We start from the raw sequence: 144,179 nt of genomic DNA, 5'->3' as shown, positions 1-144,179 counted from the left end.
TTGGAGCTGGGGGAATTGAGGCAGTAGTGGTAAATTTGGTTGTATTTTTCTGCGAAGAGCTGCCATAACACAGGGCCACAGAAGGGCCTGTGAAACAATAGAAATTGATTTGCTCACAGTTCTGGAGGCTGGAAGTTCAAGATCAAGGTGTCATCAGGGTTGGTTCTCTCTGAGACCTGTCTCCTGGACCTGTGGATGGCAGTCTTTTCCCTGTGTCCTCACGCTCTCTTTCCTCTCTACGTGTCTTGTGTCTTCATGTCCTTTTCTTAGAAAGACACCAGTCCTACTGGGTTAGGTTTGACCTAACTACCTCCGCAAAGGCCTTTCTCCAAATAAAAAGTCACATTCTGATGTGCTAGGGGTTAGTATTTCAGCACATAAATGTAGGGGGACACAGTTTAGCCCATAAAGATGGTTTGATAGTTAAACAGAGCACAGAGGCCCAGTAATTGAAAGACGCAGGGATGCCTGGGTGGCTTAGTCGGTTAAATGTCTGACTTGATTTCAGCTTGGGTCATGATCTCAGGGTTGTGAGATCGAGCCCCCTGTCAGGCTCCAGGCTCAGCACAGAGTCTGCTTGAGGTCCTCTCTCTCTCTCTCCTCCTCTCCCCGTGCCCCTCCCACCTACCCCGGCTCCCCCAGCTCACACACATACATGCACACACATGCTCTCTCTTTAAAAAAAAAAAAAAAAAAAAAAGATGCAAACTGCCCTTTGGATTTGGCAATGCAGAAGTCGTCGACCTCAGTTGCTACCACGAGACAGCGGGGCATTACAGGAGGTTCCTGAGTGGGAACAAACACTCTTTAGAGAAATGCGGACAAAGGCACATGCAAGGAGTGTTAAGAAGAGTAGCTATAATGTCTCTACTCACTTTTTCTCATTTGAGATGATCTCCAGAACAGGACAATTTCATTTACTGAGTACTTTTTATGTGCTAGAAAAATTCATTAATCTTCACAACAAGTTAAGGAACTGAGTCTTCTGGGGGTTAAGCAATTTACCGTAGCTGGCCAGGCTGGGAGTCACCCTCGAAGCTGTTTGAAAGCTTCAAAGCTCTCGTCCTTCCCCACTCCGTCAGGCTGCCTGTATTTAAAGCAGACAGTCGGCAAATTGGAGATGGGATATTTACTAAAAGTTCATTTGTAAGTCATATGCTTGGATCTCAGAATACATTTTCCCAGAGAAATGTGATCCATGGTGACTGGGCCCCCACCAGCCCACAAGTGGGCTGTTTCAGTTGTAATGTATGAGAAATGCTTTTCATATACTACCAAAAAAAGAAAAACCTAAGGCTTTTACCATACTAGTGATTAAATAAAACAGCAAAACAAGAATATCATTGAGCAAAAAGCTTTTGAAAATTATCTTAAATCCCAGGCCTTGATTAAATGTCGCTAAGGAAGTCAGTAGGGGAAGGCTCTGGGGCATTTTTTTGAACATGTGCGTTTGAAACGTTTCTTTATTCTGTCCAATTTAATTCAAACATATGGTTCCCCTCCCTGCTCTTTGATTCAAGTCATTCATTGGCCATGACTGGGAAGTTTCTTAACTCATAAATATAATTTTAAGATGAATAGAATTTTTTTCAAAAATTAGTTAATATATGTAAAATATAAAATAGAGCCCGGCATGTAGTAAGTGGGTTATAGCGCTGGGTGATGGGGTCCGTGATCAAAGGAGCGAGACTGATACAAAGCGAAGGTCAAGCAAGGCTTTATTTCGCACCAGCACCGAGAATCAAACCGACCGGCCGGGGCCGCCTCTTACGGAGAGAGTGACCACCCCCAGCTTCACAGACTAGCTTTTACAGAGCAAAGGCCGTGTGGTTGAGCCTGGCCAATGAGATTGTCTCCACCTTGCCTGACTCATCCTTGCATTCTGGGCTCTGTTATCTCCACCTGAACTGACCCGTCCTTGTATTTGGGCTCTGTTATCAGGGACTGGTCAACCATATTTTACTGGTTTCCCAGACTTGCTTTTGAGTAAGTTCCTCTGGGGGGGAGGGGTAGGGTCAGTTTAAGTTTTACTGCACAAACAACAAAATGGCTGTTTAACCGAGATGGAGTCACTCTGGCTAAGTAGGCCCCGACACTGGGTACACTTCTGTAGGCTCTTTGAATGTATTAACTCTCTTATATTCATTCATTTAATACTTTTTTAAAAAAGATTTTATTTATTTATTTGACAGATATCACAAGTAGGCAGAGAGGCAGGCAGAGAGAGAGGAGGAAGCAGGTTCACTGCTGAGCAGAGATCCCGATGCGGCGCTCGATCCCCAGGACCCTGATCAGGATCATGACCTGAGCCGAAGACAGAGGCTTTAACCCACTGAGCTACCCAGGTGCCCCATCATTCATTTAATTCTTGTATATCAACCCTACTATTGCCCCAGATTTATATTGGGAAAATGGAGGCTCAGAAAGACAAGTAACTATCCCAAGGTAACACAGCTAGCCACATGCAGAGCAGAAGTGCAAACCCAGACTTTTAATGGCCTTAAACGGGAGGAAAGATGCTAAAGAAGATGTGTGATGGCTAATTTTATGTGTCAGTTTAGCTAAGCTAAGGGAACCATTTGTTTGATCAAACACCAGCTCAGATATTGCTGTCAAGGTATATTTTAGATGTGATTAATATATTCTCTTTTACAATTTTTTAAGAGAGCAGGAAAGTAGAGGGGTGGAGGGGCAAAGGGAGACGGAGAGCGAGAATCCCAAGCAATCGCCATGTCCAGTGCAGAGCCTGCCTGAGGCTCAATCTCAAGACCTTGAGATCATGACCTGAGCCAAAATCAAGAGTCGGATGCTTAACCGGCTGAGCCACCCAGGAGCCCTGATGTGATTAATATTTAAATCAGACTTTGGGTAAAGCAGGTGACCTTCCACAATGTGGGTGGGCCTCTTCCAATCAGTAGAAGCCTTAAGAGCAAAGACTCAGAATACTTAGAGAAGGAACTCTACCTCTAGACTGCCACACAGAAATTCTGCCTGAGTTCCCAGCCTTCAGACTCAAGATTACATCAGCTCTTCACTGAGTTTCCAGCCTGCTGGCCTGCCCTGCAAATTCCAGACTTGCTAGTCCTGACGACTTCAGGAGTAAACTCCTTTAAACTAAAAGTTTCTCTCATTCTTTCTCTTTCTCTCTAGAGGGGTAGATAGATAGATAGATAGATACACAGGCAGACAGATGATAGATGGATAGATAGATGAATAGATGGAGGGATAGAGAGAAGATAGACGGATGGATAGATGGATGGGTAGATAGACAGATGATATAGAGATCTTTGCTGGTCTGTTTCTCTGGAGAACCCGAATACACACGGAGTAAATATTGCCCACAGTCACCAATAAGGCTGTGGAGCGAAGCTAGGCAAAAGGGAAAGCGACTACAGAGGAAGATGTGGTGAGGGAATGTTGGTTCGTGTTATACTGGGAGCCAGATACCAGTTAGTAGAGTTGAACCAAGGCAACCTGGCTTCTCCCAGTGAAAGAAGGAGTGTTGGAGAAAGTAGAGGACCTCCTCTGGCTGGAGCGTTGGAGTGTGGGTGGGTGGAGGAAGTGAGCAACATGTAATTCAGAAACACTGAAGAAAAATCGGCACGAGGGGCTCCTGGGTGGCTCAGTGGGTTAAGCGTCTGCCTTTGGCTCAGGTCATGATCCCAGGGTCCTGGGACGGAGCCCCACATCGGGCTCCTTGCTCAGCAGGGAGCCTGCTTCTCCCTCTCCTTCTGGCTCAACCCTGCCCGTGTTCTCTCTCTCGCTCACTCTCTTTCAAATAAATAAATTTTAAGAAGAAAGGAAAAAGAAAAAAGGAAAAACGGGCATGAACAAGCTGGGGGGCCTTTATACAGTCTCTCAGGCATCCAGGAACTCCTTATTCAATAGTTTCATTACTTTCATCTTTACTCCTTCCCTAGGATTTTTGTCAGCTTTTTTGAGCTTTTTTGACATACAATAAAATTCTCCAATTTTTGAAGTTACAATCTGATAGGTGGTGACAAATGTACATGGTCACATTGCCCATCACCACAATCAGGATATGGAACATTTCCAGCGAGCGTTCCCAAAAGCTCCCTCATGCCCCTTTGTAGTCCATCCCCTCTCCTCACCACCTCCTTCTACCCCTCCCACCCCCCACCCCCCACACCCATCCCGCTGCCAATCACTCCAAGGCAGCGTCTATCCCTGGGGTTTTTGCTTTGCAGAGGATTTCCTATGGGTGGAATCCTAGGGCATGCACTCATCTGTGTTCAGCCACTCTCCTTTAGCATTATACTTTTGCGCTCCTTCCCTATGGTTGCATTATCAATAACTCATTCATTCAGTTTGCTGAATAGCGTTTCATGATATGGATACACCAAATTTGGGTTCCACGTACCAGCCAGACATTCGGATCATTTCCAGTTTTTTCGATGATGAATAAAGCTGCTACATAGAACATTCATGTACAGGCCTCTGTGTGGACATATGTTTTCATTTCTTTGTGGTAAATACCTAGGAGTGGGATTGCCAGATCATGTGGTAAGTGTATGTTTAATTTTATAGGAAGCTGCCAAATTCCTTTTCAAAGTGGCTGTATATGATACAGACAAGGAGAGGAAAGGGAGAAAGTAGGAAAAATCTTCCTGCCGTTGTTTAGTGAAAAATCAATAAAAGGCTTTCAATAAGGAAAAGCAGTTTGGAATTAGCAGAGGGTTTCATTTCTATGTGCCATCCTTTTCCACGGGCCACAAAATCAGAACCTGTTGTGCTTTGACATCTTCAGGTTAATGTAATGTGAGACAGGTATGACCATTCTTGGACCTCAGATTAAAATGCACCAGGAAAAAATGCATTAAAAAATTTCTCTAAATTGAATTAATTTTGACTTGGTGCCTACATTCCCTTGGCTGGAGGGAAACTCAATCTCAATCATTCTTAGGGTTCTTTCCCTATCTCCAGTGAAATGAAAATGTGCCATGGTCTTACTGGGACCAAGGTCAAGAGATGGGTCCTGCTCTGTCAGTCATCAGCTCCTCTGGGACACTGACTGCCCAGTCCTCAGGTCACTTGGCTATGCTAGAGGGTGACTAAGATATTTCTGCCAATCTTGGAGGACTGATGACAGGAAGTCCCTGTTTGTCCACGTAGTTCCAGATGTCAAGCACCCCTGATATTCCTATAAGGGTCTTGGGACACAGGAATATTTTTTTAAGATTTATTTATTTATTTTAGAGAGAGCGAGAGTGCACATGTGTGAGTGGGTGGGAAAGGACCAGAGGGAGAGGGACAAGCAGAGTCTGAGTTGAGTGCAGAGACAGATACAGGGGTCGATCCCACAACCCTGAGATCATGACCTGAGCTGAAATTAATCAGATGCTCAACCAGCTGAGCCACCCAGATGCTCAGGGCACAGGAATATTTGACAGGGCTAAGGATCTCACAGCCAATTTCTCCTTGAGGTGTTGCCACCTCTGGGAGAAGGACGCAGTACCCAGGGTCGGGGGAAAGTCTTGGAAAGTCTTTCCACCCAAGTAATTTGTTAGCTACCTGAATGGGAGAAGAGAAAGTAAAATACACAGGAAGGAAAACATAAAGTAATGCTACAGAATTATCCCACCAATACAGAGTAATTTTTGTGACATGTTAATAATAATTCGTGTTTTTAAATGATGACAAAATGAAGACACAAAACTACTAGAAATATTGATACCAAAAGGAAAAGGGATTACTTGACCACTCACATTCTGCCTGGCAGAGAAGAAGATCTTTCAGGAGACCCTCTAGCTGCATGAGTGACTTTCAGATTGCTCACACAGACCCAGCAAGCATCCTTGACTCAAGGCAGAAAAAGCTCTCAGGCTCACAGACCTGGTTGAAGCAGAGGGGAGGACTTGAAGACCAAAAGAAGCCCCCCCCCCCCAGAGGGGGCTCATCTCTGGCAATAACTGCCCACTGTGCTGGGCTTTGAGGCTTTTCTCCCCATACAGACATGTCTTCTTAATCTCAGATCTTCGGGTTTTTCAAGCAACAGAGAATAGAAGCTGGACTTCGTGGAGACACTGAGAGTGCGCTGGAAGAGGAGGTTGTGGGGCACGTGTCATGAGGCTGCTTAGGGTCCTGCCGGTAGCCAACGGACCGATTCCACCATCATGGTGGCGACTCTGCATTGTGCTCGTGATGCTGTCTCAATGGACCGTCCCTGGGCATCTCCACCAACTACTGTAGATTGATGGCAGTGGGACCCCTCTGGTCAAAGTGACTTTCAAGGGGCCCGAGTGTCATTAGCTGGAGCAGGATCTGACCATTCAAAGCCCCCGGGGTGAGGAAATTCTTGCCTCCATTTGCCAGAATCAAGGACAGTGCTTAACGCTCCCCCCCCCCGGGCATCTCTCCAGAGCACTTACCATATTCTCTTCTCTCAGCTTCTCCACATCTATGGTTTCCCCCCTTCATGTCTGACCTCTCTTCTTCTTTGTTGGCCCAATTCTCCACTTGACGCTAAATGGTGGCATCTGTCCAGCTCTACCCTCCCTGCGCCATCCAGCCTGATGGTCTCCTAGGCCACTTGCTGTTGTCACCGGCTCTCCTCACGCCATCCAGCAGCCTTTCTTCTGCCTCACTACAATTGGGAGGTCATTTGTGCTATCTGTCAGGGGTTTGTATATGCATTTCTCTCAGTGTTTCTATGGAGGGCAGAGTTAGGCACTCAGGGGAATAGGATGGAGTTGCTGAGCTGTTTATTGGACACTCATTCCCTACCTTGTTATTGACAATCACCCTCTCCTTACTCTCCTTCTTTCATTTTTCACCCTGTTAAGTCTTGGAGGAAAAAAGTTTCCAAGATGGGAGTTCCCTCTGTCAATGTCAATCAGAGGTCAGACACCGGAGAAATACATTTTGTTTTTATTTAAAAATCTCATTAGAGGATGCGTATGTTTCTGTTGTGTCCCATACACCAGCATAATCCCCTCCAGTTCCATCCGTGTCAGTGCAAATGGTGGGTATTCATCCTTTCTGATGGCTGAGTAATATTCCATTGTGTATATGAACCACATCTTCTTTATCCATTCATCCATTGAAGGACGTCTCGGCTCCTTCCACAGTTTGACTATCATGGATATTGCTGCTACATTGTGCTAACTCCCCTGCCACATGACAAAGTGAATGAATTCAAAGTAGGAATCCTTAGTGTCTTTGTGTCCCCATGCAGCTTATAGGGTGAAAGAGACAGCAGTTGGTATGTGCTATATCAAAATACAGGCCAGGGAAATGCAAAGCAAAACCACAATGAAATAGCACCTTACACTTGTTAGGATGGCTAGTACCCAAAAGACAAGAAATGTGATTGTTGGTGAGGATGTGGAGAAAACGGAACCCTGTGCGCTGTTAGTAGGAGTGTAAATTGGTGCAACCACTACGGAAAACCGTATGGAGGTTTCTCAGAAAATTAAAAATAGGACCTCCCTATGATTCAGCAATTCCACGTCCAAGTATTTATCCTAAGGAAATGAAAACACTCTATCAAAAGTTGATCTGCACTGCCATGTTCATGACAGCATTATTTACAAGATCCAAGACATGGAAACAACCTAAGTGTCCATCAATAGATGAATGGGTAAAGACAATGTGGTATGAATGGGATACTACTCAGTCATAAAAAAGGAGGAAACTCTGCCATTTGTGACAACATGGGTGGACCTAGAGGGTATGATGCCAAGTGAAATAAATGAGACAGAGAAAGACAAATACGATATTATCTCACTTATATGTGAAATCTTTAAGAAAAAAAATGAACTACTAGAGACAGAGAACAGATTGGTGGTCTCCAGTGGCCAGGGGTAAGGGGAGAGAGGAATGGCTGAAGGTGGTCAAAAGGTACAAAGCTCCAGTTATAAAACAAGTAAGTACTGGGCATGTAATGTACAGCATGGTGACTGTAGGTTAATATATTTGTGTATTGTATTGTGTAAGATGTATTGTATTTTTGAAAGGTGCTAAGAGAGTAAATCTTAACCTCTCATTATAAGAAACAAATTGTAACTGTATGTGAGTGTGGTAATGCATGTTACCTAGATTTATTCATTTCATAATATAAACACGTATCAAACCATTATGTTGTATACCTGAAACTAATATAATGTTATACTTCAATTAAACCCCAATTTTAAAAAGCATACAGTGGAATATTATCAGTCTTGGAAAAGAAAGAAATTCTGACACAGGCTACAATATGGATGAATCTTGAGGACATTATGCTAAATAAAATAAGCCAGACACAAAAGAGTAAATACTGTATGATTCTGGGACACCCAGGTGGCCCAGTCAGTTAAGTGTCTGATTCCTGATTTCAGCTCTGGTCATGATCTTGGGGTCATAGGATCAAGCCCCATATCAGGCACTGCGCTCAACAGGGAGTCTGCTTAAGGATTCTCCCTCTCCTTCCTCTGCCCCTCCCCCAGCCTCTCCCTAAAATAAAAAAATAAATACTATATTATTCATCTTATATGAGGCACCTAGAGAAGTCAAATTCACAAAGACAGAAAGTGGAATGGTGGTTGTCAGGGACCTGGAGGGGAGGAGGGAATAGGGAGTTATTTTTAATAAGTATAGAGTTTCAGTTTTCAAGATGAAGAAAGTTCTGGAGACAGATGGTGCGGATGGCTACATTAACAATGTACTTAATGTACTTAATCACTAAACTGCACACTTAAAAATAGTTATAATTGTACATTTTGTTATATTTTTACCACATTAAAAGAAAAAAAAACCTTAAAAAATATAGGGTAAGTGCTGTGGGAGCTCAGAGGAAAGTCTCCTGTGTCTCTCCTAAAAGGATTGTCATACCAACTGCTTAAATAATGTACTTTTTTATTCCTAGTATAGAGGATTAAGATCATAGGTGTGGAGGGGAGTGTTTATGAAGCTAATGAAGGATTGCGTAACATTAATGAGAAGTAAAATGCTTTGTTAAACTGTTTTTCATGTGCAAAGACAATTGGAAGCACTTCCAAACAGGTGTGGGGCACAGTTTCTAAATAGTGGTCTCAAATTACCCTGACTGTGGGTCTTGAATCACCCTGACTGTGGGCCGCCATTTCCATCTCCACATGGATCTCAGGACTGTTTGCTTCTGGAGAAATTCACCAGGCAAAACTGAGCTGCTTGAATAGATTTGCTGCTTCCCAATAATGGAGTTTTCCTTTCCATTTTTAAAACAGCAAATTTCCTATTACTGCCAGATCCAATCACTACTTAACCACACAATGACTTCAACTCTCCCAAATGTTCCAAGGGGATGGAAAACATTCCTGCCGTACATATGTACTTGGCTCTGAGGCAAATGGAAAACACCAAGGAAGGGATGTTTCAGGAGGTGACGGCAGGCCATCTAGATCCCTTCCATGACAGGAGGAGATGGCAGGCCATCTAGATCCCTTCCATGAGAGCCTTGCTGTGGTGGGGAGTGCTATTTCAAATGATTTCCCTGGAGCCTGGCAAATAATAAATACCACTCTTACCTCTCGCCGCTTTTTGTGGTTTACTTACTCTCTCCTCCACTCTCTGACCCCAGCACGTGCATCGCTTCTTCCCACCAAGATGGCTGTGCATGTATGCAGCCACAGGAGTGGAAAAGTCTGGAATAAGGGAGCTTGCCCGCCAGTAGGAACTGCCAGCCCAGCCCAGCCATTCAGGAGGATTCTCTCGAGAGCAAAAGACCATTAGAACTGACTAGTTACATCTGATTATGTAATGTTCCAACCATGGTGTTCCATTTCAGTTCCTTTTAGTATTAAATGCCCATCAGAGTTAATAGAAATTCTCTTCAGAGGCGCCTGGGTGGCTCAGGGGGTTAAAGCCTCTGCCTTTGGCTGAGGTCATGATCTAGGGTCCTGGGATCGAGCCCCACATCAGGCTCTCTGCCCAGCAAGGAGCCTGCTTCTCCCCCGCTCTCTGCCTGCCTCTCTGCCTACTTGTGATCTCTCTCCCTCTCTGTCAAATAAATAAATAAAATCTTAAAAAAATAAAAAAGGAAAAGAAATTCTCTTCAAAGGCATCCAGTCTTTTTAAGGAACAAGGAAAAAAACCCCAACAGATTAACTACCTGAAAATTTAATTTCTTTAGGCATGAAATCAATGTGATTATCTTTTTTTTTTTTTTGAGAGAGAGAGAGAAAGAGAGAGAAAGAACTTGTGAGGTAGGGTGGAGGGGTGTAAGGAGCAGGGGCAGAGGGAGAAGAGAGAGAATCCAGTAGGCTCCACACCAAACACAGAGCCTGACTTGGGGATCAACTCATGACCCCGAGATCACAACCTGAGCTGAAATCAAGAGTTGGTCACTTAACTGACTGAGCTACCCCAGGGGGCCCCAATATGATCACCTTTACTGAACTGGAATTCTCATTTATTTTCCACTGTGTCTTTATAATCTCTGGGATAAAATGGTTTATCTTCACATGTCACCCATGTTTCTTAATTTCTGTTTCCACTGTCCGCATATTGATGGTATAGATGCCTCTTCGGGCTGAGATGTGGGGGTCTCCATCACAAGGAGTTCTGGGGTCCTTCCATTTAAGTAGTTGATTCCAACTTCCAGTAACCATCACATGAATTCCCTCCTAGATAGTATTCGAAATATCTTAGTTTCTCTCCAAAAAAGACCTTGAGGTAAGAGTGTGGATCCAAAGCAACCCAAGTGTCCCTAGATGATGAATGGATAAACAAAACTTGGTGTACACCTACAATGGGATCTTATCAAGCCTTAAAAAGGAAGGAAATCTTGTCATATATTGCAACATGGATGAAACTTGAGGACATGATGCTTAGCAAAATAAGCCAGTCACAGAAGGACAAATAGTGTATGGCTCTGCTTGTGTGTGGTACCCAGAGTAGCCAAATTCATGGACACAGAAAGTAGAGTGGTGGTTGCCAGGGGCTGATGTCTGGGGAGGGAATGGGAATGGGGAAGTTAGTGTTTAATGAGGACGGAGTTTCAGTTTGGGAATATGAAAAAGTTCTGAAGATGAACAGTGATGGTGGTGGCACAATATGAATAAGGTTAATACCACAGAACTGAACACTTGAAAATGGTCAAAAGATTTAATTTTATGTTACAGATATTTTACATACATTATCCAATAAAAATAATCATTTCTTAAAAATAAAAAGAATATGGATCCAAGTAGTTCCTTTAGGGGGAAACCCCAGGAAGCACCGTAAGGGAAGAAAAAAAATTCCATCTAGGGTATATTAATGAGTTCCCACTGTAGGCAAGCGGGCGCCATTTCTCTGAGCAGAGCACACCTCAGAATGGTCCACTGAGAGTGAGGGAGCCGGGGTATTTATCCACCACCTGCAGTCCCATGCTTGCTCCAGGATCATTTAACTCTCTGACCCTTCTAGCCTGCCAGCACCAGGCTAAGCACCCACCAGAGGCCAGCCGATGCTCTGGTCCAGAGAGGGGCACAGGCCATGGATGCACACAAGGACTGTTGGCAGTCAACCTCAGGGACAGGCCAGGGAGATGTAGGTCAGGCACCAAGAGTGTCTGCTACGGGCACGTGGCGTCCAGACAGCTCAAAATTCATGTTCCCCTAAAAGCAGGTCTGTTGTTTCAACAGGAAGAGAATCTCCAGCCCTATATAATTTTCTGAGTCATCAAGGCTTTCTACGCATTTTGTGTATGTTCTTTAAAAGTGCCTTTATGTGTCCCTTCACTCACAATAACAAACAACATAGCTACGTTTGAAACATGTTTCATTTTCATTCCCGAATTTCAAACTGTACCCTCTGAAAACATTTCCTTTTAAAGATAAACATTTCCATGCCTAGAGTATGCAGCCTGAGTGTATTCCAACTAACTTTGGAGGGACTGAGGAATACTCCTTGAAGCCAAGTAAATTTGTTTCACTCGTATTAAGTGTTGTTATGTTTAAATTTGAAGGCTTCACACTGAAAAGGCTGGGAACTCCTTTGGAGACAGAAGTGTGCATTTTTTTTTATTGGGTCAAAATATACATCACATAAAATTCAGCATTTTAGCCATTTTTCAGTGTAGTTCACTGGCAGGAAGTCCATTCACAGTGTTAGGCAAGCAGCACCTCCATCGGGACTTCTTCATCTCCCCAGACTGAAACTCTCTATCTGTGAAACATTGACTCCCCATCCCCTGTTCCGCCCCAGGCCCTGGCAACCACCCTTCTGCTTTCTGTATCTGTGGATTTGACTCCTCTAGGGACCTTATCATATAAGTGGACTCAAGCAGTGTTTGTCCTTTTGTGAATGGCTTACTTCACTGAACATCATATCCTCAAGTTTCATACATGTTGTAACATGTGTCCAAAGTTCCTTCCTTCTTGAAGCTGAATAATATTCCATGGTATGTATAGACCACATTTTCTTTAACCATTCTCCTGTCAATGGATGTCTGGGTTGCTTTCATATTTTGGCTATTGTGCTTCTTTAGATAAAACACCTCACACGGATTTACTTAATGCTCTGTGCTTCCTTCTTCTCATCAATAAGAATGAGAATAACAGGGCCTTCCTCCCAGAGATTAGGAGCGATGAGGACTGGCTGAGTTCATATGTGGGAAGCACATGCAATAGAGGCTGACATATAGTAATCACTTAATAGTAACTACTCTTGTTAGCATCACTGTGATGACTATTACTGAGAATCTTAATAAATCTACTTGTTCTTCTTTTGGTCTACTAGTCTCATGGGACCTCAAGAGTCAAGCATACAGTTTCTCTTTGCCATCACGAATCAGTTCATAAGGCTAGTGTGTTTCAGGGTTCCATACCAATATAGTGACTAACCATTTATAATGGTGCCTTGAAGATTATTAACTGACAAAGAAATGTGTTCATAATATGAGTATTAAGCTTAGTGGTGGATTGGAAGTTACACATACAGCATAATCTCATTCAAAACTATATTAAATCTATACAAATACATTTTATAAAAGTATGTCTGTTGTTGTTGTCATTGTTGTTGTTGTTGTCATTGTTGTTGTTGTTCAAAACTCTAGAAGAACAGTGGTCCTTAGTTTCTCATCTGGGCTAATGCAATCCTCTCCTGATTTTCTCTGATCCTTCTTCTCTGGCTTTCATTCATTCTCCATTCAGAGACCAGAATGTTTCGAATATCTAAATCAAATCCCAACTCAGGACCATAGCCTGTGAGGTCACAGTCTGCCTTTTGAGGTCTGGCCCTTCAAGACTGCTCAGCTCACCCTACAGGTTCTTATCAGTCAGGTCTTCGCTCAGACGTCCCCTCCTCAGGAGGGAGGCCTTCCCCACCTCGTGACCAGAGCCGTCACCCAGCCCCTCACCATCACAGCATGCCAATTGTCTGCACAGAATTGTGGCAACACTGAAAGTTCTCCTCTTTCCCCATCTGCTCCTTGCCCCGCTCTGGACTGTGAGTTTCATGAGAGCAGGGATCTTATCTTGTTCATTGCTATCTCCCCAGAATGGCGCCTGGAACAAGGCACAGACACAGTGGGTGTTCAGTACAGGTGCCGAATGAGGGAGCGAGCGAATGGTAGTGGAAACTCTGAGTGGTAGAATTAGACCACAGATGATTTTTTTTTTTTTTGGCCTGCCTCTATTTCTCACATTTCCTACAATATGTAGAAAATGTGTTTGTGTCATGTAAAACTCTTTTGGTATTAGGCAATCAAAAGAAGGTTGTTTGCACAATTAACTGCTTCTGTGGCATAGTAAAACCAGTGCAAGAAGAAATTTTTTGGGGAAAAAAAGAAGAATGAAATTTTGAGAGATCCTGCAAAGAGAGCTCACCCAAGTTTTCAGTTCCCTTACTTGGCATTTGTGTCACTTCTCACATCCTCAACCTCCTTGGGGCACAAACAGGGACTTCTGCCTCATTCTGGGGCTTGGGGGACATAGTACCTGTCCACAGTCACTCCTTCTTATGGAAATCTGAACTGAGCATCATCATGGTGCAAGACACAGAGGCAGGTACCAAATCTGTACAGTGGGGACAACATCCCCGCCATCATTCCCCAAACAGGTACTGAGAGCGTGAGCATGAAGACTTGTTCAGACATCATTCTCATTTGTGGGGAGGACACTACAAACAGGAAGTGACTCCACCCAGGGAATGGCTCTGCTGAAATGATCGGGCACCATTTGGGACCTGGACACTTCCAGGAGAGTTACATTTCAGTACTGGAGACATTTCCTGATAGTCATATTTATTCAGTCAGAGTCGGAGGGAGGTCAGAGAGTCATTTTCCTCAGGTCACACTCAGCCCATTCGGAATAGGGAGAATGGTGGATATGAAAATGTTTTGGGGAAGGGAGTAGAGGCAGAAAGAAAGAAGTGACACAGTAGTCCGAGAAGAATAGAGGCATCTGTTCCCTTATCATCATGTGCCTGTCACCTTATCGTGAATCCAATCTCAACCTGTATCTGTAAGATCCCAATAAATCTGCCAAGTAGTGTATGTGAGTGTGTTTATGTGCGTGTGTACATTCACACACACACACACACACACACACACACACACACACACACTGACACAGTCCCCTTGTACCAGGCTGGGAAGATGAACCCTGAAAGTAAGGGGCGAACATTTAATATTAATACACACATTAATCTTGAGTAATGTGTGTACTAAATATTAGAACGAAAACAAGCAATTACAGAGGTTGAACCTAGTCTGACTTATAGAAATAGTCTTGGTAAATGTAAGACATAAAGGCGGAGTAGGAACTGCAAAGGCCCTCAATCAGGAAGCAACATGCACTGTAACAGAAGGGGCCTCAAGAACGCTCCATAGCTCCAGGAAACCAGGAAGAAGATGGCTTGTCAACAGAAAAAGTTAAAATGGTCAAAATTATCACAATGTCTTTCATTCTTAAATTTGTGTGAAGAGTCAGGTTCTGAAAGATGTCTCTTTGGCTCATGCCATAGGATTGGCAATTCCAGAACTCAGGGTGAGGAGACATAGGGGGTGAGGGGAGATAAGGGGCATGAGTGTAGAGATGATGGGAGATGGGGGAGTGTGGCGATAATGGGGAGATGTCGGCAGGGGTAGTGTGGAGATGATGGGGAAATGTAGACATGGGGGAGTGTGGAGATGATGGGGGGAGTGTGGAGATGATGGGGGAATGTAGACATGGGGGAGTGTGGAGGTAATAGGGGTAAATGTGGAGATGATGGCGGAATGTAGAGTGTGGAGATGATGGGGGGAGTGTAGACGTGGGGGAGTGTGGAGATGATGGAGGGGTGACTGTGGAAACCATAAGTGTGGAGATAATGAGGTGTGTAAGAGATAAACCAGACTTCCTCTCTTGTGCCTCACTTCTATTATTAATACCATGATTCCAATGCCCAAGAGACAAAGAATCCTTGGGATTATTGCCTCAAGAGAGAAAATCATTCCCTTTTTTAATCTCCCTCACTCTTCTTTATCAAAGCAGTTCTTCTGGAGGGCCCTCACTACTGGGGCAGGAATGACCTGGGATGTGGATAATAACTATATGCACATACGTAAATCCATGTACAAAAAATCCACCATGACAGGCTGGGTTAGGTATGGCAATGTCCACTCTTAGTTCTGGATTTTCATCCAGTCATCTGAGATCAGCAGGTGACTGGTTTTTCCTAGCATGGGTCAAACACTAACCTGGGAACAAGATAAAGCAGGGAGGAGGATCAACCACTCAGTGGTTGAGTAATATGTGTACTAAATATTAGAACGAAAACAAGCAATTACAGAGGTTGAACCTAGTCTGACTTATAGAAATAGTCTTGGTAAATGTAAGACATAAAGGCGGAGTAGGAACTGCAAAGGCCCTCAATCAGGAAGCAACATGCACTGTAACAGAAGGGGCCTCAAGAACGCTCCATAGCTCCAGGAAACCAGGAAGAAGATGGCTTGTCAACAGAAAAAGTTAAAATGGTCAAAATTATCACAATGTCTTTCATTCTTAAATTTGTGTGAAGAGTCAGGTTCTGAAAGATGTCTCTTTGGCTCATGCCATAGGATTAGCAATTCCAGAATTCAGGGTGAGGAGACATAGGGGGTGAGGGGAGATAAGGGGCATGAGTGTAGAGATGATGGGAGATGGGGGGCAAGCTCCTGACCCTCCTGCAGCAGGACCCTCCCTGAGAACAAAGAGGCCTTGCAAGAGAATCTAAGCCTCTGAATGGAATTCAGCCCACTGGCTAAAGCTGTCGCTAGGAGAAAGAGATCCCTGTATCTTGGAGCCCAGGACAACAAAGGAAGGGGGTCCTGGCCAGACTGACCTGTCACCTTGGCTTTAGGAATGTGGATTTCAAACACCTTGGAGGAAAAAATGTTACTGCAACATGGCCAGAGAGTCTTAGAATGACTGCAAATCAAGACCAACAGGAAGTTCTGGAAACAAAATTATTTCAGTCACAGCATGGAAGGGCATAGCCCCCACTGCTGGGGTGGGGCTCCTGTGAAGTCTCCACAGGGAGTTCTCCTGTCACCTTCTGCCCCCTTCACTCCTCCTGGGGCCAGGCCTGGATGATGGGTGAGTTTGGGAGGAGGAGCTGGGGATTCTCAGCCTGCAGAAGGCAGGTGTGCTGGGCCTCCCTCTGCCACATAGGACAAGGGCCCCAGGGAGGGGTCTGCATTTGTTCAGCTGTGCTGACAATAGGGGGGAATGCCTCACTGGTTCTCAGGGTGAACTTCGGGGTCCCCCATACTTCAGCTGAGCATTCACATTAGTAAAGCTGACATTGCTGTTCCATCTAGTCAGTCCCCTGTCCATCCCGTTTTAAATTTGGGTAGGGGGCAGGGGTATCATAAATCATACCAATTATGAAACAGTGAATGTCCAGTGTTTCTGTGGAAAAAGAAAGCAGGTTAGTGGCTGCAGGGGTTGTGGGAAGGGAGGAAGGAATGGGGAGCGCTATGGACTGAACAATATTCCCCAAAAATTCATAGATGGAAGTTAACCCTCAGGGTGACTATATTTGCATATAGGACCTGTATGGAAATAATTAAGATTAAATGAGGTCATAAGAGTGGGGCCCTACACCACAGGATTAGGGCCCTTATACCTTATACCGGAGAGCTTGCTCTCTGTCCCTGAGCATGCACAGAAAGGTCAAATGAGCACAAAGAGCGAAGGCAGCACCTATAAGCCCAGAGAAGAAGCCTCAGAATGAAATCTACCTTGCCAGTACCTAGATCTTGGACTTCTCAGCCTCCAGAATTGTTGAGAAATAAATTTCCACTTCTAAGCCACCCAGTCTGGGGTATTTTCTCAGAGCAGCCGAAGCCAACTCATTAGGGAGTGACTGCTAATGGGTATAATTTCCTTTTAGGGTAATACAAATGTTCTAAGACTGACTGCAGTGATGGACACACAACTCCACAAATAACCAAAACCCATCAAATTGTGCACTTTAAACAGGTGAAATGTATAGTATGTAAATTGTAGCAATAAAGCTGTTTTTAAAGCAGTGATAACATTTTATACACAGATTTTGTAAAGATTTATTTATTTGAGAGAGAGAAAGAGTGAGAGAGAGAGTGTGTGCACAAGCACGGGGGAGGAACAGAGGGAGAAGCAGAAGCAGATTCCTCTCTGAGCAGGGAGCCCGATGTGGACTCGATCCCAGGACCCTGAGATCATGACCTGAGCCTAAGGCAGACACTTAACCAACTGAGCCACCCAGGCACCCTACACAGATTTCTTCTAGAACTTATACTCAGTGAAAGAGAGTTAAAGTCAACACACATCAGATCCCATTTGCAAAATGATGGGAGCAGGAACATCAGACAGGAGGCTTGGGGTCGCAAGTGACTTCACAACAAGGACATTTCATCTCACACACTGAGAAGTCCAGATGAAGGGCCCTCTGGAGTTGGCTTATTCAGAGTCTCAACAACCCAAATTCTCTTATGTTCCAAGCATCATGCTTCACACAGCCACGTGCTGAGGTATAAAAGTGAGTGCTTTTGTATGAGATGTCTCTTTCCCAGAAGGCCCCCAGGAGACAGCCTCTTACCTAACATTGGCCAGATGGAGTCACATGACTCCAAGATAGATCACTGCCAAGGGGGTGGGGTCACATGACTAGCTCAGACAAGGGAGCCCAGGGAAGACCTTTCCTGAGCTCCTGGGCTCTGAAAGCAAGAAAAAAAGGGGGAGGAACGGATTTAGGTATACAACCAGTGCCGTCTGCTGGTGAGCTGAATGATCTCTAAGGGTCCTTGCAGCTCAAATATCTGGTTACCATGTGAAAAACCAACATGTAACACTAGTTAAGCAGTGCTTATCGCTCACATGTGCACACCATAAGATTTGCCTCTTCCTTCTTTTACATCAGCTCAGATCTTCCACTGAGAACCTCGAGATTCCTTCAAGAGCTCAACCCAGGACAGGAATTTAGAGCCACACCAAAAAGGTACCCAAAGTCACTACATTAGTTCGGACAACCCATGATGCACTATGGTTAACAAATTAATCCTGAACTATCAGTAGTTTCACATAACAAATATTTAGTTTTTCCTCATGCTGCACAACCCACATGGGTCATGGAAGGCTCTGCAATCCAGGAGGACAGAGGATCTGCCAGCTGGTGACGCCACCATATGGACACAGTTTCAGAGTCTGATGTGACACAGAGCACTCCCATCGGCTCATTAAGGGCCTTCTGACTGGAAATGACTCTTGTTTCTTCTCACAACCCATTGGCCAAAACATATGGCCCCCACATAACTGCTAAGGATCTGGAAAGTATTCTCATGTGCTCAGGAAGTAAGGAAAAAATTAAATGTGATGAACACATCTAGTCTGTATCACAGGCACTTTCCTTCTCAAATCATGAGAACCTGGACTCTGTCCCTGAATGTTTCTATCTTCTAGTTCTACATTGACATCTATCATCTGAATGATCAATTAGTGTTCTTGCATTTATACCTGATGACTTAATACATTTTATTTAAAGCAAAACCATTTTTTTTCCAAGGGGGAAAGGCCCAGGGAGAGGGAGAGAGAGAGAGAATCCCAAGCAAGTTCCATGCCAAGCATGGAGCCCAATGCAGGGCTTGATCTCATGACCCTGAGATCATGACCTAAGTCAAAATCAAGAGTCAGATGCTCAACTGACTGAATCACCTGGGTGCCCCCAAAGAAAAACAATTTTTAAAGTACTCTCTTAGTTTTATTTCCTTATTCTTTTTTAAGTCATGCACATACTATGTAAGCAGATGACCAAAATAAGTGAATATTCACTAAAGGTTGAGTATCCATGAACAGAGTCTGGGACAGTAATCAAATAATTTTATATTAAATACATTGGGTTGCCTGGGTGGCTCAGTGGGTTGAGGCCTCTGCCTTCGGCTTGGGTCGTGGTCCCAGGGTCCTGGGATCAAGCCCTGCATTGGGCTCTCTGCTCAGCAGGGAGCCTGCTTCCCCCCCTCTCTCTGCCTACTTGCAATCTCTGTCTGTCAAATAAATAAGTGAAATCTTTAAAAAAATAAATAAATAAATACATAAATTCACACATTCAATTACAAATACAATCGTTATTTGGGTCTATTGAAATAAAGCATAAACGTGCAAAGTTCATATAAAGGTGCGAAGTTCATATAAAATATTATAATTCATATTAATTTTAGGCAAACTGATAACAACTTTCCAACACCAAGTGGGTGTCTTGCAACACAGTTTTCATATAACTACCTGGAGTTAAGTATCACACTAAGATAGGCTTAAAGATTCCATCCACCACAAGACTGCCCTCATTTCAGATGCCAGCCACAAGTGGTGTTCCCAGGCCACATGCACCTCTGATCAACCAGTGATACATTTGAGGATTCTGATAACCCTTTCATGTTCAATAATTTGCCAGAATGACTCACAGAGATCACTTAAAGCTTTACTGTGATTACAGCTGAGTATACAGGATGCAATTCAAAAATAGCCAAATGAAGAAACACATAGGACAAGGTCTGGGGGCAGGAGGAAGGGGCAGACAGGAAAGGGCACAGAACTGCCATGGCTTCTCCTAATGGAATCTAGCCATGTCTTCCTTCCAGCACGCCAATGTGTTCATCACCTGGGAACCTCTACTGAAACTCGGTGTCCAGAGATTTTTATTGGGGCACCATGATTACACTTGATTACACACAACTGATTAAATCATTGACTACATGACTGAACTCAATCTCCAATTTCCCTCTGTGGAGGCTGGGCTGGCCCAATGTTCCAACACTTAAGTGGTTGGTCTTTCTGGTGACCAGATCCTGAAGCTGTCTCAGGAGCTACCCCGAGTTGCCTCATCAGCATAACAAAACACTGTGGTCATTCAGGAAATTCTATGGGTGCTTGAAGCTCTGGAACTGAGGGCAAACACCAGATGTATTCTTTATTAGACCATACAAACAAACCACATTTTCAGTCTTTCTCTTCATGCTCCTTAATCCTACAGTATTTCTGATCAGTCATGATAATGACTGTTTTCCTAATAGGCTCATAGACCTAAACTAATATCATCAGGAAGGATCTTAGAGATTTTCCTATTTTACAGATAAGAAAAGTAGGATTCATAGAAGTTATATTACTTGCCTAAAGCCAAACTACTTGGTGAAAGAATTGGAATTAAATCCTTATCTTCTGTTTGGCCTGCATATATTATAGAAAGCCACAATTATCTCTTAATGCCATGTAGCTAACATGCATTTCTGGAGAGACCCAGCTCCTCTAACCCAGAGTTCCCTGCAAACACACCCCATAGCCCAAGGCTAAGCTGCTCTTGGTCAGTTAGTACCAGCCTTAACTGGTTTCTACTTCCTGATGCTACAGCAGCCAAGTGTGTCCCCATCTTCTATTTTGGTCCTTTCACAGAGACAGAGAGGTGACAGAGAAGAAACCAGTCCAGTTCCTCCACCATCCCTAGATACCACAGAATGACAAGAGATATTAGACATTAGACATTAGAGACAGCCTAAGCAAGGGTATAGTATGATAATCATTTTATCAGCACCCACTGTCCCCCTCAAAAAATATCCCTATTCCATCATCAGCATTCGGAAACTCTGTTCCTTTTTTTTCCCCCCTAAAGATTTTATTTATTTATTTGACAGACAGAGATTACAAGTAGGCAGAGAGGCAGACAGAGAGAGAGAAGGGGAAGAAGGCTCCCCACTGAGTGGAGAGCCCAATGCAGGGCTCAATCCCAGGACCCCGAGATCATGACCTGAGCCGAAGGCAGAGGCTTAACTCACTGAGCCACCCAGGTGCCCCTGGAAATTCCATTTCTTTTTTTTTTTTATGATTTTATTTATTTATTTGACAGAGAGAGAGAGATCACAAGTAGGCAGAGAGGCAGGGGGAAGCATGCTCCCCGCTGAGCAGAGAGCCTGATGTGGAGCTTGATCCCAGGACCCTGAGATCATGACCTGAGCTGAAGGCAGTGGCTTAACCCACAGAGCCACCCAGGTGCCCCGGAAATTCCATTTCTTTAAGGTAAGCAAATGCTTTCATTTTATGAGAGATATGTTCCAAAATTTCAAAGCCTTGCAAAGGGAATACATTTATGCAAACTCTCCCTAGAATGTGATTGACTGCTATCTGATTATGGGTTTTGCTTTGCATTTCATTTTAAAGTCAGAGAGAATGAATACCCACAAAGACACTGAGTATATTAAATGCATCCTGAAATTATACTCTGAGCTGATCACAGCAACACTGGAATGTACTTGTATTTCATTTCTAATCTCTTACCCCTGCTGATGATGGAGATGTTGATGAGGGTGAAGTAGGCAATGGGAGGAGAGACAGGAAATATATAACGACTATAAATTGACTAGTAAAATCTCGAACTGGTTAATAATGGAGAATCATTGCCCAATTGCCCCTTAATCAAGAATCATTGCCCAATTACCTACTAACTAAGAATCACCAAGAATGCTCATGAATCATTGCCTTCTTCCCTGGAAGACCAATGAATAAAGAAAGATAGGAGTTTCTGATATGAAAGTAAAACTCAAAATTCTTTAAAAATTAACTCATCTAAACATGTATTTGTTAAAAGCACAAACATACTATGTTTATTCATCTAGGTCTTTTATCAAGAGATATCTTCTCTACCTGTTATATATCCCTTCCCCTCTAAGGAATAATTCTTTCCCCTTCTCACTCTCTAATCAAATCTGTAATCAAACAATTGCCTTAAAGATCACAGTTTTCTTTTTAAACACTTTATTGCTTTTAAGTAATCTCCTCACCCTACGTGGGGCTCAAACTCATGACCCTGGGATCAAGAGTTGTATGCTCTAAGAACTGAACCAGCCAGATGACCCTCAAAGATCATAATTTTTAAGACCCCTAAAGAAGGCTGAGCTGTATTAAAAGCTGATCACAGGGGAGGAGCAAGATGGTGGAGGAGTAGGAGAGCTAAATATCATCAGGTCCCAGGAGTTGAGCTAGATAGTTATCAAACCATTTTGAACACCTACAAACTCAACAGGAAATTGAAGAGAAGAAAAGCAGCAATTCTAGGAACAGAAAAGCGACCACTTCCCCAAAGGTAAGATGTGCGGAGAAGTGAATCCCAAACAATAGAAAGATAGACCACGGAGGGAGGGGCCAGCTCCCAGCAAGCAGTGGAGCAGTGAGCACAAAATCGGAACTTTTAGAAGTCTGCTCCACTGAGGGACGTTGCTCCAGAGGCTAAGCGGGGGTGGAGCCCTAGCAGGGACAGTGGGGTCTCAGGACCCACAGGGTTACAGAAAGACCGGGGGTGTCTGAGGGTGCCAGAGCTCCTTGGTATCACAGCTGAGAAGCATGCAGCAGAAATGGAGCCAAGGAGTGAGCTCTCAGCTCAGGGTTACCTTAAACCATGATTCGAGGCACAGTTAGACCACTGCTCTTCAAGCAGGGACCCCTCAATTGGCAGATATGGGAGACTCACCTTACTCCCCCAGGGGGAGTGGCATGGGATCACATGGCAGGAATCTGCTGGGTTTGGAGACTCCAAATGGGGCTGTCCGCCAGAGATAGAAATGCTCAGTCACAGGCTGGGTGAGCTCGGAGTGCAGCCAGAGACCAGGGAGATGGGAGGGATTGACTGATTTTCTCTGAGGGTACACTGAGGAGGGATGCCCTGCTCTCAGCACCTCTAGGCCAGAGATTGGGAGGCTGCGATCTTCATTGCAGTCCTCCAAAGCCGTATAGAAAGTGTTCAGGGAACAAAAGCTCCAAGAACGAACCCAAGCAGATTACTTAGCCAGCCCCTGGCAAGGGCAGTGCAATTCCGCCTCGGGCAAAGACATTTGAGAATCATGGCAACAGGTCTCTCTCCCAGAAGATCAGCAAAAACATCCAGCCAAGACCAAGTTCACCAATCAATGAGAACTGCAGAACTCCAGAGCTAGGGGAACACAGCACATAGAATTCATGGCTTTTTTCCCATGATCCTTTAGTCTTTCAAAGTTAAATTTTAAAAATTTTGTTGGTCTCTTATTCTATTTTTTTAAAAATTTTTTCCTCTTTCCTACTTTAAATTTTTTAAACTATTTCATCTTATCAATACATTTTTTAAAAAATCTTTTTAGATTTTCATTGTTCTAGTCATATGCTATCCTTTCATTGTATTTAACCTTATTTTTTGTATACATATAGGTTTTTCTTTCTTTAAAATTTCTTTAATTTAAAGTTTCTTCTAACAAATCAAAATATACCCTAAATCTAGCACACGGCTTTGTCCTTGTCTCCAGCATGGTCACGTTTTTTCCTCTTTTTTATTCTTTTTTCAACCAACTTCTTATCAATTCCCTTTTTAGAATCTTTTAAAATTTTCATCTTTAGAGTCATATTCCATCCCTTCATTGTGTTTACCCTTATTTTTGTATATATATAAGTTTTTCATTCTTTAACATTTTGGGAAGCCGTTTCTCCTAACAGACCGAAATACACCCAAAATTAAGTGTGTGGCTCTGTTCTATTCACCAGTCTAATATATGTATGTGTAATATGTAATATATACATATATAATATATAAATATAAACATTTATTCATATATATATGATTGTTTGTTTGGTTTGTTTTTCCTTCTCACCTTTCTTCTCTTTCCCAGTTTCAGGTCTCTTCCAATTTGGTTAGTGTATATTTTTCTGGGGTCATTGCTACCCTTTTAGTATCTTGTTCTCTCACTCATCTATTCTTATCTGGATAAAATGACAAGGCGGAAAAACTCACCTCAAAAAAAAAAAAAAAAAAAAGAACAAGAGGCAGTACCGACAGCTAGGGACCTGATCAATACAGACATTAGTAAGATGTCAGAACTACAGTTCAGAATAATGATTATCAAGATACTAGCTGGGCTCAAAAAAAGCATGGAAGATACCACAGAATCCCCTTCTGGAGAAATAAAGTCCCTTTCTGGAGAAATAAAAGAATGAAAAACTAACCAAGTTGAAATCAAAAAAGCTATTAATGCGGTGCAACCAAAAATGGAGTCTCTTACTGCTAGGATAAATGAAGCAGACGAGAGAATTAGTGATATAGAAGACCAAATGATGGAGAATAAGCAAGCTGAGAAAAAAGAGGGATAAACAACTATTGGACCATGAGGGGAGAATTTGAGATAAGTGATACCATAAGACAAAACAATATTAGAATAACTGGGATCCCAGAAGAAGAAGAAAGAGAGAGAGAGAGGCAGAAGGTATATTGGAGCAAATTGTGGCAGAGAATTTTCCTAATTTGGTGAAGGGAACAAGCATCAAAATCCAGGAGGCACAGAGAATCCCCTCTCAAAATCAATAAAAAATGGGTCAACACCCATCATCTAATAGTAAAACTTACAAGTTTCAGTGACAAAGAGAAAATCCTGAAAGCAGCTCAGGACAAGAGGTCTATATCATACAATGGTAGAAATATTAGATTGGTAGCAGACCTAAGCACAGAGAGGCCAGAAAGGACTGGCATGATATATTCAGAGCACTAAATGAGAAAAAACTGTGAAGCCAAGAATACTATATCCAGGTAGGCTCTCATTGAAAATAGAAGGAGAGATTAAAAGTTTCCAGGATAAACAAAAACTAAAAGAATTTGCAAATACTAAACCAGCCTTACAGGAAATATTGAAAGGAGTCCTCTAAGCAAAGAGAGAGCCTAAAAATAACAGACCAGAAAGAACAGAGACAATACACAGTAACAGTCACATTATAGGCAATACAATGGCACTAAATTCATATCTTTCAATAGATACCCTAAATGTAAATGGGCTAAATGCCCCAACCAAAAGACACAGAGTATCAGAATGGACAAAAAAGCAAGACCCATCGATATGCTGTCTGCCGGAAACTCATTTTATACCCAAAGACACCTCCAGATTTAAAAAGGTGTGGAAAACAATTTACCATGCTAATAGACATCAAAAGAAAGCTGGGGTGGCAATCCTTATATCAGATATATTAGATTTTAAGTCAAAGACTATAATAAGAGATGAGGCAGGACACTATATCATACTTAAAGGGTCTGTCCAAAAAGAAGATATAACAATTTTAAATATCTATGCCCCAACGTGGGAGCAACCAATTATATAATCCAATTAATAACAAAATCAAAGAAACACATGGACAATAATACAATAACAGTAGGGGACTTTAACAACCCCCTCACTGAAATGGACAGATCATCTAAGCAAAAGATCAACAAGAAAATAAAGGCTTTAAATGACACACTGGACTAGATGGACATCACAGATATATTCAGAACACTCCACACCAAAGCAACAGAATACACATTCTCCTCTAGTGCACATGGAACATTCTCTAGAATAGGTCATACCCTGGGTCACAAATCAGGTCTCAACCAGTACCAAAAGATTGGGATCATTCCCTGCATATTTTCAGACCATAGTGCTTTGAAACTATAATTCAACAACAAGAGGAAAGTTGGAAAGAACTCAAATACATGGATGCTAAAGAGCATCCTTCTAAAGAACGAATGGTTCAATCAGGACATTAAACAATAATTGAAAAAATTCATGGAAACAAATGAAAATGAAAACACAACTGTTCAAAATCTTTGGGACACAGCAAAGGTGGTCCTGAGGGGTAAGTATATAGCAATACAAGCCTTTCTTAAGAAACAAGAAAGGTCTCAAGACACAACCTAACCCTACACCAAAAGGAGCTAGAGAAAGAAAAACAAATAAAACCTAAACCCAGCAGGAGAAGAGAAATAATCAAGATCAGAACAGAAATCAATGAAATAGAAACCAAAAGAATGATAGAACAGATCAATGAAAATAGGAGCTGGTTCTTTGAAAAAATTAATAAGATTGATAAACCCCTGGCCAGACTTATCAAAAAGAAAAGAGAAAGGACCCAAATTAATAAAGTCATGAATGAAAGAGGAGAAATCATAACCAACACCAAAGAAATAAAAACAATTATAAGAACATATTATGAGCAACTATACACCAGCAAATTTGACAATCTGGAAGAAATGGATACATTACTAGAGACATATAAACTACCACAACTGAACCAGGAAGAAATAGAAAGCTTGAACAGACCCATAAGCAGTAAGGAGATTGAAGCAGTCATCAAAAATCTCCCAACAAACAAGAGCCCAGGGCCAGACAGCTTCCCAGGGGAATTCAACCAAACATTTAAAGAGTTAATACCTATTCTTCTGAAACTGTTCCAAAAAATAGAAATGAAAGGAAAACTTCCAAACTCATTTTATGAGGCCAACATTACCTTGATCTGAAAACCAGACAAAGACCCCATCAAAAAGGAGAAATATAGACCAATATCCTTAATGAACAGAGATGCAAAAATTCTCATCAAAATACTAGCCAATAGGATCCAACAGTACATTAAAAGGATTATTCACCATGACCAAGTGGGATTCATTCCTGGGGTGCAAGGTTGGTTCAACATTCACAAATCAATGTGATACAATACATTAATGAAAGAAATAACAAGAACCATAGGATACTCTCAACAGATGCTGAAAAAGCATTTGACAAAGTACAGCATCCTTTCTTGATCAAAACTCTTCAAAGTGTAGGGATAGACGGTATATACCTCAGTATAATCAAAGCCCATCTATGAAAACCCCTCACTGAATATCATTCTCAATGGGAAAAAACTGGGAGTTTTTCCGCTGAGGTAAGGAACATGGCAGGGCTGTTCACTATCACCACTGCTATTTGATATTGTACTACAGGTCCTAGCATCAGCAATCAGACAACAAAAAGAAATAAAAGACAACTGAGACAGCAAAAATGAAGTCAAACTATCACTCTTTCCAGATGATATGATACTTTATGTGGAAAACCCAAAAGACTCCACTCCAAATCTGCTAGAACTCATATAGGAATTCAGTAGTGTCAGGATATAAAATCAATGCACAGAAATTAGTTGCATTTCTATACACAACAATAAGACAGAAGAAAGAGAAATTAAGGAGTCAATCCCATTTACAACTGCCCCCAAAACCATAAAATGCCAAGGAATAAACCTAACCAAAGAGGCAAAGAATCTGTACTAAGAAAACTATAAAGTCTCGTGGAAGAAATTGAGGAAGACACAAAGAAATGAAAAAAACATTCCATGTTCATGGATTGGAAGAACAAATATTGTGAAAATGTCCATGCTGCCTAAAACAATCTACACATTTAATGTAATCGCTATCAAAATACCATCAACTTTTTTTTCAAAGAAATGTAACAAATAATCCTAAAATATATGGAACCAGGAAAGACCTCAAATAGCCAGAGGAATATTGAAAAAGAAAACCAAAGTTGGCAGCATCACAATTCCAGACTTTAGGCTCTATTACAAAGCTGTAATAATCAAGACAGTGTGGTACTGGCACAAAAACAGACACACAGATCAATGGAACAGAATAGAGAGCCCAGAAATGGACCCCAAGTCTATGGTCAACTATCTTCAATAAAGCAGAAAAGAATGTCCAATGGAAAAAAGACAGTCTCTTCAACAAATGATGTTGGGGAAATTGGACAGCCACATACAGAAGAATAAAACTGGACCATTTCCTTACACCACACACAAAAACAGACTCAAAATGAATGAAAGATCTCAATGTGGGACAGGTATCCATCAAAATCCTTGAGGAGAACACAGGCAGCAACCTCTTCGACAGCTGCAGCAATTTCTTCCTAGAAACATCACCAAAGGCAAGGGAAACAAGGGCAAAAATGAACTATTGGGACTTCATCAAGATCAAAAGCTTTTGCACAGCAAAGGAAACAGTCAACAAAACCAAAAGACAACTGGCAGAATGGGAGAAGATATTTGCAAATGACATATCAGATAACGGGCTAGTATCCAACATCTATAAAGAACTTATCAAACTCAACACCAAAGAACAAATAATCCAATCCAGAAAGGGCAGAAGACATGAACAGACATTTCTGCAAAGAAGACATCCAAATGGCCAACAGACACATGAAAAAGTGCTCCACATCACTCGGCATCAGGGAAATACAAATCAAAACCACAGTGAGACACCACCTCACACCAGTCAGAATGGCTAAAATGAACAAGTCAAGAAATGACAGATGCTGGCGAGGATGCAGAGAAAGGGCAACCCTCCTTACACTGTTGGTGGAAATGCAAGCTGGTGCAGTCACTCTGGAAAACAGTATGGAGGTTCCCCAAAAAGGTGAAATTAGAGCTACCCTATGACCCAGCAATCGCACTACTGGGTATTTACCCTAAAGATATAAATGTAGTGATCCGAAGGGCACTTGCACCTGAATGTTCATAGCAGCAATGTCCACAATAGCCAAACTATGGAAAGATCCTAGATGTCCGCCAACAGCTGAATGGATAAAGAAGATCTGGTACATATATACAATGGAATACTATGCAGCCATCAAAAGAAACAAACTCTTGCCATTTGCAATGACGTAGATGGAACTGGAGGGTATTATGCTGAGTGAAATAAGTCCATCAGAGAAAGACAATTATCATATGATCTCCCTGATATGAGGAATTTGAGAGGCAGGGTGGAGGGTCATGGGAAGAAGGGAGGGAAAAAATGAAACAAGATGGGAGCGGGGAAGGAGACACACCATAAGAGACAATCTCAGGAAACAAACTAAGGGTTGCTGGAGGTTGGGGTGGCTGGGTCATGGACATTGGGGAGGGTATGTGCTATGGAGAGTGTTCTGAAATGTGTAAGCCTGATGATCCACAGACCTGTACCCCTGAAGCAAATAATACATTATATATAAATTTAAAAAAAAAAAACAGTGATGGCTTTTGGCCGATGATCTGTGGATGGAGCAGTAGTTCTTCAAGGCCAACCAGCGAACCTGTGAATGATCAGGCTTTTTCATCAGAATTGCTTTGGGGGCTTTGTGACGATGAGATCTGAAGGATCATTATATAAATGCATAAATGCACTATGCTCCTGTTTGGGACATTTATTTGATCTGTAATATACCAAAATTCTTATGAAAAACAATTGCTAGGGTGCCTGTGTGGCTCAGTGAGTTAAGTGTCCAACTCAATAATCTCAGTTCAGGTCCTGATCTCAGGGTTGTGAGTTCAAGCCCCACGTTGGGCTCCAGGCTGGGCACAGAATAATAAAATAAAAATAATAATTAAAAATTTTTAAAAATTGCCCTTTAAGTTATGCATAATTCATTTAATCAAAACTAAGTATTTTTAAACTTCGCTGCATTTTTTTCTCAAAATAGTAAAGTCATATAACACTTTATCATTGTTGAATGGAAAGACCATAAGAAACATTTATTAATTATCTGTAATATGACTGAACTCTGCACCCAAAGGAAAATTCCTAACTTTTGATGTTAGTCTTTCATTCGCTAATGAATTCCTTGATTCATTGCCAAATAAATATTAAAGAATGTTAGTAAATCAAAAGAGTGATTATTTTAAAATGCTAATATTGGGAGTGGAAATAAAAGAGCAAAAACAAGTGTAATTTATCTCCTGGTTTTTTTGCTACAACATTCTCTAATTTGGACAAATAGTTCATTATATTTAATAAAACCACTAGGCTATGAGTCATAATAGCAGAGCAGCTACATCATTTGCAGGACCCTAAGAAAAATAAAAATGCAGAGCTCCTTATCCATAGAGCAGGAAAACAAAAATGATTTTTTCCTCTTTCATGATCTCTTTCTTGACCTGTCAAGGTCGTTTTTATTTGCTTTCAATGTCATACTCCCTCCAGGCGTGAGGATGGTCACAGGTCAAGCGCTGACTGTGGTAGGAACACTGAGGTGAATGCATCCAAGCCCCCATAGGGCCAGGACGGGCGTGAGGGGCTGTCCTAGCGAGACGGGAGGTGAGAGAGACCACATGGGGACCAAGGCTCTAAACCCTATCACGTGCTCCAGGGTCCCAAAGAACTCCACAAAAAGACACAAACTCAAAGATAAAATAGCTGTTAAGAATTTCAGAATGGCAATGACAGAGTATAGAACCCCAAGCACAGGTTCCCCTTCTGAGCATGGGGCTCAGGGTGACATCCCTGAGGCTGGCCCCATAAGAGCATTGGGGTTATAGGAATACATTGCACAGACATCCAGAAACTAGTCAGAAGGAACGTTGGCAGTTGCCGTTGCTTATTTTAAAACACACACACACACACGATTAGTCATTCTTTTAGGAAAGAGAACAAAACTCAGCCTTTTGAGGAAGAGTGGGCAAACTTTCTGCAAAAAAAGGGCAGATAGTGAGTGTTTTAGGTCACCTGTCTCGGTTGCAAGTCTAGTTTCCACGCAGCCGTGGACAATATGTAAACCATCAGGGGCAACAGTGAGCCAAGAAACCGTTATGGACACTGAAATTTGAATTTTATATGATTTTCATGTGTCATGAAATATTCTTCTTCTTTTGATTTCTCTCCCAACCATTTAAAAATGTAAAAAACATTCTTAGCTCACAGACAACAAAAACAGGTGGCCTCTTGGCCACTCAAGAGAGGGAAGCTGCCACATTTCAAGTCTAGGAAGCCTCAGTCACAAGACGCCTGCTGTAGTCGGAGCATCTGTGTCCCCCACAACACCTCACCCCCAATGTGATGGTATTGGGAGGTGGGGCCTTGGGAGGTGATTAGGTCGTGAGAGTGGTGTGCTCTCCTCGCCCCTTCTACCATGTGAGAAGACAGCGGTCTACAAACCAGGAAGCAAGCTTTCACTGGACACCAAACGTGCTGGCACTTGGTCTTGGACTTCCCAGCCTCCAGAACTCTGAGAACTAAATGTCTGTTGTAGAAGCCAGCCGGCCTATGCTATTCTGTTCCCGCAGCCTGAACGGCCTCAAAGTGTGTTCTTCATTAAGAGATTAGGAGCTCACGAAACCACTGGAAGGGCTGGAGGACTTGGACCTAGGCTGGGCTTTCAGGAGCAAATCCCACAACACCACCTGAGACCTGGCCCACTTCAAACTACCGCCTCTGTCCCAACCAGGAGCTGGGAGTCTGGAAGCTTCTGAGTGACAAAGATCTGGAGACTTGGTGATGAGAAAGCCCCAGACATGCCCCGGGCTCAAGAAACACCACGAGATCTCCCCAAGAACCACCCCTGCAGAATCCACGCCCTGCTCCCTGCCTGGGAGGTCTGCCCAGGCCACACTCACGTGTGCCCCTTGGACTGGCTGCCCGCCACCTCATTAACCCTTGCTGGGACCCAGAAGCATGCTCTTAGTGCAGGAAAACAAATGACTGGGAGAGTTGCATGAGCACCCCCCCATCCCAGGGAACTTCCCTAAAGAGCCTAGCCCTGTGCCTGTCACCTAGGAAGTGCCCAGTACATTTCCAGCTAGAAACACACAACACAAACTGATACATGTCTTCCCTCTTAGCGTAGGGAAGAGTCAAATAAAACGGGAATGCTAACCTGTTTCTTTTCTTCTGAGTGACTTCTGTCCCCACACTGGAATGATTCCCACTATTATCTACCCAGCAATAAGACAGACGTTTTTTTGAAGGAGCTGGTTTGCAAAGCAGCCGAGGAAGTGAAACTCCTGGATAAAGTAAAAGAATGCTCCTTTCAACGAAGACAGTTGCCTTTTATGGCTTTTGCAGTAGATTCACTGAAAAGCTTTATTTCCTTGCAAATACACTGCCCCTTCTTAATGATTAATTAAGCCAACAAAGCCCTAGAAATCTCAGAACTTTTCTGAAATGCTTTACTTTTGCTTCCCATGAACAATTTCAAGACTGGTGACATTTGTTTCTGCAAAGCAGGTGAGGAGACCAGGGGTTCATCTAAGCATCACCTGCCCTACTCACCTCAGAGGTAAAGGGGACAACATCTCACCCTTCTGCTAGGAAGCCTCCACTGGGAGATGCCTGGCTGGCTTAGTCGGTGGAGCATAGGACTGTTGATCTCAGGGTTATAAGTTCAAACCCCACGTTGGGTGTAGAGATTCCTGAAAAACAAAATCTTTGGAGAAAAATTAAAAAAAAAAAAAAGATGCCTCCACTGGGATCCATGTGGGGAGTACAGGGACTAGGTGACACATCTATGCGCTGGTCATCAGGTCACGCCTTTGCATGATTCTGGGTGAGCTCCTATCTTCCCTGGCCTCAGTGTTCTCACCTCTAAAATGGGGACTGAGCCTACATTCTCCAGCACCTCACAAACATATGAGGGCAGAAGAGAAAAGACAGGCATGGACTGCAGACACCGCAGAACAGTCAGCTAGCCTGGCTGCCCCCCACTGCATCACCGTGGCGGGAAGTCCTTGCTAGTTCTTCTGGATTTCTGGGTAAAAATTCTTACAAGGGCTGGACACGTACATTTCCCTCTTCCTTTCTTACCAAACAAAGAATGCAGTCTGAGCTACCAAGAGTGCAGCCCGCGTGCTCCGGAGTCAAGACCTGGGTGTTGTGGAGATGAAGTGAAATGATGCCTGTCAGGTGTGCTACACTCGGACAGAACAGGTGTCCAGAAAATAACAGCTGTTATGAGTGCGGTCTCATTGCTTCTGTTACCAGCTGCCACCTCCGGTCTAGATGTTATGTCTCAGTGACGTTCCTGACGTCATTTCTGGAATGTTCCACAGCTAGAGAATTTTCAGGGAACTGAAGAGTTCCTTGCAGCTTCCTGGTTAACACATGCACGCCCCTCTAAGGGATGCCAAATCTGGAGTCCTGCCTGCTCTCTGAGAGGGTGTCAGCTGCTGTCCACTCACCTGTGCCCCCGTCCCTCCATCAATTCGCTCAGGCACCCGGATGATGCCTGGTGCTGCTCAACCCCCACCGGCCCCACACTGACAACGAGACAGGTAAGGCAGGATGAGAACGGCAGGGGAATGGGAGCAGCTATTCCCTTCGTCAGAGAATCCAACTCACCGGCTTTTCCTAATTCAGAAAAACCAATGCTGTGAAATCTAGACTTGCTTCTTCACTTTGCCTTTGAATGTGCTTCAATTTAAACAGAAGCCAGTCTGGAGCCAGAAAAATGTGGCGCACTGCCCCTTTCACTGTCACATATTACCCAGAAAACTCTGACCTCCTAGAATTTTTTGAAAATTCCAAATCTTGATTCTTACCCTGTCAAACAAAGCCACATTTTCCAATAATCTTTTTTTAAAAAATAGACTTTATTTTTTTAAGTATTTTATTTAGTTATTTGTCAGAGAGTGACACAGTGAGAGAGGGTACACAAGCAGGGGGAGTGAGAGAGGGAGAAGCAGGCTTCCCATCCGACGCAGGGCTCGACCCCAGGACCCTGATATCATGACCTGAGCCGAAGGCAGACACTTAACAACTGAGCCACCCAGGTGCCCCCAAAATAGACTTTGTTTTTTTTTTTAAAGATTTTATTTATTTATTTGACAGACAGAGATCACAAGTAGGCAGAGAGGCAGGCAGAGAGAGAGGAAGGGAAGCAGGCTTCCCGCTGAGCAGGGAGCCCGATGCGGGGCTCGATCCCAGGACCCTGGGATCATGACCTGAGCCGAAGGCAGAGGCTTAAGCCACTGAGCCACCCAGGCGCCCCAACTTTATTTTTTAGAACACTTTTGGCTCACAGCAAAATGGAGCGAAGGTACAGAGCTCCTACACATCCCCGACCCCTTCACCATGTGCACAGCCTCCCCAACTATTGACCCCCCCAATCATCATCTTTAATGATCACTCTCATAAAATGAACTAAGGTGCAGAACCTTTTTTTCATGCATCTCATGGAATAACTTGCCTTGTGTATATAATCACACTCTAATTTGGCAAAAAAATTATGGGAAATGTAGCTATGCCTGATGAAGCCATAATTCAACAAAGCTATCAATTTTGCCTCCTTCGCTCCAAATTTCTACTTTTTCTCCAAAGAAATCAAACTCTTTAAACCTGTAGCAGTATTTTTTGGGGGAGGTGGGGTTGCGGTTATGTGTTTAAGTAGGTTGTCCACATGGATCTTCTGTAAGAGGGAGAAAAATCTTTCCTTTCCCCTCTTCAGGACTCAGCATCCATCTCAAATTCGATCCCTTTCCCTTTGTGGTCTGAGTTCATCTCCTGCTTCTTTAGGATTATTATCAGAACCACTAGGTTTAGTACTTCATCTCCAATAATATGCTAGTCAAAACCCATGACCCACAGGGATATGTCCACAAATACTCTGCAATCTATGTATTCCCGTTTACTCTCAACCTTCCGGTACTTCCCAGGTGTTGATTTTTATTCTCGCAATGATCACCCTAAAATCTTGTTTCTTTCATATTCCCAAGACCAGGCTAGACACAGTGCGTTCCAGTTAAAGTACAGTTGCTCCAAGCTGCCTTACACAGGGCAGAATCCAGAGTCCTTCCAGATGGATAAAAAATGGGAAGGCCCACACTAACTTGTTAAGGAGAAAGCCTCTGTTTTAAATTCCTTCCTCGAAGGAAGCTGGACTTGCTTCCCTCATTCCCATGGCATGGCCGAGCATTACTGATCACCAGCCCAGGGCATGGGTTTACAACTACCAATCCCGGGTGTGATAGAACATGTTCAAGTGAGTTATACCGGACTCCTAATCATTCATCGCCTTAAGTTTTTTTCCAGGCTATCTTGACTCCTTACATAGAGGAGTTCCTGGAGGGAAGAAGCCATCATATTCTTTATTCTCTCTTTCCTTTTGTTCTTTTTTCATTGCTGAGGTATAATTTTACTATAATAAAACTCACCTATCTTAGTTGTATAAGATTTGGTAAGGTTTTTTAAATTTTTTAAAAAAGATTTTATTTACTTATTCGACAGAGAGAGATCATAAGTAGGCAGAGAGGCAGGCAGAGGAAGCAGGCTCCCCACCAAGGAGAGAGTCCGATGTGGGGCTCGATCCCAGGACCCTGGGATCATGACCTGAGCAGAAGGCAGAGGCTTTAACCCTCTGAGCCACCAGGCGCCCCGATTTGGTAAGTTTTGACAAATGTATTCAGTCTTGCAACCAGCACAATAGTGATATAGAACACTTCCATCATCCTAGAAAGCTTCTTTGTGTTACTTTACAGCTCCCTCTCCTCACCCCCCCCAATCCCTACCAACCACTGATGTGTCAGTAGGTTTTACCTTTTCTACAATTGTATGTAAGTGGAATCACGCAGTATATAGTCTTTTATGTGTGGCTTCTTTCCCTTAACATGCTTTTGGGATTCATCCATTGCTGTTTCAATAGTTCGCTCCTTTTTATGGCTGAGTGGTATCCCACTGGATGGATAGATAATTTGTCTACGCATTCACCAGCTAATGGGCATTTCAGTTGCTCCTGCTTTGGGGCTACTATGAACAAAGCTGCTTGAATATTTGTGGGCAGGTCAGAGTGCGGACATGTTTCCTTTTACCTTTGGTAACACAGAGGCAATCTATGAATAGCTTAGGAGAAATGCTGCTGGATTGTATGGCATGTTAAACTTTAAAATTAAAGAAAAAAAAATCACACTCTTGAAGTTTTCTAAAATGGTTGTATAATGATACAGTCCTGCCAGCAATAAACGATAATTCTGGTTGTTCCACATTCTCACCAACACTTGGTAGTATCAGTCTCTCACTTTCAGCCATTCTGGGATGCCCAGTGTTACTTCATTGTGGTTTTAGTTTGCATTTCCCTTAGTAATTCTGTTGAGTTTCTTTTCATGTGCTTATTTACCATCCATATATCTTCCCTTGAATATCTACTCAGATCTTTTGTCCATTTTTGGGAGGTTGTTTTAAGAGTTCTTTATGTATCCTAGATCTGTCCTTTGCTACATGCTTTGTGAATACTTATTCCCATTCTACAGTTTGCCTTAACAATGTCTTATAAAGAGCAAAAGTTCAATTTTTTTTTAAGATTTTATTTATCTGACAGAGATCACAAGTAGGCAGAGAAGCAGGCAGAGAGAGCGGGGAAACAGAGCAGAGCTGAGCAGAGAGCCCGATGCGGGGCTCAATCCCAGGACCCTGGGATCATGACCTGAGCCAAAGGCAGAGGCTTTAATCCACTGAGCTACCCAGGCATCCACAAAAGTTCAATTTGATGAAATCCAACTTAGTGGTTTTCTCTTTTATGTGTCCTATTTAAGAAATCTTTGCCTAACCCAAGGTCACAAACAACTTCTGCTATGTTCTCTTTTAGAAATTTTACTTTAGCTTTTACATGTAAGTTTATGATTATCTTCGGGTTGATGCTGGTGTATGATTTGAGGTAAAACTTGAGGTTCCTTGAATTTCTTATGGATATCATGTTGTTCCAGCATATTAGTACCATCCTTTCCTCATTGAATCACCTCGCAGCTTGTCAAAAATCAAATGATCACACATCTGTGTATTTACTTCTGGATTTGCTCTTCTGTTTTACTCATCTACATGTCTATCCTTTTGCTAATACCACTCTGTCTTGGTTACTGTAACTTCATAATAAGTCTTGAAATCAGGTAGTGTTAAGTCTTCCAACTTTGTTCTTTTTCCTCCTAAAATGTTCTGGTTAAGTCCACTGCATTTCCATATAATTTTTAAATCAGTCTGTCAAAGGAAGGAAGGAAGATAGGAAGGAAGATAAGAAGGAAGGAAGGAAGGAAGGAAGGAAGGAAGGAAGGAAGAGGTAGATGGAAGAAAGGGAGGGAGAGAGGGAGGGTGGAAGAAAGGGAGGGAAGAAGGGGGTAGGGAAAGGAAAGGTACAAAGAAACAAAGAAAGCAGGCTATCCAGTCTGCTGGCAGGCTACAACACAGATGAACCTTCAGGACATTATGCTAAATGCAATAAACCAAACACAAAAGTACAAATATTTTATGGTTCCACTTATACAAGGTTCCTGGAGTAGCCAAATTCATGGAAAATGAAATGGTGGTTGCCAGGGCCTAGAAGAGGGGAAATGGGGAGTTGTTTAATGGGTTTGGGGAGATGAAAAAGTTCTAGAGATAGATGATGGTGGGAGTTGCACAGCAATGTGAATGGACTTAATGCCACTGACTTGTACATCTAAAAATGGTTAAAATGGTCAATGTTATGCATATCTTACAATAAAAAATATATTATGCCATGTTTTAGGAGGGCCTGCTGGTAATTTATTGCAATTGCAATAGAATCTGTTGTTCAATCTAATGAGAATTGGTGCCTTAAAAAGAGTGTTCTGATTGGTGGGCATGACATCTCTCTTCATTTATTTAAATCTTAATTTCCCTCAGCAAGATTTATAGTGTTCAGTGTACAGGTCCTGCACGTTTTGTTCAATTTTCCCCTATATATTCTATGTTCTTTGATGCTAGTTCCAATTTTCATTACTAGCATATAAAAATTACAAGATTTCTGTATATTGGTTATATAGCCTTGCTAAATCTATTAGTTCTAATTGTTTTGTTTTGTAAATTCCTTAGGATTTTCTACACAGATGATTATGACATCTGTGAATAAAGACAGTATTACTTTCCAATCTATACATTTTCTTTCTTTTTATTGCATTATTGTACGAACCTTGGTACAATGTTGAACAGAAGTGGCAAAGCAGACGTCTTTGCCTTGCTCCCAATCAGAAATGATTCATTCTTCCACTGTTCAATACAATCTTAGCTCCAGATTTTTTGTAGATGTCCCTTACTGGGTTGAGGTTTCCTTCCATTTCTAGATGCTTAGAATATCTTGTTTTTGTTTTTGTTTTTTTAAACCATGAATAGATATTGAATTTTATCATATGCTTTTCCTGCATCTGTGGAGGATCACAGGATTTTTCTTCATCAACATGGTCAATTACCCTGATGTTTAATGTTATATCATCCTTGAATTCCTGGAATAAAACTTACATGATCATAAGGCATTTTTTTTTTTTAATGTGTTGCTGGATTTGTTCGCAAAACATTGCCAAATTTTTGTTAAGGTATCTATGTTCATGAACTCTGTTGGTCTAAAGTTTACTTATAATATCTCTGGTTTTGGTATCAAGAGCACAGCTGGGAGTTCCCTCCCTCTTCTATTATCTGGGTTTGTGAAGAATTGGTATTAGTCCTCCCTACATATTTGGTAGAACTTACCAGTGAAGCTGTTTGGGACTGGTTTTCTTGTGGGAAAGTTTCTAACTGAATTCAATGTATTTATTGGATATGAGTATCTCAAATTGCTTCTTTTTTAAAAAAAATATTTTATTTATGTATTTGACAGACAGAGATCACAAGCAGGCAGAGAGGCAGGCAGAGAGAGAGGAGGAAGCAGGCTCCCTGCTGAGCAGAGAGCCCGATGTGGGGCTCGATCCCAGGACCCTGAGATCATGACCCAAGCCGAAGGCAGAGGCTTCAACCCACTGAGCCACCCAGGCGCCCCTCAAATTGCTTCTTCTTGAGTAGGTCTAGGTGATTTGTGTATTTTAAGGAATTTATCCATTTCATCTAAGTTGTTGGATTTATTGGCATGATATTGTAACATTCCCTTTTTATCATTTTAAAGTCTCTAGAATCTAGGGACGCCTGGGTGGCTCAGTTGGTTAAGTGTCTGCCTTTGGCTCAGGTCATGATCCCAGCATCCTGGGATCGAGTCCCGCATTGGGCCCCTTGCTCAACAGGGAGCCTGCTTCTCCCTCTGCCTCTGCCTGCCTGTTTGCCTTTGCTCACTCTGACAAATAAATAAATAAAATCTTAAAAAAAAAAAAAAGTAAGGTCTCTAGAATCTGTAGCAACTTGTCCATGTTCACTCTTGGTATCAATCATTTGTGCCTTTTTTCTTTTTCCTCCTGGCTGGAGTCTGGTTGGACCCACCTGCCTAGAGGCTGGTCGATTTTATTCATCATTTTAAAAAATTTTTTAAGATTTGTTTGAGAGCGAGCAAGCGAGTGAGCACAGTGGAGGAGAGAGAAACTTTAGCAGACTTAGGCAGTGAGTGCAGAGCCTGATGCAGAGCTCTATCCCAGGACCCTGAAATCGTGACCTGACTCAAAACCAAGAGTTGGATGCTTAACTGACTGCGCCACCCAGATGCCCCTTGACGTTTTTAAAAAATCTGCCTTTGGTTCCGTTTACTTTCTTTACTGCTTTTCAGTTTTCTATTTCATTGATTTCTGTTGTTTCCTTCCTTCTGCTTAATTTGATCTTTATCTATACTGTTTCAGGATGGGAGCTTGGGTCATTAACACTTTCATCTTTTCTTAGTCAAGCATTTAAGTAAATGTCCTTCTAAGCACTGCATTAGCTACATCCCACAAATTCTGATATGCTGTGATAGGTTTTTGTTCTGATTCAGTTCAGAGTATTTTCTAATTCGCCTTATAATTTTTGGCCCATGAGTTATTTAGAAGTAGGCTGTTTAATTTCTCAATATTTGAGGATTCTTCAAATATCTTTTATTGATTTCTAGTTTCTTTTGTGTTCAGAGTAATACTTTGTATGATTTCAATCCTCTCCAATGCATCAAAAGTTGTTTTATGGCCCATTTGGTCACTATCACAAGTGTGTATGAAAAGAATATTCTTCTGGTTGTCCAGGTGGAGTTCTACAAATGTCACTTGTGCAACACTTCTTTCTTGAAGTGCTATCTGCTCACACGATGTATTGATAAGGCACAAGTGTTGAAATCTCCACCGTAATTGTGAACTTGCCCTGTTGTCCCTTCAGTCCTTTGTTGTAGGTATTTTGAACCTCTTACGAGGTGCACATATATTTAGGATTGTTATGTCCTCTTGATGAACTGACTTCTGTGACGTTGTGAAATGTTCCTCTTTATCTCTGGTAACATTCATTGTTCTGAAGTCTACTTTGATCATTTGGTGTTAGCATGACACATTTTCCCTATCTTTGTATTTTTAACCTATTGGTATCCTCATATTTAAAATGGGTTTCCTAGAGACAACATACACCTAGGTCTTGCCTTTTTATCCAACTTGACAACCTCCGCCTGTTGAGCGCTTAGAACATTTACATTTAATGCTTAATAAGGTCAATATGGGTGGGTTTAAATCCACCTTCTTGCTATTTTTTATCTTATCTGTTCTTTCCTTCTCTTTTTCTTCCTACCTTCTTCTTTTGGATGGTTTTTAATGATTCTGTTTCCTCTCTACTATGGCTCATTAGCTATTCCTGTTTTGTTTATTTAGTGGCTTCTCTAGCATTTATATATTCACTTACCATAATCATATTCGAATATTATACATACATAGTGTGAAACCCTTACAACTTCTGATTCCTCCTTCCACACTTGTACTACTGTCGTCTACAGGGAGCTGTGGCTGACTCAACCGTGTGTAACCACGCCCACGATCAGTAGCCCCACAATACAGCAACCTGCACACAGAGCCCACTGCATAGGGTAAAGTGAGAAACGGAATAATATGTCCGTGTTAACAATGATCTCACTGTTTGGGGACAGGCTGACTGCATAGTCACCAATTAATCAGCCACCAACCAGCCTTAGCTCTGGAGCCAGGTACTCCAAGGCCTCCAGCTGTGCCAGATATCATCCCTTTCTTTTTGCTGGATCATGGTGGTGCCTAGGAGACAGTCAGGAATTTAATGGCAAAGAAGGGGAGATGGGAGGTGGGGCTTGAGACAGCAATTATTTACCCAGCAGCTTAAGAGGTATTTCAGTATTTTTATGCTGGTCAGCCATTCAGGTGCGTGCAGCTGTGTACATGCCCTGGAGATACGGAATGTGAAGCACTTCCCTATAAACGCTTCTCTATGGAGCCCTCAAGGATGTATGGCTTGTGTGCTAACATTACAGCAGGACAGAATTCTCTGAGGGCATGAGACAGGTATCTAGGTTGGTCCAACGTAGAAGGCAGAGCAGAAAGAAAATATTCACAAGTGTGTTATAAATAATAATGGCAGGTATTCAGTACTTGCTATCGATCAAACACTGTGTGAGGCAAGTCACATTCATTATCTCTAAACCTCACCTCGACCCTTGCGAGCATATTGTTATTCTAATCTGCAGATGAGGAACAGGAGGCATGGAAAGATTAACTCCCACTCCCCATTCCTCCCCCTCCCCACCTCCCCGTCACAGTGAAAGGCAGACCTGTATTGTATCCATCTCACTCATCCCAGCGCCCCCTTTGATCAAGGCTATTCCTTCCATTATGTGAAGAATTTGTTACTTACAAGTGTTTCATTTGTATGAAATAGTGTCAGCAATAGCAAATAAAGCCCAGGCTCATGCTTCATCTCTCTGGATTCCTGATAGCTCCCCTTAATTAGCCTTCTCATTCTAGAAGAGGAATCATGCCTTGGAGCTGGAGGGAAAACATGGGTTACCAAAGTTCCATGATTATGGGAAATTAGCCTCATAAACAGCACTCAAGCAACCCAACCCCAAATCCCTTAATTGGTGCCACAAGGTATGATCCTCAGAAGGCATGGCCTCTCTGGGGCCTGCAGTCTTCCTTAATTTAACATTGTCCAGATGCTGGGTATAGCAACATTTTATTTTTAATTCGTCTGACAGAGAGAGCATAAGTGAGGGGAGACGCAGAGGGAGAGGGAGAAGCAGACTCCCCAGTGAGCTGGGAGCCTGACACAGGGCTGGATCCCAGGACCTGGAGATCATGACCTCAGCGGAAGGCAGACGCTTAACCATCTGAGCCCCCTAGGCGCCTAGTGACTTTTTAAACTGAAGTGCTTCCTGCCTTTTATTACTACGCCAAAGGACTAAAAGTAAGTTTGAAGTTTATATTCTATTTTATGATGGCATCCTTCCTCTTAGGTGACCACACTGGGTTTTTGGATAGGAAACTGACTCAACTTGCTCAGTAAAGATGAATCCAACTTGCAGCCCCTTGAATCTGACAAATCTTTCATTTTTTCTTTCCTGAAAAGGAGCAATAGAAATTACTGGTGTCAATCCAAATATCCAAAAGCTGTGAGGACTTTCCATGAGACCAAACTCCCAAATCTATGACCAGAGTAGGAAGTACAACCGCAAATGTAGTGAGATTTAGTTTCATAATTAACACATCTGCTGGCTCAGTTATAACAACTCAAAAGCAGGCTACATAAAAAGAAATCAACCTCATAAACATACTCAAAAACTACAAATAGATTTTGTTTTTTTACACTCAATGCAACAAAGCTTCACACCAGAACTCTTGGACCTACACAAATTCACTAAACATAAAAAGAAAAGTGTCCTCAAAGATAGGAGTAAAGACCTTACACACACTTTCATGGTATTAATACTTCTGTGCAACATAATATATAGGTGTTTAAAAATTTTTTTTCAAAGTCAACTTAAAACATTTTATGTAAAATTTGCCATTTGACAACTAACTTTCACTAAAAGGCTCAAGATTACCCCATCAGCCTTATTCCACAGTGACAAAGACTTGGAGATCACTGATCTAATTAATAAATGAGAGTGACAGGTTCAGTTTCCCGTTGAACGTAATCAGTGCCCTGGGCTCTGCACAGTAGCCACTTTGACAACATGTAAATTAAAGCAACCAAGACCAGTCTAAATATTTGAGAAGTTGCCTTAACTTCTTTTTGCTCGCAAATGCCTCTCCCTTAAACTTCAGCATAAGTGCTGTTCTCCTGTGGCAGATGAAAAAACCGTACCCACATCCTCTTAAGAGTAGGAGAGATAGGAGGCAGTGGGCAGGAGGACAGAGCAGGTTTCAATTTTTCCTCAGCTGCTTCCAAATTCCTTATGTTGGCTAAGATTCTTCCAAAAACCTCACATTTAACTGTCAAGCACTCTTAATTTTGAAGGTACTGTGAGATTTTGGGGTGCCTGCGTGGCTCAGTCGGTTAAGCCGCTGTCTTCAGTTCAAGTCATGATCCCAGGGTCCTGGGATCGAGTCCCGAATCCAGCTCCTTGCTTGGCAGGGAGCCTGCTTCTCTCTTGGCCTCTGCCTGCCACTCTGACTGCTTGTGCACTTGCTCGCTCCCTCTCTCTCTCTCTCTCTCTCTCTGACAAATAAATAAATAAATAAAATCTTTCACAAGGTACTGTGAGATTTTGATTTTTAGGTCTTCATGGGAAACGTAAAATTGATCACTGCAAAGAACTTTGGTATATAATTAATAGGTATCAAGACATAAGGCAAGTTTATTTATGAATCAGTTTGAATTTAACAAAATGATAGGTGGGAAATGTTCATTTTTTCAGATTTTATAAAGGAGTTCAGAAAACTTGGTGGATAATGCAGAGATTGTTATGAAATGGTAGACACTACCATGATACAAGTCCATTCAAACGTGTCTCCAGTTAATAATAGTTTGTATAGGGGCGCCTGGCTGGCTCAGTCAGTGAACATGCAGTTCTTGATCTTGGCGTTGAGTACGAGCCCCACAACAGGTGTAGAGATTACTTACAAAAGAACAAAACAAAAACACCTTTATAAATAAATAAATAAATAAAAATAATGTCTGTATAGTGGTTAAGAGCAGGGGCTCTAATTCCAATCTTTGTTTGCACTGCTTGTATGACGTTGGGAAGATAATTAAGCATTTTTATGCCTGAATTTTCTTATCCATAAACATTTATCACCTACATCATTCAAGGAATCCTACTAGGCACTTTGGGGACTCAGATAAACATATCATACTTTCAAAAAATTTAAAACCTAGCTGGAGACACAACCAATTGTAAGTAATTATAATACAAGAGGGACGAACTGAAAGAGCATGAACCCTGGGGCAAGAGTGCCAAGACTCCCTTTCAGAATGAGAGCAAGTTATTTAGTTCCTTGATCCACAATTTCTTCATGTCTAAAATGTTGAAAATACTAGTCTTTACACCTCAGAGTGTTTCCTGACAACTAAATATGTTTATTACAAAGAGCTCACCAAAACCACAAAGAGATACCACTTCACACCCATAAGAATGGCTATTACCAAAAACACACATAAAAAACACCAGAATATACCAAGTATTGCCAAAGAGGTAGAGAAACTGTATCCCTGCTGCACTGCTGGTGGAAACGTAAAATGTGTAAGCCCTGTGGAAAACACTACGAAGGTTTCTCAAAAAATGAAACCCAGAGTTACCTTATGACTGAACGATTCCAATTCTAGACATACATCCATAAGAAGTGAAGACAGGGACTCAAACAAATCTCTGTACAGCCATGTTCACAGTAGTGTTATTCACAACAGCTAAAAGTTGGAAATAATCCAAATGCCCACCGACAGATGAATGGATGAACAGATATGGAATATATACACAATGGAGTATTATTCAGCCTTAAAAGAAATGAATTTCTGATACATGCTACAAGATGGATAAACCTTGAAAACACTAAGTAAAATAAGCCACACACACACACACAATTCTGATTCCACTTCTATGAGGTCCCTAGAATAGTCAAATTCATAGAGACAGAAAGTGGAGTGGTGATTACCAAGGGCTGAGGGAAGGGGTAAATGGAGAGCTGCTGTTTAATGGGTAGAGACAGATTCAGTTTGGGATGATGAAAACATTCTGGAGACGTATAGTGGTGATGGTTGTACAACAATGTGATTACTAATGCGACTGAACTATGTACTTAAAAACAGCTAATGGTAAATGTTGCTATGTATACTTTCTATACGTATATTTTTAAAAAGTTCGGTCTGCTACATAGTAAGTGCTCAATGAATGTTAACTATCCTTAGTGCTTTTAAAAGAGTTCAGCAGAGAAAATTGTTTATGGCCAGTAGATCATAAATGTAGGCATGAAGGTGCCACCTGAGGTAGGATTTAATATGGATAAGATGGATAGCAGTTATAGTACTGATAAATATCAGTATTTTGTGAATCAAAAATTAGATGTTAAATGACAGGGGCTTGCAAATCCTTCTGCCAAAATTTAAAAATGATAAATTGACAGCTCTTGTGCTAGGCATGGGGGTTATATTGATAAAGATATAAAACCTTCTCTCAAAGAGCTCATAATCCAGTGAAGGAGTCTAAAACACAAACAGATAAGCATGGAAAATTAATATGTGCAAGGGTCAAACAAAGCCTCTTTCCATCTATATCTATTTTATTGGATAGTTTGCAGTAGCTGGTATTATACTTAAAAATCTGTAAAGAACTCTGGTTACATTTTACTTCTCATCCTTGCACGGAAGCCATGCTCATCTTCTCTGTACCCTCCCAATTCTGGTACATATACTGGCGAAGCAAGCATTCTGGTTAGATGATCTCCTTTTCCCACCTATTCTATTTTTCGTTAAGTCCACCAACATACTTCTTTCCACTTATTTCTCCCTTCTACTGAAAATCCAAGTATGCCTTTCAATCTCACTTTTTTAGTTTCTTCCACTCAGCAAAATCATTGAATTCACATTGAAAAACAAAACAATAAATTAAGTTACAACATATAAAACTGCTGATGAATTCAAATAGTTTTTGACCTACAAAAGCAGCGATTCCACATGGTTCCCCATTATGTAACACCAAAGTCCTTAAGATTTTTAAATCTGAATTTTTATATATATTTATATATATAAATATATATTATAAATATATATATATATATTTAGAAATTAAGTACAATAGCAGTAGTAAGATTTCGTATTGGCAGGTAAACTGTTGATTTCCAACTTATAAATCTGAGAGCTGTTTTTTATACCTAAAGCCCAACAGCCAATCTGATCTAAAGCCAGTCAACCTTTCTGTCACTGTCGGTTACTTATTTTAAGTTTCATTTCTATTTGAAACCCACCTTGGAATCTTCACCCTGAGTTTTTAAGATTCCAAATATTGTTAACTAGACAGGAGGTGATTAACATTTAATGGCCAAGTTTCAGCTGAGTGACCTATCATACAACAAATATACTACAAACAAAAAGGAGGAGACAACTGACACACAAAACATGGGTCAATCTCAAAAATACGTGGGGTGGAAGAAAGTACGTATTACAGTATCCCATTTATATGAATTCTGAAAAAGATACATCTAATTAACAGCAACAAAAACCAGATCTTGGTTGCCTAGAGAAATTGGTAAAAGGGGTATATGAGAATTTTGGGGGGTGATGAAATGTTCTCTATCTTGATCGTGGTGACAACTTCATTGGCTGGGGTCTAAGTTGGTCAAAATCAAATGAAACGTACACTTAAAACGGGTGCATTTTATTTTATATAAACAGTACCTCAATAAAGATGATTTACATAAAAGAAAATGACAGTATATTTTTAATTTTAATTAAAATCTACCTTTAATTAACAAGTGAAAGATGAATGCCTTTAAAAACTTAACATATTGTGGATAAAGCTGAAGTTTTCTTTGACCACCCTCTCAATCCTGGTTTTCATTCCATATCTCTCCCATCTATACCTCCTCCCACAAATAATTACTGTTATGAGATTGGTATTGGTCCTTCCGAAGCTTTAAAAATATATTTACATACATACATGGTCATAGAAAATGTACAGTATTATATTGTACGTAAATATAACTTGCATTTATTTTTCTGCAGTTTGCTATTTTCACTTAGCATTATGTTTCTGACATCTATCCATGTTATTATAAAGTTTATTTCTTTTAAATCCAATATAGTAATCTATCACATGACTATACCATATTTTATTTAACCAGGCCATTCCCCTTCTGACAGATATTTAGGTGGTTTTTTCCCTACTATATTTCACCAGTGCAGTGGTTAAATCGTAGTTACTGAGGTGGCCACAGGGATTACAGATTGTGGTTCCAAGGGGATGTTAACCTTAGCTATAAAGTTTCATTTTTAAAAATGAGAATGTGTTCGTGTATTATTTATACAGTTTAAGTACTGACTTTAAAGAATTTTCTGATACATAAATTATCACAAAGAATGAAACAGAATCTGTAATAGGAAGCAATCATCTATTAAAATACAAGCAAAACAAAGTTAAAGGACATAATAGTATACTCATGGTTTGAAACATAAGTAGTTACTGAAAATTAATGATCTGAGTACTAAACAAGTCATATAAACATTCTCCTACTCAAAGAAATTGTAATGAAAATGCTGTCATACTGGTTATCATGACATAAGCATAATTAATACATGCACCAATACCTCATTATATTTTTTGCTTTCTCCTTTTATGACTATGATGTCTTTCCCCATCCCTGAAATGACAGGAGTAGAAAAAAAAGTATTACAAATGATGGACATCTTAATATCAGAATTTTAAAATAGTAATTCACCAGTAATGTACTTCAGAACAAGTTAAAAGATACAGTCAGAACTAAATAATACTTTTTTTAACTAAGTAAACTCTATCCTCATTGTGGGGTTTGAAATCATGAAATCATGAGCCCGGAATCAAGAGTCACATGCTCTGCCAACTAAGCCAAACGGATACACTAAACAGTAATTTCTTTTAAGAGTAAATATGGAAAATGAATCATTAAAACTAAAGGACAAAATTGACATGGGGATAAGCAAAATGAAAATTTTTTTTAAACTGCATTTTAGAGTTCTGCTTTAAAACTGACTTTGAATATATATATACATACATACGTATGAGGACCAGAGAATTTATTCCAAATAAAATATTGAAGTCATAAAGTCATAGACGGAATTCAAAAATTGTCTGATATCCTTATGCTGGTTGCTATCAAGTCCATGCAATTCATTAAGACCAACCCTGTAGTTTTGAGAAGTATTTCCTACTAATACTATTTAAACTTTAAATATATCCTCTCTAAAAGCAAATTATTTCATGTTTACATTTGAAGTTAATGTATTTAAGTCAATAAAAACTGTTCAGAGATGCCAAAAATTACTTCAATGGAAGAAGCATTAACAAACCAGAAAGCAGTAAAAAGGCGTAATAACTCTGATAATTAAGTTAATTTGTATATAATTATTACAAAATATCATTCATTATATGAATCAAAGGGATTACTAAGGAAATATTTCATTTTTATAAGAGGACTAAATCACAGCCAGCTTTGAACCTACGAACTGAAGGACAGTAACATGAACAAAATTATTAAATCAATAAGCATTACTAAATCCTGATCACCAGCGGCCCTGGAGAGGGACAAGGTATCATTTGAGAAGCTATTATTAGACAAATACTGTGCATATACTACTAAATCAGACATGGACTTGCCTTCAAGGAGCTCAGTCTACTAGGGAGAGTAATAACTTAAGTTCAATAAAAAATACGTGGTAGGCGGAATGCTGACAAAATCGGAAAGATCAGCTCTGCCTCAATGAGTGATAAGAGGTTTCATGGAAATGACTAAGCTGGGTCTTAAAAGACCAAGCAGGCTTTAAAAATAAAAATTAGGCAGCAGAGCCTGACACAGAGAGGCATAAATGTGGCACAGTACAGATGAGAAACTATTTAAGCAATTCAGACTAGCTAAAGCATAATTCAATATTTCATGGGGTAGTGGCAAAAACAAGGATGGGTAGCCAAAAGCCCTGATGCTGGTGGTCTTGGGAGCCATTCTAAACAATGTGGATTTTGCCCCTGAAGAGTTGTAAGAGTGAAAATTCACTCAGGCAGTAAAGCAGGGATGACTCCACATGGGACAAGGTTACAAATGGTTAGAACAATTACGAAAACTATTATTTCCAAGGTGGACAGCAGTAAGGAGGTGCACGTAAAGGTATCTTCAGGTAGAATTGACGGCAATGAAGAACTAACCAGATGGCAGGAATAAAAAAGGAGCAACTAAAATAACTCCATGATTTCTGGCTTAGGTGAACAGACGATGTCTGTCCCATTAACCAGAATAGGGAATGCTGGGGAAAGAGGGTCAGTACGAGAAAGAGTTCTGACTAACACTGAGATCCATGCAGATGCCCTATAAGCAGCTGGACTACTGGAATAGATTGCAAGTGATAAAAATTTATTATTTTACCATTAGTTCATAACTTTCCAGCTGTCAAAATTCTATCAGCGATATTAACAAGGACAAAATTGACTTCATATTAAAGTTTGGATCTTCTCTCTGACCCTAAAGACCCTTTAACTCAGGAATTAGCAGGAGAAAGAAATGACAAGAAAAAGGAGGAAGAAGCAGAAAAAAGAGATCTAGGCAAACACCTAATTTATAGAGTTAACTTCCTACCTAGACATTACTTCCCTATGTCCTTGCTAGGAAACAAGGAGTAAAAGAGGGAAACCCATATCGAATCAGGCATATAGAGAACTATGCCACCAGAGCTATGGTTACTTGAACTAAAATCAAATGATAAGAATTCTCACGAATAACTTACTCTCCTTACTGTAATTTACTCTTACAACTCACTTTTTCAACGCTGTCTACAACAAAAGGATCTATTTACCTTTCAAGAGTAAACAATTCAACATCAGATGATGCAGTGTTAAGACTTACCTGTCCTTCCTTCTTCTAGAATCCCAGTTTTTATCCTTATCTTTATTTCTTTTCCGTTTATGTGGGCTCCTACTCCGATCCTTTCTATGTCGTGAATACTCAGCATCCAGATAACTTCCACCAGACTGCCGGGAATCTACTGAAGCTGATCGTCTTTCTTCATTCCTGAAACAGAGAACAGTTAGTTTTAACCACTAGTCTCCACCAAACACACACAGACACACTAGCTTAAAGTTGAATATTCTGTATCAGAACAATGATTAAGTCAATATAAATAGGTATAACCTTATATTCTATATGAGAGGGCAAAGAAATATAGCCCTTGTGTTTTATGTCTTTTCTATCTCACTAATATATTTGTCTCTCCAAAACTGTCAAAGAGCTATGTCAACAGAAAAACTCTGGTATAATAACCCTGAGCAATGACAACATGGAACAATTTCAGCATTTTAATGAATTATGATGTGCTATTATTAATGGTCTTGGAAAGGCTAAATTTTAGTTAAATAATTATAATGTAACAGATTAAAAAGAGAGTATTTTTCACCAGTAAACACCATGACATACTTTTCAGCATCATCCTCTGCTCTTTGCTCTTCTTGCCAGTGACTACTGAGTTCTTCCATGTGCACATTTATGACATCGCGTATCACCTCAGGGGAGAGAAGCACCCAATTTCAGATAAGAAGGATTTTTCAAAAAATTATACAAAGCTAAAAAAAATCACTGTTAACAATCAGAATGGATGGGACATAAGCAGTTTAGAGAACATAAAAAAGCCAATGGTCAAATTGGAATATGAATGGTAGATGAAAGTACTGTAATTATTGATAAACTCGCTAGTTGACCACCATATTATGATTATGTTAGGAAAACTATCCCTGTTCTTAAGAAGTATATACTAGGGGCGCCTGGGTGGCTCAGTGGGTTAAAGCCTCTGCCTTCGGCTCAGGTCATGATCCCAGGGCCCTGGGATCGAGCCCCACATCAGGCTCTCTGCTCAGTAGGAAGCATGCTTTCCACAACCCCCCTCGCCTGCCTCTCTGCCTACCAGTGATCTCTGTCAAATAAATAAACAAAACCTTTAAAAAAAAAAAAAAAAAGAAGTACATACTAAGTATTTAGTGACAAAAAGATCACGGGGTAACTTCCTCTCAAATAGTTTAGAAAAAAAATAATGTACAGTTAGAGATCAAAAGAGAAAAACGTACAGAGTACAAATGACAAGCAAATGGGACAAAATGTTAACAATGGGTGATCTGGGTAAAGGATATTCAGGAGTTCTTTATACTATTTTTAGTTTTGCAACTTATTTGTGTATTTGATATTATTTACAATTAAAATTTTTTTAAATTTTATAATTAAGTCAAGATGACCAACAAAATACAAAATATCTCCGTCACTTCACAGATACTTTCCTAACAGACTATATAAACCCCTAACTTCTCAGAACGACTTGGAAGTTTTTTCTTTCCTATTTATCCATGCAAACAACAAGCATAGGGCTGGTCACCTGGGAGCACAGATGAAACTAAAATAGCTTACACTTCCCTCATGCCTACTGAGGAAGTGTTTTAAGAAGGTACAGGGGAGGGGCGCCTCAGTGACTCAGTGGGTTAAAGCCTCTGCCTTCGGCTCAGGTCATGATCCTAGGGTCCTGGGATGGAGCCCCGCGTCGGGCTCTCTGCTTGGCAGGGAGCCTGCTTCCCTTCCTCTTTCTCTGCCTGCCTCTCTGCCTACTTGTGATCTCTATCTGTCAAATGAATAAATAAAATCTTAAAAAAAAAAAAAAAAAAAAAAAAAGAAGGTACAGGGGATAACTGAATTTAAATTTAAAAAGGGGCGGGGGGGACGCTGGGTAGCTCAGTCAGTTAAGCATCTGCCTTCAGTCAGGTCATGATCCCAGGGTCCTGGGATTGAGTCCTGCATCAGGGTCCCTGCTCAGTGGGGAGTTGGCTTCTCCTTCTACCCCTTCCTCACCCCCACCCCCGGTCGTGATCTCTCGCAGACATACAGACAGACAGACAGACAGAAGGTACAGGGGACAATGGGCAATCTCAAAGATACACACTATATAGTCACTATATAATGACTGAGTTTCTCCCCACTTTGAAGAAACTTTCAATGGCTCCCAAAGTAAAATGGAACAATGTCCAAAATCCTTAATAGAGCCTCTGAAGCCTTTCATGATTTTACTACATCATGTAATTGAAACCAGCCTTATCTCTTACTGCATAGTTGAGAAACCCTAAGCTCTAGGCACCTTCGATTACTGATGGTCTCTGGAAAACTCCTGCTCTTTTATATGTTTTTAGGAACACTAGCCCTTTGACCTGGAATATCCTTACCCGCGAGTTCCCCTCCTCTACCATACTCTCTTGTGAAAATCTAAGACATGTAACATGAGTCACACACACACACCTAAATTCCCACTCCCAGCTCTAGCACTTCCAGAGTAGCCCAACATGACTCCAGACTAGTAGTAGCTCTACATGAGCTCCACGAGGCCCGAATGTTACTGGATAGTTTCCAGGTTCACCACACAGGAAAGAGCCCATGAACAGACATGTTTTACCATTCCTGCTTCTCCCTCTCCTTCGACTGCTATCTTCTCTATGAAGCTGGTATACCAGCTTATTTTCAGAAAACATATAAAGATGGTATACCAATCTTATATTTTAAAAGAAGAATTGCTATTTTCTCCCACATACTTTGATCTCACTTTATTTTATCACTTAATGCAATCTGTATTTTGAAAGAAGTTTCACTTGTTAAACTACACCAAGCTTCTGCTGGGTGGGGGCTATGTGCCATTTATCTTTACCTACCCAATAGCAGTGTTATGCATAGTGAGTACAGGTAGCAATAATTTTTTTTTCTAAAATCTAACAAAGTTTAGGTTCTAATCCAAAGCAAACAAAAATTTTAGATGATATGAATGAAACTAGAAGGAGGTAAAATGTTGACAAAGCCATGACCAGAAATATGATAAATCACTGAAAGATTTGTAAACACTGAAGTTTTTACAGATGAAAGGTATTTTGCATTTGCTTCCAAAATTATCAGTGTGGAGGAAGGAGAGAATGGGAGGTAGTGATTGAGAATATAAATAAAATGACAAAGTCATATGTTGATAACTGTTGAGGCTGAGTGACAGGGACAAAAGGGTTCATAAGACTATTCCAGTCACTTTAGTATATGTTTGAGTATTTCCATAACGAAAAGTTAATTGTGAAGAACACTAGTAACAACATTTACACTTGATTACAAGGTAATGAGACTGGAGAAGAAACACTGATGAACCACCAAGTACTTGAGGGACTTTAAGAATACTGAGGCTGTATGACATGGTCCCAGACCGCCACTGGAAGAGATAAGCCTAAAACATGTATTTTAATTGTAAAATGAACAGCAGAAGATTTAAATACCAAGCTATGTGGTACAGAGAGCATAACAGCAATCAACCAGGGAAGGAGCACCTCATGGTGACCGTGGACCTTAAACTTATCGAGATTTAAAAGAGCAACAACAAAGAGATTTACAGGTGAGCAAACAACTTGTTATCCTGACACAAAGATAGGAGTAAATGTGTGTAATCAGATATAGTTTAACAGACACTCTTGACTAGAGCAAAAAAAAATATTCAGTAAAATGAGGCCAGATTATGGACAATCTTAGAAATCATAGAGAGAAGTAAGAAATAATGTAAGTAAGTAAGAATTTAGAGATTCAATGAGGAAATTATTTGTAGAGTCTGGGTAAGGTAAGTCATGTACCAAAAAATTCACCAGCTCTATACACTGAAGGAACTCTGAAAATAAGTCTAGATATATATCAAGAGATTAAAGTATAAATAGTTTATGCCAGACATTTTTTAAGCCTAAATACTTAATAGAGTACACAAAAGCATGCTAAAATTTCTGTAAGGAAAACAGAAAGGCTATTTGTTGACCAATTTCTGTGTCCACATGCATTCTCAATCAATTCGTATAACAACCCTACAAAGTCTACATAAAATGTTTAAAACGAAAATTATTGACACTTAAATTATTGACACTTAAAATGTTCAAATAAGCTGTTCAAGCCAAACAGGCAATGATAAACAGCAGGATCAAAACTCTAACACAGGTCTAAAGCCAAAATCTATGCTTTTATCGTAACATGCTACTTTCTCAAAATTTGGTATTTTTTTAAGATTGTACAGCCTCTTCATGTAAGATTTTTGTACCCTAAAAAGCCTTTGTCTGGCACAGTGGATCTGAAAGGAATGGAGCAAATACAAATCAGGTGTGGCCGCCTTGAAGATACCTTCTTTCAGATAACCTCTAAGGAACTGTGGAAACCCACAGAGCAGACTTACATTAACTATCTAAGGTAAATGTCTCTTCTCAACAAAGCTCTAAAAGAGTATATAAAACTTACCTCCGTATATGATTTCTTGGTTATGTGAACATTCTTAGCTCTATAGGACTGGCGTCTTCTTTTATAATCTCTCACTTCTGCCAGGATTTCAAGGTAAGATTTTGGACTTTTTCGACTATTATCTAATAAAAGAATAAAATAAATTACATCCTTGGAAGCTTTTAAATTCTTATGAATTAGCAGGAAGAAAGACCACAATAATCCCATACTTCAACATGTTTCCATGCATCTAAAAACATCCCAAAAATTTCCATATTATAGAAATAGGCTGTTTTATAACATTCCTTTTCTCTAGCCATTAGTTGAAGCTAAGACTGTTAAAGTACAAAAAGGACAAGAACAGTTGTAACAATTTTATAGAAGGAAGGTGCGCTTAATGTAAAAGTCAGAGAGCAAAATTTCACACACTGAGTAAACATCTTAACATATATGTCAATATCAGGTAATGCAAAACCATCCTATTTCTATTCAAAGTGGTCTGACAACTAAATCTTAGTAACACACAAAGAATGAAATGACAATTAAGAAATATAAAACATGGTATTCATCTCAAACCTTGATTGACTTTGGCAGCCAAGTCTACAAAGAGATCACTGTCATTTTCAATAATCTGTGAATCAGAGCGCTTTTTCTTCGTCTCCTCCACTACAAAATCATAGAGGGCAAGACGATCAGCTTGGGTCAGATCACAAACACACCGTTTGTGATTCAGAGGAACTTCAACAGGTAACGAAGAATAAATCCCTAAAGTAAAAATAAAACCACAAGAATAAACAATACATGAAGCATGAATACGTTATGGACTTAAAATCTACTCCTTATCTTTAAACATGTGCTGTAATAACGCAACATTAACACAACTGTTTTCATAGTAATCCCTTAATATACAAAATATCCATCTATGTGATAAATGGTAAATAGTGACTTTATCCTCAATGCTATATCCACACAAAAGATGTATGTGGATTCTTTGCTATTCTCTTTAACAATGTTAGGACAGATCCCATGAAGGCAGGCAGTAATAACCATGAGATAATTTGCTCATAAAACTTCCTGGGTAACAATTTTAGAAGGCTACCAATACTATAAAAGTAGATATTAACGTTCTTTCTGTTTATATGCTTTTCCCCATAAAAGGCGGGAGAAAAAATGTAGTACACATTGTAGGCCTTCTAAAAATAAATTATGGAAGTATGAAAAATATGTAAAAAATGTCTTTTTATATGAGGTATCATGTTAGGTGTTCCATATTCAAAATATATCCCAATTGTACAATGATTCAGAGTTAGGGATCAAAACACAATTACTTAAGTAGCAGAAATCCCAAACTTCCCCAGACCAGAGAATGACAGATTAAACTAAAACCAAACTTTTAATTTTCTGAAGAAGCATATTGGCATAACCAAATTCATTTTAAAAAGTTAACAGGAGTGCCCCCCCAACAGTCACAGAACTTTCTAAAATCTGTTCATTAATGAAAGAAAGTAAATACAATACCTTGATATGATGTATTAAACATTGAAGAAAATTTTTGTTTTGAGATTCAAATTTTCTCAAAGAAATAAAAAAATTATAACTGTAAATAAAGCAATTGTTTTAAAACAATTCTTTCTAGCCTTCATTATTCACTGATGAAAACAATGAACAGGAGCTACTAATGTTTCCTAAGTTACCCTAAAGTAATAACTCTGGTTCATAGAACAAGGTAAGATCAGTAGCTCTTCCCAGTACTTTTATTTGATAAAGTCTAACCTCATTGACTTCCTAAGTAAAGAGGCAAAAGAAAAATTAAAATAAGAGCAAACTATGAACTAAGAACTACAACACACAAAAAAGAGGTGACTTTACATATGTCTATAAATTAAGAGGAGTGCTACATTGAATATGAGTTTGTGAATAGCCAGGGATAACAATACATGGTCATTTGTATTATTCAAAGGGTTCTGAATTAGTGGAGAAGGGTTTCCTTTCAAGTTGATCAATTTCACTCTAATTCTGGTAGACACTTGGAAAAGCCTTTTTATGCAGGTAAGTTTAAAAACATTTAACTTTGTACTATAAAACTGACTTAGCTTTGATAAGCCTAATTCCTTTGAATATAGGCTATAAAAAGCTGGGAGAAAAATACAAAGATTAGAAAATACTGATATATTATGAACAAGCTCCACATAAACCTTTGCCTGTTACTTTTAGACAAAGAAATATAATTTCCTCCTTAAAATATTCTGGAGTCTTCTTTATTCATCTGAAATTTCTGTATGGTGAAGACTGATACTTAAATTCCTTGAAATTCAACTAAAATTCCAAAGATTATAATATTGTGACAGTGGTTAAGATAAAGTTTAGAAATTTGAGTGATACTTTTAAAAGGATATCATTTGCAAAAAGGATACTGCATATCTTTAAATAAGGAGTATATTCAGGTTCCTAATTCCTCTTTATACTCACCCCAATTACTGAAAAAGAAAAAGTACAGGAAAAGTTAAACAACAGACTGCATTCAAATCATTGAGAACATATAGATATTTCTGACAAAAAAAAAAAAAAAAGGAAAACACAAATAAGCTCACATTTCCATAAAAAGTAAATTTTCAAATATAAGCTTCTATATGATTTAGAAGTATATCTGAATGTGCTGTAACCATATTAAATCTACGATCCTCTATTTTTTTTGTAGTAGCTTTTTTTAAATTGTGGTAAATACACATTACATACAATGTACCATTTAAGCATTTTTAAGTGTACAGCTTAGTGGCATTAAACACATTACACTGTTTTGCAACCATCACCTCTATCCATCTCCAGAACTTTTCATCACCCAAACTGAAACTCTAATCTAGCTTTTTATTAACTCTAATTCTTGTTTTAGTTACCTTTGCCACGACAGAGCATCTTAAACATATGACATATAATACTAAATATTCATAAAAAGTACTGGTTCAAAGCTACAAATTCAGAATTTTACAGAGAATTCATACAGAGTCAATTTCCAAATATCACAGAAAAAGAAATAAGGCCCACAGAAGTAAAATGACTTGCCCAAGTCTCACAAGTGGTAGGAACAGGTTAGGCCTAATCAGTTACTTGGGTCTCTTGAGGGTTCTTTTAGTATAATGCACTGATCTTCAAATCATGGCCATGATTCAAATATATGTCATGAAACTGAAGTACAGCAAATAATAATGAAGGAAAAAGATAAACCACTAAATATAAAATGACTGTTTATGATTAAAACTAGCATCCTGGTTATAAAATTAACAAAGGTAATTATATCTGAAAATAAGTAAGTAGATCTAATGGTTGTTTCAAGCTTTCACAAAGGTAAATGAACTTAAGAATTCTATACACTGGTGGAGACCTAGTATGAGTGATAAAATGGAAACATAAATATAACTCATCAAAAAACATATAATTTAGTATGTGACAAACAAAATATTAATTAAATGGGAAAATGTAAAATTGCTCGTATTAGTCATTCTTCCTTCAAAGTAAATAAATTAGCAAGATATTAGGAGATTCTTGTTCTTGGCTATTAGATTTTAAAATCTCTTAACACACAAGTGGGCCACAAAAATAAGGCCTATTAAGAAGCAGTAGAACTCTATACAATATGAAAAAAAGTTTTAAAAAGAGGATCATATCATATAATAAAATTCTTAAGTTAAATCTTATTTAAGAGAGTGCCAAAACAAAAATTCCTCTTAACTTTCTACTGAAGGAACTACTTATTCAAAGTAATTCTTCGCTTTTGTAAAGAACTAAACTCAAGGTCCAAATCTACCTTATTACTTAGTCATATAAATAAAAAAATTTGAGAACATTCTCTAAGTTACACACATACATAAAATTCTCAACCATTTCATTATCTTAAAAATCACTTTCTGTACATTAATGTGCTTAGAAATTAAATTGCTTACACATAAGCAGCCAATTATTAGAGCCCAGGCTAGTTTAGCATTCATTATTTCCATTACTCTAAACAATACTACAAGATAGTTTCACACCAGAGACAAGGACACAAAATGTCAAAAAGCTGTCATTTGTACCAGGCCAAGAAACTAGTTTCTTTAAAGCAGGCTTACACAAACCAGAATAAACAAAGAACAGTGCTAATAATAGCAAGCAGTGAGTAGGTACAGATTTAAATAGTTTGTGGTATTCTTCTACTTAATTATAACAGACATAATAAATAACGAATATATTTGAGCAGTGATTCCTAGTCCATAAATTTCACTTAAATGCAATTTCTATCAGAAAACAGAATAACTCAGTTCAGAGTATGTACCAAATCCAAAACTTGGTTCTCAATCCAGCGCGGCCATTAGCAAGCCTTGCTATCATCTAGCAAAGGAGTGTTAATCTATTTCTTCACCTAATAGGAGGGGAAAGTAGTTGTCCAGCCTATGTAAGTGTGTTATGAAAGAGAAATGAATACATGAAAGAACTATAAATAATCTCTTTTAAAAAAACTAAAGTATTGATAGTCTTCAGAATAAACACACAAGAACCTTATTATTCCTCTCAGACAGGGTGTGTTTCCTCAACAAAGACACTGGATTAGATGATCTCCCAGTTCTCTTTCAACTCCAAAATACATCTAGTAAATCTATCTAACTAGTTAGGTCAAAAAAGGCCTCGAACTATTAATCCCTCCAAAAAACAATAGCAAAAATCTTCTACATTTTTCTGGCTCATTAACTAAACAGGAGTAGGGGGCAGAACAATAATAGGAGCCCAAAAAAGGACTGACTGATCACAGCTCAGTAATCTTTTCAAATAAGAGCCAAATGTCTCCCTCAAAGAAAGGAAAACAACAACAACAACCCAGAATTTAGCACAAAGTACATAAAAATGGGACCTTTAAAACAGGAAATACAGGAAAGATTATTCTGTCTGTGGTATGGAACCACTATAATGTACACTAAAGGTAAGAGAGCTCCTCCTGAAGCCACAGTAGAACTTGGGAAAAGATGAAGTCCAGATACTGGTTTAGAACAATGGGTAAAGACTGAATTTCAACAAGGGAGAAACAAATCCTAACTCTGGACTAATTTAATGAATAAAATTCAGCTAGAAAGAATAATGAGAGGGGGAAAAAAAGGTAAGATGTCCAGAGAAAGCTACCTTCAGAAGGTTCAAGGACAACTCAGAAATCCTTGTTAAGAAAAGCAAAGTCATGCTTTGGCTACATGTTATCCCCAGGTTCAGAAATCTATTAACACTATTCACTCATCTATTAAATATATTAACTCTATTAGTTAATAAATCTATTAACGCTATTAACATTCCAATGGATTGTTTTTTCTTTTCATTTCCTAAAAGCTCATACTTAAAAAAAATTCTAACCTGTTCTCTGCTGAAGTTAAGTCCCAGGCAGAAACTCTTAACCCAGCTCCAAAGCTGTGTATGAAGGGATCCACAAACTTTCTGACACTCTTATGCAAAACTTTGTGTTTGGGCTTTATTTGAAGGGCCAGCTGTGAAGACGGCTCTCTTTTAGCATAAGCCTGTCCTTTTACACTGCATTTCAACATTCTTATATTTAACAAGGGACTAATTCTCAAGAGAGAGAGCAAATCTCAGGGTAAGACGCTCTCAATGCAATTTAGTTACCTAGTAATCATAATAAAAATTATCTACAAGGTAATCTCACCTATCAGGTGATTCCAAAGCATGAATCCCTAGCTAAGACGCTAGCTAAAGCTGCTCAAATACAATAATAGGTGTATTTGAGCAGAAAATATCTACCCAATGAAGCTGACACTAATATTAAATATAAAATGTAACTTTCCCCATGCAACTGTTTCCACAAGATTTTTCTTAAAAATCAGTAACATTTGCTTATGGGACAAAAATAGTTCAAATCATTAATTAGCTCAAACTATGATGCCACTTACTTTGATTATAACCATCACCATCTTTTCCAACTGCAGTTCTAGCTTGTTTAATTATCTGGAATTGTGTGTCCTTATCTGTCAAAAAAGCACCCATAAACACAGTATGAATCATCAGTGTCCACAATCATATTATTAACTTGTTTCCAATCCAAGCTCTTTGTGCACACTGACAAATCTCCAGAATCTGGAAAGTAAAAAAACCTACACTTGCTGCCTAGCTAATCTGAAGGCAGAATTTTTTCAGATCTAGCTAGAACCCAATAAGTAACTAGATTGCAGGCAGTCTAGAAAACATTACCATCAGGCATTCTGCAGTAGCTGCTACAAAATTTTAGCAACCAGTAACAGCTACCATTGTTTGAATGCTGCTAAGTGCCAGGAACTATTCTAAGCATTTTACGTATACTACAACATTTAATCAGTGCAAAGGTGCATTATCATCATCCCGTTTCATGGAGAAATTCAGGCAACAAAAAGGTGTAATTACTTGCTGAAAGTCGCAAATCTACTAGTGATAAAACCAGGAGCTGAATCAGGGCATTCGATTCTGGAGTCTGGAATTTTAACCTCCGCACCTGCTGTGAACACTTGGAACACATTTCCAGCCTCAGTTTGCAAACTGTGTTGTGTGGCCAGATTTTTGTTATATCCAAGAAGGAAGGTATGTGTCTTACTGCACAAAGCTTTGAAGGGTTTTCACTGCCTATTACTATAAATCTGGTCTCTAAATTCCAGATTAAGCAAACTAGTTTCACTATACATTAATTAATCTTACATTCTCTTAAAGCATGAAATGTCCTTCTTAATCACAAGCATACTTATAAAGAGTCCATTCTTCTGATAATTCAAAAATGAAATATCAATGCCTATACTATCTTTAATATAATCTATTAAATTAATACTTACCCAAAGTAATTGAAGGTATCTTCACATTCTCATAGAAAAAATCAGAATTATACATTTGATCCTAAACAGTAAAAACAAAGAAGTTAGTATCTGTAACCAATAACTGCCTATTTTAAGATTTGACATGAACAAACAAGAGATTACTATCATTTCAGTATTTCTTACAAAAATTACCAGTTAGGCAAATAGCATTCTACCCCACAAGTGACTAGTATTTATGTCAGAGCACTTCACACTATACCCACCAAATCTTCTGAATTTATTCATGCATGAATTACACGACATATACATAATAAATATATGGTACCTCTTCTTCTTTGGTATAGCCCAGTTTCCTCAATCTACAAGACACCATGTGCTTTCCTAAAGATGATTTAGGCATGTGATGATTGGAATCATAGGGACATATCACAACTTCATCCTATAAAAAAGAAAGAGAAGCAAAGAAACATTTTTTTTTTTAAGACTTATTTATTGGAGAGAAAGAGAAAGAGATAGAGAAAGACAGCATGTGTGTGGGGCAGAGGGAGAGAACCTCAAGTGAACTCCCTGCTGAGCACTGAACCCAGGTGGGGCTGGATCCCACGACCCATGAGATCCTGACCTGAAGCGAAACCAAGACTTGGACACTTAACCAACTGAGCCACCCAGGCACCCCACGGGAATACTATATTCAAATGATTAAATCATTAAATGTTTACTACTTGATCAAGTAGTACTATCCATTTATCTCCTCTTCTGGAGGCCTCTTTCCCAACCCCGGTGTGATGTATGTGCATATTTAAAAAACAAAAAACAAAAAATTTCACTCAATCTCTCTCTCCTTTATAGCCTCCTCTCCACCTCTCCAAAGCCCAACTTTAAAAGATTTGTTTACAAACTACCAGTTAGTAGGTCACTAACAATCTTCTTGCTAAAGATATGTCAAAGCACAGGTCAGACTTTTTAAAATATTTGAACTCTTTGAAGGTCACAATCCAATTGGCCATTTCTGTCATCCAGATACAGTCTTCATGTTCTACCTCTCTCGTTCTTCTACCTGGTCTTCTCTAAAGATGTCTTCCTTGTTCTCTCTGTACCCCTTTAAATGTTGGTGTTTCATGTAAGTCAAACCAGTGACCTTTTGCCATTTGATATACACTTACTGGAAAATATCATGGCTTTAATTTTCACTATAGAGTAATGGCTCCCGAAATCTAGATTTTTAGACCTTGTTTTCTTTTAAGTATCTTATACTAAAAACACTAACAATTCAATATAACAAAAATAAATTCATTACATTCCTGGTCTCCTGACCCCAAACCCATTCCTCTTATGTCTCCCAGTTTCCTCATGCAGAAAACCATCTCCTCTTCCTCGTCATTGATATCTAATCAATACCCAGCCCTTTTCACCCCTAAGTAACTCTGAAATCCCTCCACAAAATCCATCCTCACTGTTACTTCCCCACTTCAGGACATCAACATCGTTCTGGATTACCACAGCCATTGCCTAACTGCTCTGCTTCCAGACCTGCTGTCCTTCTCATTCTCCACACTGTGGCTACTCTGAATCCCAGGTCTGCCACTTACTGTATGAACTTGGTCAAGGTATTTTACCTTTCTTTGCCTCAGTTTCCTCAGTTATAAGATGGGAAAAACTTTTCTCACAGAGCTATTGTGAAGATTAAATAAACTATACATGGGTTTATACATTCAGAGCAATCAAACAGGGCCTGGTACATAGCAAGTGTTCCAATGTAAGCAATTACTAGTTTATTAAAAGGCAAATATGATATCGTCTGGCTTAAGATACTTCCATGCTTCCCCACAGCCCTCATTTAAACAACAACAACAAAAACCCAGATTCTTTAATACGGCTGACACAGGACCTTTAAGATCTGGATCCTTCCCACCATCATTCTTCTCTACAGTCTATGCTTAGCTATCCTTAACCACCTTGGGTTTCCTGATCTGGTCACACCCTTTTCTCTGGACTTCCTACCATTTATGCTTTCTCTGTGCTTCCCTAGCTAACTCAGCACACTTTAATCAGCTTAGAATTCACTTTATCCAGGAAACCTCTACTGTCCTACCACAGCTATAATAAACAGCTATTCCACCCTTCATAGACTTTATCACATTGTAATGTAGGCTGATTTCTCTAGATTTCCCCTCACTATGACCACACAGTAAGCTCTACGATAGAACCTGTGACTGCTCTTCACTAAACTTCAGTATTAAAACCCTCTAGCAGAGGGGTGCCTGGGTGGCTGAGTGGGTTAAGGCCTCTGCCTTCGGCTTGGGTCGTGGTCTCAGGGTCCTGGGATTGGGCCCCACATCCAGCTTTCTGCTCAGCGGGGAGCCTGCTTCCCCTTCTCTCTGCCTGCTTCTCTGCCTACTTGTGATCTCTGTCAAAATAAATAAATAAACTTAAAAAAAAAAAAACCCTCCAGCAGAAAAGTGAAGCTTCGTTAACTATGCAGACTATTCCAGGAACGATGGATGTCACCTACCATGATTTTTAAACTAGTCACTCTCTTGAATTTCAGACGTTAGTTCTGTAGCATTTAGATGTACACTCAGAGTTATTTGTCATAATTTTGGAATTTAACAAAGACGTTTTAGAGAGGCAGCATAGCAATGAAACACAGAGATTCTCAGGAGCCAGAATGCCTGGGTTCAAAATCCCAACTGCTAGGTGGCTCCATGGCGCAATGGATAGCGCATTGGACTTCAAAATCCCAACTGCTATTTACTAGCAGTGTGTCCTTGGACAAATTACCACTTCTCTGGGTTTGTTTTCTCATCTGTAAAATGTGGCTAACAGTACTCACAGGGTAATTATAACTATTAAACGAAGAAACTAAGGTATAGTATAGTATAGTATATAGTGGCATAAGCAAAGTGCTATTTAAGTGTTAATCCAAGAAATTTCAGGTTACTACGATGCTGAGTAAACAGTGTTAAGAGCATGGAAGGCCCCACTCAACGGAATTCACAGCTTCAAACATCACTCTCAACAAATTTTAAAAATTTCCACGACGTCTTTAATACAATAAATGTGAACTGTCTGTGTATGAGTCAAACACGCCTTAGGTGTCTTTACGGAATCAGTCATGTAATTTAAACCTGGGAGAAATTATTACAGCGTGATGAACCCAGAAAGAGCATTAGAGATCATGAATTATCCCAAACTGAAGCGCTTCTTCTCCTCCCACCCCAAAACACAAACAAACAATCAGGATTGTTCACTTTTATACACCTACCTACATTTTTTAAGGCAATTCTAATGTTCAAAAGAGTTGTTAGTCACCATCTCTTAGTGATACCCTCTAATAATCCTACCATCGATGCTGTCCCATTAGAAGTGCAGAATTTTAAGGCAGAAAAGGGGGAAGTGAACTCCCAAGCTCTCCTGACACCAAATCTGGTGCAACTGCGGCATCCATGTGACACATGACAAAGCAAACCGGCAACACCTCCGCTGGCGGCACTCTGAGGCCGATTCCCGTATTTTCTAGATAAACCCTAGCCCTGCCACCCCTCCTCACCCACCGCATTTCCACCCTCTCCTTGAACCGAAGTTCCGCAGGAGCGCCGCACCGGCGACCCGAGCAGAGTGCTCCGAAGGCGCCCACGCGCCCCACCTGAGGCCCGCAGGCGTCAAGGGCGCTCCAGGCCCGGTCCCGGGCGCCCACCACGGCTCTGCGGACCGGAGGGGGCTCCCACGCGGATTCCTCCCCCCCCCCACGCCAACAGGACACCGCAGGCTGAGGGCCCCCAAAGGACCCGGGGCTCAAGCCCCCCTCACCTCTGCCGCCTCCTCCCCGGGGTCCAGCCGATCCAGGCTCCAGCCCAGGGACGCCGTCACCTCCTCCAGCCTCCGGCAGCAGCTCTCCACGAACTCGCTAAGCTCCTGCTGTAGCCGCCGTCGCTCCTCCACTGGGGGTGGCTCGCCCTCCATTGCCACGCCCGACTCGCCAGGAGGAAGCAGTCTAACTGCCGGCGCCGCGCGCGGGCCTCTGGGAACTGTGGGCGGGACCAGGCCGCCACGTGATTGGAACCGCCTATAGGGAGAGGCCCGGGAAGGGCGGAGCTGTCATTTTGAGCGGTGTTCCCGGGGGTCTTCGGTGTCTTCCAGGAGTTGCGACTGGTGCAACTGCTCCCCGGTGCGTTTGATCCCGGGCTTCCCTGAACTGCATTCCCTCCCGCCCCCAGAACTTTTAAGAAATGGTTTACATCGCCCTTGCCTCAGCTGCCGCTAAGATGCTCGGTCCTTCCGATGAAGCTAGGTCACTTGCTTCAATTGAGATTAGGTCTTCATTTCAAACAGCGACAAGCAGCAGCTCCCGCCGGCCGCTTTCCGCGCACCGTGGCCTCCACCTCGGAGCTCGCCTGCATCTCTTTGGCCCTCATGCTGCACGAGGATGAGGTGGCGGTCACGGAGGGTAAGATCAATGCTCTCATTAAATGCTGAACCTTTCCGGCCAGGCTTCTTTGGAAAGGCTCTGGCCGGTGGTCGCATTGGGAGCCTCATCTCAAAGTAGGGGCTGGTGGACCTGCCCCAGCGGCTCACGCTGCACTAGCCAAGGTCCTGCCCTGTCCACCAGTGTCTGCTGCTGCTGAGAAAAAAAACGGGAAGCAAAGAAGGAAGAACCCGAGGAGTCTCATGATGACGTGCGCTTTGGTCTTTTTGACTAAATGTCTTTAAACATGTTCAATAAAAAGCTGAGCTTTACAAAAATAAAATGGTTTGTATCTACAGAAAAGTTTAAAGAGTATTTGTATGGCCATCCTCCAGCTCATTAATTGTTAACATTTGCCCACGTTTGCGTTCTCTCTCTCTCTCTCTCCACAAACACACAGCCCCACATACTATTTTTCCAGAATTTGAAAGTCAGTTGCAGATGCTTCAACCCCCAAATATGTCTGCATGCATATCATAAGAATGACATTGTCCTACATAACTGCCATACATGGTCAAATCTGAGAGAACTAATAGTTTCATATCATCCAATGTTCAGTTTATATTCAAATTTCCCCAGTTGTCCCCCCAGTTCCTTTCATATTCCATTTCATTATGAGTTTTTCAACCCATGAGCTGTAATGGGCGATTGTCTCTTTTAACCTAGAACATCTCCCCACCCTCTTTTTCAAATTAAGTCACTGAATTTTGTCAGGAGCTGCAGCCAGTTGTCTTGTAGAATGTTTCTCTTTCTGGACTTACAACATTTTCCCCCTTATGACTAGGTTTTGTTCAAGCATTTTTGCATGGACATGTGTGTGAACTTATTATACCTCATACAGAACACATATCATAAATGTTCCTATTAGTAATGCTAAATTTGATCATTAGGTAAAGGTAGATGGTTACATCACTCCATCATAGGCCATTTCCCTCTGAAGGATGATACTTTGAGGCCATATGAATGTCCTGTCCCCAACAAACTCACACAATCCTTCAGTGAACCTGTCATTATGTTAGGGGTCATACTTGATGATTCTCTGATACTGTCATGGCTTCTTTATTTGTTAACCGGCATCCCTACCATACATTCACTTTCTTGTTCACTATGGAATCACAAGATTTTATTTTATTTTTTTTTTAAGATTTTGTGTATTTATTTGACAGAGAGAGGGAGAGAGCACAAGCAGGAGGAGCAGCGGGCAGAGGGAGAGGAAGAAGCAGGCTCCACACCCAGTAGGGAGCCCGATGCAGGGTTCCATCTCAGGACCCTGGGATAAAGACCCAAGCCAAAGGCAGATGCTTAACCAACTGAGCCACCCAGACACCTTTTGACCTTGACTAATTTTGATTTGCTTCACTACAGTGTCCCTCCACAGATGTATATGTATACACATACGTATACGTATGTGGGGTTCCCTGCTCAAGAAGAAGCCTCCTTCTCCCTCTCCCTCTCCCTCTGCTGCTCCCCCTGCTTGTGCTCTTTTGTCAAATAAATCATTAAAAAAAATTAGCCAAGGTCAAGGATGTCCTCTCTTCAGGACACAGCCTATCTCACCTCAGAGCTTAATGACAACTTGGGCAACAGCCTGGGGGTATACTCTTTCAACCTGAAGAACTGCTTTACACTGATGCTTATTAATTTTTTTTTTTTACTTTTTAAATATTTTATTTATTTGACAGAGAGAAAGAGAGCACAAGCAGGGGGAGTGGGAGAGGGAGAAGCAGGCTCCCCACTGAGCAGGCAGCCCGAAGTAGGGCTCGATCCCAAGACCCTGGGACGGTGACCTGAGCTGAAGGCAAATGATTAGCCAATTGAGCCACCCAGGTGCCCCTTGTTAATCTGTTTAATCACCATTTTTCCAGGGAGAACTTCTGACCCATTCTAGATTTGGCCCCTATTATAGGCTGAATTGTGTGCTATCCCCACCCCCATCCCAGTTCATACACTGGAGCCCTAACCTCCAGTGTGACTGTATTTGGACATAGGGACTATATAGAGGTAATTAAAGTTGAATGAGGTAATAAAGATGGGGCTCTAATGTGATAAAACTGAAGTCCTTCTAAGACAAGGAAGACATACCAGAGCTCCTTCCCTGCCCCTTTACTGCCTACCACCCAGAAAGAGAGCTTTCACCAGCAACCAACCTAAGAACACCTCTACCTTGGACTTCTAGCCTCCGAAACTATGAGAAAATGAATTTAAGTCACATAGTCTGTGGTATCTTGTTGTGGCAGCCCAAGCTGACACAGCCTCCTAGCTCTAGCCCGAAGATCTCCCTTCATTTTGCTCAACACAGCATTTACCACATATTTTCCCTCTCCCTTTAATATTATGAGGGCTATTTTTGCACCATGTGTTTCTACCATGGGATTCATAGGTTCTAGCACAATGTGTAGCACACAGAGCTTAATACTTACTGAATGAAGTTAATTACAAGTCCTCCAGCTTGGGAGGTGGGCAAGGAGAAGAAAAGGAGGTAAGCAAGACAAGGAGGAAATGAATGCTGTTTTTCACCCAAAGTCCCAAAGCCCCCAAGATTTTAAGTACTATCTTACATATGACATTTTTTGTTCTTCACAATTAGCAACTCATTTGTTTTCCTAGTTTCTCACCTATACTATAAAATGTTTGAGTCAAGCAGAGAAAGTAAATTATCATATGGTTTCACTTACTTGTGGAACACAAGGAATAACATGGAGAACATTAGGAGAAGGAAGGGAAAAGTGAATTGGGGGGAAAATCGGAGGAGGAGACGAACCATGAGAGACTGTGGACTCTGAGAAACAAACTGAGGGTTTTAGAAGGGGGGGGGTGGGAGGATGGGTAAGCCTGGTGGTGGGTATTAAGGAGGGCACGTGTTGCATGGAGCACTGGGTGTTATACGAAAACAATGAATCTTGGAACACTGCGTCAGAAACTAATGACATACTGTATGGTGACTAACATAACACAATAAAAAATGTTTGAGTATATTAATACATACTGCTGATATATGAAAGTTGTCCCTCTGATTGCTTTATATGTGTCTCCTGTCCCCACCCAGACTGCAAATGTCTTGAAGTCAGGTGGCTCGTAAATTCTGTTGAATCCTCATAGTACCTAGCCTAATACTAGACGTAGTAAGTATTCAAGAAAGTCGTGTTGATTTAACGACAAATGTCTGAATTTCAAAAGTTTCTCTTTGATACAAAGAATAGGCTTATATCTCACTGTCCTTCAACAGAGAGTCAAGAACTCTTCAGGACTTGTTTTTATAGATTCGATGACAATTCTTTCCTCTTAGGGGACAAAATGAAACCCCCATGTATTTGGAAAATACCCGAATGGAATCTGAGCCACTTCATTTTTTTAATGGAATTATGGTGACTTTTGCCCATGCTTCTTAGAACTTATTGTCCAGAATAAACAAGAACTGGGCATTGATCTGTGGCCTGACCTCTGTACACTGCCTGGCACACAACAGGCACAGGCACTTGAGAAATGTTGCATAAACTACAAAAGACCAGTTTCCAGCAAGAATTCAGAACTAAAATAGTTTTTTTCTTTAGTCTTTTTTTTTAATTTTTCTTTTAAAATTTTTATTTATTTATTTATTTGCCAGAGAAAGAGAGAGAGAGCATAAGTAGGCAGAGCGGCAGCCAGAGGGAGAGGCTCCCCACGGTGCAGGGAGCCAGATATGGGACTCGATCCCAGGACTCGATCCCAGGACCCTAGGATCATGACCTGACCTGAAGGCAGCTGCTTAACCGACTGAGCCACCCAGGTGCCCTAATGGTCTTTCTTAATAGGTATTTAGTAAACAGAAGGCTTTAGAGATAATTTAACATAATTAACAGAAAGACTCTGATAAATACCCTGGGTGTACAGACATATGAAATCAAAACGCGAAAACTTCAAAAGTCTAAAAGTTTATTGCCAGAATAGCAAACTTCATAAAGACACCTTTTTAAAGTACATAGTAAATGACGAGCAAAATAAACAGAAAACTTTGGCCAAAGAGAAGCAAAGATTGCTGCTATCATGCACGTATAGTCAAATTAATGCCAAACCAGACGGGTGCATTTAAGAGCATATAGGTTACACAATCCACAATCTAAAACTAAAGGAGACTTACTCCAAAATGTTTGGGTTTGCGGTGGAGTATTCTAGGGAGAATGGGAGGGGTAATTTTCTCCTAATACAGAAAAATGGAAGCATTTAGATAAGAAACAGAATGAGGACTAAAATAACCACGATCAGCGTAATTTCATCTCCAAGAACAGAAATACGTACTATAGGCTAAAGGAGTACAAGCATCGATCAAAAATCTAAACACGGAAGGAACAAACTCTAGATTCAATTTGTGCTATCCTTACAACTGATTACCACGTCATACGTACTACATTCAGCGTATTACGTACTTCGGGTGAGCTAAGAAGATAAAAAGCCAGAACAGCCTTTACTACTTGATTTCAACCAGGGTTATATCTTCAGAATCACAGAAAGTTCTATCACTATACTGCAAGCACTAGGTCTTCTTCTAGTAAAATATTTAGTAAAGTGAACATTCACGTAAACGAACCCAAGAAAATAGCAAGTAACTGACTATTAGTGCCCAATAGAGCTACTGCTGAAGGAGTAGGAGTAAGAGTAGGAGGAATTCCCGGTCGCATCAAAGCTTCCTCTCCGGGACCCACTGCGGGAACCAGAGCGAGAGCCGGAGCGGGATCCAGAGCGAGAGCCCGAGCGGGATCCAGAGCGGGAGCCTGGGGCAGAAGACATGTTATAGGGGCTAGGCAAGCCCTTAGATGAAACAGAGGCAGCCTCCAGAAGGCGAAGGCCGGTGATATCTTCCACCATGGAGCGATTCATGGCATCCTTATAGGATATTTTTAATTTGGTTTTGGGGCAGGTCAGGATTTTGGCATAGCTGCTGGTGTCCTGCAGCCTCTGAGCGGCTCTGCCGTCGATGAACCCCTTCCTGATGGCTTCTTCCGTGCTTATCCTCCCATGCACTTCCGGGTCAACAAGGCCTCCAGTGAGGTACTGGAACTCCAGGAAGCGCTGACCTGCCTCGTAGGGGAGCCATTTTTCTTTGACTGCCTCTGCGGCTGACATCTTCTTCTTTCCCTTCACACCTTCAAAGCCGATGAAGGCTTTCTGAGCGGGCTTCAGCCTGGTGGCCATATCTTGGTCGATCAGGCCCTGGGAGACTGCGTCTTGAAGTGACAGCTTCTGACCGCTGGTTGGGTGGATGATGCCGCCCGTGCAGGCCTGCGCCTCCAGAAGCCTCTGACCCGTGATGCTGTCGACAATGCCCCGCTCTATTCCTTCCGTGATGGAGATCTTCTCCAAGTTTTCCGTGTCAAAGATGGCTGCAATGGGGCTCGATTCTTCCAGCGGGTCAGACAGAGAGCTGCTCCGGATGGTTATGTTCCTGACACTGGAGACGGTGGAAATCTTACTCACTGACTCGTGTCGGGAGTTGCTGAAAACCTCATCACTGACACCACCCCCTATCCCACTGCTGTTGCCGACACCGTTTTTCAAGGAGATCATATCAGCAAACTGAGTGAGGCTGAGGCTGCCAGATCGGTACTGATCGAAGAACTTCCTGTCAATGAGGCCCTTGTCAATGGCGTCTTGGATATCATACTGACTGCCTGTCTTCCTGTCGACCAGGACCACCCTGGTGGAGCCGTCGGATCCAGTGATGGTTATTTCTTCCCACTCACACTCCTGCTCACACAGTTCTCTGAAGGTTTCATAATCTATCAGGCCCTTCTTGTAGGCCTCCTGAACGGACATCTCCTTGTTGGTCTCTGGGTCAACGATGACCACTCTACGCTTCCTCAGAGTGTTCTTCTGTGACGTCTGCACCTCCTTCTTCTTCTCCTTCAGGGGCAGAAGACAGAGCCCTGTCTCCTCATCCTTGATACACCGTTCTTTCAGCTGCAGATACGTAAGATTCTCTTCGGTGTTGGGGTCAAAAAACCCTTTCGTATCGTCACTTGGATCTGACAGAATCTCACTGAGCTCCTCATTAAAGTAGCCCCTCTTGTAGGCCATGTCAACCGGCAAACGATGGCTCTCCTTCGGGTCGATGATCCCGCCCGTCGCGATCTGTGCTTCCAATAAACGGATGCCGTGGCCCTTTTCAATGAGTTCCTTGTTCATGGCTTGGAACAAAGAGATGATGTTTCCTGTTTCGGGATCATTGTACCCGGTGACGGCTCGTTCTGCAGACAGGAGCTTCTCTTTGAACTCAATACCCACCAGCCCTCTTTTGTAGGCTTCCTCCACCGGTAACCGCAAGTTGCTGACAGGATCCACTATAAAGCCAGTGGCTGCTTGGGCTTCCAGCAACTCTAGGGCCGTACCAGGTCGGACCAAGCCAATCTTCATGGCCTCATAAATGCCAAGCTTCTGCTTCGTGGTCTCATTGTATATGCCTGCTATGCAACTTGAACCCTGAAGGAAGTCTTTAATTCTCTCACCAACTTCGTCATAGGAAATCTGACCCGATTCCAGTTCATTTACAGTGGACGGTCTCAATATACCGGAATCTACCAGCTCAGAGACGGTCACCTGGTGTCTGATTCCTTGGAAGGACATACTTCTCTTCTGCACCGACAGCAAGAGCAGCCCAGTGTGTGGTTCGATTCTGCACCGTTCCCTCAGCTGCATGTAACTGACTTTCTTTTTGGTGACTGGATCCACAAAGTTTTTCTGACTATCTCGGGGATCATTCAGGGACCGATATAAATCTCTGTCAATCAGCCCACGGGCCAATGCTACATCTTTTGGCAAAAAGACACTATTCACGGGGTCCACCACACCCCCCGAAGCAATCTGGGCTTCCAGCAGGCGCATTCCAGTTTCTCTGTCGATCAGATTTTTCTTGATGGCTTCCGAAACAGACACCGTCTTGCCAGAGAACGGGTCGTCAAAACCAGTGACGGCTTTCTCTGCTGTGTATATCTGCTGGCGGTCATCGAAGTCGATGAGGTCCCGAGCAATGGCGTTGTCCACAGTCAGCTTCTCGTTCCTGTGGGGGTCGATTATACCGCCTGTAGCTGCCTGGGCCTCCAGGAGCATGACTGTGGATTCTGGGGTGATTAACTTCTTCCTCTTGGCCTCCACCAGGGAATACTTCTCCTTCGGGGAAGCAGATGCTCCGGCGATGGCTCCCGCACCCCGAAGGAAAGGCTGGATTTCAGAGGCAACTTCCTCCACTGACTTCTTCCCCTTCAACAGTTTGTCCAAGGTTGTTTTGTCAATCAGTTGGCACTCGTAGAGCTGCATGGCCGTCACCTTCTTCCTCAGTCCATCGAACACCAGCTTGGAGGAGTCAACGGTCCACTCGTACTCAGTCTGGGTCTCCCGGTGGGAGCCGTAGGGACGCTGCTTGAGCCTGTCGATCTCCCTCTGAAGGCGGGAGCGCTCCGTTTCCAGCTGCGACTGCGTCTCCCTGGTGGAGTCCTCCAGCTTACGTCTGTACCGCTCCTCGATCCTCTTGATCTCAGCCTGCAGTCTCTCGATCTCACTCCGGAAGCTGTTCTTCTCCCTCTCGCTCTTTTCTCTCTCCGACTCAATCTTCCTAATGGTCTCTTCCTTGCGGGAGTACTGGGTTTTCCACTGGTTGAGGTCATTCTGGATCTGCTGCTTCTCGCACTCCAGGCGCTGCTTCAGCCTGCTTTCCGCCTCCAGCGCTGTTTTCAGGCGGTTGAGCTCATCCTCCAGCCTCTGCAGCCGGCTCTTGTCCTGCTCCAGAACTTTGATCTTCACCAGAAGGCTCTCCCTTTCCTGCACCACCTGAGTGCACTGGCTCTTGGATTCCTGAATCCTGTTCGATGCCTGCAATTTAAAAAGAGAGAAATGGGAAGAAATAATGTGATTGTATCATATGGTGATCATAATTCAATCTCTTTCCCTACATTAAAAAAAACAAACTTGTTTACTTATTTGCCCCTCCTCTGTGTTCCCTGGATATACCGCTATTTCATCTTATAAATTCACAAAAAAATAAATTCCGTAAATATAGGTTGCCACTTTGATAAATGGCTTCATACTTACTATTGTTTTAGAAGGAACTAGGAGAAGTTGTAGACCTCTCTTGTTCTTAACAGGAATTACGGTTTGAAAAAATATAGGGAGTTTTGTTTCCCGGTTATGGCACCTGCTAACACCTACATCCCACCTGTTACATCTACACTAACACATTTAATAAAGCAAAATAAATCTACGGACGTATGCACACCCCACACCCAGCCCCACACAAATATTGTCTACAGAAGTCAATCATATTAGAACTTAAAGAAGGTATTTGTAAATTAGGGGTTAAAAGAAGAAAAGGCAAACAAAAAGAAACATATTAGGGTGGTGATCAAAAGAGAACTGAATAATGATCAAAAGAGATCTGGATAATGCATGCAGAAAAATCACGTAAGCAAAAAAGAAAAGGTGGTTTTTAAGCCCCTTTAATATGGCTTTTATCAGACATGTTCATGAAAAATGCAGGTTAGAGCTCATTAAGTGAAGAGCTATCTTTTAGAAAACAGAGTGGACCATCCAGAAGACAAGCTCTGAGCTGTGACACCCCCGCAAATGTTCAAAAGGCATGGCCAGACAACGGTTCCACTCAGAGGGGCATCGAAGCAAGGAGAGCAGAGAAGGGCACATGGCACTGAAATTACACTAGGGCAGAGCAGTGGCCTGGGTTACGACAGGGAGCAGCACGGCAAGCGGCAGAAAAAGCAGCGAGTCCGGGGGCATTCAATCCCGGGAGCAGGAGCACGGCCGAGAACAGCTGGAAGCAGAGCGAATGATTTAAAAGACAGTGAAGCTGTGATCAAATATTTGTGAGTACCTCTAAAGCCTGCTTTTGGAATTTCTCAATTTCCTGTCTCAAATTTTCCCTCTCTCTCTGTAAATCATTAATGAGCCCCTGCAGCTCCAGGGTCCGGCTGTTGCTCAGCTGGAGCTGGCTCCGGAGCTCGGAGATGGTGGTGTTTTTGTCGCTGTCCGCCTCGCTCCGGCTCCTTCTTAGGTCGTCGTACTCCAGCCGCAGGTTCCGAAGTTCCTCCTCCAGCATCAGGTGCTCCTTGGTCAGGTTCTCCGTGAGAGACTGCAGCCTCTCGATTTCGATCTTGCTCTCGTTCAAGCTCCGGCTCTTGTCCTCGATCGCCTTCTGGAAGTGCTCGTTCCTCAGGTGAGCCTGCTTGACGTTGTCCTGCTCCTGGAGCAGCTGTCGCCGGAGGGCCTCCACCTCGCTGGAGAGCCTTCTCAGCTCCTCCTGCGTCCGCTGCTTGTCCCGCAGGTGGCCCTCCAGCACGTCCCTCTGCTGCCGCAGGTCGTCCTCACTGCGTTTCTTCACGATGGACGCCTGCTCCAGCTGCTGCGTCAGGCTGGTGATCTTGATCGCCTGCTCCTTCAGGGACCGCCTCATGCCTTCCAGCTCCTCCTCCAGCTTCTTCCTCTTGGACGAGTCCTCGCAGGCGGTCCTCCGCAGCCGGGCCAGCTCGTCTTCCACCTTCTGCTTCTGCAGCTGCAGGTCCTTCAGGGAGCTCTGGAACCGCGCGATGTCCTGGTCCTTCACGCTCCTCTCCTGGGACACCCTCTCGTAGTCGATCCTCAGCCGCGAGAGCTCCTGCTCCTGCAGCTTCAGCTTCCCGATCGTCTCGGTGGCGCTGCTGTTGGCTTTCTGCAGCTCATACTGGGTCCTCTGCAGCTTCGCGTTCTCCTCCTCCAGGCACTTCCGTGTGCTGGTTTCCGAGTCGATCAGCTGTTTGAGCCTTTCTATCTCCTTGTTTTTGTCCTGGATCGTCTTGGCAGCGTCGTCGAGAGACTGCTTGTAGCGCAGGCTCTCCTCTGTGCGCATCTGGGTGACCTGTCGCAGCTCGATCTCCAGCTGTTGCTTCCTCTGCGACACCTCGGTGCCGGTGGCCTTCTGCTGCTGGGCGCTCTCCTCCACCCTCCGGAGCATCTCCGTGGTCTGGGCCAGTGTGTCCTTCAGCCGCTTCACCTCCTCGGATAGGCTCCGGTTCTCCCGGGTGAGGGTGTCGATCTGGGCTCGGTAGCCGCTGGTGTCCTCCTCCTTCTGCATGGTGAGCTGGTGGATGGTGGTCTTGGTGATGTTGATCTCCGTCTCGAACTGGTTCTTCAAGCTGATGATCTCCTCATCGTAACTGTTCCTTACCTTTGCCAGTTCATTCTCATACTCCCAGCGGCGCTTGGCCTCCTCCTGAAACTCGGCTTTGAGTCTCTCGATCTCCTTGTTCTTGTCCTGGATGGTCTTCGCCGCCTCCTCCAGGGACTGCTTGTGTCGAGCATTGTCCTCGGAGCGCTGCTGGAGGACCTGCTTCAGCTCCAGCTCCAGGTGCTGCTTCTTCTGCAGCATCTCGGAGCCGCAGGCTTTCTGCTGCAGGGCGTCCTCCTCCGCCCGCCGCCGCTGCTCCGTGGTCTGCAGGATGCTGTCGTTGAGCCGGACGATCTCGTCCTTCAGGTCGCGGTTTTCCCTCGAGAGGCGGTCAAGCTGGTTCCTCAGGTTTTTGGAATCGTCCTCCTTCTGCATGGATATCTCCTTGATGGTGGTCTTCGTAATGTTAATCTCTGTTTCATACTTGTTCCTTAAATTACTCATCTCCTCATTATAGTGGTTTCTTACCTTTGCCAGCTCATTTTCATATTCTCTCTTCCGGGCGCCCTCCTCCTGCAGAAGAACCCTCAACCTCTCTATCTCGTACTCCTTCTCCTTGATGGCTTTCTCAGACTCCATCTTCTGCCAGCCCAGGCTCTCCTTCTCGCACTGCCTGGCCTTCTGCAGCTGGTCATAGTCACTCTTCTGCTGGTCAAACCTGTCTTCCACCGCCTTCCTCCTCCGCTTCTCGTCTTCGATCTCGTAAGTCAGCCGGGTGATCTTCTCGTTCAGTTCTTTTATTTGGCCGTAGCACTTGTCCAGGTTTTGCTTCGCGGACTTTCCATCCAGCTCCGCTTGCCTCTTCAGCTCCTCCAAGCTCACGAGCTTGGCTTTGAACTGGGAACATTCCGCCTGGTATTTCTGCAGGTTCTGATCCAGGAATTTGTTCTTGTTGCAGTTTTCAGAGTTGGCATCCCGGGCCAGCCTGAGCTCCTCTTCCAAAACTTCGATCTTGGTATTTTTCAGCTGGGGAAGTGAAAGCAGAAATTAGGTTGAAAGAAAAACATCTCGCGTTGTAAGATAGAAACAGCTCGTCGCCCCTCCCAGCCCATCCTGGGGTCTCCTTTCTCTTTACACGCCTGCACGTGGGCACACACACACCACACACACACAGAAGCACACATACAGAGTGATACAAGGCGAGAGCTACTACACAAAAATTCATGAGATCTCTGTTCTCATCATAATTCTTCCATCAGCCATCTGTACGATCTTAGCAAATGATACAACAACCTGAGTCTGTAAATGAGCCCATCTCTCCCAAGATTAAAAGCTTGAAGGTTTCACATATTATGTTTCCTTTCTTTCAAGACAGAACGTTTCCATAGAAACTCAATGTGTGTATTAGAAATGAGGAGTAAGCCAAACTATGGAAAGAACCTAGATGTCCATCAACAGATGAATGGATAAAGAAGATGCGGTATATATACACACAATGGAATACTATGCAGCCATCAAAAGAAATGAAATCTTGCCATTTGTGATGACGTGGATGGAACTAGAGGGTATTATGCTTAGCGAAATAAGTCAATCGGAGAAAGACAACTACCATATGATTTCCCTGATATGAGGGAGAGGAGATGCAACGTGGGGGGTTAAGGGGGTAGGAGAAGAATAAATGAAACAAGATGGGATTGGGAGGAAGACAAACCATAAGTGACTCTTAATCTCACAAAACAAACTGAGGGTTGCTGGGGGGAAGGGGGGAGGGAGAGAGGGGTGGGGTTATGGACATTGGGGAGGGTATGTGCTATGGTGAGTGCTGTGAAGTGTGTAAACCTGGCGATTCACAGACCTGTACCCCTGGGGATAAAAATACATTATATGTTTATTAAAAAAAATAAAAATAAAAAATATTTTAAAAAATAATAATAATAATAAATGTAAAAAAATTGAGGAGTAAATGAAACAATTACTCAACATAAAAAATCCAAATCCAGCCAATCCAGGACATTCTCTTCCTTAACTGAACACACACAAACAAAGCAAATAAAGCAAATCCCTTAATCAAATGATAAAGGAAATTACTGGCTTTTTTTGTAAGGTAAAGTAGCTAGAATTTTATAAATATTACCTAACTCCATTCACAGCCGCATCCCTGATCACAGAACTCACACCTGACTTATGAACAAACTATGTACCAGTGAGTGTTTACAGTGAGTGTGTCCAAATCCAGATTATAATGAGGCAATAATAATAAGGTTCTATTCCATTTTCTTTTCTGATCCTCCAAGGAAATCAAGTAAGTAAATTACCTTCAGATCTTCCAAACTCTTCAGCATCTCACTTAAGAATCTATAGTAGTCTCCAGACCTTGTAAGTAGTTCTATGTACCGAGCGTGGATATCTGCAGCCTTACAAAAAAAGGAGTGAAAGGAATTTTAATTGAAAATTGAAAAGATCATTTAAAGAGTGAACTCCCCTCGTTCATGTGTGCTAATTCCAAAATCTAGAGGTACGACAAAAGGCTGATAATATTGTATTCCAACCTCACAACCCTAGGGTGTTTCTCTGAAGCCATCTGATCAGTGATGCTCTCCAATGTCTTTGGGAAGAAGCTTTCTTTTAAAAGTCTGCTAGACGTTTTCCACTTAAGAGCCTCCCTCATTAAGCCTAGAATTTTAGCCCAGTTCCTGCAAAGATTCTAGCATATAAACACTAGATTCAGACTTCCACTGACCATTTCCTAAAATGCATCACATATTGATGACCTACACTAAGGGAGCATAACCTGCTTTTAAACCTGTTTTGAGTGGATCCCCTGGAACAAGCGGTGAATTCAGGGTCTGCAGGGAAGATAAGAAGGGGACAGGGAAAAAAGATGTAGGAGGGACAACTAGGAAACAGGTAATGACATAGCTACCTCTTGCAGAATCACCCCAGAGGGAGACTGGACCATGGTTCTCTTGATAGGTATGTTCAGGAGAGTTTCCAAGCCTGAGGTGTATGATGCCAGCTGGAGTTCATAATCCTGCCAAATAAAAAAGTTTAAGGTAAACATACCTAATGGACCTAAACAAGTCACTGACAGCTACAGTTCCATGGTTTTTAATCACAAGCTGTATTTCTAATGACCAACCCTGAGGCTATCATGTACGGATAGTGTCCAAGTAGCTAATATTACATTATTAAACCAAATAGTCCATCTTTATATCCTAAACGAAGATTTTTACACATACTACCAGTGTAAAGAATGAAGACCAGCCCACCCCCACAGACGGTGCCCATGTGCAGTGAATTCAAGTTAAAGGTTAACAAACTTTTTATGGTCTGTTCAGGAAAGACTACATGAAAGCCATAATTGCTATCCTCAAGAAGTTTATAGTTTTTGGGGCACCAGGGTGGCTCAGTTGGTTAAGCATCTGAGTATTGATTTTGGTTCGGGTCATGATCTCAGGGTCATGAGATCGAGCGCCACATCAAGCTCTGTGCTTAGCCTGGAGTCTGCTTGGGATTCTCTCTCTCCCTCTCCCTTTGCCCTTCCTCCTGCTCAAGCATGTGCATATGTGTGTGTGCTCTCTAAAAAAAAAAAAAAAAAAATGTTTAAAATTAAAAAAAAGAGGTGTGCACTCTTTAAAATAAATCAGAAAATAATGCAGTTAATAGTATAGATTTTTAAAATATGGAACACTTCACAAATTTGCATGTCATCCCTGTGCAAGAGCCATGCTAATATTCTGTCTCATTCCAATTCCAGTCCATGTGCTGCTGAAGTGAACACAGTTAATATTATTCTTGATGAAATGCCAACATTCTTTGTGAAACCAGCATACCTTAATCGAATTTGCACAAAGTTCGGCAATTTTTTGAACTTCTTCTGATTTGTCTCGTTTCCCACATATTTCATTGTGCAAGTTCTATACAAAAAATAAAATATTTATAAACAACAAAGTGTACAAATAATTTTATATAAATAGTATTACATGGCTAAACAACTGTTTTCCCTCAGTTTATTACTACATTCAGTGACCTCACATTCTCACAGCTAAACCTTAGGAGATGAGGGTGTTTTCTCTTCAGCAAAGAGAAGCACAATTGTCACCTTTTTTTTCTCTAAGAGGAAGCTTTCTGATCTGTGCTCTTTTCTGATCCCAAGGCCTCAACTTATAAAGATACTTTATTATAATGTTACATTATTTGTAGTTAATAATTGATTTCTTTGTAAGTATCTCGACTGTTTTTCCTGTGGGCCATCTGCCAGCCATTCACAAGATGAACTAGTAATATTATTAAATACCCTTTCGAACCTAGGTACTGCTGAGAAAACCAGAGGAAAATACAGCTTACGCCCAGTGCTCTCTAAGGGAATGACATACTGGCTTGTACCTTCTGCTCATTCAAAAATCGCATGACTGTGTTGGAGTCACCAAACTTCATGGATTCCAATGCATCCTGACGGCGTTTGGCATCATAGAGCCACTTGCAGAAAGCCTGATAGTTATCACGGTAATTCCTCAGTTGCTTGATTTGTTTCTCGAGGTCCCACAGTCTGGAGGAAACAGATAGAATAAAATTATTAAAGCAATGCTACCTTTCCTGAAAGTATTTAACAGAGTTATCACATGATATCACACGTTATTGCCCAGTAATTCCACTGGCTACACGCTCAGAACTGGAAACATGCACCCATACAAAAAGTTATTCATGAATGTTCCTAGGGACATCTTTCATGATAGCCAAAAATCATCAATGGATGAAGGAAGAAATAAAATGTGGTACAGCCGTACGATAAAATATTATTCAACCATAAAAAGGAATGAGGTACGGATACATGCTGCCCCACGGAGGAACCTTGAAAACATTATGATGAGTGGGGAAAAACAGTCACAAAGGACCACATATGGGCTGATTTCATTCCTACAAAATGCCTGGAATAGGCAAATACATACAGAGACAGAGGAAGGACGGGTGGTTGCTTGGGGCCAGGGGTTGGGAGGTAACAGAGAATGACTGCTAATGGGGACAGAGTTTTTTTTCTTAGGGTAAAGAAAATGTTGTAGACGTAGATTGTGGTGATGGTTACACCCTTCTGATGCACTAAAATCCACTAGACTGTACACTGCCAGTGGGTGAATTGTGTGACATGTGAACTAGCTATCGATAAAGATGTCTGTGTTCTTTTTTAGTCAATAAAGATATTTTTAAAAAGTAGTTACTAAAAGGAAAGACATCAAAATTCAGGATACCTTTAAACCCTCATTTGGAATGAGGTGGTAGAAGACACAATTTTCTTAAATTTCAGAAGAACACTCACTCAAAGCATCTGCTCCTTCCAACCATCCTAACAAGAGTTTATAGGGCCTACAAGAACCTGATTAATGACTTCCATTTTTTTCTAAGAGCCTGGAGAGCACCTGTTAGGGGTTGATTCAAGCTGGGCTGTTGTGATGTACCCACTTCCCATTTCCAACAAAGTTGCCTCCAAAAACAGAGTGCCCCTTGTGCCTAACTTACATACCAAACCAAACCAAACCACTACTTTGACAGTGATCACTTCAAGTAACATTATCTTGGAACAAGCAAATGGGAAGAAAGCAGGGAAAGAGGTGGGCACACCTGTAGTCTATCTGTTTATCTATTTTTTGCCAGCGGTCTGTCAGCTGTGTGACTTTGTCACTGAACTTGCCCAGATCCAGGTCATAGAGTGGATACTGCTGTGAGGTCTGGGAGTGGATCTGCTGGGCTTTCTGCAGCTCTGTCTTCATGGTGGCCAGCAAGGACTTCTTCAAGTTCAAGTCATTTTTTATTTTCTGTCACAGGAGAAAGAAAAGAGTACAAGTTCATATCTTGGAACACTTGTATTTTTAAGTGCTAATCAATCCAGGAAAACATATTCACTGATCGCATTTTCCAATATTTATGTCCTTGATCTAGTTCCTGATGCTACCCCACTGATAAAAGATTCAGTGTGAGAAATTCATTTGTTTGAGAAATAATAAATACCATACTGTATTCCATTCCTGAATAATTATAACACATATGAACATTCTTGAAGAGGAAGAAAAGTCCTGTCGTAAAGAAACCAGTTTAATTATGTTTAACTCTGCATTCCGCAAACTAATCTCACCACAAATTACCTGTGCACATAGTTCCTGCTAGCGCACTCTGGAAAGCAAGTGTTCTAGAGATAACGACCAACGTCAACTATGTGTGGCCAGCGAAATCCAGGAATCCTCAAGACTCATTAAAAAGTTACCGAACCTCAGGATCGGGCACTGAGCAGTTCTGCATTATTTCCCATAACCCCGGGCACTGTGATAACGGACTGTGACTTCCGGTTACCTTCAGTCCACAGCGGTAAGCTTCCACTTTATCCAGATCCAGGCACACGGTTTCCTCTTCGGTGAGTCTGGCTTCGTACACCTTCAACATATCTTCTGTCTGCAGGATAGCCTGGAGTAGAGCTCTCACTGTGCATAAGCTGTAAGGAGCCAAGAAGGCCAAGAACATTGCAGGTGACATAATTAGACTTTGAACGTTTGGCTCTGGCCGCTATTAATGAAAGAATGTTAAAGCCGATAAAAAATTCATTTTGCCTATTCTACAACTGCAGGAGCAACAGACTCCCCCCGCCCCACCCCTGCACCAACTGCAGGAGCAACAGACTCCCTCCCCTACCCAACCCCTGCACCACGATTCAGACAGCCATTGTGTGTTCACTGAAGATTTCAAAGTCCTGACTCTTACAGATATACCTCAGCTGTAAGATACATTAGATTTCACTACGGTAGAAGGAGTACCGAGGCTGGAGGACCCTCTCCCTGAGGCACAGAAGAATGTGAGGAAGCCCGTAGTGAACCGAGCAACTGGGAGGCAAGGCTGCAGTGAGTCAAGCAGAGAAAGCAAACGAAGTGTGACAAAATGAAGCCTGAGAAGGGCAGAATGTGTGTGACCGAGGTCACTCGTGTTTACCTGTTTAAGTAGCCGTCTGTCACACCATTGATATTTTCCAGTTTCTGGAATAGCCCGAATACCTCATTCTGTAAGTAGCAGTATTTTTCCGAACCTCTGAAGTTAGCTAGCATGTCTTTCAGCTGGTTGAGAACCTCAGCAATTGCTTGAGAATCGTTCTGCACACTCTGTTCAAAAAAAAGAAGGAAAGTGCTAGATGTAGCCATCCCATTCTTAGGGTCCTTTTTTTTTTTTTTTTGTCCCGAACAAGTCCACTAAATGGAAAAGCCTCGAGAGACAGAATTAAAATATCATTTCATTCTTTGGGGAGGCCTTATCGGGACGGTGTAAACATGGCCCTCTTCTGTAGGGTATCTAACTTGCACTTCCCAGTGCGGTGCCCAGGCGTGGCTGAGCAGAAAAGATCACAGAGCGGGGAGTTCAAACACTGGGGCTACAGTCCCAGCTGTCCATGGCTTTGAGCTTTTACCAACACCCGCCTCACCCCATCAAATCTCTCCGTGTCAGTCTTCTGTCTATAAATAAAAATAATTCTATCTGTTTAGCCCGTACCATAGGTGGTATCAGGCAGCAACCTAATTAATGTCTATGAAAACTTTCCCTATGTCCCACAAAGGGAAACGCTGTAGCCTGATCCAGCAACCCACAAACCAACACAAAGGTGGCTTCATCCCCAGCCTGGTAACCTTCTACAAACTGGAAGCAGAGGAGAGAAAAAAGGAAATCCTGCCAGAAGCCTGTTTTCTTGAAAATTCGTGCTTCTTCTCTATAAATATTTAAACCAATTGGTTTTTTAATTAGTTCACAGATAAATACAAATATAGCTAGTCCTGGTCGAAACAATACTGGATGCCTACCTTCAGCTCATTTATTTTCACTGTGATGTGGTGCGTAGACCCCTGGTCTGCTAGGAGCATGTTTTTAAGCGTCATTCTGCCCTCACAGTGCTCCATTTGCCTGCGAATCTTCTGGAGCTCCATCAGCATCCACGTTTCTTGCTTGTCATTTTCTCGGTTGGTTTCGATCACTTTATTATGGTTGAGATCTTGGCAGGAAGTATGATGAGTGATTTCAGTGGTGGTTACTGTAAAAAGAGGTTAGGACCGCAAACATCAGAGAATTCCTAGCTAGAAGGGTGCTTGGCCTCAAAAAATACCCATACTGCACAAACTGTAGCTCCCTCCTTTGATTTGATTCTGAATATTTAGAGTATAAGTGACTTTAGATATGTTATTTTCTGAAGGGATTCTGAAACTAGTTGTATGCAAACCACTTTCTGTTGGAGAAGCGTGTGTGGTTGAGACAAAGAAAAAGATGCCCCTAACCTGTCTGGTGCTGGGGGTGGCCGGGGAGCTGGATGACCAGGGTCTGGTAGTGCTTCTGGGCGTCCGTGAACTGAGACTGCATCTTCCGCTTGTCATCATCTCCAAACATCTCCGAGCCCTGGCTGTTTCTGATGAACTCTTGGTAATGCAGCTCAAGGTCAGATATTGTCTTCATGTAATCTTCCTGACGCATGGTTTTCAGCTGGAAGTAAAGGAGGCAGGAGTGTTGGATCGTCCCCATGCCGTGAACAAGAAGAGTGCCAGAAAATGCCCTATGCTAGAGGGGCCTTAAGGCAATACTTGTCAGAGGCCCATTAGGATACAAAAGGTCTTTGGGGCACCTCGGTGGCACAGCTGGTTAAGTATCTGACTCTTGGTTTTGGCTCAGGTCATGATCTCAAGCTTGTGAGATCGAGTCCCACATCAGGCTCTATGCGGAGTCTGCCTGAGATTCCCTCTCCCTCTGCCCCTTCCCTCTCTAGTGCGTGCTCTCTCTCTCTCAAATAAATAAGTAAATATATATATACATATATATACATATATATGTATATATATATTGCATTACATTTTACACACACACACACACACACACATAGACCTTGAGGACTCCAAGATTACTCCTAAGAGCTACAGCAGTGCATTATCTATTTTTTTTCTACAGAATTTTATTCATCACAGGAAATATTACTGAGAAGTTGCAAAAATAAAGCAGGTTCCAGCAAAGCTGCAATGACTGAAAATGGAGAAAAGGGGGAGTAAGGGGGAGCCCACCAGACTTATTAATTCTGTGCCTCTCTCCTCTCTGCTGGCCCTGTCATCCCTAGAGGACCCCCCTGAAGCTGGAATTCTTCAGACCACAACTCGAAAACCACGGGTCTACAGAACTAATGTTTTGGGTGTTATTCCGAGAATTCTACTCCACCTTTCACTTCTGAGATATCCAGTTAATAATCGATGACCTAGCTTTCTATTACTTCAAAGGAGAATCAGATCCAGGGTATTATAGGACCACATGCCTTTTCCATGGGCCCTTCTGTCTTGCCGGGCAACTTTAATTTGTACTTCCATCTGTACCAGAGCCAGCTGCGTGTGACTCCCTCCCATCCTACGTGGGATGGACCCTAACCACTCTGGCAGGCTGAGCTAACTCTCCAGATGAAATACCAAAGCCTCAGCTGCTAGTCAGTGTGTCTGGCAGGAACAAGCGCCCTGGGGAACAGCACAGGGCACCCGCCAACAGCCTGAATGGTCCTAAGGATGTACCTTGGCGATGGTCATGGCCCTGATTTTCTCGATGTCAATCATGCAGTAGTGCCAGGACACCAGGCTCTTCATGTTGATGTACAGCTGGTTCCACAGAGCCAAGATGGCCTCGTAGTACTGTTCGATCCTAGAAGGCACAAGGGGAAAGAAAACACGCTGGAGCCCGGCTTTCAAACCCTGACCCAAACGGGAAACCTTGCCATGCTTACACACCACATAGAAAACTACAACAAAAATGAACAGAGTAAATGTATGTTTTTTAAATGTATATTTTTTAAACACTCAACATTTCAATGGATCTGGACTAAGTTACTTCCCCAAAGCTCATTCTCGATGATCTATGTTAGTAGAGATAATGAACTTTGTGTCAAAATATACATTTCTGGGCGCCTGGGTGGCTCAGTGGGTTAAGCCGCTGCCTTCGGCTCAGGTCATGATCTCAGGGTCCTGGGATCGAGTCCCGCATCGGGCTCTCTGCTCAGCAGGGAGCCTGCTTCCCTTCCTCTCTCTCTGCCTGCCTCTCTGCCTACTTGTGATCTCTGTCTGTCAAATAAATAAATAAAATCTTTAAAAAAAATATATATATATATACATTTCTTTGTTCTCGTGTTGTCAGCAACTTTTTAATTGACAGAGGTCTAACACCATGCAGGATGACAGGGAGAAACCAGTCATGGGATGCTGATGGCTACTGCAGTTTGGAAATGAGCATGTGGGCTCATTTTGCTACCCTTCCTATTCCGTGTAAGGCTGAGGATTTCCATGATAAAAGGTAGACAAGAATCTGCCATGGGCAATCTGTACAATGAAAGCTCTACTTCCTTGTTGATAAGCAGGTATTAAAACGAAGGGCATTTTATATTTGTGGCTACCTGCAAAATTAGTGATATTCTAAGAATGGAAGAAGAACTTTGAAACAATGCCTTCAAGATACATGGTAAGAATTGTTTCTTCACAGACATCCAGATCCAGGAGGCACAGAGAACTCCCACCAAAATCAACAAAAGCAGGCCAACACCAAGACATATTGTAATTAAATTCATAAAATATAGTGAGAAAGAAAAAAATCTTAAAAGCAGCAAGACAAAGAAGTCCTTAACTTACAAAGGAAAACCTGTAAGGTTAGCTGAAGATTTCTCAACAGAAACTTGGCAAGCCAGAAGGGAGTGACATGATATAATCAAAGTGCTGAATAGGAAAAATCTACAGCCAAGAATATTCTATCCAGCAAGGCTATCATTCAGAATAGGAGAGATAAAGAGTTTCCCAGACAAACAAAAACTAAAGGAGATGATGACCACTAACCCAGACCTGCAGAAAATATTAAAGGAGACTCTTTGTGCACAAAGAAGAGACAAAAAGTCACAAATGCAAGAAAGAATCTGAGAACATCTCCAGAAACAATGACAAAACAAGTAATAAAATGGCAATAAATACAAATCTATCAATAATTACTTTGACTGTAAACAGACTAAATGCTCCAATCAAAAGACACAGGGTGTCAGAATTGATTAAAAAAATGAGACCCATCTATATGCTTCCTACAAGAGACTTATTTTAGACTGAAAGACACCTGCAGATTGAAAGTGAGGAGGTAGAGAAACATTACGCAAATTAAAAAACATTTATTATGTAAATTTCAAAAGAAAGTCAGAGTAGCAACACTTATATGGGAAAAACTAGACTGTTTTGTTCTTATATTATTTTTATCCTGCTTTGGTCAGGGTCGTAAGGTCCTCATGGAATGATTTTGATCTGTTTCCTCTATTCCATTATTTGTAAGATCTTGATAAAGATTGTCATTAATTATATTTTTTAAATGTTTGGTAGAATTCACCAATGAAACCATGTGGTCTTGAGCTTTTCTGTGCTGGGAGATTTTTAATTCCTAGTTCAGATTTCATTCTTGTTATTGGTCTAAGAAAATTTCCTATTACTTGGATTCAAGATTCATGATTCACTCTTGGTAACTTGTGTATTTTTAGGAATTATCTCGGTTTTTTTCCTTTTAAGTTATCTGATTTGTTAGTATATAATTCTTGACAGTAATCTGTTAATCATACTACATATTTCTGTAGTTAATTTTTATACTGTTTTCGCTTCCATTTATAATTTTGATTTTTGAGTCTTCTCTCTTTTTTTCCCCTTAGCTACTGTAGTTAAAGTACTGCTAATTTTGTTTCTCTTTTTAGAAAAACTGAACATCAACTTTCAATATTATGTTATTGTTTATTCTAGTCTTTATTTTATTTATTTCTGTTTTTCTTTGTTCTTTCCTTCCTCTACTAAATTTCAGCTGAGTTTCTTCTTTTTCTAGTTCCCTGTGGTATAATGTTGTTTATTTGAACTTTTTTCTTAATACCAGCATTTATAGATAAATTTTACTATTGCATCTCCTTTTGCTGCATCCCATAGGTTTTGGAATATTGTGGAGTTTTTCTTTTGTTTTGAGACATATTTTGGTTTGCTGTTTGATTTCTAATTTGGCCCACTGCTTGGGCAGTTCTGTATTGTTTAATATTTACATATTAAATATTCAGTATTTAAAAAAATATTTCCTCCAGCCCCCGTACAGTCAGACATTCTCTTTTACCTTCCTAAAAAAACTACAGTTCTTCAACATAAAGTTGCATGACAACGCAAGGGACCTTCCTGAAGCTCATTTTTTTCAAGGGAGGGGATTTTTGTGAAAAAGGGCATGTCTGTGTTTCTTGTACAAGCATTTGCCCTATTTTTCCACACTCACATTCATGTCATGGCTACCAGAAACTTCAACAACTTACTTGCATGAGAGGTCTACGGCCAGAGGGTTTGGAGGAGGGATAATCAGACCAACGGAAGGGACGAGCATGTCCACGCCTCCAGGACCCGTCACATACCACTTGCTGCGCTCATTATTGTCCTTCAGGATGCACTCATCCCCTTTGTGTACGATTTTCTGTAAGGCAAGCGGCCCCATGTTTTGGCTTTACTCATGAGTACACACGATTATCTTTTTTTCTCAAAGAAAGAACTAGAGATAAAACTGTACAAACCATTTGAGCTTTCACCTTATTATTTTTCTATTTTATTTTTTTAAAATAGGCTCCACGCTCAGCATGGGGCTTGAACTCACAACAGTGAGAACAAGACCCAGGCTGAAATCAAGAGTCAGATGCTTAACTGACTGAGCCACCCAGGTTACCCTTATTATTTTTCTTTAAATGAAGATCATCTTTATACATTCCAACAATACTGATGCATTAAACAACGCACAAGAGCCTAAAGCTGTCTATAGTGATTTAGGTAAAGTAACTTTCCAAAGAAAGCCCAGAGAATCCATTTATAGAGTGAGAAATCATTTCATAAAGCAAAAGCTCACCCCATAGCTTTCCTATTTTTGTGAGTTCATATTTTACATATTAGATCTACGATGTGGCACTCACTTGGCGTGTGTACTCTCTCTTAAAATTTAGAAGTAAAAACAAGAAATTCTGGCATCAGGTCCCCAGAAAAACAACTTTCTAAATTAACTTCACCATCGGAACACCTCACTTTCTAAATTAACTCCCCGGCTTCTTGAAAGGGGTACACTTTGAATATGACAACTCTCCTCACCGGTAAAATGTAATGAGCTTGATATTTACGTATTTCAACCTCTATTTCGACTTCTCCTCTCCATGCAAGTTCTTAAAATATTTCTTCCTGCCAGAATAAACTCCACTGTTTTACAACACTCATCTAAGCAACTGATGTTTCTTAAACCCTCCGTAATTCTTATAAGAAATCAGAGCTGTGGGGGCACCTGGGTGGCTCAGTGGGTTAAAACCTCTGCATTCGGCTCAGGTCATGATCCCAGGGTCCTGGGATCGAGTCCCGCATCGGGCTCTCTGCTCAGCAGGGAGCCTGCTTCCTCCTCTCTCTCTGCCTGCCTCTCTGCCTCCTTGTGATCTCTGTATGTCAAATAAATAAATAAAATCTTTAAAAAAAAAAAAAGAAATCAGAGCTGTGGGAATTACACAAATAATTAGTAAAACCAAGTCATCGTTCCATATAGATGTTTGTAGGTACTGCAGAGCCCACAATTTGATGTGTTCTGTGATGACAGAAAATCTTTACTGATAGTCACTTCCCCTGCAGCATAATGGTCATATCTCTCATTTCTTTTATGTCAGAAATTAAAAGAGATTTCAAGAAACTTAAAGATTTTAGAATTTAAGATTTAAAGGGTACTCACAGATAAAGTTTTGCGTATTAGTAGAAGAGAAGTATTAAGACTTAAAATGAATAGTCTAGGGGCGCCTGGGTGGCTCAGTCGGTTAAGCATCTGCCTTAGGTTCAGGTCATGATCCCAGGGTCCTGGCAAGCCACCCCCCAACTTGTGTGGCTCCCTGCTCAGTGAGGAGTCTGTCCCCCCACCGCCCCTCCTCCCGCTTCTGCTCCCTCTGGTCTTTCAGAGAAATAAAATCTTTACCAAAAAAAAAATTTTTTAATTAAAATTAAAATTAAATAGCCCATAAATACTCGCTGTCCTAAAGACTCTGCTAAGGACTCTGGACAGAGCTGCTGCATTTCCACGGCTTGCTGCTTTGTGTATGAAAGAAAGGTATTTACTGTGCTGCCCACTGAAACCTGGATTAAACTCTCCTCCCTCTATTGGCAAAACTCTCAGTGTAAAGAAAGGGAAAAACTTGGGCTTCACCCCCAAATAACGGTGCCCACCTGGTCTTGTTTGTAGTCACAGAGAGCCCTGAGAATAATGGGTTTGTTGCTCCTATAGTCCGGGTTCCGTGGTTTCAGCTGCACAATCTTCTTGGACTTGTTGACCAAGTTCTGTACCTGACGCTTGTATTCGAGGATTTTCTCTCGTTCTTTCTGCAATTGCAAATAAGATCATATTTTCATCACGCCGATACTCTGTGAATGTCACAGAAGACCTGCAAGGGACATCAGCCTAGCTGCTACGACATGACAGATGAGACATTGCTAGCATGGCATGAGCTCCAAAAAGCCACAAACTACCCCCTCTGCAGGGACTTTTAGCCACTTCAGAAGCTACAGAGCTGGGAAGTAAGTGGGCTGGAAAGAATGTCATTGCGTGAAAAGCCTAAGGGGCTAGAATCTGAAGCATGCTTTTTCCCAAAGGAACTTCCACATCAAGTAATCAGTATTCTCTCTGTTTTCGTTTGGCGATGGTACCTCCAGCTCCTTGATCTGGTCCAGCAGGCGCTGCAGGGGCATGTTCTTGTCACAGGGGTACTTCTTTCTGATGGAGTCCTGAAGGCCTTTCAGGTAGGCTTCGGTTGACTGGGCCTCTTCAAAGAACTGTCAAAGAAGAGCGTGACAGTCGTTAAGCGTCTGCCTTCGGCTCAGGTCATGATCCTAGGGTCCTGGGATCGAGCCCCGCCTAAGGCTCTCTGCTCAGTGGGAAGCCTGCTTCTTCCTCTCCCACACCCCCTGCTTGCGTTCCCTCTCTCTCTGTCTCTCTCAGTCAAATAAATAAAATCTTGAGAAAAATAAAGATGATAAATAAAGATGAGCATGATCGTGTGTTCATGAAAAGGCACTCAGTAAGCAGCAACGCCTAGTATTTCCTACTATTTCCAGTACTTCCAGGTCAAAGACTACCTTTCTGGGGTCTAGTTAATAGGTGGCTAAAGAAACGGTATTAAGTCATGTGACAGTAAGAGCCATCTGAAGGACAGGTGCCCAGGTCACCAATCTACGCTCCTCTAAACTGAAAGCCAATAAGTGGTATTTGTAAAATATTTCCAAGGTTGTTTTCAGTGCTTTTACAAAATACATTCCAAAAAATAAGGTATTAGGACCTACACGACAATTAAATTAAAACTAAGCGTAAAAACCTGAAAGTAGGCAGCATTTTCTTTGAGGTGAACGTCAATGCACTTGGTGATCTGAAGAATCCAGCTCCACTGAGTCTGAAGAGTGTCCATATAGGCCTGAAGCAAGAAAACATCCGCCGTCACATCACCGCTCAGGCATATAAGGACATCCGTCCTTTCACAGGTATGTAACCCCAGTAAAATCTACAAAACATTTCTTTATCGAATACCCACTCAAGCAAACGTTTTTCTAAAGAGTGAAAACAGAACTTCCCAAAGTTCTGTTTGGTACGGTATGGTAGCGATTCAACCTAAAAACCAATTTTAGCAAATAGATACCATTAGGAGTATTGTTCAAAATACTCACTCAAACGGCATAGCTACTGACTAATCAGAATTAGAGCAGACACTAGAGACAGAACCGTCACAGGGCTGCTCCAGGGCACCCTGTCCCTATTCTGCTGCTAGACGATGGGTACATCCGAGGAACCCATGCAGAGGGCTTAAGGGTCTTAAGGCAGTGACTCTCAACCAACTGATAGGAAAACACTTTGTTTTGTTCTTTAACAACCAGTACGGCCATACCAATTGATGTCATACCAGCTAATGTCAGCCTTGAGCACAGCCTACAGATGGCAGACTCTGCAGGGCAGAGATCAGCAAGCCAGGGCACATCTGGCCCACTGCCTGCATTTATAAATAAAGTTTTATTGGAACGCAGCCATGCTCCTTCACTTACATATTATTATGGTTGCTTTCACACTATAATGACAGAGTCACGTAATTTCAACAGAAACCAAATGGTCTGCAAACCTAAAATGTGTATTATTTGGTCCTTTCCAGAAAAGCTTGCCAACCGCCAGTCTAGGGTGTTGATCCCAAAATATATAAAATAAACTCGTCATGGCTTTATGACAGATAAAAATCATTGATCTAGATAGTCTTTACCAAAAGTTCCCTTTTTTTTTCTCTAATAAAAAATATAAATCACATGAAGCCTACCTCAATTTTGTCTGAAGCCGGATGCTGATTGAGGACAAGCTGGTCACTTTCTTGTTTAAGTTTATTGAGCTCTTTTTCCTTAACCTCCAGTTGGCTCATGCGTATCTGTAAATGAGAAAAAACCCGACCCTTCAGAGCAAGTCACCATTAGCCTTCCAGCATTTCTGCCATATTCAAGGGAAGTCAGAACTCAAAACTGCGCTGTGGAAATGAACAACTCAAAGAATCGTGTTATGGTTTCCTCCAGAAGCATAGCATTTTTAAGACCAAAAAGAATGTCTGAAGTCATCCAGTACCTGGCAGAGGGCGCAATGGTGACATTTCTTGCCCAAATTCACACAGGTAAAGGAAGTAAAGGGACAGTGAGAAGTAACATGGGGATTTTCTAATTCTAGGTTTTAATCCCCCCTCCTACTGTGCTACCCACACTCTGGGATATCAGAATGCCTGATGACCCTCTCTACGGGCTTCCGGGATGTTAAGCATTGCACCGCCTCTCTAGAGTCCCTGAAAAGCTTCCAGAAAGGAATGGCTCTCCGCAACCACTTCAGCAGAAACTGGATTCCAAGTAGCTCATTGAGATCATCCCCATCCATCCCCAGGCAGGAGCCTCACGTCTACGGCCGGGAGGGGCGAGCTTACAGAGAAGGCCTCCTGCTTCTGGGCGATGTTGGTGTTGCGGTCACTCCAGTCGTACAGAAGCTCCTCCTCCTCGCAGTCATTGATCCACATGATCTCTCGGGATGTGGCCTGGATGATGTTCTGCAGCTGCCGCAGGTGATCCATCCTCTCGAAGGACGCTTTCTGCACGGGAAGTTCAAAAGCAGCGTTAGGGTGACAGCAGGCACGTTAATGGGGTTCTCTGCAGATTCCAAAGATTGGTCTGTGTGGTCCCTTTTGCCAAAAAATAATTAATTAATCAATCAATCAATTAAATCACATGAACCAATAAAATGTTCAGTGACCCCCTAGTATGTAAAAAAGACCCATCCAAACTTACAACGAACAAGGGAGCAATTTTAGATTATTGGAAGAGCCTAATTCAGAAGGATCTTGACCCAGACACTGAGGTTTGGGTTCAATAATTAGTTTCAGATTACAAAGGGGAAATTCGAATCTTAAAAAGATAAATCAAGCTTTTCCTGCCCTCTTCCGCACCCCCAAAATTCAAGGGACTCAGCCATGGCCAGACCTAATAGGACACTTGTGTCACTGCTAGTTACACTATTTAAAAAGGATCACCGCCAGGGCACCTGGGTGGCTGTGTCAGTTGAGCGTCCCACTCTTGATTTTAGCTGGGGTCATGATCTCGGGGTCCTGCGATCAAGTCCCGAGTCAGGCTCTGCACCCAGCAGGGAATCCGCTTGAGGCTTCTCTCTCTCTCCCTCTCCCCTTGCCTTTCCCCTGACTCACGCTCTTGCTCTCTCTCTCTCTCAAAAATTAAATAAATCTTTAAAATCAATCAATAAATGCAAAGGATCACTACCAAAAGGAAATACTGAAAAGGTGAAGGTGACACAAATTGGTTAAAAAAAAAAAAAAGACAACAGCTCTTCTTCTTACCAGACCAGTGAATTGATTCCCACTTTGTCATAAAATGGTGATGATGGTCTAAGAAACCCCTCTCTGGGGAAAACGAGTCTTATTTTTGCTTATACTTCAAAAAAAAGGCTGCACGTCACACGTGGAAAAGCTTTATTTCTTTAACTCTAAGTACTTAAAATAGGCGCTATCTACGTGACTCTCAACTTACGATAGAACAGCACCGGGTACTGTTTTCAGAAAACAGTCTTCTAACACTCATTTCTCAAGGAAACTGGCCAGGATACCTGGAAGTAGCATCTCCAGGCACCGCGCATATACCCAGATACTCCCACGGCCGTCAGGTTCCTCTCGCCCAGGCGGGCTCCATTTTAATGGAACGGAACCAGACTGAACACAGAGACTTTGGAAGTCAGTCAGCTTACCAGCAGGTTTTCATACTCCTCCTCCAACTGGTAGATGGCAGATTTCTCCCGCTAGAAGAAGACAAACAGTGAGTAATTATTTAATTCCCCTTGTGGGTGTGTATACCAACCGCAGCCCTTCTGAACCTCCCTTTTGTCAGATAATGACTTCAGATCACTTGGTAGAAAGAAGTGTTTGTTCTATAGAAACTTTTATCCACAGGGACCTTTTCCAGGTTGGACTTGAAGGCAACCCTCTCCCCGCGCTGGCCCGGTGGTACCATCCCCACAAAGTAAAGGGCCGATCACTGTCACTTGAGGACTCACTTGTTTAAAAATGTTAAGTTTGACAATATAATTTAGAACTCCCCAGATCTTAGAGAAAAGAGGGAGAAATTTGGTCAGAGACTTAGAGGGACAAAAGTAAGGGGAGAAAAAAAAAGGCAGTACAAGTGAGGATGAGTATCTCTGGTCAAAGTAAAAAAAAAAAAAAAAAGAGGGATTTAAAAGCATGGAGATCTGGGTGGGAACCGGGCACTAAAAACCAGGTGATTATAAAAACTTAAAAAAAAAAGGGGGGGGGGTGCGCCTGGGTGGCTCAGTTGGTTAACCACTGCCTTCAGCTAAGGTCATGATCCCAGGGTCCTAGATCGAGTCCTTGCTTGGCAGGGAGCCTACTTCTCTCTCTGCCTCTGCCTCCCACTCTGCCTGCTTGTGCGCCCTCTCTCTCTCTCTGGGACAAATAAATAAATTCTTTGAAAAAAATAATAAAAAAAATAAAAACCAGGTGATTATTTCATGATGCAATTCTTGACCCAGCTTCAAGGAAGAGTGTCAGAAAGAGATATGTAGGAAAGGATTTGCCAAGCCCACAAAACTCTACAATTGCTGTGCTCTATTTGAACAGATGCTCTGCTTGCTGAAAACAACAAACAAAAAACCCCACCATCCCCCCCCACCTCAAAAACACTCATCTACAAACTATGCAAAAAACCACGTGGGTACGCCCTTTGCCTTTTGCTTTCGTCTTCCTTAAGAGTTAACACAATCTCTACTAGGTCTACCCGAGTCCACATCCCCATTTATGAAATGGGATTTTTAGAAATTTCCAGTCCGTTGGGGGAGAAATCTTAGGCTAATGTCTCAGCCAAAAATGCCCAGGATTGAGGAACAACACAATGCTTCGGTATGCTTTTCCAAGACTCGACAACTGAAACATCTCCAAGTACCAGGTCGGCTTTGATCTTGTCCAGCTGCCAGCGGTAGTCCCCAATGGCGTTGTGGATGCTCCTGTGGCTGTCGATGTGCTGCTCCACGGAGGCCAGGTCCACGCCCCAGGCCACCATGTCCATCTCCGCCTGCCGGGGGAAAGAGAGCGTGCCTTCATGCCCGATGCTTTGCGTCTGACTCACCCTACCCCCCGCGTCAGGGGTCCGAGAACTAAGGGACATACATAACTTCCATTCCAATAAAACTGAAGATGTATATATTCAGTATTTTCGAAACCAAAAAAAATTGTGTAAAGGCTTGGAACTCTCAAACAGAGAACGGGGCTGGCCCAATACTTCCCCCAACTTGTTGAACCCTAGCTCAACATGGCTGAGGAGAGATGATGGGGGAACGAGATTCCTGAAAGCTAGATCATGTCCTCTGAGGGGGGAAAGCAAAAAATCTACCTGTGTACAAGTGGGGGGTGTGTGTGTATGTGTGTGTAATAGATGTGCATATCTACGTATGACACATTAGAAATTACCGACAGAAGTTTCTATACACAGTCATTTTCAACCGTGAGATAGTTCATTAAGCTTAGTCATGTCCCAAGCTAAACAGCCTACCTAAACGTATTTTGCATTGTTTATTCCTTTAAATTGTTTTGATCCCTGTAATTGTCAACTCTTTAAATTCAGTGTTTACCATTATCTTTCAGGATGCCGAACTCTCTATAGCCCATTTCAAAGAGAAGTTGCTAGAGAGCATACTAAAAGCTCATTTCAATTAACGCTGGCAATATTAAGATGGTGGGTGTATGTGAGCTCTTTAAAAATTAAATCTGACTCCCTTTCCAATTTGAGTCTCCCCTACTTTGAATTTAAGAACACCCCATAATAAGAATCAAGCATTCTGTTCCACAAGCCTATCAGCTCATCTGTCTTTCGCATGAGCTCATGTAAATTTCCAAATCACCTGTGTCATCTCTTAGACATGCCAAGGGCAAACATTCCAGTCTGGTATTGCGGCAAGAACATAACACACATTGTTCTAAGCCACATCCATGTCCTAATACACTTGGCAAGCCTTCAGAGAGGGGAGCCATTTCAGCCAGACTCCCGAAAGTTACCTAGGACTTTGACCTTTCTCTTCCTCAGCCCACTGGGGCTTTAAAGCAGAAACAGGTGAGTGCACTTGGGAAGTTAATGAGATGACCAGGCTCCTGTGCCCGCCCCTCATTACCAGCCAGGGGTGCAGTATCTGACCCGTCCATCAGCAGAAGCACAAATCAGGGAAACAAAACAAAAGCCTGGCACAGGAGATGTGTGACTGCCTACTGATCATGGCGAGGGACACTGCTCCCTTATCAGCTGGCCTGGCCTGCAGCTCAGTCCCTCGGGGGGAGTGAGAAAGAATGTGGGCTATGCTTGGGGGAAGAAGGATAAGAGGGAAAGGGCCCCAGAGAAACCCAGAGCAAACGGGCAGGAAGTGATCCAACAACTTTTAGTTCCCTTGAAGCCCTGTAGGCCAGCTGATCTGAAGAGCTTCGCTCATGAATTGCACCTATTAAAAAAACACTCCCCTACCTGACACAAAACTGAGTCCACGAGAGGATACCATTTCCCAAAACTTAAAAAATGTCGAGCCTTCGCAACAAGGGAGTGTCACGAACCTACACCCAACATGCATGCAGAAAATGACCAATTATGAGCTGTCCTTTCATGTAACTGTCATACTGACTAAGAAGAAATTAAGGGATTGGATGTTTCCTAAGTAATTTGGTTCAAAGGTGGTCTCACCTAACATCACTTACATATGATGTAGTTTAAGCCCCATCAGCTCTGCCAAGCCTTCTTTTCAGGGCTCCCTTCCTTCCCCAAGGACTGGAGCACCACCCCTCCCCCAGCCCTATCTGCTCGGGATTTTATCACAGCTCAAATAGCAATTAACCCTGCATGCTCTGGACAGAAATGTGGCGTGTGGGTATCCATGTTTTTGTCAATAATATCCACTTTCAGAATTTCTGAACACTCACTTTCTGGTATGGTGCCAGTACATATAGAGAGTTCTAGAAATGTGTGTTCAAAGGTCAAAAGGGAATCTGAAAACTAGGACTCTAGTCTGGTTTCTGGGATTACAACTGACTTTTCTCTTCTAGAAGCCCTACCTTCTGTGATAGTGCCGCACCGTCTTTATAATACGGAGGGGGAAAGCTTAACTAACTGAATGAATGAACATGTAGACTCATAAACCCACTTAGGAAAGAACACATCCCCCAAAATCTCGAGTGGCTGAGAAACTTTAGAACCGCTGCTCAACTGGGCCAACGACAAACAGTAAGACCAATGCTTCTTACGACCATGACCGCATGGCACCACAAACGATGTCAGTCCGATCAATCAACCTAACACATCCCCCCTCTCCGGAGAAGGATGGTTGTTCATCGGCAGGTGGTTTGCATGATACAATTCCCAGCGACGAGATTATGGCGTATTTCTAATGCCACCTGTTCATTAAAGGGCATAATGACCACATAAAACAACAAAACAATAATTAGCAGGGGAAACACTTTGTAGAAACTGCCATGGCGGGGAAAGGCTCAGCATAGACTCCAGTCGCCATTATTTCGCTCGCCTCCCACACCCGTGCCGTAAGGGTTGTCCGAGAACAACCGACACCTCAAAAATATGAGGGAAGCAACCGATGAGCCCAAACCAGAATATCCGGTTTTACCGTTTCCAGCTCTTGGATTTACCATTTTAAATGCACCTCCACAACACGTTTTTTTAAGTACCTATCACTAACACAGATGAGGTCACGTACCATTCAGATAGAACAATGAGGTTTTTTGGCGCATAAAGGCCAACACATTTTCAGGTTGTGAATGGTAAGAGCTAGACATTTAAAATCTACTAATTAAATTATACTTAAGTGTTACCTGTGAGAGAAGTTTTGACCAGAAAACCATGAGGCTCCTTCCCCAAGCCACAAGAGAGGGGGGAATAAAAAACTGTCGGAAGTTTTATTTATTTCAAAATAGAAGCCTTCGATTTAAATTGTACACCAGGCAGGGCACCTGGGTGGCTCAGTCGGTTAGGTATCCGACTCTTGATTTTGGCTCGGGTCGTGATCTCAGGGTTGTGAGATCGAGCCCCACATTGGGCTCCACACTGAACATGGAGCCTGCTTAGGATTCTCAATCTGTCTCTCTTTTCCTCTATCCCTGTATCCCTCCCCGACTTGCTCATGAGTGCGCACCACTTTCTCTCTCTAAAAAATAAAGAATTACAAATAAATTATATATGAGGAAACGACGGAAAATACCAGGTTTCCGCTGCTGGCTGAAATCCCAGACCACTCTGTGGCCAGACCGCAGGGGCTGAGCCTGCCATGTTCTATACCTCTGACACACTCAGGCTTGGAACATTCGAGAACCAGCCTCATCAGGAAGGTGCTTACCCTCTGCTGCCTCATCCACCCCAGACATTCGCTGGTGAGGCGCTTGGTGAATTCATCCCAGCCAGAGCCACTCTGACAGGTGTACCCTCCACCACCCTTGGAGCTGGCCCTTCGGACTCGAGGGGCGCTGATGGCTTTATAAAGGGCTCGCATTTGCTCCTGAAGCTGCAGCAGTCTGAAAAGAAAGGAAAACAATCACACTGTTGCAGGAAAACTGCCTATGAGCCCATGTTCTAGGCAAATGTCCCCCTTTCTGAGTCTCCTTCGTTGCCAGGATGGAGGTCACAAATGTTGGATTTGGAGAATTCTTTACCACCTGACTTGAATTGCAATCACATATAGAAACCTCACTATTGTGATGCTCCGAGCCTGAAACATCACAGAAAGTGTAGCTGGCTTTGCCTAACCTGGTAGCACCCTCTGCTTTCCCCCTAAATTTCACCCTGGGAATTTGCCTCGTATCCTGGGCCCCACGTACCATGACAACAAAATCAAGACAACCCGCTTCTGCTTTAAACTGCTTTTCCAACTCTACAGGTCTCATTTTTGTACACATGAAACTGAGCTTAACTTGGTATTGGACCCTTGAAAGTCAAATGCTATGCCAAAGGCCGTTGCTGCTCCCCAAATGGAAGTCCAGCGAACATTGCGTAACAAACTCAACCCTTCAACACAAGCCGGCTCCTTTGGGCGGGTCTGTCTGATTCTTTTCATGGCAGCCACATAAGATGGAGGCAGTGAGTACAGTCCATTTGTACACAGTAGCTACAGAACACCAAGCGAAGGGAGCCCTCCCCCTAGAATAGCTGTGCTCCCTTCAAGGGAGGACCTGGGCCACGGGATCAAGCGAAAGTGGGCTTATGATGCCTGCATTTGGGCTCTGGGGTAAAGGCAATACCTTTTCTGATAAGCATCACACGGCTGGCCCATCTGTCGCATCTCTCTGATCAAGCTATCGGTAATTTCCATCTGATCATTGGCCTGGGCAAAACACTCGTCCAGTTCTCTGCTCCGAGCCAGCTGTATTCCATCTCCGTATTTCAGCTCCTAGAGGAAAGAATTCACATGAAGGAAACATGTGGAGAGAGCTTCACGGGTGTTCACACTAGTGCGGAAAATGCTGGAAAGAGAAGCTTCACTTGTGTCAATGGCAGCAAAAGCTTCTGCTGTGAACTTAACAAAGAGTGTGAGTTTCCATTTTGCACATGACTGCAAAGAATTCCTGCCTGCAAATTACCTTATTAATTTGAGAGAGGTGGGTAAATAGAGGAGGATTCATGAAGCAAAATTTGTGGACCGTATTTTAAATTTTTACTAGTCTTTTAAAAGTGTATTTATAGAACAGTGAGTTTTCCCTTTCTTCAATGTGTTAAATGCTATCTTTCCTATTTACAAACAACATTCGGCCAATGGGAATTTCACTGGGGTAAACATAGTACTATTATGCTAGATAAGGTCTTTTACATATGAACTGCGATTTTCCTCCGTCTTATGAGAACAAAGTTTTTCCATTCTTAAAAAGGAAGCTATCCGGGCGCCTGGGGGGCTCAGGGGGTTGAACCTCTGCCTTCAGCTCAGGTCATGATGCAGGGTCCTGGGATCAAGCCCAGCATCCCACTGCTCGGCAGGGAGCCTGCCTCCCCCCCTCTCTCTCTGCCTGCTTCTCTGCCTACTTGTAATCTCTGTCAAATAAATAAATAAAATCTTAAAAAAAAAAAAAAGGAAGCTATCTAATTCATTGTCTTGGACCAATCAATCTCCTGCTGACGCATGACCCTTATGTGAGATGTCACCTTTGGGGGAGGGGTGATGGGCACACAAGAGTGCTCTGTACTATTTTTACAACTTCTTGTGAGGCTATCATTATTTTCAAATTAAAAATTGTTTTAGAAAAGGAAACCGCCCTCTTTTCCCATGCAAAAGCTTGCTGTCACATGGCCATATAGGAGCTTTCCCTAGAATTTTACATTTGCTGCTTTAATCGGGCTTCAGCCAAATGAACCTTCTTTCTCTTAACAGAAATGGTAGCAAACACACTACATTTCCCTGACGTTATTACACTTCCGTGCACATAAGTAAAAATACACTGAGAACGTGACGCCATGTAAATTTTCGAAACCACATGGAAAGCGTTTCTATAGCCACTACACCTTGTGTCCAGGTCTAGGGCGTGCATGTGTTCAGTCTGAGTCGCAGGAGTTTCCTGTTTTGCTCTAGGTAAAGGAATCACGGCTCTGTGAGAAGGAGTGCGTTGCAAGTCAGAGACTTGAAACGACCCGAACTAGAACCAAGCTCATTTGCCGAGTCCCAAATATCCTTTTACAGGGACTAAAGTGAAGTTATTTTTTTAACTGGGTGAAATAGACCAGAATCCACCCCAAATCTCCAAAATTGAGAAATTAGAACATTAAGATATTCTCCAAACAGAACCTTGCAAATTCACTTGGTTAAAATCCCTCTTTATATTTATTTAACAGGGGTACTTTGTGATGGGCCAGATCCCCGGTCCGCATCGGGGAGGCTAGAACTCAGTCCCTTCGTGGGGACGTGCAATAAATCAGGGGAAGGCGGGAGAAGGGGTCTATGGCCCCACCATTCTCTAGTCTAGTTTTAGCAAATTCGAATGCTAGCTACAGTGTTTCAAAATAAAAGCTTGACACATACAACATCACAGTGTCCAGGATTTCTAAGCCTGTTTCAATGAGAACCTAAGCTAATATTCAGAAATACTGGGAGGTTTTCGTTAAATGCTACCATTTTCCTCGACTTTGAATTGCATTTTCTTTTTTTCCCTTTCTTTCTTTCTTCCTTCCTTTTTCTCTTTTTTTCCTTCCTTCCTTCCTTCCTTCCTTCCTTCCTTTGTTTCTCAAACAGAATTGTTCTCACAATGTGGTAATTTTTCCTAAAGAAAAAAACTAACTTCTTAAATTGATGGTGTACAACACAAACCCATGATATACACCAGTCAGGCTGCATTTCTAGGAAGAGAAAGCACTACAATAATCACACAAATAATAATAAATGAGGAGCTGTCACAAAGCCAAAAGGGTGGGCATCTGTGTAAACATTTGCTGGGGGAAACCCTGGGCAAGCCCTGGTTTCCATCGTTAAACTAACATCACCACTAGGTTAAGAAGATACACACCCCTCTCTAGTCCGTTTAGAAAAAGATAATTTCGGGGTGCCTGGGTGGCTCAGTGGGTTAAGCCGCTGCCTTCGGCTCAGGTCATGATCTCAGAGTCCTGGGATCGAGCCCCGCATCGGGCTCTCTGCTCAGCAGGGAGCCTGCTTCCTCCTCTCTCTGCCTGCCTCTCTGCCTGCTTGTGATCTCTCTGTCAAATAAATAAATAAAATCTTTAAAAAAAAAAAAAAAAGAAAAAGATAATTTCTAAACCCTAAGTATGCAAAGGAGGGTTGTGAGTGAGGAAGCACAGGTCAGGAGGATAAGGCGACGCTAATGGGGAGCAAAGCGAGATGTGGCCAACGGAGCGGGACAAGCAAGCTCACCGGCTGCACGATCAGCTCTGCCCGCATCAGGCAGTCCGAGCAGTTCTGGAGAAGCTCCTGGATGGTGTTCTGGTTCTGGTGCCTGGACATCGTCCCGGTTTGACTGATGAAGCAAACACAAAAAAGCAGGCATGAATTTTTTTTTTCCGGTTTCAAAACAATTTCAAACTTTCAGAAAAGTTGCAAAAATGCAACAAAAACACTCCTATAGACCCTTCAGCCAGAAATGCTAACATGTTTCCTGTATCCCCCTCTTCCCTCTCTGTAGGTGTATTTACCCATCAATACCCACGCTTGTCTGAACCACTTGAAGATCATCATAAGCGTTTACGCCAAAATATTTCAGCATATGTTTCCTAAGAATAAAGACTTTCTATTACATAACCACAGTAGAATTATCAAAATCAGGACATTTAAAACTGAATATGATTGGCTAACCTATAGAACATTTTTCAATTTTACTAATTAGCCTAATAATTACTAAAGTTTTTTTTTTCCAGGTCTAAGATCCAACCCAGAAATAGTCCCTTGAGTTGTAAAAACACATTTCTAGCAGCTTATCTATCACCTTTCCCGCTTCATCCCCCAATAATCCACAATGAGGATTATCTGCACAAGCCCGCCAAGGGAAGACCTCAACGGATCAGACCCAGAGCATGAAAGTTTCACTGGCCAGTCTGCCTGAGGAAATCAGCTAGAGGCACAAGACGAGCTTATTCTAAAGAAGTATTTTCTGCAATCACAATGAGAATAATGATAAAGAAATACGGTGTCAGGAAAGTGAAGGGAAATGTAAACAACTCTAATACAAAAACAAGCCACTTTTCCTTTCAAGATGGCCCTATGGAATATTCTTCTCTACAAGGACAATCACCCAAATGTACCTCTCAAATGAAACACTCTTTTTTAAAGATTTTGTTTGAGACAGACTGAGAGAGAGAATGAGCTGGGTAGAGGGGACAGAAGGAGAGGGAGAAGCAGACTCCCTGCTGAGCAGGAAGCCTGACTTGGGATTCAATCCCAGGACCCCAAGATCATGATCTGAGCCAAAGGCAGGTGCTTAATGGAGAAAGCCACCCAGGTGTGTCCCCAAAACACTTTTCTGGTAGATGCATGGCAGAAATCTTAAAAGAAAGGTGGTGATGTAGATGTACCATATTTTAAAGAAAGAGATGCCAGGAATGTAATGTGTTCCAGATAGAAGTCAAAAGAAAAGGTATGATAAAAATAGTCTTGCTTGGTCATTTGCCACGATACTCTAAACCATGGCACAGCCTCCTATAGCTTAGTTTAAGAGAGATTTAAAGCATGTTGAATTATGGTTTAATGTTCAGGAAAAGGTCTCCCAAATGCGTTGCAAGAAGCCTGAGTCCCTCACAGGGCCCCGGAGGCACCCAGGCCCCTTGGCCAAAGCCGGCCTACACCTGCAGAAAAAACTGTTCGATGCCTGTTTGATGCATTCACTTTCTCCTACAGGTGTGTGTACCTGAAGGTGGGGGGGTGGTGTGTGTCTGTGTGTGCTGTAAAGAAAGATTTTCACTGTTTAATAAAAGGGGGGTGTTGTAACACCCAGGCTATACTATTATGCACGGATGGGGTAAAATCGCAAGAAATTTCTTCCACGGCACCTGATTCTGCATCTTTTCACACTGGGGAAGCACTGACTTTCCCTGCCACTTCTTTGCCATCCCTCCCTGCAAGCAAGGCTCCTACAAGCCAGCACTAGCTGATGTATGTGGGTGAGGACCCAAGCCCTCCCTGGGAACCACTCCCGGATGATGACACTGCTCGTCCAGGCGGGCCCAGGCACAGCGCAGCCCGGACCGCCCACCCATCAAAACCAGCACGCCCCACCCCTCACCCCCCATGAATGCGGCCTTCTCTTCCTTCCATGCTGAATGATACAGGAAATCTGGCACATTACATCGCTGAGATGTAAACAGGACTCCATCAGTTGTCAAAACTTGTGCAAAATTCCAATCGCCTTAGAATCACAGGAAAGAAATTCAAGAGACAAAGGGGAAAAAAAAATGGGAAATACAGAAAGCTCATTTAGAACCCTAGGATGGAAAAGGAATCAGGAAGGTCCTGTGTAATTATCTTTGTTTTCTTTCTTGAACGGGGATGAGAGTACCTTTGTTTGGAAGCATTTTCAGCAATCCTGTTCACAGAGTGATTCCCACAAAGCCAGTCCCCGTCATACAAATGAAAGGGCTATCTCTTCAGGCAATGGAAAGTCAGAGTCCCTTAAAAGACTTAATAACTTGTGCTGTTGTAAAAAGTATTGCAAACTGGGTGAAGGGTCCAGGGAAATTCTCCAGTAGCTTTACAACTTTTCTGTAAATGTGAAATCATTCCAAAATAAAAATGCATTAAAAAAGAGAGAGAGAGAGAGAGAGAGAGAGAGAGAGAGAAAGGCAGGGAGGCCAACTCAGCTGTGAATGAATGGACCACAGTGTACATACAAGTCTTTTAAAGGGTGAGTTTATGACACTCAATTCTAAGTTCACTTGTCAAAATATAAAACTCACCAGCTTCTTCAAAACCAATTATTAGTTACATGACACAGAAATGAACTGTATCCAGCAAAAAGGGAGGTGAGGAAGTTATATGTTGGCTTAAAATACTGATGGACTTTCTACATTTTTTTGGTTCCCTCCTACTTTTAGAGGACATTTGTCTGGACAGCAGTGGACATCTCTATTAATTAAGAAGCCATTTTCACTGCTTCCTCTCCCCTGCATACATCTGAATTTAAATTAAAACAAAACAACAACAACAAAAAAAATAAAACCAAAAAAACAAAAAACTCAGGTTATTTCATGCTGCTGATAATTCTCAAAAAAAAAGTCTTCACGTTTTGCTAAAGGACCTGCCTATGTTCACCACACATGCCCTAGATTTCCACTAAAACCCCATATGTGTCGCTTGGCAATTAAGTGAATACACTGACAACTATACAACAAGAGAAATGCACGAAAATCGAATCTTTTTAAGGGTCAACAAAAACGGAAAAGCTAAGTGTCAGACAATGTAATGGAGAATCTTTGGCCTTGCTGTTTGTCTATAGGAAAAATATGACCTAATTAACCAAGTTCCATCTGACACACTACTTCTCAAGACTTTGCCTGGCTCTTAAAGCAAGATCTACACATCCCCTCTTTAATCTGTTAAGACTCTCACTTCAGTCCGAGGTGTGGCCCAGAACAACCTTTGGAAACAGAGCTAGGTGAGAAAGGGAACTGGGTGCACGCTTTTTCCCATAGGTCAGTCTGTCAACATGAGACAAAGGGAGGGAGACTCGGGCCCACTGAGGTTTGGTGACTGGGGAGAAGAGAATCCACTTTCCTATTCCGTTTGAGGGTCTCTGGCCCAAGGGAAGATCCCCATAGAAATGGATCTACTGAAATCAAGGAGGAAGGGCGGGCGAAAGGATTGTGACTCATGGAATCGGTCTGGCCCTGACCTTGTGCGGTGCAGGATTCTTCAGCAGGAGAGCCGGGAGGGCTGGCTTCGGGGAACACGGTGTGGTTTTTTTACAGTTGTGCGCCATTCACAACTTTTTGAGTCAAATCATATTTTGTACTGATCACATAACAATTCTGGAACTTTTTTTTTCTTTTAATATCAGAAATGTCTAGACCTGGGTTTTCTCATCCGTTAGGCAAGATGATACCTAAGATTTCTTTAGTTCACTCTTCTGTAACTGTTTCATGAAACTACCAAATGAACTCCCTCCTACCGAGAATATTAAAAAAGTCTGTCCTGTCTCATGGCAGGGAAGTTTCCTCTTAAATTCATCCAGGGATTGGGAAAATGCACAATTCTATCATAGGTGAAGAAATAATTTTTAAATAAATGTACTTATTTAACAAGCATGGAAAGATTTTAAAAATCCCTGGCCTCAAAGAACTTTTCACTACGGGTACATATAGGTGTTGGGGTGCAGAGATTTTAAACCACGGTGGGAACTGAACTAACAAGCTCAAAGTTCACGTTTTAAATCCCATTTTAGTGACTCGGTGACATGGAAGATGAAAGATGTCATGTGAAAAAAAAAAAAAAGACCCACAAGAAAAGAAAACTCACTTGGGTCAGATCAGTCAAAAAATACTGACTTCTAAAATTAATAGCTGTCCTTGAAAAAATAACATTTGTCCTCAACTTTTCTGAAATTCTGGTTTTTATCTTCAAACTTACAAAGGCAAACGATTCATACGACAAAGAACCTGCCTACACAAACACTTAAAAAAAAATTCATTCTGAAACTTGTTTAAACAAGTAGTTGTTCAAACAGTTTACATAAAGATCCCTTCAACAATGGCTAAACGGAAAATGCGTTCTGGATTTTAATCCAAATTTTAGGGTCAAAGCACACAAATATGTGAACAATATTAGACAGTTATCTTTTATTTTACTACTGACAAATAACATTCTTTTCGTTAAAAAAAAAAAGACTTCAGAATTAGCTGTTTTAAGACATTAGTTTAACACTGCCAAGAATATTATAGGAAAAAAAACACAAGACAAATATTTTGAACAGAGGCATGCAGCATTACAAGGTAATTTTTTTAAAATATTTACTTTTTGTTTTTTAAAGTCATTTTATAATATCTACGCTGTTCATTACACACGTGGCCCACACCAATGAATTCTGCATTTCCTTTTGTGGATACACTTTCTCTCCTATTGGACTCCTTCCTTCTTCCTTCCTCTATCTCCCTTCCTCCCTCTCTCTCTGCCACCATCTGTATCTCTTGCCTTTCTTTCGTTCATTCCATCAACCTAGGGTCCTGAACAAGTACCAGAAATGGCATTTTATGTCTCTATATATTCAGGTTCGAAGAATAGTGGCCTTAGAAAAGCTCCATAAATACTGGTTGGAAATTAGAATTGTGTGATGCATTAATATTGATCTTAAAGCCTATTTGCTTAGCTCTTTATAATTTTCAAAGCATTTTAACATGTACTATTTTGAGTTTCTTTCAAGGATCTTGAAAGAGGAAAAAGTGATCTTTTTACTTTTTCACGGAAGGACGGTATCATACCTCCAAGACACATCAAACGTGCTACGCAGCGGAATGTCATGTGTCCATCCTTTGGAAGTCACAGACCAAATGCCGCCTGCCTGGAGCTCTTGTGTTCCCACCTCCGCCCTTATTCTGCACTGGTTATTACACACCTGTCTACCCCAGTCCTGGAGAGCAAAGTCCCATATCTTAGTAACCCTTGACTCCTCCATGCACCTAACAACCTCGTTTTGCAGACAGAAGTAGTTAATGCATGTCTGTTTGGTTTAGTAACGAAGAAGAAAAACAAAGGTAAATAAAAGACTGATCCAAGGATATGACCACCATCTCCTTACCCTGATTTCCAAATCCAAGTCAGGTAGCGCACCTGCCCTGTCCCCTACCCCCCATTCCCACCCCAACAATGTGCGAAAAGGGTTTTTTCCTATAAATTTTAGAGATGGGGTCTTCTCCAAACCTTCATTTTGTCCTCACCCAGGAGCTTTGGAAGCCGTCTGTAATCAAAGCTCCACTTCCTTTCCGTTTTATTATTCTCACACTGCTTTCAGTGGATTGGAGCATTGTGGGGCGAACAGAAGACATACCATTAATTTCATGAATACTCTGAGGTCGGTAGACCAAGAGTCCATTCCCTGCTCAGCCATCTGCTTGTACAGCCTGTGACTGGGAGCAAATGACTTAACTCGCCGTGCCTGGAGTTTCCACCTCTGTAACACACAGGAACACACCCGCCTCCTGGGTTTGACGGGATTCTTTTTTTTTTTTTTTTTTAAGATTTTATTTATTTATTTGACAGAGAGAGATCACAAGTAGGCAGAGAGGCAGGCAGAGAGAGAGAGGAAGGGAAGCAGGCTCCGTGCTGAGCAGAGAGCCCGATGCGGGGCTCGATCCCAGGACCCTGAGATCATGACCTGAGCCGAAGGCAGAGGCTTTAACCCACTGAGCCACCCAGGCGCCCCTTGACGGGATTCTTAAGGGGAGCCAGGAAGGTTGGCAACGTCCCGCACAAACCCAGTCCTCACTGCAGCTGCCGCTAGGATAGTATTCTGAGATTTCAGTTTTATCTTGCATTTTGTGTTTTTGTCTCTGTGCATAATTCTGAGGTTTGCCCAAGGATATTTTGCACCAACTGGGATAAGGTGAGAAGCAAAAAAGAAAAACAAAACAACACAAACACCAAACCAAACAAAAACATGAAAAAGAAGAAATGGATTAGGTATTAAATATGAGGCATTTCACAGGTTCCCAAAATTATTATAAGACCTGAAATTAAAAGTTTGAGATGATTCAAAGAGAGTGACACATTTTAACAGCACAAAACTTACTAAAGGGATAAGAAAATTCAGAAAAAGATGCCCTCTTTTCCTTCATTAAGTGGGGATGACACATGGATATTTGGTCCTTACAAACTTAATGCCATAAGAATTTCTATTTTGAGGGGCGCCTGGGTGGCTCAGTGGGTTAAGCCTCTGCCTTCGGCTCAGGTCATGATCTCGGGGTCCTGGGATCGAGCCCCCGTGTCGGGCTCTCTGCTCAGCAGGGAGCCTGCTTCCTCCTCTCTCTCTGCCTGCCTCTCTGCCTGCTTGTGATCTCTGTCTGTCAAATACATAAATAAAATCTTTAAAAAAAAAATTTTTCTATTTTATTATTCCCCTATGAGAAACCTCCCATTCATTCTGAGGGGGAAAAAAAATTATTTACAGGCTATCTGGTTATTCCTCACGAAGTCAGCTCCTTTTCAACTTTTTTCAGGTACCAGATGAAACAAGGGATGTTATGTTTGCATGTCAAAAAAATTTCATTCCAGGGGCACCTGGCTGGCTCAACTGGAAGAACATGAAACTCTTGATCGTGGGGTTGTGAGTTCGAGCGCCACGTTGGGTATAGAGATTACTAAATAAATAAACTTTAAAAAACAAATAAATAAAAAATTGTCAATGTGATTCCAAGCAAGAACTTAAAATCTGTTTGCTAAAGCATCATCAATTTCATGAAATGTGGATTTCACCTTCATGAGGTCCTCCCAGGTCCTGGACCCGTCCAGTCCCCGGTGCGGGCGAGAAGATGTAAATGGTTGGGCTGTGCTAACATTTTTCCAGGATGCTGCCCCAAAGGAGAGGCTCACTGAGACTTGGGGTCTGTGGGGTGGTGACTTCAATATCAGAACCACACCTACTGTTTCCCATCGAGTGCAGGACAGAGAAAGAGAAAAAGGAAGGGTGGGGCCGGGCCGTAAGCAGCATGGCCTCCAGACTGAAGCACGCCTTCTAGAACCTCCTCATCTGGAAAGACTGGTTGGCTGAGGGTTGAGCTGGACTCCCCAAGTCACACCCAAGCCCGCCTTTGCTCCACCCTAGGTAGTCAGCTCTGAACCATCAGGGCCATCAGCAGGTTTTTTCTCTTTCCCAAGACATTTCAGTCACCTGAACTATGATGAAATTACGCCCATATTTAGAGGACAGAGTTAACTGCTGTTGAAAGCTGTTCTGTAGGGCTGACCAACAGGAGTTGGCTGAAGGCAGCATCACACTGTGTTTCTTCCTAAGCAGATGGAAACCCTACCAGAGTAATAACAAAAGAGTACAATGGTTATGAAATAAATATTTCACATGAACACAACAGATTAAAAGCATTTTAGCTAGAAGAGTTTTCAAGTACAAAAGATGAATTCTAATAGCCAAGGTTTTTGATAGTTTCTTGACCCACTGAGGTATCCTGGATTCAAACGCAGCTCAACCACTCACTAGCTGTGTGACCCGGGCCACGTCACAAAGTCACTACTTTAACCTCAGTTTACTATCTGTACAAGGGGAACCTTCCGATAATGGACAGAAGATACCTGGCACATCACAGTTGTCTCCCGGGTGATGGTAACTATTATTAACCACTGATCTGAGACTTTTATAAAAGATGGAACTTACTCAAAGTTAATAACCATGTCAGTGTTATCCGCTCTCGATTAAGCTAAACTGAATCTTACTTTGCAATCGCTTCCCAGAAAAACATTTAGAAGATCCCTGCTGTGAGTCACTGGACTCCAAGCCTGTTTTCTCAGACTCTCCCTGGCTTCTCGCATCCAGCTCTCAGTGGCAGCCGCCACTCCACCCGGCCGCAACCACTTTCCTATCCCACGGTCAGGCCACCACCCTCAATCAGACTTTCATCACCTCTCTCCTTCACTGCCTGATGGTTTTCTTAAGCCACCTTCCTCCAGACCCAGCTGCACAGAAACCATCCTACAGCTCACTAGGACAGTCCGAGCTCCCTGCTCCTTCAGTGCAGGGCACTACCCCTCGGCTTCCGTGAAAACCTGCAATGGCTCCCCTCTGCCAATGCACATTCCCCACCATGGAGTCAAGGTGTCCCAAGGGCTGGTCCCAACCTGCCCTTCCTCCTTGATGTCTTACAGCTTCCCACTCAGAAAGGAGACTGTTCTGCAGGCCTTGAATGTGCTCCTGGTCTTTCGCCTCCCAGATTTTTCTCGTGCTCCTCTCTCCCCCTGGAATGTTCTTTGCCCATCCATCCTGACCTGCTGAAACACTCCCAAGTCTAATTCAGCATCACTTTCTTTATAAAATCTCGCTAGTGCCTCCACTACAGATGTTATCTTTAGGAAGCCTTGGAATCACTGATACTCTCCTGTCCATCATCCTTTTGTATTATGGTGCTTATTTCCCTTTAAGGAACTCTATTTCTTTCAAGAAGTCTTTGTCATGGAAAAAAAAAAAAAGTCTTTGTATTTTCACCCTTGACTCTGCTTGACACCTAACACTCACCACATGTTCCATATTTAATGAATGAATGAATGAATGGAACTGAGATACTTCCATTGTTTAAGTACAGGACTGTCCAGTCTACTACAAAAGATACATGGTCTAAAGGCACAGGCTGACAGGAGGGCAGAGGGGAGTAGCCTTGAGTTCCCTAGCCAACTTCGCCATGAGTGGACTTGGGGATTTAGGGCAAGTCTTACTCTACTGGTCTCCAAAGTGGAAGAATGAGGCTTCTGCACACCTTTGCACTCTCCCCAGCCTTAAAATTCAATGCAAATGGACCTGTGTATCTCTCGCTAAGGGAGAGGCTTCTTTTTAAAAGATAGTTTATTTTTTATTTTATTTATTTATTTATTTATTTGACAGGCAGAGAGGCAGGCAGAGAGAGAGAGAGAGAGAGGTGGAAGCAGGCTCCCTGCTGGGCAGAGAACCCTGGGATCATGACCTGAGCCGAAGGCAGAGGCTTTAACCCACTGAGCCACCCAGGTGCCCCTAAAAGATAGTTTAAAACAAACTTTGTATCAAGTAAGGTTCACACGTATTTTGGCTTTGAAATCAGGAGATCTGGAGAAAAGTAAGCATTAACTTTATGACCACATATTTCTGAAGCTTAATCACCCTATTTGGCTTTTAATCCTCCAATAATATCCACACTTTGATCAGGGAAATATACAACTGTGGGACTTTGTCGCTTGGCCGCCAAATTTCACTACAGATTTGTCATTTCTTTTAACCACAGGAACAAGGCTGGGGTAGATCTGCCTAAACTGAAAGGCATATTAGTATAACATCCTATACAACCAAAATCCACAGTTTAAATTTTCAAAAATATACCTCTTACATCATCAAGCACATAACATTTACCGAACTTTCAAACACTGAGTAAAGAAAAAGAAATGAAAGTAGTTTTGATTCCATTCAGCCTACAATAAAGAAAACACAAAAGACGGGTGGGCAGGGAAGGAGGGAGAACCACAAATGAGATAAAATACTGTCTTAAGAACTGACAAGTGTTCTTAATATAAAGCACAGACACAGGAAGATGTTTTAAAGTCATCTTAGAAAGAAAAAGAAGATTTAGGTTCTTTACACACTCAAATTAGTTTACTTAGGGAAAGGTTAGATACAAACGCCAATTCTTTAAAATCGCGATTATTTAAAAAAATAATCACTCAGACAATAAAGTGGCAATTTAAATAGACAAGCTTAAATTCAACCAATAGCTTCCATGCCAGTTTTTGTGCCTTAAAAAGAAACAAAAACCTTTATTTAGAAAGACTTTGGGGGCAGAAAAGCACTTAGTGAATTCTTAATCCTCCTTCATTTGGTGACAGTCGGTCAGAGATGAAATCCTACTTCTACAAAGTACATGCTCAGGGACAGGAAGTCCCTCTGAGCAAAACCATTAAAAACACCAGAAAAAAAGTGTCGGGGCAAGTTCTGCCTCTCTTCAGTCAGTTCTCCTTATTCTTAAGATCCACAGGTCAGCAGTTGCTGGGAGAGAGAGAGAGAGAGAGAGAGAGAGAGAGAGAGAGAGAGTGTGTGTGTGTGTGTGTGTGTGTGTGTGTGTGTGTGTGTGTGCGCGCGCGCTCGCGCGCGCTAATTCTCATTCCAGAGGGGTCAGCCGCACCATGGGCTGGCCAGGCATGCTGGGAGAATCCCCATTACTGGATCAAGAAAGAAGGGCCCCACGCTGACTCCAGCCCCCAAGCAAGACGCCCCGCTGCCCGGGGCGGGGGGGGGGGGGGGGTATCAACATCAAAGCGCAGAAGAAACGCCCTTCCCCCCCAAATTACGTAATTCAAAACTTCAGTCTGTCTTCCCTTCCCAGAGAGGTAAAACTTGACATACTCATTAACAGCTTTTAGGCTGGAAAAACAGAACACAAGGTATAATACTATGGGAAAACATTGATCCTTCTCAAAACTTAGTGTCTCCGTGAAGGATCCTTACAAACCATGCATCTTTCCGCAGTTCGTTAGCCGATACATAATTCTTCACAAATTTACCTCTACAGGAGGCCGAGGGAGCGAAATAGTCCAATAACCAGTAAGGTTTATTGTCAATTAAAAAAAAAAAAAAAAAAACACGGACTCTGTATGAACACAATCATATTTTTTTAAAAAAATACAAAATCAAAATGAAATACCTGGTTCATAAAATGCCAGAGAAGAAAAATTGCTGCCCAAAAATCCTTGCAAAATTCCGACTTGACTATAAATGTGTGGGTTAAAAGAACGTCCTTCCCAAATACAGGAAGACTGGGAGGGAAAAATAAAGTGTCAGATTTAATCGGTTGGCTAAGTTTTAAAACAAACTTAAAAACCAAAGTAATAACTGGCAAAACTTTCTCCCCATTTTTCCTAGTACTCGGTACGTGTCTCCTGGAAATCCCCGGGGTGCATTATGTTCAGAAAACAAGAGCTCCAAGATTGAGACAATTCTTTGCTAACTCAAAAAGAGGAAATCAATTGCCCAGATGCTCGGGGAAAATAAAGACATAAATAAACCGAAGCAGAAAACAGGTCAGAAAACAGGTTGCAACTCGAGCTGTCCCTGCGTTCAAATCTGCTGGTAAAACAAAAACTCCTGGAGTGCATTCAGGCGGCTCCTCCCCAGCCTAAGGCCACAGGCAAGGTAAATAATTTTCTGGAACGCAGGCCAGTTTCCCAAAAGCCCTGCTGGGAAGGGCTTGCAGGGGGGTGGGGAGGGCGCCGACCGCAAAATTCTCACGGCTCCCGTGGGCATCTGGCATCCAGCTCTGCGGACCCAGTAAAAGCAGCCTCATTATCTTACCCCATCCTCCCAAACGACCCCCGCGATCGGTTTCCGCAATGATTCTGAGAAACAGACCCTCCCCACATCCCGGGGGCCCCGCCGGGTACCTGGATCGGAAGAGACCCCCAGCATCGCGGGCTGGGGCGGATGGGAAGCAGCGCCCACCCCTCCACATGTCCCCGCTGCCACCCCTAGACCCTGCGCCCGCACTCGGCTACCAATAATACACCGAGGTCCTTCCTCCTGGGCTTTTTTAAAAGGAGGAAACCAAGGGCGCAGGCTTAGGGCCACAGGTACGGGGGCTGCGGCGCAGCGGGGCAAGGGGGCAGGCGTGTCCTGGCAGAGCCGGGACCTGGGGTCTGGCGACTGCTCCGTCCCGAAAGCTCAGTTTGGGTAGCAGGGGAGACCGAGGCGGGGCCTTCTTGAGACCCGACCCAGAGCCTCCGGACGCGCAGCCTCCTTACAAAAGCCCTGGGTGGCGGAGCCGCCAGGCGCCCTAGAGGGGTGGTCTCGGGGTGACCAAGAATTTAGGATAAGCCACCAGAGGCGGAGGAGCCCCGAATCCGAGCCCTGCCTACAGGTCAGACCGGAATCCCCGCTCGTTTACTGTTCTACTTTTGGTAATAGTTGGTTAGGTTGGGTTTTGTTGTCGCAGCCCCGCCCGAGCTCCCACCTGCCGGCCGGGACAAAGGGGATGCCAACTGGGCCCGGCGGCGCAGGGGGTGGAGGGGAGGAATCCTGGAGGCAGAGACCCCTGTGGCGCGCACGCCCTCCGCGTCCTCCTGCACCCCTCGCCGGCCACCCTCCTGCCCCGGCTCGCGGGAAGCGAGAAGGTTGGGACGGAGAACCGGTTTGCAGGGAAGGACCGCTCCTCTCCGGGCTCGCACACCCACCCACCCGGGTGTGAGCAGCGCACGGGGCGGGAGGACACCGGGCTGCTGCCCCAGCGCCAGCAGGAAGTGCTTTCACGAGCTCGAGCAAAACCACTTTCCTCCTCCAGGACCTGGCTTTTCTTCGTCAACCAGAGGAGGGCTCGTCCCTCCCTGTCCCAGGGTGCTGGGGTTCGGAGAGGAGAGCACGGAGACCCCGCGGGCCCGGGCGCCCGGTGTCTGCCCGCCGGCCAGTACCCACCAGTAGCCGTCCGAGTTCTGGTCGGTGACCGTGCAGCGCCGGGAGTAGTACATCCTGCTGGTGCCCCCGCCGCCGCCGCCGCCCCCACCGCCGCCGCCGCCGCAGGTCACCTCGTAGCGCAGGTCGGGACCGGACTCCGCGCGGGTCATGCGGCCCAGCGTGTTGATCCGCGGGTGAGAGCCTCCGTTGCAGCTCATGTCGGCGGGCACTCAGAGAGCAGCTCAGCGCCGAGGCATAAGCGAGGGCGGGCGGGCTCGGAGAATGTGGGGTGGCGGGGCGGGGTTCGAAGGAAAGGCCCCCAAACTGGGAACCGGGGCGGGTGCGCAGTAGATCGCGGGGACGCTCCTGGCCACCAGGGCCGTCCTGGCCGCTGCGAGCGCGGTGCGGCGGACGGAGGTCGGGCGCGGGGACGACGACGGGCGGGGAGCAGGAGCGGCACAAGAGCTGTGGCTCGGAGGGCGGCGAGGGCGCAGAGGAGCGGGCTCGCGGCTGGGTGTTGGTGTTGGTCGGTGGGGGCGCGAGTCTCCTCCCCGCTGGCACCCGGCGCCCAGGCCACACCTGGCGGGTTTCTTCCCAGGGCGGGGTGCGGCCGCTGCGCCTCCCCGCCCCACCGCGGGTGTCACCGACGCGCTCGGGCCGCCCCTCCCCACCTGCGCCCGCCGGCCCGCGGCTCCGCCCTGCGCTTCCGAGGCCGGGGAAACGCCGGCAGGGGCGGGGCGGGGTCCCCGAGACCCGAGCGCCCCTGGCGCGGCGACCGAGGGGAAGGCGTGCGGCGCCGGAGGCCTTTTGCTCAGCGCTTCGGCGGCGGCGGCGGGTCAAGAGCGGCCCCTGCTTTTCAGGATTTCCTCGGTCCCCGGGGCAGAAATAAGACGAAAAAATAAGGGCCATTCGATTGGAGGGTTACTTATTAAACACATACTTTTGCTAATTCCTGGAAACGGTGCCAGCCAAGCTTTGAACAGAAACATAATTGAGAAGAGCACGCTTAGATGGTGAGGTTTCATTTTAGGGAACTTTTTTTGGAATCTTCTTTTATTCCGGGATTTCAGAAAAGTTGTCTCAGAAGTCCGATTTCCGACGTGTAAAACGAGCCACCACTTCCTGGGGAAGTCTTCCCCATGAACAGTTAATTTCTTTGGTGTGAAGATTAAAAAGAACACACTAACCATTTTGCAGTAAGTAAAAGGAAAATATACATTGTCATTTATTTTACTTTGCCTGTTGGTGATCATTTTGAATAAGTTGCAAAGACTTCCACCTTCAGATCCAGTTTTGTTTTGTTTTTTTAAATTTTTTAAAAGAACCTTGGGAACGTTTGTCTCACGCCCCTGAGCACCTTCTCCCAGGATCCATCCCTTTCGAAAATCAGCTTTTCCCACAAGTCAGTGGCCTTCCTGGGACTTCAGTCTGAGAACAGCAGAGAATCCTGGACAGAGATCATCCACTTGGTACAGATGAGTAAGTCTGAGCCAGAACATTCCAGCAACTTCCTCCAGGGCCCCTCCCAGTTAGGTGTGAAACACACTGTAGTCTCTGGGAACAGGGCTAAGATGCAGACCCAGTCAGGCAATACGCAAAAAAACTGCTTTTATCATCTGGAGAACTGTTAGATTACTCTTTAATAAACACCATTTAAAGATCTTTATAATAAATATTTGTCCTCTTCCCAAGCAATGCCCATTAACTTACCTTCCTATACAATATATCCCAAAATGTTTGTGAACTGAAAAGAACGAAAATGGAACTACATTTACATGTCCTAAAGGGAGTAGGAAGTTTTCTAAAAGTTCCCATATTATAGCACCCCCAATCACACCTCACTCTTTAGGCACAAATCTCCAACAAAACGTGCTGTTCTTGTTCTTCTCAATCAACCACAGAGTTGACCAGATTAAATACCATGAGGTCAAAGTTTACCACTGTTAGCACACTCAATAATTCCCATCACTGTCTCAGTTTAGACTCCTTATTAATAAATGAGAATATGATAAATTTCAAATTCAAATGATCACACTAGCTCTGATGTACAGACAAGAACGGTGTTTCTTCTGAACATTGAATCTATAGCTCAAAGTCTTTATCAGCACAAATGGCCCATAATATCCATTGGTTGGAGGGAAGAAAAGCCATTTGGGGTGTCAGTGCATAAGGCATGTAATTTAATTTGGGGTGTTTTGTTACCTCTCTGCATCTCATTGGTTCAGCAAATAATTATAACCTACTGTATGGAGGGCCAGTGTTAGATTTTGGAAAATACGAAGATGAATGAGGCATTATCACCGCCCTGAAAAATATAGTAAATCTTCAATTTAAAAACCTCAGGGATTTCTTTATTCTTATGCTGTGCAATGAGAAGATCATGCAATTGCACAGGAAAATTCTCCTTAAAAAACAAGACAAATCTGTAAACCACAGCCCATTCATGACAAAAGCTCCACCTAACTCACATTGGACCCAAATGCCCCCAGACTCACAGGGCTGTTCCATCTCTTTACAAAACAGGGAAAGAGGTGAAAAATACAACCCACCAATTACACACCTCTGGCTACCGTTACTTGGTAGCCTATCCTACAGCTTCCTGAGCTCCTTTAGGGCATTTCCAGGAAGGCGATTGCTTTCAGCTAACCAAACATACTAGGTTTGGGAAGACAATGGCTTCCGTTTATTTTCTCCAAGGATGATAAAGGAAGATAAAAAGATGAAATAAAAGATTGACATGATAGATGGAATCCAGACATATACACATGAGTTGTCTAAATGAGGTCACCTCATTGAAGGCTGGAGATCAGAAAACCAGAGTTCTGATCTTAGTGCTACAATTTACTTGGGCAGGAGATCAATTTCTTCACATGCAGAATGGAAATAATAATCTTGCCCTGCTAATTTTATAATATATGAACATTCTTGAAAGCAGAAACATTGTATAAAGCTAAAGTATCACCCATTAAATCGAAAGCTCTTGGCTAGATAGAAATTTTAGCTTTTAGTGTTTCTTTAATCCCCCATGAGTCAATAAAACTCCCTTTTGCAGATGTTTAACCTTCATTCACTTAAAAAGCAGTTTTTAGGGGCGCCTGGGTGGTTCAGTAGGTTGAGCCCTCTGCCTTTGGCTCAGGTCATGATCTCAGGGTCCTGGAATTGATCCCCACTTCCGGCTCTCTGCTCAGCAGGGAGCCTTCCCCCCCACAGCCCCCGCCTCTCTGCCTACTTGTGAACTCTCTGTCAAATAAATAAATAAAATCTTTAAAAAAAAAAGTAGTTATTAAACATCCACAGTGTGGGATGCCTGGGTGGCTTAATCAGTTAAGCATCCGCCTGCAGCTCAGGTTCTGATCCCAGCGTCCTGGGATCCAGTCCTGCATTGGGCTTCTTGCTCAGGGAGGGGAGTCTGCTTCTCCCTCTGCCTGCTCCACTTCTCCCTCTCCCTGCATGTGTTCTCTTTCTCTGACAAATATATAAATAAAATCTTTTAAAAAATAAAAAAAAGATAAACATTTACTATGCGCTTCACAATAGGCTCAGCGAAATGATCACACGAAGATGAATAACGCGGGGCTCCCTTTCTGTAGGATATCAAGCCTGCCATAGGAAAACAGATCATTCCAGTACGTTTGATACATTATTACAAACATGTTTATAGAATCCTGCCAACAGAGCAGAAGGGTTTAGCCTACTTCTTATAATGAGGCTTAAAAAGTGCCCCATCCAAAATCTGGCAAAGCCCTCACTAGCTGACCTAACTAAGGTCAGCTATTTTTTTCCCTGGCCACTTGTAGATATGTCCCCTTGTACTGTTAGAGACAGATCACTGACATGTAACTTTCTCTCTGGCTGACCTTAGAGATGACCTTGTGGTTAGGTAAGAGGCATCAGTCAGATCCTGAGCATATTTTTAAAACTAAACGGAGCACCTTGATTTCAATGAGATTCGGAGGGGTCAATTTACTTGCTCAAAACCCCGTGGGAACTCTCTCATATCTTTGTTGGTGAAATGATATCCCTGGGCCACAGAAAAGATCTACAGCCCGTGAGTTAAAATAGCTGTTCCTCCTGCCAGGGGAACGGTATTTTAACAAATCAGAACTACAGAAGCTAGGAGTGGAACTATAATGTGAGGTAAAGAAAATACCTATTAAAATACCAGATAATATAATCTTTGGTTTAATCTTTGCTTTTTCTTTCTTGTGAGTAAATTACAATCCTCCAGAAATCATTAAAACTGGGTTCTCAGTATCCCCAAAATAAGACTGAGCTCTCCTCCTTAAAGTTGAAACTACTCATTGAAGAATACAATTTGATAAACCACATAAATTTCATTTCGGAAATAGGGAAATGTTGGCAAAACATATACATTAGCCCAGAACTCTCTTTATTATCCTTGGTTCAAATGACCTTCAGGAACAGGAGAATTTTCCTGTCCGTAGTGTTTTGTTTTTTTTTTTTATTTTTACCAGGGGAAGGGGGTTAACTTTTAAAAATATTAAAAAAGCTGAGCGGAACTTCTCGAATACGTTTTCTGTCACTGTAGTGAAAAGATTCTTTGTTGTTGTTGCCACTTGTTTTGGTTTTAGCACAGGTCATATCTAATAAATGGTGCTATCTTTTATGTTTTAAGAGTCTGGTTTTTGTTTGGTTTTGGTTTTGGTTTTTGGGTTTTGGGGTTTTTTTGGTTTTTGGTTTTGGGGTTGGTTTTGTTTTTGTTTTTTCTTTTGACTGCCTCTAACTGGATAGCACAGATATTGGGGATCCATCCATGCTTTCCTGCCCAAACCTCCTTTGCTTTAAGACCCCAAGTTGCAAGGTTGAGTGGCTGGAGGTTAAGGGTATGGATGATGGTGAGCACAGCTTTGGACCATATCGGGACCATTCACAGCCTTGGCCAAATGACTTCTCACCCGCCACGCTAAACAATAGCTCACACTAATTTTCAGTGGATAAGGCGCACAGTCAATAAATATAATATAGGGGCCGAGTAAGTTAGCATTTTAAATATACCCTCAAAGTAATTTTTTAAGCTTGTCGTGATTGTGAGGAACTGTCGGTCGATCACATCGGGACAGGAACACTTGCTCAAACTTCTTAAATAAGTCAAGATGCAGAAGATTGCTGGTAAACCCAGTTATCCCCAAACACCGCATGGATTCATCACATGCTAATAGCCACGTGAAGAAAATTATGAATAGCTACTTAGCCTTTATGGAAGGAATTCCAAATTGATGTTCTAGGGAGAATTTCAGAAATAAAAGCTGCCTTAGAGAATCTTTATATAAATTTTAAGAGCCTCGGAACTCTCTTTACAAAGGAAACCCTGTGAGAAACAGCCAACAGCGAGAACAGGTTGTCATAGTATCAGACTGGTAATAGCTTGGGGGGAGCCCACTGTCCCCCCACAACACCTCTGGTGCTTTGGCCCCAGAAAGATTTCCCCAAGTCAAGTGCCATATAAATCAAACCCCACATTTTATTTTACTTTATTAAGATTTTTCTAATCATTTTTTTGAGAGAGAGAAAGCACGAGCATGAGCTGGGGGGAGGGGGAAGCGCAGCGGGAAAGAGAGATGCAGACTCTTCGCTGAGCGTGGAGCCCAATACGACGTCCAGCTGACTGAGCCACCCAGGCGCCCCCAAAACCCACATTTTAATAAAAGAAATTAGTGAGTCCCAGAGAGGTTAAGAACCCTTTCTGAGTTGCTTAATATCTAAGATATTATAATTCTGACCTTTTCACTATGTCAAAATTCCCGCACCATCAGACATGAAAGCATACATTTCTGAGCAGTAGTTTGGTGTAAATTTAAAACCAAAGTACTGTCCTATTAATTGTTATTTTCCTACACGAGACACATCGGATGTCTGGAAAAGCAGTCACTATAAAAGTATCAGCCTGTTCTACAAAGTCACACCAGAAAAAACTTACTCATTATTTTTAGTCCTATTCCTATAGGTGAGGGGAGCGTTTTACTTGGTGTCATCAAATCACAGCGCATGTTTTGTTTTGTTTGGGTTGGTTTTTGTACAAATACAGCTTCCATCATTTAGAAAAAGTGAAACGAGGGGTTCCTATACAAACAACCTAAAATCAGAATGGGAATGAAGCTGTACATGATCTCACATCTAACTTTGAGTAGAGTATAATGCAAAGGACATGTCACCTAGTCTCTGAAGTGACCATCTTCCAAAATTCTAGATATTCATAGGTAAAATAGGACATTCCTGCAACCATTATCATTTTATCATCAGGAAGGATTTATTGTACTTATATTGTTTCCTTGCTGCAGAGAGAAATGTCTGCATGGGTTTAAAGAATAAAGGGAGTTTAAAGAATTAGCTCCCGTCTTTAATTATCTTGACATCTGAAGCATCTAACGCAGTTGACAAAACATGAAACATAAACCAAGGCTAGTAGTAACAAAAATCCAAGAGTGAGCTTCTAAATAGAACAGGAGCTGGTGGGGAAAATTCTCAGCTTTAACGCATCTCATAATCTAGGGTCACAATAGTTTCATTTTGTCAGAGACTTGGTCAGATCACACATCTCAGGGAAGAAACTCTGTTCAAACTCTTGCACTGCCCACAGAAACAACGAAAGTAATGCGAAGTTGCAGTCCTTATCAGGTTCCTGCCTGTGGGGATGAGGGGGGGAGGGGGGGGTAAAACCTAGATGTGACATGAGAGTTTGCTAGCAAATCACATAAAAGGCTTGCTTAGAAGGATAAATCTTAAGTTGGGGTTTTCCCCCTGACAACTATAAAAGTTTGTTTGCTGTAAAAAACTCAGAAAACGTGGGATGCAGAGAAGCTAAGAAAATTTCATCTATAACTACACCATCCGAATGAGGCAATCACACTATGCATTTTTGGTAGATTTCCTTCCAGTTTTTTTTTTCAGTGAATTTTTTTTAACCTGATGTCAGATTCTATATACAAATTTGTATCCAGCTTCTTAATTTAGCATTATACCGTGAGCGTTTTCCAACCTCATTTAAAATGTCTTATCAGCAATGCTTTAAAAGATGCATGCCATTTTGTTGTTTGTTTTTAAAAAGGATCTTTTAAAGTGATCTTTTAAAGGCGCAGATCCTGAAGCTTCCTATAGGAGTGATTCATGCCGTTCTAGAATTTTTCACATCAATACCAAATAGCATCCACTGTGGATGGGAAATGAGACAGGGAGAGGCAGATCTGAAGCAGTGAGCCATCATCTTATGGAGGGCAGTTACAACAGCCACCAAATATGTTTAAGAAAACAATCCTGCCCTGTGGAGGGTGGGGGCAGCAAGTCCTTGCAGGGTCTTCCAGCAATCTCTCTGTCGTGCCTGGTATAAGGGTTGCAGACATCTGAAACCAGAGGTTTTTCTCCTAAAACCTTTAGTAATCCGTAGACATTCATACTTCGGAAGCTCTAAGAGCCTGGGCTATTTCTGGTTTCCTTAATCAGCTCCCCAGGACTGAATGAACTGAACACTCATCTCCAAACGAGAAACCTTCCCTTCAGCAAGATTTGGATTCAAGAAAAAATCAGGCAAATCAGGAGGAGAACCTATAGGACTGTTTCTTCTGCCCATTGCAAGAAATGAGTGCCCACTGCAAGAAACCTAACTGGATTTGATTTGTACATTTTTCATGATTTGCAGAATTTTCACCTGAAACATTTAAACCATGCTGACATCAGACAGAAAGGTTTCAAATTTAGGAAATCATTATAGCACAGTTCCATGGCAGTTTCAACAAACCCCGTGAAGCAGTTTGGTCTTGCAAAGGTGGGTGTGGAGAGCTACACATCATTCTCATTAAACCTGTCTGGCGGCTCCCTGGAGTTTTACCTGCTTGGTAATTTGGCTTCAGATGGAATCGAACAAAGCATCTGGAGTCCTTTCCCACCGAGGTACTGAGGAGAAATGTCACCCATCATCTCTAAACAACCTTTTATTTTGTTTTACCAAATGAGGAAAAAATAATCTCATGATTTAACAATAGAATTACTGCATTCTTAAAACAAAAATCAATATCTCTCTTGGGTTCGTAGCCCTGAGAAAATATGTACTATGTCAAAGGATTTTCTTAAATATAATATATTGAGTTTGGTAATATACCAAAGGGTTTTTTTAAGCCTCTTTTTTTTTTTTTAACTACGGAGGGATTTGTCTTTGTAAGAGGGAACTACATTAACATGGAAAATATCTCGATCCCATTGTTATCATTAAAAATAAATGTTAAGAAAATGGATGTAGTCCATTTAGATAGTCATAGATGTAGAAAGAAGACAAATGTATTGTAAAGTAAAACAAACAAATAAAAAATTGGGGGCCTTTGGCTGACTTAGTCGGTACAGTGAGCAACTCTTGATATCAGGGCTACGAGGTCGAACCCCATGTTGGGCGTGGAGTCTACTTAAAAAGAATAAATAAATGAATAAATAAATAAATAAAATTTTCAAGAGTCATTCCTTTTTTTTTTAAAGGCAACTTTTAAGCCAAATATATAGTGTGATCAGATTGTTTACATTAAAATGTATGGGTTAGAGGGGCCCCTGGGTGCCTCAATCAGTTAAGCATCTGACTCTTGGTTTCCTCTCACGTCATCTCTCAGGGTGGTGAGATTGAGCCCCACATGGGTCTCCTAGCTTAGTGTGGAGTCTGCTTGTTAGAATATACATTTCTAATAATAGAACTATAAAATAAAGGTATGCGATTTTGTAGGGAAAAGGTAGCTTTTTGTATCTAAGCTTTTGTATCTCACCTAAAAAAGGAAAGTGAGATTCCCCAATACCTGAGTCTTAAAATTTTAGTATTCAACAATATGGGAATAATAATTCTAATTCCATTTATTGTACAGAAACTTACATGGGTTTTCTTCAGTTTTAAAAATTGTAATAAAAAATACATATATGGCATAAAATTTATCCTTTTAACCTTTTTTGAGTGTACAGTTCAGTGGGATTATGAACATTCACAATGTGTGTGACCATCTCCGTCATCCATCATCCCTCCATCACCACCACCACCACCATCTGTCTCCAGAACTTTCTCATCATCCCAAACAGAAACCCTGTCCCCATTGAACACTATACCTTCCTCCCCTCCCCTAACCCAGCCCCTGGGAACTCCTAACTCCTATTCTATTTTCTGTCTCTATAAACTTGACTGTTCTAGATTCCTCATGTAAGTGAATCATACAATATCTGTTATTTTTTTTGGTCTGGCTTATTTCACTTAGCATAACGTCTTCAAGATTCACCCATGTTGTAGCATGGGTTAAAACTCCCTGCTTTTTAAAGGCTGCATAATATTCCACTGTATGTAATGAGCACATTTTGTTTATCCATTCATCTGTTGATAGCCTTTAGGCTATTATGAATAATGCTACTGTGTTGTTTTTTAAGTAGTAAAATTATTATAAACTTATTCTTTTCCTTACAACTTCCCCTTCCTCCCAGAATTCATAACTGTACTTTTTTTTCTTTTGCTTAGTTATCTATTATCATTAATTTGTTCCTCAACCCTCTCCTAGCTGAGTAAATATTTTCTCAACACAAAGATTCACAACAAGTATTCTATTAATTTCATCTGTTTAAAAAAATCCTTCCTGGGGTGCCTGGGTGTCTCAGTTGGTTAAGCATTTGCCTTCAGCTCAGATCATGATCCCAGGGTCCTGGGATGGAGTCCTGCATGGGTTCCCTGCTCAGCAGGGGAGTCTGCTTCTCCCTCTCCCTCTATCCTTGCTCATGTACTCTCTCTCTCTCTCAAATAAATAAATAAAATCATTCAAAAAATTCCTTCCTGGTTGGGGAGGTGGGAGGTGGGTGAAATCAGAGAAGGGGATCAAAATGTACCAACTTGCAGATTCAAAATAAATAAGTCATGAGGATGCAAGGTACAGCCTGGCGACTATACTTAATAATACTGTGTTACAATGATAAAAGGTGCTAAAAGAGTAGATCTTTAAATTTCCCATTGCAAGAAAAAAAATTTTTTTGTAACTATGTGTGGTGATGGATGTTACCTAGCTTTGTGATCAGAAAAAAAAAAAAATTCCTTCCTGAAATCTTCTGACTTGCTCTAATCGGAGCTGACAGCTCTTCAGACCTGCTTCTCCACAGTCTACCTGGGAGCTCCCTTCACTTCTTTTCCCTGCCATGTTTGTTGTACTGTCTGTTTTCTGGATCCCATGCCTTTCACTCTCTTGGTTTATTCCCTCGTTTTGATAGCACTCACGTTCCACCAACTTTACTTAGAAGAAGTGCATGGGAAATACCTTTCTGGAGAACCTGTGTGTCTGAAAATATCCTTATTCCACGACATACTTGACTGATTATTTAGCTGGGTATAGAACTCTAGATTGGAAATCACTTTCCCTCAGATTATCAGAAGCATTGCTCCCTTCTGTTTGCAGAGCTGCTTTTGGAAAGGTCCAAAGCCGCTCTGGTTCTTTGTATGTTTTATGAAACTTTCGGTAATCAGGACATTCTCCAGATTTTAGATAAGAGCATTTAGGGAGTTCAACACTCTTCTTGTTTGGTCCCCAGTGCAGGAGAAAAAAGTGTATTATGGTTCTCAGAGAGTTACTGCAGAAACAAAGTCAGCGGTCAATAAACATGGTGTTTATTAGAAGAGGAAAGTAGATATTTCTTTTAATTTAACAGATATAGTAAATAAATGAATGAATTCTCCTAAGGAGAAAAGAGTGCACTTTCCTTTTTTCTTTCCTCCCTCTTTCTCCCTTCCTCTCGCCCTCCCTTCCTTCCTCCCTCTCTCCCTCCCTTCCTTCTTTTCTTCTTTCTTTCTCTGTGTTTCTTTCCAGACATGGTTCCTTTATCCAGGAAAAATAATTTCCTCCACAGAGACAGACCTCTTTCTTGGAAACGTAAGAAGAACAAGCAGCTTGCTCTGACTCTACTTCCCAGGCTCAACCTGCTTGCTTCTGGTCAAATGAAAATGGAGTGGCAAGGAGAGGTCCACAAGACCACCCTAGGGACAGGAGAAGGAGGAGTGGCCAAGTCTGGCTCTCACCTCACCAGGCTTCACTTATGCTCTCTATCACCAGAGAAGCCATCCAGCACCTGCTGTGGCATAGATTGCACCATTCCTTTCTCCACTCCAACCACACACCAGCACCAGACTAACCTTCCGGAAAGTTCTCCCCATATCATTATCAAACTCTTCACCAACTCCCCACTGTCAGCAGATGAGATACACAATCCCCAGCCTGGCATTCTATGCCCTCTACAACTGTATCCCAATCTACTCTCTACAAATACTGTGTTTTCTCACTTCTGTACCTTGGTTCACACCCATCCCCCATTGCAATGCCCTCCTACCTTTTCCACACATTCTTCTAAGTTCACCTCAAATATTGCTCTTCATGAGCCCCTCCCAGGTCACCAAAACTTGTAGTTCCTTTTCAAAATTCATCTCGCCATCTATCTGTCTACTCTTCCATTCCTTCATCCAGCAAACATTGGTTGTTTTGTTTTGTTTTTGAGTACTTATTATGAGTCTGGCGCTGTGCTCCTGCTAGATTCTAGGGAAGCAAACATAAAGAAGTCATCCTTCTGATGCTGGCAGGATTGACAATCTAATAGAACAAATAGTAGCTACCGTTCACTTAGCAGATATTGTAGACTGGGTGTAGCAGAATGCATTGAAAACACCTCATCACAGTCATCTTCACAATAACACTGTGGGGGAGGTATTAAAATCCTGATTTTATTGATGATAAAATGGAGGCTTAGCAAGGTCAGGTTATCTGTCCATGGTCACTCACATGGTAATTAGCAGAGCCAGGAATAAGAGTCTATAAAAACCTGTCCTAATGTCCACACTCCTAGGTGAAGCACTCTCTCTCACCACATTACCCAGCTCTTTCTCTCTCTCTCTTTCCCCATTCCCTCCTCCCACTCTTTCCTCTGAGCTCAAAGCATTTGACAATTGGTCATGTACTACATGTTTTTTTCTTTGCATTTTCTTAGTTCATTATTTAATTTTTTTGCATACTTATACTGTCTTTCCCCAATTAGAGTTGCAAATGCTAAGAGACAGGGGGAATTGGGAAACAATGTAGTAAAAAAAATATTGTGACTTTTACCCAGTAGGATTAATATATTTGTTCCATTTGTAATAGTTTTGTAATGTCAGCACCTCACTATTTTATGGAGCTGAGAGGAGCTCATCCATGAAATAAATATAAATCACTCACACTTCCAAACAATGACCGCCACACTTTTAAATTATGAGGACCATTTTATTGTTAAGAATTGCAAACCAGCACGTAAGCAGTTATGCTTCTGATAGCAACTGATGGAAGAAATACATAATGACAAAAAAACTTCTATGAATTTAATAATGCTTTTAAACTTATGTATATTTTATTCATCACAATTTCACATCTTCATACTTTTGAAAAATAATATATGTAGGTATAAAACTTTCTTTGCACAGTTATAGATAATGCTCGCAAACCCTTAACACATGCTTCTCACCTCTGCAGGCATCCACATCCCACAGACTAGGAACCACTGATCCATGAGTTTGCTGACCCTGAGCCACGAGTGGACAGGGTCATGTCACCTTGTAAAGGAGGATTCTTCCCTTCTGAGTCCAGAATTCTTTTATGGGGAGGAATCTTAACTTAGGGCAGAACTCTGACATTTATTTGTCTTCTGTATTCAACAAGAATACAAAAAGAGCCTGGGGTCTCAGTTCACTGATTATCCAATACAAGTAGTAGAAGTGTTAATGGGATTAACAGTAGTAGATTCAGTGGGTCGAATTTATATACAATTCAGAAGTTCATTTCAACTGGTGCATACCTCTCCATGGTGCAGATCTCAGAAAAATCTGCCCAAATTGATATGGGTTCAGTCAAAGCTGAAAATGTGCCAGTTGTCAACTGATAACAGGAAGCTTGCCACGGGAAGAAGAGAATCAACCCCCTTCCACCTCATGCCTTCTGTTGAAACTTTCATCATAAATCTTTGGATTTTATCTAAAGGCAAAGTCTATATTATCTGGCTAGAGAGTGTTTCTGAATGGACCAGCAAGAAATCATTGCAAGAATCAAATATACGATTTACTGTATAGTAGGAAAAGGTTATTCAGTACTTTTTCTCGTGTGGGAACCTAATGCTTCCTTAAAGAGGCCTAAAGATCCTCCTCACATCAGACTTTAAACCATAGGCAACACCCAAATGTAGACTATGATTCTCACTATCCTGGTAGAGCTGAAAGGAGTACATCCAGTAAGTGATTGCCCCCACAAAGAATCAGGCCCATTCATACAGGGCTGCACTACAATGTTGTTACTTAACTGACAACTGAGATGAGGTTTACTTTTAAAAGTAATAATGATAGGGTTTACTTAAACCTAACCAACCCAGAGCTTATCCTTATTTTTTTATAGAGAAATGTGCACGTGCACAAAATTTTTATCTTCATCCCAAAACTGGGTTTAGACCTCTCATCAGGCGCATGTCATAATGAAAAGCAACAATCCTCTATTTTAAGGAGCCACGTGTTTCTTGTACTGTAAAGGTCAGATCTATAAATAATCCATTCGGGGTTCCAAGTCTCTATATCATATGAAGCGCTGAACCTCTCCTTGGGAAGTCCAGCCTTAATGCAATGCCTGGCACATAATAGGGCTCAGAAAATGAATTAATGAATAAGCTGATGAATGGGATGCCTATGGTTTCAGCAAACAGATGTATAAACACAGACATTGCACCATCACTTAAGAGCAGAGGCTCAGACTCAGGCTGATAAAACAAAAAGCCATACATGCCAAAAGCTGGTTTTCTACTCATTTTCCCCTTCCAGGTATAGATTTCTTACAGCCTTTTTTAAAAAAGTCCTTCAGGGCGCCTGGCTGGCTCAGTGGGAGCATGCAACTCTTTTTTTAAAATTTTTTATTTTTTTAATTTCTTTTCAGTGTACCAGAATTCATTGTTTATGCAAGAGCATGAGACTCTTGATCTTGGGGTTATGAGTTCAAGCCCCAACTTTGGGTGTAGAGATTAATGAAAAAATAAATAAATAATCTTTAACATATGTTTCTTTCTCTTGTATGAAAATATACTATAATTAATATTAAAATGACACCATGGAATATTGAATTCACTGACTAGTTTTAATAATAGGGATTTAGACTAATCAAAGGTTGTCATTTTAATTGGAAAACTTAATTGATGGTGACATAATGGGTTTTCATAAAACATGGATGATAGTTTTTTTTATTGAGGTGTAATTGGCATAAATATCTCATTAGTTCAGGGGTACATCATAGTGTTTGAAATGTGTACACACTATGAAATGCTCCCCATGACAAGTTTAGTTACCACCTGTCACCATAAAAGTTATTAAAATGTTATTGACTCTATTCCCTATGTGATACTTTTCATCCCCCTGACCTATTTTATAATCGGAAGTTTGCACTTCTTAATGCCATACACCTATTTTGCCCAACCTCCCACTCCCCTCCCCACTGTGGTAGCCAACAGTTTGTTTTCTTTATCTATGAGTCTGTTTCTGTTTTGACTGTTTGTTCATTTCTTTTGTTTCTTAGATTCCAAATATAACTGACATCATACAATATTTGTTTTTCTGTCTGACTTCTTTCACTTAACATAGTACCCTCAATGTCCATCTACATTGTTGCAAATGGCAAGATTTCATCCTTTTCTATGGCTGAATAATATTCCCTTTTCCATATCCTCACCAACACTTAATTTTTGCTAATAGCCAATCTGACAGGTGTGAGGTGGGACCTCATTGTGGGTTTGATTTGCATCTCCCTGATGATGAGTGACGGTGAACATCTTTTCATGTGTCTGTTGTCAATCTGTATCTCTTATTTGGAAAAATGTGTATTCAAGTCCTCTGCCCGTTTTTTCAAAATGGATTGTCTGGGTTTTTGCTCCCATGTTGCATAAGTCCTCTTTATATTTTGGACATTAACTCCTTTTAGGTATAAGATATGCAAATGTCTTATCCAGATAGTCAGTTATCTAGTTGTTTCGTTGGTTTCCCTTATTGTACCAAAGCTTTTAAAATTGATGTAATTCCATTTGTTTATTTTAGCTTGTGTTGCCCTTGCCTGCTTTTACATCAAAAACAGAAGTAAGAGGCACCTTGCTGGCTCACTTGATGGAGCATACGACTCTTGATCTCAGGGTTATGGGTTTGAATCCCACACCGGGTATAGAGATTACTCAAAAATAAAATCTTAAAAAGAAAAAAGCAGAAGTAAAAAAAAAGGGGGGGGGGTTCCCCGAGGCTGTATGTGTCTTTTGTGTGAGAAATAGTAGAATCGATTCAAGGCAGTGTGTGCAATTGTGATTAATTCCAGAGAGCAGGATGTGTTGAGGAAGGTTTGTATGCAAGGATAGCACAGGGTAGAAAAAGACTGTCTACTGAGGACATAAAAAGAAAAAGGAGAAGATGAACAGGAAAAAAATAGGAAGGTACACACGTGTGCACATCTTGCTTCCTCAGTGGCCAAACGATTAAACAAAAAAGACTAACCCCATCTGTGGGAAAGACTTTTCTTAGCCTTTGTGTTCTTCGGTTTTATATCAAGCTGGTCCAACTTATAAGACACAAAGAGAAGGCGAAATAACTAGCATTCTATAGAATTGAGATTGCTAAGGTAAAAATATTACCAAGGAAATTCTCTGTCCACAGGACCAGATTTAAACTGTTAAAATGGAAAATTTCAATGGCAGAAATATTAGTGTACAGTGTTAGGATTAGGGTACTGGCTACTTTGGGGAGTAACCAAGGGGACATCAGGGAAGAGTCTTTCTCGTGTGATGGTAGGGTTCTAGTTCCCTGGAAATAGAACTCAGTGTGTGCGTGGGTGTGAAAATTCATCCAACTGTAACTCATGATTTGTCTATATTTATGTATGTATACTACACTTCAACAAAAAAACTTTCTTAAAAGCTTATTTCAAGACATTGTGTTGGTAATTGAATCCATATAAAGAATAAGCAATTTCAAAGCTATACGTATTTTTCTTTAAAGAAGATGCCTGAGGGATAGATACTAACAATTAGGAGAAAGAGTGCCTATTCATGAATCAGGCATTTTGAGCTTCCCAAGGAGATGAGAAACTAGTCCCACGTAATTAAAGGAAGTATAGAGCTACACTTACTCTAGGGCCAAAACCGACTGTAGAGAGAAAAGTCTAAGCCTCTGTAGGTCACAGGGTCAGCTAACCTGAACTTCCCTAATTGTTTTCTTTTCTAGTATTATTAAAGGCCTTTTTATGATGCTGGTAAACAATGAATACAGATTAGTGGCCATTAATCAGGGACGTGGATCCCCTAATGGGGTTGGCTCGGGGGTAGTTTCTGTTAGTCTTATTTAGTAGTTGATTGATCATCAGGGATGACTGAGGTATGACTACAGCTATACCACAGCCATGTTCTCACTCTGAGGGAAGCATTCCTCTCACTCTCCACCCCACACTTAGTGGGTGAAGAAGGCAAAGGCAACATAGCAACACAGAGGTCCCACACTCGGACCTTCAGATTTGACTGCAGCCCTCTTCCGAGCTGTTCCGTACAGGGCCCTCCTCCACTGACCTGAAGGGCAGCCTTGGGACAGCTGTCCTAGCTAGAAGCCTTCCCTGTCAGACACACCCCTTTACCTTGTTTTCTCCAATCTCAAGAATTGATAGAAGTAAATTTAAAAAAAGAACTGGCAGAAGAGACAAGTCATTCGTCTTTATGGAAAAAAAGAAACTCTAAAGGATTTTTATTATTTTCATTCTTGAAAGGTAAAAATCGTTGCAGCATTACATGGTGGGGGGACTTTCAAGGGAAGTTTATCAGCATTCCATAAAAGCACACACGCTTCAACACGGGCTTCTTACATGAAGATTCCATGCAAGGTTTCATGAATAGAAAGGAGTTGAGTTGTGTTTTTACAAAGTTTGAAGCCAGTGGGTCTGCAGATGCTGCACTGTCCCCACAAATACCCTGCTGCTCCCCAGCATAGCTTCTGCCAAGATGCCCAGAGGAAAAGGCACTGTGGCTCAGAAGGCAGGAAAGGGAGAGTTCGAGAACCGACAGGCCAGACGTCATCTGAACCTTCTCATGCAAACATTGATGTTTTAAAAAAAATTTTCAGGCAAAAACAAACAAAAGATACAGACAAAAGATACAGAAAAGGGGAGCAAAAGGGAAATGAACAAAGAAATTGAAGACTTGTAGGCAGTAAACAGAAACACTAAAGTCAGGGCAGGTCGGCCTCTGATGAAGCAGGAGAGAAAGAAGCCAAATCTGATGAACGTCATGAACCATCAGTATCAGTGGCATGTACCACCGTTCTTGTACAATCCGGAAGGATTGTAGTTCATAAATAAAACCCCTTCATAAATGAAAGATTTTAATAGTACTAGAAGTAACCACATTTAAGAAGTAGAAATCTCATTCCAGGCCTTAAAAAACGCTTTTTTTGATAAGTGTAAATACTTTTTTTTTTTTTTAAGAAGTGAGTTTGTTGGCTGGTTGTTTCTTTTTTAATAGAACTAGAAATTAATAAGATATCAAATTAAGGGAGGCTTTGATCATCAGCTGGGGCGGCCTAGTGCATTGGCCGTTTTTAATCCTGTAACAAGAAAAATAACCAAATGGCGATTTGAAATCATAATCATGCATTTAACTTGTCGTAAACATCTGCTGTTACTTAACCTTACTCCCTTGTTGTCCTTGAGTAGAATTATTTCTAAAACTGCTCCCTGATCTTGGCTTCTCCTACAGAAGTGGGTGCCCTCTGAGACCTCTCGTTCTCAGGTAACTCAGTTTTTCCTTATAAACGTGTTAATGTGCTGTGAAAGATGGGAAATGTGTGAGCACGTAACGTATGTGATATGAAGTCATGAACTTGTGGAACTTGAGACCTAGCAGATTATCAGTGCTTTAAGATCATGATATTTGAGGGACGCCTGGGTGGCTCAGTTGGTTAAGCAGCTGCCTTCGGCTCAGGTCATGATCCCAGCGTCCTGGGATCAAGTCCCACATCGGGCTCCTTGCTCATCAGGGAGCCTGCTTCTCCCTCTGCCTCTGCCTGCCATTCTGTCTGCCTATGCTCGCTCTCTCTCCCTCTCTCTCTCTGACAAATAAATAAATAAAATCTTTAAAAAAAAAAAAAAAGATCATGATATTTGAGGGCCTCTATTGTTTTCCACATTTACTGAACTGTAATTGACAAACAACATTGGGTGAGTTTAGGACACACAATGTGACAATTTGATACATACATACATGGTGAAACGATTACCACAACAGGGATAGTTAACACCTCCATCATCTCCCATAATTACCTTTGTGTGTGTGTGTGGGGGGGTGAGACTATTTAAGATCGGCCCTGCTCTCTTAGCAACTTTCATGTATATGACCCAGTATTGCGTTTGTGGCCACCATGCTGTACGTTAGAGCCCCAGAACTTATTCATCTTATCACTGGAAGTTCGTATCCTTTAACTTACAGCTCCCCATTTCCCCCGCTTCCAGCCACAGGGCAACCGCCATTCTACTCTCTGTTTCTACCAGTTCAGCTTTTTAGATTCCACAGTGTGGGTGAGATCCCACACTATTTGTCTTTTTCTGACTCATTTCACTTAGCATAATGCCCTTAAGATCCTTTTAGAGCCTCTTTTAAGAACAATCTGTCCCCAGATTTTAAGCTGGAAAATCAATAGAATAACTGGGGAGGGGAACTACAATCATGCAGCTTTATATAAATATATATTTTTTATGTCTTTAACTTATTTATTTATATTCAATTATATATTTATAAATATATTAAGTGTAGTAAATATATCTTTTGTGAGAAAAGTCTTCTTTTTTAAAACTTGAAATTGAATATGACATACATAAAAAAATCTTAGCCTATATAAATTCATTGAATTTTTTTATTTTAAATATATATTTTTAAAGATTTTATTTTTTAAATACTTTGTATACCCAACGTGGGGCTTGAACTTACAACCCCAAGACCAAGAGTCACGTGCTCTACTGACTGAGCGAGCCAGGCACCGCTAGCTTTTCCTAGTTTCAATACTCACACTAAGAACTATATATAAGTTGATCATCCAGTTTATGTTCTGATCACAAAATAAAAACCAGTAAAGCATCAATTAAGGAAGAAAGTCTAAAAAACACTAGAGTGGTAGCCATAATAAGCAGGTGGAAAGGGGCTCCTGACCCAGAGAGGTCAACCTGACTTGTCTGACATCACATAGCAAACGTTTTGTAGCAAACCAAGACTAGAACCATGTCTTCAGTTTCCTTCATGACCTCTCAGCCCTGGGCCGTTTCCATAACCCCAGATGGCCTCCTGGGTATAACTCGTGGTCCTACGCCAGCCCTGTATGACTTGCAAAGCCCAGCAGTCAGAAATGGCTTCAAATCTCGATTTCCCCCCCACTTCCTAGATTGCTTATAGTAATGATTCTTAACCCTCATTGGGTACCAGAATATCGGAAAGAGCTTTGAAAAAAAAATACAATTGCCAGATTCCTTTTCAGAAGATCCTGACTCATTTAATTTTAAAAAACTCTCCCCAGGTAATTCTAATGTGTAGCCAATTCAATGAAAATCACTGCTCTGTGGCACCTGTTCTCATCCCTGGGTACATGCTGGAATCCTTTGTTGGTGTTCTGAAAGCCAATCCCCTGGGTCTGGGGTGCAAAGCTTCCCAAGTGATTCTAACGTGTATCGAGGGACGAGAACCATCGCTCCTGGGCTCCCCAGCCATTCATCTCCCAGGGAGGATTTTAGGACCCTGATCCTTGCCATTCTTAAAATTCCAGCACTATCAAGCTTCCCATAAATGCTTGTTGATAGAGTTGCCAAATGAGGATCAGTGCTAACGGAAGAAAAAAGCTCTCTGAGCTGCAGAAACCTGCACATATAATAAACAGAGCTAAAAAACATTTATCAAAATATTAATCTTATCTTTGGATAGAGGGAATTATGGTGACTTTTATTTTCTTCCTTACACTGTCCTATGTTTTCTAAGTTTTTATCAAGTGTGTGTAGTACTTTTTAATAAGAACAAAGAAATCAGTCATTGCTCTATGCTGTGGTCCCCACCCCGGTACACATGGGAATCACTCGGACGAGCTTAAAAAGTCACCTGCCTGAGTCCCATCTTTTTAAGAATTTCAAAGACTGGAGACCTGTTTCAAGAATTTACTTGCGCTGAAGCTTGGGGAATGATGGTCAAAGGCTTTTCTCAACCTGTTGGTACACTGGTGAGGAGGGGCAGGTTTGCTCTGCAGTCTGAAAATTCAGCAGGTCTGGCCGTGCTTTCATAAGCACTTTGGGGTTTTGCAATCCTGGCCATGCGCTTGCCAGGCTCAGCAAAGCTGGTATCAGACAGGGGAGGGACAAAGAAGAAGCTGCCACCAAGCAGGCCCTCTATCCATGTGTTGCCACCTCTGACAACATAGGAATGAACTAAACACTCTTTTTTTTTCCTTTTTTTTTTTTCTTTTTATAAGAGAGAGATCACAAGTAGGCAGAGAAGCAGGCAGAGAGAGTGGGGGAAGCAGGCTCCCTGCTGTGCAGAGAGCCTAATGTGGGGCTCGATCCCAGGACCCTGAGATCACGACCTGAGCTGAAGGTAGAGGCTTAACCCACTGAGCCACCCAGGCGCCCCGAACTAAACACTCCTTATATGGGATCACCACCCTCAACTGATAACGTGAACATGGAGATGTAAGGAGACCATGCTTGTAAAGATTCACGGGCCAGTATCCCTAGACACTAACACTTGACCAAGTTGCCCACAACATTTGTAAATCAGGATGCAAATAGCATATGGTTTGAAAATCAGAAGATGCAAATGACATGTGAATGAGCCTTTCAGAGAAAATCGAGTGCTGAGTTTATGTACTTGGTTTATCTGCTAAGCACAGTGAAATGGGCCAGTGGGGGCTCCCGAAGAAAACCTCAAATTCAGGGGCACCTGGATGGCTCAATGGGTTAAGCCTCTGCCTTCGGCTCAGGTCATGGTTTCGGGGTCCTGGGATTGAGCCCTGCGTCAGGCTTTCTGCTTGGCAGGAAGCTTGCTTCCCCTCTCTCTCTGCGTGCCTCTCTGCCTATTTGTGATTGCTCTATCTTTCTGTCAAATAAGTAAATAAAATCTTAAAAAGAAAAAAAAACTCAAATTCAGAGTGAGGTCCTCTTACCTTCAAGAAACAAGGTTCTCCTTCCTCAGAAACCTCTAAATTGTAAAAGCCATCTATAGGCTACTTTAAAAACAAAAAAACAAAAAAACAAAACAAAACAAAACAAACAACAACAATAAAAACAACCCTAATGCTCAGTTTCCTTTTCCTGTTCATTTCTTCTACCTCTTTCCAGAATTTTCCAGCCTGTTGTGTTGCTTCACATAGACACTCTTCATTCAATACTTTCCTGAAATGAAATTCTTTATTTTAACATCTTCACCCCAAATATCCGCCCCCTTGATACCCACCCCATTTCATTGCCATCAAGAAATCTTACAGTCAGGAAGTTTTATTTTCTGCCTAACCAAATGCCATCTATTACAAATTGAATTGTAAGCAACTTAAGGGCAGGAATCTACTTACTCATCTGTATCCCTCCAAAAGCACATAACTACTGTAGGTTATTATGTATCTGTTGAACAAGTGAATTTCAAACAACAACAGTAGCACTTGATAATGACATCATGTGTTTATTTATATGTCACAATTTTGAAAGCGTATGAAACTTGCAGCTCCAAATGGGGGCATCTCCCAGAATTGTGCAATTGACATATTTCGGGAATTTCTCACAAACGCAGTATCTTAACCTCCTGCTTCCTCTCTCTCCTCCCTCCCCCACCCACCCCTTACCAAATCAGAATTGAGTTTTAACAAAATCCCCAGACAATTCCTATTACATTGGAGTTTAAGAAACATTGGTCTCTCAACTTTGCACACTGGAATCATAGGTGGACTCTAAAAATAGAAGATGCCTGGTCACCAACCCCCAAGATCCTGATTCAGTGCATCTGGGGTGGAGCTGGGAATTAGGATTCTTAAAAGTGGTCCCAGGGGGAGCACCTGAGTGGCTCCGTCGGTGAAGCGTCCAATTCTTGATTTCAGCTCAGGTCATGATCTCAGAGTTTGAGATCGAGCCTGGTGTCAGGCTCTGCACTAAGTGTGGAGTCTGCTTGAGAGTCTCTCACTCTGCCCCTCCCCACCTCACTCTCTTGCTCTCTCTCTCAAAAAAAAAAAAAAAAAAAAAAAGAAAGAAAGAAAGAAAAGAAAAAGAAAAGAAAGTGGCCCCAGTGTGCAGCCAGAGAGAAGAACCATTCTGAGTGTCCTTGCTGGAGCTTCCCCAAACTCCTACATATTTTGTAAGCCCAGAGCCTCACCTACACAGTGATTTCTTTCTTTACAACTCAGCCTTCCCTGTAGATTGCATTGTTTCTCATCTTCTAAAACATACCTCATGGTTTCATTTGTCCATACATATATATCGCACACCTCGAATTTGTGTAAAAACCAAGCCTGTCCTTCAACTTGCTTTCACCCTGAATTACCTAAATTCACTTTTCTGGCTTCTTTCCTCACTGCCCTGGTCTCTAATTTTGCAAGCATGCTCTGGTGCTAGTGTAAGTAGGGCTCGTCGTTTCCGGAGCAGAGGAAAAGAAAACGAATTACCTTCCTCCAGTTTTAAAGCAATGTAGAGATTATTCTGAGACCCAGAGACACCGACAAAAGCTGATTATATTTAAAAGGAAATATATTCTGTTCTTTATAAACATGCCAAGGCTCTCCTTGGCCATCCTCCCTGTAATGGGTAGGCCTTCTAGAAAGTTTACAAGGCCCCCCAGCACTGTGCTTTCCCTGTCTTAACAATCTCAGTTCATCCACCCAATAATGCCACCAGGTACCGCATGCTGTTATCCCGATTGGGGGGGGGGGGGGAATAGCGGCACAAAGAAGTTCGGAAACTCGCCCAAGGTCACGCAGTTTGTCTCCTGAAGACAGGATTGCAATGCAGGGGATACAGAGCCTGCTCAGAGCTGTGCTGTTTCTTCTCGAGAAGCTGGTGTTTTCGGGAACATACCACGATGTGGTTTCAGATTCCAGGGCATGGGGAAGCCTCTTATTCTGCCATGGTTCTCCGCAGACCATTTAGTGCCTTTTTCCACACCTTTTTCCCACTTTAATCTGCGGCCCATAAAGCTGTTTCCCAGGTGTAATGCATTGTCAGGTTTTACAGGATTACATGTGTGGACAAATTCTTTCTGAAAGTTGAGCAAGATAAGAAACAAGTTCTGACTAATACAGTGAAGTGCTAACTCAAGAAGCCTTGATAGTTTATAATGAAAATTTCCCCTCCTAACCAAATCCACTTTTAAACGTTAATTGGAAAAAAAAGAAGATAGATTAAGGTAATACATGTAGCATCAGCTAGGAGATGATTTCTTTTCATCTCTTCCAGTTCTCAAAACTACATCTCTCAATCTTGGCACTATTGGCATTTTAGGCCAGATAATCCTTTATTGTGGGGGCTCCTCTGTGTACCCTAAGATGTTTACCAGTACCCCTGGCCTCTACCCACTAGATGACAGCAGCACCCTCTCCAGCCTGTGACTTGCTACGTGCCCCCTGGGGGTAAGGAGTAGAGGAGCGAATCCCCCCCCCACCCAAGTTGGGAACCATTGTTCTGAAAATATTCACTGGACTTGTAATACTACAATTCAAATTTTCCATGTTTCACCCCTAAATATTGTCTCAAAGCTCTCAAGTGTCCATAGTAGGTCTCCCTAGTATTTATCTGCTTTTCTCCTTGTCCTTGGCTACCTGAGTCTTCATCAGATGAACTTCCCAGACAGTCTGCAGAAGGCAGTGATCGGGCTGCTGCAGCAGGGAGCAGAGAGAGGGCCGTGGAGGGTCCACAAATGTGGTTCCAGCGGGATGGAGGTGGGCTCTGCCATCCCTGCTGCCCTGACTACAGACCCAGCCTGATCTCTGGGGGCCCTCCTCCAAAGCTTACGTGAACAACATGGTAACACCTCAGACATTATTCCAGCAGCTCCGGGTAGAAAACGGATGTCTAATCTTGGGTGGTGTTGATACATAAAACATCTCTGCCCTAAATGCCATCAGCCTAAGGGCCAAGCCGTGGTCTTTTAGCAGAAAAGACCACGTTGGACTATATGAAATGAGTACGGTGAATGGAGATGTTGGTCGTCTTTCCATATGCATGTGGGCCCTCGTGGTGCATATATTTATGAATATGAATGCATGTGGTGGGAAATCACTGGTCCCCTGCTTTGGAGCCAGTTGAAAAGGACAAGTTACACAAGGCTGCCCACAGCCAGCTTCTAGTTGACCTTCAAGCACGATGCCTGAGCACCCAATGGTAGGAGCAGCTACCACTGAGCTCTATGTACCAAACAAGGGCTGAGTGCCTCACCTGGGATGTCTCATTGAAACCTTACAATAGCCCTGAAAAGTCAGTATCACTGTCACCTCCATGAGACAGATGACAAAGTCTTGGGTTGGTCAAGTAATTTGACCAAGCTCATATTTCTAGCAAGGAATGAAACCGGGATTCAAACTTAGATAGGTTGTACCCAGGATGTGTGTGTGTGTGTGTGTGTGTGTGTGTGAATTTTCCTTAATTGCAGTAACATGCACATAATATAACATTTGCCATTTTAACCATAAATGGCAAATAGCCTTATAGCTCAGTGGCGTGAAGCACATTCACACTCCTGTGCCAACGTGACCACCATCCAGCCACCGCAATTCTTTCATCTTCCCCAACTGACCCACTCTACCTATTAAGCACTAACTTTCCATCATTCCTCCCTCCCCTCCAGTCCCTGACAACCACCGCACTGCTCTCTGTCTTTGTGAAATTTGAGTCCCCTAGGCCCTCCCTGTAAGTGTTTGTCTTACAGTGTTTGACAAACTACACAGTGTTTGTCTTTTTATGACTACCTTCTTTCATGTGGCGTAATGTCCCCAAGTCTCCCCTGTGTCCTAGCCTGTGTCAGCGTTTCCTTCCTCTTTAAGGCTAAGTAAGTTCCTTTGTAGGTATGGACCACATTTTGTTTACCTCTTCATCCATCGACGGACACTGGCGCGCTTCTGCTTTCTGGCTATTGTGAATAAAGTTGCTGTGAACACGGGCGTATGAATATCTCTTTGAGATCCTGTTTTCAATTCTTTTGGACCTACATCCTACAGTGGAATTGCTGGGTCATGCGGTGAGTCTATGTTTAGTATTTTCAGGACTCATCATACTAATTCTCCAGTGATTGCGCCCTATTTTTACATCTCCTAGTTCCACTTTCTCCACATCCTCACAAAGCCTCATTTTTGTTTTTGATGGTAGCACCCTGATAGACGTGAGGTGTGACCCCAAGGGTTTAAAGTTAGTCCTATGCCAAGTCTTTCCCTTCTAGACCTTTTCTTTGTCTTCTTTTTTTTTTTTTAATTTTTAATTTATTTTAGAGAGGCAGTGGTGGGGAGGGGCAGAGGAGAGAATCTTCAAGAAGACTCCCCACTGAACACGGAGTCCGACGTGGGGATCCACGTGTGGCTCGATCCCATGACCCACGAAATCATGACCTGAGTGAAACCAAGAGTTGGAGGCTTAACCAACTGAGCCACGCGGGCTCCTTTAGACCTTTTCTTCTTAATTCGGTAGCAGTTGCATACACACACGCATGCATGTACACACACACACACAAATGGAAAGATTTTGATCCTAGTACGGTAACTCTTGAAGATTCCTCCTCACTGCACTCAGCTTGTCGTCTTGAGCAAGCTGGTTAGAAGGATGGGAGGGCAGGACTGTGTAATACAAACCCCCATCCCCACCCCACCGCCTCACCCACCCCACCCCACCCCACTCCTCCACCACACACCCCCATCCCCCCACCAACCTCCAGCCTCCCAGATGTCAAAGTATGCTTCTTCCTCTTTTCTCTCTTCTACAATTTCAGGGTCCTCTCTCAATGCTTAGGAAAACAAACAAACAAACAAAAAATACATAAACCACATTTTAAGATAGATCAGCTTATTTTGATTCCATTAATTTAATGGGAATGCTCTCTCGGGAAACCTGTTCTGACTTGATCAAGGGAGCTTGGTGTAGGCAAATTCTCCACCTGGCATTCAGAACTTGGGCCAAAGGTGTGGCTACCAAGGGAGACAGGAGTGACTCACACCTGCTTACGACTCAGCAGAGGCCCTACCCTAGGCATGTCCCTTTCTCCTCCTCCCTGTTTTTCCTCTGTCTGCTCCATGCTCTCAGGCCTTCCTTGCTTCCAGGCATCCTGGGAAACAGTGGCTGAAATCACAAGGTGATGAATCATAACCCATCCGACCACTCAAGTGAAGGCAGGAACCACTCTGGAATGACTCCTGCAGTTTCAAGACCCAAGGTCCCAACTCCCAGGCCATGATAGCCTCAGAGCTCTTCCAGTTCAAAGGCCTTGGACCAGAGCTGCTTGTTCAAGAGGGAGGATAGCTCTGAATCTGGACCAAAGCCAGGTTCAATCAGGATGTCAATGAACTTACGCAGCAAGGGAGCCCTGTGAATTAGGTTTTGGATGTAGCCTGACAATTTTTCTAAAACATCATCTAATGTCTGTAGCATTTTAAGGCCAAAAGGGGACTTTTAGATCTAAATATAAAAGAATTTCAGGATTAAAATATGTGTATCATTGATCTTATCCAAAGTTGGAACTGACTGGTACTGTCTCACCCGAGCCCATTGTTAAATTTTTAGGAAATTTATGAGCCTGTTGACTTTGGTGGGATAGTCACACCACAGAAATTAACAAACACTACAAATCAGGGCTTCTTTCTCCCCTCTTCCACCATCAAGAGCTGGTTGTTAAAGATTTACCAGCACCCCACTGATCTTATCCATGCCTTTCATTTGTGGGTGAGAGAACTGAGACCCGGAGAGGGGACATGACTTACCTAGGGTCATAATATGCATTAGCGTCAGAATCTAGAATCCAAATCTTTTGCATCCTATTTCCATGAGTGGCTACCTCAGGTGTAGCCCAGTCACCCAAGACCCGGCATTCTGCCAAAAAGCAGAGCCACAAGGATGTCCGCAGCAATAAAGCACAGGGAGTAAGAGACAAATAGTTATCTTGAAAATAGGTTCTCGGAGGAAAGAGACTGTCCACTACGGGACCCATCCTGAAACTTCCTGCAGTAGCGAGGCTGAGTCATGAACACTCTTCTTGTCATACTTCTGTGGAATTCCACAGGGAAACCTGGACACAGTCCCTTCTTTGGAATGTCCTCACCAAGAAGAGGCTTGGTAGTCCTGGGAACAAAAGTGGTATGTTTGGTAGATGGGGGAAACCAGCCTGGGTTCAGAAAGAAGACGTTAAGATCCGTAGCCTGAAAATCCATCACTTGGTATGTGTTATTTGATTCGCTCTACGTCCCTTGTGATAAAAGTGGTTCCAAAACAGAAGCAAATGAACGTTTATGTTTACACCTCTTTTCCCCCCAGTGTGATTTTCCTGTCCTGGCGCAGCTGATTCGAAGACCTGGTTTAGGCCTTTCACAGGACGGCAGAGGTAGAGAAAGCAGGGCTTGCAAGGGAGGGAGAGATTGGAGAAATGGAAAACCTGACCGGGACACATGTTCCAAATGGGCCTCAGGAGCTGGTTGGTGCTTAGAAAGGCAGAGGGCAGTGAGTCCTGAAGGGACAGGAGGCCTCCCTTCTGCCTGGCTGTCCCACCCAGACTAGTGACCAAGTAGGGACTGGGAGCCACATTGTACGGGATGAGGAAGAAAGAAGGAATCACAGTTCTCCCAAGGTAGGAGAGGAGAGACCAGATGCCTCCAGTTTCCATCGCCTCCACACTCCCTCTGAAACCCCTTAAGGTCGCTCTGATCAATCCTTCCTTCCCACCGGTGCCCTTATCATTTTCCAAAGGACCTTTCTCTGTCCCGGTCTCCTCAACCACAACAATGTTTGCTACATCTGACTCTGGGAGAACCCTGCCTTGTGCTCTCAGACACCCCAAGCCCACACCACGTTATTTCATCCTTTCTAAGGTTTTGCTCTCTTTAACCCATCACTGTACTCTTGGCCCCAAGTAGAGTCAAGGTCTCATCGGAAGACCGACGTGATTCCTAGGGTCACTGATCAAGATGAGACATCACTCATGATGAGCAAAGGAGAAGAGGACACAGACCCAGGGTGGGGCCTTCCTGTCCAGATTCCAGATGCCAAATGCCAGAGAAGGGACTCCTATGTGAGGCGGGCAGAAGGAAGCCAGTCAAGTGGAAATAGCCAGGCCAATGCTTGGAAGAGGGAAGCCCGCACAGAGACCCAAAGAAGCTATCCCACCGTTGAGGCCCTGCTGTGGAGAGCCCTACTGCCCTTTGGGAGGAAACCCACCAGGCCCTCGGAACAACCTGGGTGTGCTGGGTCAGAACCTAATATCTTGCAAATCTGCTGTTTGCCATATTCTTTTTTGGTCTCTGTTAGTATTTGGAAAAGTCTTTTATTTCCCCCAAACAATGGGTTTCACATATATACAAAAGGACTGGTGCAGAAGCAGGGCAATATAAAAATCATTTCCCCGAACAAAACAAAACATATGTCTATTGCTCAGTAGCTGTGACCTTTATAGAGTATAGGATAGGAGTCCATGACCTTCATGCAGCAAAAATATGTGTGCCATCTCATGTACAATCCGTTATAGACCCAGCTGGGGTCTTCTCCCATGTCTCCTCCTGGAGTTGTACCTGATTTTTTTTTAAAGATTTTATTTATTTGACAGACAGAGATCACAAGTAGACGGGGGTGGGGGGGGGCAGGGAAACAGGATCCCTGCCGAGCAGAGAGCCTGATGCGGGGCTTTATCCCAGGACCCTGAGATCATGACCTGAGCCGAAGGCAGAAGCTTAACCCACTGAGCCACCCAAGCACCCCATACCTGATTTTATTAGCAGAATAAATTTTGCCCCAATTCTCCCCTCCACCACCTCCTCTATCCATGGGCTGCGTCATAAGGCTGTTTCTAGTCCTTTGCTCTGTGTCTGTCCACTCTACCCTCAACAATGCGAGCCCTTGGCAAGACTTCAGTTATGACCACCAGGAGGACGACCCCAAGACTTTACCTCTGGTCTTGAACTTTCTCTGGACTAACTTTCAACCTTCCTCTGGGCCACCCTGCCTGGAGAGGTGATTGCTGTCATAAGTTAGCATTGCCAAAACCGGACTGAATTCTTTCAACCCAAGCTCAAAACTTTCAAAGTGATCTTGGACGACCTCCTCATCTTTAGTTTCACATCTGGTTCTGAAAGCACATCGACCTCATGTGCACTGATCTCTCACACTGCCCTCTTCTGTCCCACATCTGTGTCCCCACCCAATCCAGGCTCCCACCCCCTTTCCCGATGCACCATTGCAAACCCTCCTAGCTGGTCTCCCCAGTTCCATTCTCTACCCATCCCAAATCAACCTGGATCAACCCT

The 144,179-nt window shown here is 42.3% G+C and overlaps 2 protein-coding genes and 1 pseudogene across 4 annotated transcripts; 1 reads left to right on the top strand and 2 right to left on the bottom strand.

Annotated features, from left to right (window-relative positions):
- Positions 1-46,364: 46,364 nt before the first annotated feature.
- Positions 46,365-64,840, bottom strand: LOC111156740 (small nuclear ribonucleoprotein U11/U12 subunit 48). The gene is made up of 9 exons (XM_022517796.1): positions 64,688-64,840; positions 61,203-61,316; positions 60,896-60,956; positions 59,990-60,064; positions 54,648-54,836; positions 54,093-54,214; positions 50,238-50,323; positions 49,671-49,835; positions 46,365-47,441 (listed from the first exon to the last, which is right to left on the bottom strand). The coding sequence occupies exons 1-9, from the start codon at positions 64,838-64,840 to the stop codon at positions 47,393-47,395; spliced, it is 1,014 nt and encodes a 337-aa protein (XP_022373504.1). The 3' UTR covers positions 46,365-47,392.
- Positions 64,841-65,158: 318 nt separating this feature from the next.
- LOC111156679 lies at positions 65,159-65,577 on the top strand (annotated as a pseudogene).
- Positions 65,578-69,243: 3,666 nt separating this feature from the next.
- On the bottom strand, positions 69,244-114,898 carry LOC111156714 (desmoplakin). Of its 3 annotated transcripts, none has more exons than XM_022517760.1 (24): positions 114,680-114,898; positions 101,968-102,070; positions 99,359-99,507; positions 98,461-98,635; positions 95,022-95,150; positions 93,814-93,864; positions 92,489-92,650; positions 91,847-91,951; positions 90,866-90,961; positions 90,201-90,326; positions 89,724-89,876; positions 87,806-87,960; positions 85,023-85,149; positions 83,760-83,961; positions 83,292-83,518; positions 82,435-82,601; positions 81,805-81,943; positions 81,079-81,272; positions 79,849-80,011; positions 79,296-79,379; positions 78,386-78,493; positions 77,778-77,876; positions 75,991-76,488; positions 69,244-73,181 (listed from the first exon to the last, which is right to left on the bottom strand). In XM_022517760.1, the coding sequence occupies exons 1-24, from the start codon at positions 114,874-114,876 to the stop codon at positions 69,933-69,935; spliced, it is 6,858 nt and encodes a 2,285-aa protein (XP_022373468.1). In that variant the 5' UTR covers positions 114,877-114,898; the 3' UTR covers positions 69,244-69,932. The 3 variants fall into 3 exon arrangements, with proteins under 3 accessions (XP_022373468.1, XP_022373466.1, XP_022373467.1); XM_022517758.1 differs by having other exon boundaries at positions 74,194-76,488; positions 114,680-114,895; XM_022517759.1 differs by having other exon boundaries at positions 75,523-76,488; positions 114,680-114,895.
- Between the last annotated feature and the right edge of the window lie 29,281 nt (positions 114,899-144,179).

This window comes from Enhydra lutris, unplaced genomic scaffold, assembly GCF_002288905.1.
Source record: "Enhydra lutris kenyoni isolate GAN:26980312 unplaced genomic scaffold, ASM228890v2 scaffoldscaffold48, whole genome shotgun sequence".
In the NCBI taxonomy this organism is placed as follows: domain Eukaryota; kingdom Metazoa; phylum Chordata; class Mammalia; order Carnivora; family Mustelidae; genus Enhydra; species Enhydra lutris.
Note: the sequence above shows the minus strand (reverse complement) of the source record. Positions and strands in the feature narration are given on the sequence as shown.

Coding starts and splice junctions, on each gene's coding strand:
- LOC111156740 (XM_022517796.1), bottom strand. CDS start 64,840: ATGGAGGGCGAGCCACCCCCAGTGGAGGAGCGACGGCGGCTACAGCAG. Junction 60,957..61,202: donor GCTATACCAAAGAAGAAGAG/GTACCATATATT, acceptor TTTACTGTTTAG/GATCAAATGTATAATTCTGA. Junction 54,837..59,989: donor TGGTGATGGTTATAATCAAA/GTAAGTGGCATC, acceptor TTTTTACTTTAG/GGATTTATTCTTCGTTACCT.
- LOC111156714 (XM_022517758.1), bottom strand. CDS start 114,876: ATGAGCTGCAACGGAGGCTCTCACCCGCGGATCAACACGCTGGGCCGC. Junction 83,519..83,759: donor CCACCCCCAGCACCAGACAG/GTTAGGGGCATC, acceptor CTCTTTTTACAG/TAACCACCACTGAAATCACT. Junction 81,944..82,434: donor ACAGACGGCTACTTAAACAG/GTAAACACGAGT, acceptor GGCTCCTTACAG/CTTATGCACAGTGAGAGCTC.